The sequence below is a fragment of the Spinacia oleracea genome, chromosome 6 (genome assembly GCF_020520425.1).
Source record: "Spinacia oleracea cultivar Varoflay chromosome 6, BTI_SOV_V1, whole genome shotgun sequence".
NCBI classification, from domain to species: domain Eukaryota; kingdom Viridiplantae; phylum Streptophyta; class Magnoliopsida; order Caryophyllales; family Amaranthaceae; genus Spinacia; species Spinacia oleracea.
Genome location: NC_079492.1, coordinates 145,528,608 through 145,638,455, shown reverse-complemented (window position 1 = coordinate 145,638,455; position 109,848 = coordinate 145,528,608). Strand labels below are relative to the sequence as shown.

The 109,848-nt window shown below is 35.6% G+C and overlaps 10 protein-coding genes and 3 long non-coding RNA genes across 16 annotated transcripts in view; 9 read left to right on the top strand and 4 right to left on the bottom strand.

Annotated features, from left to right (window-relative positions):
• The first annotated feature begins 5,251 nt into the window (after positions 1–5,251).
• Positions 5,252–13,267, top strand: LOC110796013 (beta-1,6-galactosyltransferase GALT31A). 2 transcript variants are annotated; one of them, XM_056832975.1, is made up of 12 exons: positions 5,252–5,667; positions 9,282–9,484; positions 9,593–9,692; positions 9,786–9,847; positions 9,981–10,192; positions 10,294–10,357; positions 10,455–10,527; positions 10,918–11,038; positions 11,118–11,205; positions 11,282–11,407; positions 11,484–11,593; positions 12,922–13,267. In XM_056832975.1, the coding sequence occupies exons 2-12, from the start codon at positions 9,459–9,461 to the stop codon at positions 13,068–13,070; spliced, it is 1,131 nt and encodes a 376-aa protein (XP_056688953.1). In that variant the 5' UTR covers positions 5,252–5,667; positions 9,282–9,458; the 3' UTR covers positions 13,071–13,267. The 2 variants fall into 2 exon arrangements, with proteins under 2 accessions (XP_056688953.1, XP_021856740.1); XM_022001048.2 differs by lacking the exon at positions 9,282–9,484.
• A 996-nt stretch (positions 13,268–14,263) lies between these two features.
• LOC110796025 (uncharacterized) lies at positions 14,264–19,693 on the top strand. Its single transcript, XM_022001057.2, has 6 exons — positions 14,264–15,149; positions 16,685–16,844; positions 16,999–17,172; positions 17,284–17,367; positions 18,404–18,485; positions 18,925–19,693. Exons 1-6 carry the CDS (start codon positions 14,806–14,808, stop codon positions 19,383–19,385), a joined length of 1,305 nt encoding a protein of 434 aa, XP_021856749.1. The 5' UTR covers positions 14,264–14,805; the 3' UTR covers positions 19,386–19,693.
• Positions 19,694–21,619: 1,926 nt separating this feature from the next.
• LOC130464252 (uncharacterized) lies at positions 21,620–23,583 on the top strand. The gene has a single exon (XM_056833726.1). The coding sequence runs from the start codon at positions 22,034–22,036 to the stop codon at positions 23,561–23,563; it is 1,530 nt and encodes a 509-aa protein (XP_056689704.1). The 5' UTR covers positions 21,620–22,033; the 3' UTR covers positions 23,564–23,583.
• A 2,944-nt stretch (positions 23,584–26,527) lies between these two features.
• On the top strand, positions 26,528–27,760 carry LOC110796033 (uncharacterized). The gene is made up of 2 exons (XR_002535502.2): positions 26,528–26,860; positions 26,956–27,760. It is a non-coding gene; the product is annotated as an uncharacterized lncRNA (long non-coding RNA).
• A 3,501-nt stretch (positions 27,761–31,261) lies between these two features.
• Positions 31,262–37,287, top strand: LOC110796039 (granule-bound starch synthase 1, chloroplastic/amyloplastic). Its single transcript, XM_022001068.2, has 14 exons — positions 31,262–31,419; positions 32,384–32,727; positions 32,870–32,950; positions 33,036–33,134; positions 33,240–33,329; positions 33,821–33,884; positions 33,992–34,092; positions 34,384–34,493; positions 34,581–34,824; positions 35,381–35,557; positions 35,658–35,849; positions 35,944–36,030; positions 36,484–36,612; positions 36,740–37,287. Exons 2-14 carry the CDS (start codon positions 32,392–32,394, stop codon positions 36,860–36,862), a joined length of 1,833 nt encoding a protein of 610 aa, XP_021856760.1. The 5' UTR covers positions 31,262–31,419; positions 32,384–32,391; the 3' UTR covers positions 36,863–37,287.
• Positions 37,288–46,556: 9,269 nt separating this feature from the next.
• Positions 46,557–48,904, top strand: LOC110796045 (glucan endo-1,3-beta-glucosidase 11). Its single transcript, XM_022001076.2, has 3 exons — positions 46,557–46,996; positions 47,082–48,220; positions 48,659–48,904. Exons 1-3 carry the CDS (start codon positions 46,885–46,887, stop codon positions 48,725–48,727), a joined length of 1,320 nt encoding a protein of 439 aa, XP_021856768.1. The 5' UTR covers positions 46,557–46,884; the 3' UTR covers positions 48,728–48,904.
• Positions 48,905–49,426: 522 nt separating this feature from the next.
• Positions 49,427–62,692, bottom strand: LOC110796052 (ubiquitin carboxyl-terminal hydrolase 10-like). The gene is made up of 14 exons (XM_022001087.2): positions 62,456–62,692; positions 62,132–62,344; positions 59,986–60,216; positions 58,624–58,768; positions 57,887–57,946; positions 57,697–57,792; positions 55,612–56,004; positions 55,369–55,509; positions 54,282–54,452; positions 52,198–52,455; positions 51,951–52,096; positions 51,262–51,747; positions 50,881–51,157; positions 49,427–49,949 (listed from the first exon to the last, which is right to left on the bottom strand). Exons 2-14 carry the CDS (start codon positions 62,278–62,280, stop codon positions 49,803–49,805), a joined length of 2,700 nt encoding a protein of 899 aa, XP_021856779.2. The 5' UTR covers positions 62,281–62,344; positions 62,456–62,692; the 3' UTR covers positions 49,427–49,802.
• A 2,385-nt stretch (positions 62,693–65,077) lies between these two features.
• Positions 65,078–72,070, bottom strand: LOC110796067 (CRM-domain containing factor CFM9, mitochondrial-like). Of its 3 annotated transcripts, XM_056831026.1 has the most exons (6): positions 71,307–72,070; positions 69,491–69,892; positions 67,673–68,680; positions 67,310–67,441; positions 67,143–67,226; positions 65,078–65,414 (listed from the first exon to the last, which is right to left on the bottom strand). In XM_056831026.1, exons 1-3 carry the CDS (start codon positions 71,667–71,669, stop codon positions 67,814–67,816), a joined length of 1,632 nt encoding a protein of 543 aa, XP_056687004.1. In that variant the 5' UTR covers positions 71,670–72,070; the 3' UTR covers positions 65,078–65,414; positions 67,143–67,226; positions 67,310–67,441; positions 67,673–67,813. The 3 variants fall into 3 exon arrangements, with proteins under 3 accessions (XP_056687004.1, XP_056687003.1, XP_021856792.1); XM_056831025.1 differs by having other exon boundaries at positions 65,078–65,551; positions 67,310–68,680; XM_022001100.2 differs by having other exon boundaries at positions 67,310–68,680.
• A 773-nt stretch (positions 72,071–72,843) lies between these two features.
• LOC110796079 (uncharacterized) lies at positions 72,844–83,006 on the bottom strand. Its single transcript, XM_022001111.2, has 8 exons — positions 81,647–83,006; positions 81,226–81,536; positions 75,954–77,084; positions 75,702–75,863; positions 74,954–75,236; positions 74,778–74,848; positions 74,544–74,666; positions 72,844–73,623 (listed from the first exon to the last, which is right to left on the bottom strand). The coding sequence occupies exons 1-8, from the start codon at positions 82,590–82,592 to the stop codon at positions 73,270–73,272; spliced, it is 3,381 nt and encodes a 1,126-aa protein (XP_021856803.2). The 5' UTR covers positions 82,593–83,006; the 3' UTR covers positions 72,844–73,269.
• Positions 83,007–85,311: 2,305 nt separating this feature from the next.
• LOC110806108 (uncharacterized) lies at positions 85,312–87,135 on the bottom strand. Its single transcript, XR_002538209.2, has 3 exons — positions 86,927–87,135; positions 86,643–86,732; positions 85,312–85,561 (listed from the first exon to the last, which is right to left on the bottom strand). It is a non-coding gene; the product is annotated as an uncharacterized lncRNA (long non-coding RNA).
• A 10,500-nt stretch (positions 87,136–97,635) lies between these two features.
• Positions 97,636–102,069, top strand: LOC110796094 (polyadenylate-binding protein-interacting protein 11). The gene is made up of 11 exons (XM_022001133.2): positions 97,636–97,948; positions 98,036–98,369; positions 98,474–98,590; positions 98,680–98,724; positions 98,894–98,966; positions 99,054–99,166; positions 99,282–99,341; positions 99,427–99,474; positions 99,563–99,631; positions 101,456–101,517; positions 101,617–102,069. The coding sequence occupies exons 2-11, from the start codon at positions 98,088–98,090 to the stop codon at positions 101,672–101,674; spliced, it is 927 nt and encodes a 308-aa protein (XP_021856825.1). The 5' UTR covers positions 97,636–97,948; positions 98,036–98,087; the 3' UTR covers positions 101,675–102,069.
• A 389-nt stretch (positions 102,070–102,458) lies between these two features.
• Positions 102,459–104,518, top strand: LOC110794818 (uncharacterized). Its single transcript, XM_021999783.2, has one exon. The coding sequence runs from the start codon at positions 103,683–103,685 to the stop codon at positions 104,304–104,306; it is 624 nt and encodes a 207-aa protein (XP_021855475.1). The 5' UTR covers positions 102,459–103,682; the 3' UTR covers positions 104,307–104,518.
• A 2,132-nt stretch (positions 104,519–106,650) lies between these two features.
• Positions 106,651–109,848, top strand: part of LOC130464204 (uncharacterized) — a 3,503-nt gene continuing 305 nt past the window's right edge. The window contains exons 1-3 of the long non-coding RNA XR_008924552.1: positions 106,651–106,976; positions 107,389–107,515; positions 107,695–107,771. This is a non-coding gene — a long non-coding RNA (uncharacterized lncRNA). The remainder of the gene's footprint in view (positions 106,977–107,388; positions 107,516–107,694; positions 107,772–109,848) is intronic.

Here is a 109,848-nt window from a genome sequence, read left to right as displayed (position 1 = left end):
AGTATGGAAAATAACTCTCATTACCATGCACATTAATTTATAAATACATTTTAACATTAAGTCTAAAACAACTAAATATGTATTTTAGCTTTTATTTATTGTGGATTATATTGGAATAAAAAATAAAAATAAAAAAACCATTAAGAAAACCATGAATTAAAAATGATAGCATAAGTCTCATAAGCATCAACTTTAGAAATGTCATGCATACATCAAGTTTGGTGTTTATTAATTAGAGTATATAGTTTCATTAGAAAATAAATTAAACGAATTGTAAGATGATCTAATTGAAAAATTATTTGGCATGGTAAATGACGTAGTGTACATGTGTAGTTGGTGCACTTATTGAATCTTTTCACTTTTATGGCTTACATTATTTTGGTCAAATGTTGAGCTGGAAAAGAATCTCGAATTTTAATTATTTAAAATAGCAACGGGAACATCACCAACATGTGTAAAAACAATGTAGCCACACACTAGTTATTTTTTAAAAGTTGAATAGAACACACCCTTACACAGTTTATAAAGCTTGTAGAAAGTTGAAAGGGAATAAGTAGACAAATAGGTAGTGATCAAGAATTGACGAATATGAAGGTTATAGTTGTTAAAAGTTCTTTAAGAGTTGAGATTTGTTCATTTTTTTTAAGAAACGACAAATAGTATGTAAAATTTTATGTTGTAAAATATTAGCATAGATAGTGTAGATAACTTGGAGGTGGAAGGGTTCTGATAAAGGAAACATGTGATTGGTTCCTGGGATACTCAAGCAAGTTTAATGCAAAGACTCCTCTGGCAGTTGAGCTTCTAACTTTGAGGGAGGGCCTTTCTGTGGCAAAAACTTTCGATGTTGACAAGCTAGAGGTGGAGATAGATGCAGACTCTCTGAACTTCATGCTTGATACCTCAACTGTGAATCCTTGTCCTCATCATGAGTTGGTGGCTGTCATTGAGGAGGTGCGAAAGCTGATCAACGGAAATTGGGAACTGGATTTCAGGCATATTCCGCGTCATAAAAATCTGGTGGCCCATGGCCTTGCTGCAATTGTTATGGATATGGCTGTTGGGCATAAATCCCACTTTGATCCTCCAGCATCAGTAAAAACTGACCATGAGAATGACAAAAAATATGCAATGGTGATAAGGGCGGTTGTTTTTATGTGCTTCTACCATTCTATATCTGGTCTTCAAGAGATCGTGTCTATAGTAGGTGTTATCTTTTGGATGTATTATAACCCTAGTTGTCATGCTAAGGAACTTTGTTGGTTTTTGGTGGGCTAAGTTCCGGTCTACTTCTAATCTAAATGATATTGGAAGTAGTATCTCAGTTTCACTGTTAAAAAACAATGCAATAGGTTAACTTTTAATTAATATATTCTCCGTAGTTTGCGTTAAAAAAAAGTGTAGATAACTTGACAAAATTGATACGATTTGAAGACTCATCCCCTATTTAGAATCTCCCTCAAAGCCATATACTCAAAACTAATTTGAACTGTAATTAACTTGAATTATACCTGACCAATGAAATTAAATAAGTTAAAACATGATGTTACCTAAACTAAAAAAATCCCCTAAGTGTACCAATTGTTTGTTGGTTCAGTGGTGATCGGGGCTGAACTTGGTAGAGAGGACCGCGTGTTCGATCCCCCCGCAACAACAATTGAGAGGGGATTGAAACCTATCCACCAAGAACTCGCCCCGAATCCGAATTATCCCTAAGGGTGAACCGGGTGTTAACAAAAAAAATCCCCTAAGTATAATAAGATATATCCTCAAATGGACGAGACAATGGTATGTTTGGATATGGGCATTTCATTTCAAATGATGGAATTGGCCCAATTCCCTTGTTTGGAAAGACATAGAATTTGGAATTAAATTTGGTCAAAGCCAAACCATCTAAGAAATAAGCCCACATTAATGAATTTGAAATTCCAAGTCAAATGATGTAATTTCAATTCCTTTCTTCATCCTCAACTTCTTTTCTCTCTCCTCTCTCAAAGCCAGAAAGCTTTCTCCTCCACCAAGTTGGCCGCACCACCGCTTCCGCCACCAGATCTCCACCAATCTCTCCCCTCTCTTGCAATCAACTTTCTCCTCACAACCTCCGTAACCGCTGTCTTCACCCTCATAATCGACGACCATAACTATCGTTTCTCTTCTCTCCCTGCTAAGTTATAAGACTCCACTGCCGCCACCGACGCCATCACCACCACCACCACCATCGCACGTAGCCACAAATGGAGATTAACAATCAATCTTCGCCGACATTGGATCTATATGTCGTTGTTTCTTCACGCCGGAGCTAGTTAATTGTTTGGTTTGCTAATTCTATATCCTTATTTTCAATTAGATAAAAAAAAGTAGCAATTGTATTTGTTGTTGATCACTTTTAGCTAATTGTTATGGAAAAACGATGACAATAACTATCTACATTTTTATTGTTTTTTACGATTATTTTTCCAGTTTCTAGATCCATATGGAAATTTTATGAAATTGTATTTTATTTTTTGGACAGCTAAATTGTAATTATTATTATTGGAGTGTACTCTGTAGCTTTTGTGAAATTTTATTTTTGGCAGCATTTTTGTGGTTTATTTTTTTTACTTCCTTTATTAGTTGAAATAAACAATTCAAAAAATAAAAATTGAATTGAAATACAGGTACTTTCCAAACACTATGGTGGAATTGAAATTCCGCAAATCAAATTATTAGTGTTTGTCAAACCCTTAATTTGGAATTCAATTTCAGAATTTCAATTTTTACATTTGAAATACAATATTTCAAATGAATTCAAGTTACCAAACACTACCTAACGGAATTCAAACTCTACTCATTCTTCACACAAATATGACTAAACCTAAATAATCTAGAAAATTTCAAGAGAACAAAAACATAATAAACATACTACATACAAATAAGTTCCTGCCATCGGATATATATATATATATATATATATATATATATATATATATATATATATATATATATATATATATATATATATATATATATATATATATATATATATATATATATATATATATATATATATATATATATATATATATATATATAAAATACACTCTATTACACACAAATAAGGCCATATTTTTTTGATTTTTATTTGGTTGAACTGAACTAAACTTAATGAAACTAAACGAATAGTAAATAATAAATAATACGGGAGTGAATCATAAATTATGAATAATAAATAATGAATAATGAATAATGAATAATGAAATAATAAATAATATACGATCAATAAATAATAATACTTCGTAACAATTTAAAATGAACATTAAAATATAATATTAGTACTTTAATATTATAATAATAAACAAAATAATAAAATAAGATTATTAAAAATAAAGTGCCATTCTTGTGAACTGAATTGAATATAGTTGAATGAAGCTGAACTGAATTGAATGGAGTTGAATTGAACTGAATTGAATGGAGCTAAACTTGGCTGGATTGAATGAAACTGCAATAAAGTCCAAAAAAAGAAACCTAAATCCTTAACTATAACCATTGAAGTTGCTCTATATTAGGATATGTTCGGTTCAACCTATTTTGACTTATTTCAGAAAAAATAAGTTCATATAATACTGTTCCTTAAATATTGCATCATGGTTAACTTACGCTTCCCAACGCATACTTAGACTCTTAATATCTCGAATTATGTATAAGTAAAATCTACAAATATTTCTGTATTTCAAAAATACATATCCACACGAATCTAACAAGATATCACGTACTACAGTTTTTCTTAGGTAGGAATCACAAAAAATAAAAAGGTCTAGTGTGAATAGTGTAAAAAACAAGATGATACGATATTTATGGAACGAAGGAAGTATTAAAATTCCAGAAATGTGAAAGTGCTTGGTACATGTTATTCATGAGATTTTTAACACTAATGACAAGACTTTCAATGTAGAACGGGGTCGCCACCTAACCAATATGTTGACTGCAAAGAAGCTTCAAACCTCAATCTTAAAAGGTCGTCGTTCTCGCCTCTTACGTGTGTCCTACATGGCTACATACATACAAATGGCAAATCTTTCGGATAACGTCGTTATATGAACTCATAGAAATGGATGGAGCACTTTAATTTATTATTGTAGTTAACTATATCAAAACCATAATTTTAATTTGCATGCATGTAACACAAGTTCATTAGAGGGGATATTGAGTCCATCGTTTATAATATAAATATAAAAATAAATATAAATATGAATCATAGAGAATAATGATGTTGATAAAGTTAAGAGTTTTAGGTGCATATCTACAAAGTTGATGATGATCAAGTTATAAAGCTCTCGGTTTGGCTCAGGAGGCCGTCAACAACACTATCATCTTTGCTTCAATTAAGTTTAGATAAGTTCAAATAAGTCCAGATAATATAATTCAACAAAAATAAGTTTTTCTCAGACATTTTCACACACAAATAAGAGCAACTCCAATGGTGAGTTACAAGATGTTGTGGCTAAGTTTGCCACGTCAAATTTCTAGCTACAATTGATTAAAATTACAAGTTATCACATTGGTGGGCTACAATACTTTATAGCTCCCTATAATATTTTAATTTAAATAATTTATTTATTAGAGCTATATTTTTTTGAGCTACGTACGTAGCCTAAAATAGCTACAAGGTTTTAACAGCTGCTTATATCATTGTTGTACCAATGGCGGGCTACCTGCTCACATGATCATTTTTTTTTTGTGAGCATGTCCATTTTGTAACCATTGGAGTTGCTCTAAGTTTATTTTAGACAAAATAAGTTTATTTCAAATAAAATAATTAAGTTCAGATAAGTTTAGATAATAAAATAATTAAGTTCAGATAAGTTTAAATAAGTCAAATAGAACGGACGCTTAATTAGTGTCAAATACGATTTGAAATAAATGAAGCCGAAGAATATATGAATAGTTATACTTTTTAACCGCTTAATAATTGCATTTTTTTTGTTTTGATAATAATAATTGCATTATTTGAGCACATAGTTTTTGTAGTACTTAGTTAAATGACATCCTAAATAAATTTAGAAACGGCAAAAATACCAGAAAATAATACCATCGGCCCACCGCACCGAATTATCTTCCTTACGTATGCTACATAACCGAAAAACAAAAAATCAGACAACACACGACTACACGAACAAGGCAATCCCATAATACTCGCCATGAGGAATAAAATTTTAAAATTTTAAAATTTTGAAAAAATGTTTAAAAGCATAAAACCGGGAGTGTGGGGGCCAAACTTCCCAGACAAAAGAAACTGAAAAAGCCGAGCCAACCTCTGCCTTCCCCACTCCCAGTTCTCTCACTCTTCAATAATACTTGCACGAATCTGCTATTTGTCGCATCAAATTATCTCTTCTTTCTTACAATCTTCCAGCATTTTTTAAAGAAATCAGATCCAAATTTCAACAAATTAACTCTACAATTTTCATGAATTTCTCATTTTAAACAAAATACACAAAAAATCATTGTTACTGTAGATCAAAGTTTTCATCCATGGCGACGAATTATTTCATGTAATTCAACAATTTGAACAATTGAAAGATAAATGGGAGGCTGCAAACAACACAAATTAGGAAATGGAGTTTCTATTCGATGCGTCTCCTTTTTCTGCATTGCTAGCTTTTTCTGCGGCGTTTTTATCGTCAGCAGGTGAACTCTCCTTTTCCAACTTTTATTTTCGATTTTAAGTGTTTTTTTTTTTTTACATAAAAAAATTGTTGGAAGGAATTTTACAAGTTATTACGAAGTGGAATTTTGTTTTTTTTGTTTGTGATAATGACTATGTACATTTCTGTTTTGTCCTTGATTTCTTATTTTCAATTGAATCATTGGTGTGCGGAAGAACAGTACACTGTAGTTACATGTATAGTTGTGTAATGGAGTTTCACGAATGGCGTAATTCGATGTGAATTAGCTTCCAAGTATAGATGCATGAGGTTTTTGTGAACAAATCAGAAATCACCAATGGGAAATAATTCTAATTTTAGGAAAAGGAGATGAAAAAGTACATATTATCTAATTTTAGGTCGCAATAGACTATGCTGCTTGTGTGATCACAATTGAGATGTATTGGAACCAAGTTTCGGTATCCGAACGCTTAATGGATGTGTTGAGCGTAGTGATTGTGGTAGCCTGGTAGGATGTTGCTTTAATTGGCTGAGCTTTTGCATTGTAATTTTGTAAATGCAATATTAGCTCCACTAATGATTGAGAAGTTAGCTTGCCAATGAGCCTCTTACCAGCTGTAGCCAAATTCTGCAAGGCACTAAAGGGAGTGTTTGGTTCGCGAAATTTAGGTATGAGGTATGGGTTTTGAATGTTATTGAGAAACCCGGGGAGATGTGGGTTTGGCTGCTCCATGTATCAAATAAAAGGGAAAAAAATGCATTCCCTAACTGAATCAAATACATGGTGTTAACTATTAAGAATCAAGTTCCTAACCCATAACATCTTGATATCAATACTGATTCCAACCCCATATCACTGCGAACCAAACGCCCCCTAAGGGTTTTGTGATATGGAAATCCAAGGCTTTTAAGTGATCGTGTTTAGAAGTAAACCAAGGTTTTAGCCGTTTTAGTAATCGTTTTGTAGAGCAAGATATATCACCTAACAAATTCTATCAACTAAGATAATGTACCAGTTACTGTATCCTTAATAGATCACGATTGCTGCCAGATATTTAAAAGATTATCTATACTAACCGATGAGGATAGTGGAACAATGTGTGGTACTAACTCGTGTGTGATTGATTAAAAATAACGAAGATCGATTAGCAAACTATGTATGAAAATGTACAAGGAAATTTACCGTGAGAACTCGGGTGCCGGGAGAAAATCCACCAATCCACTATGAAGAACATGATGATGATGATGGACAATAACAAAGATTTGGAACATTTTATCAACCATGAAAGTTCCCCCAAACTCTCCCTCACTTAACCCTAAGTGTATGTGCTTACATGGGGCTATATCTTTGTTCTCTTTCTCTCACCGTACATCTAATTACAATGCTTACAATGACTATATATACAGTGTAGGGAAAACAAACTAATGACTAATCTAACGGACATAAAAATACTACGTCGTTTACAATGTGTTAGGAACAAAAACAGAGATGCAGGGTCACACACGAGTGCTACTAAGTTTGAAGAAGTTCTATACTTGGAACTTCTGATTGAGAGAAAGAGAGAAGAGAATTTTATTGATTATGAATCAAAATGATTCTAGTTACATTGAGCAGTAGCAAAGTACATCAGCCTTTTATACTAGTGTGCTAGTTTGTAAGAAGAAGAAACACAACAGAGAAAGTTAGTTATAACTAACTATTACATCATGTAACAACCTATGCCAAGTCACCAATCTGTGTGCTGCAGTGCCATGTGGTCTTCAATCTGTTTCAGTAACTGAGTCAGCAATACAGTGATCAGTTTAGCTCTTGTGTTGGACTGATCTTGCTTAAGTGTGCTGATCAGTTTGTCATTGGTGATGGATTGATTTTGCTCAAGTGTGCTGCTGTCTTGCTTCTGATCATGTACTCCAATAGCCCCCCTCAAGCTAGGTGGTGATTGAACATAAAGCATACCTAGCTTGGACAATAACTCAGAGTGTTGAGGATATGACAAGACTTTGGTTAACACATCAGCTAGCTGATCAGAAGTAGGAACATAAGTAAGATCAATCAAACCTTCTAACACTTTGTCCCTTGTAAAGTGGCAATCCAGTTCAATGTGTTTAGTTCTTTCATGATGAACTGGATTCTTTACAATGTGGATAGCAGATTGGTTGTCACATTTAAGCTGAACTGGACTTAGGTTAGAAACACCCATTTCTTGTAACAATCGAACCAACCAAGTTATTTCTGAAGCTGCAGCAGCCATAGCCCTAAACTCAGCTTCAGAAGATGATCTGGATATGGTACTTTTCCTTTTGGATTTCCAAGAAATTGGACTTGTACCAAGGAGCATAACATAACCAGTGACAGATCTTCTAGTATCAGGACATGCAGCCCAATCGGAGTCACAATAGGCTTGTAAGATCAATTGAGAAGAAGATTGTATGTATATCCCTTGACCAATTGTATGAGCCACATATCTAAGCAGACGATTCAAAGCATGAGAGTGAGACACCTTAGGAGATTGCATAAAATGACTTAGGGTTTGAACTGCAAAAGAGAGATCTGGTCTAGTGTGAGTGAGGAAGTTAGCTTTCCAACCAAGCACCTATACTGAGTGGGATCAGTATATGGCTCATCTACTGAAGTAGTGAGTTTAAGTTTGACAGGAAAAGGTGTTTTGGCTAACTTGGACACATCCTTGTTACAATCTGCCAAAAGTTCCCTAGTAAACTTGGATTGAGTTAAGAAAACACCACTCTAGACCCTAGAAATCTCAATGCCAAGAAAATAGCTTAGTTCACCCAGATCTTTGATGCTGAACTTCTTGTGTAAATGAGACTTGAGAGAAATCTGTGCACTGTGGTCTTCAAGTGTCAGTAACTGAGTCAGCAATACAGTGATCAGTTTAGCTCTTGTGTTGGACTGATCTTGCTTAAGTGTGCTGATCAGTTTGTCATTGGTGATGGATTGATTTTGCTCAAGTGTGCTGCTGTCTTGCTTCTGATCATGTACTCCAATAAAGTTGAAACTGCAAGGACGCAGGCAGGGTGCGGGATTTGGCGCGGCTTCTAGCAATGCTTCCCCCACGTTTCTCTCTCACTCGTGGCCTCCCTTATGCCTCTTCTTGATTGTTTCCCTTGAAGTCTTGAACCCATCTCACTCATACAAACCCCAACACTAACCACCAGTGCAATGGCGAAGTCTTCCTTTCATTTACTGGGAGACAGATTAATGTTCCTTGGATTGCATGAAATACATTGATTTTAAGGTTGTAGATAGCTTTGCAGACATATTGTCCGGAAGCCTTCTAAATTTGGGACTTTTGTGGTTGGAGGTAGAGGATAAGTTGAGAGTTTAAGACTCCATGCTGAGACAGCATTTTGATTCCTAGACCAAGGTACCTTTGAAGAAGTTTCATCTTCCAGTAAAATCTCATGCAGAAGGCTCTTTTTACATCCATTTTGTTAGTTTTTCAGTTTTGTGCAGCTGATCGACTATACTCATAGTCCATTCCGTACTTTCGCGTGCACCCTAGAACAACCAATATGGTCTTCTACTCTTCTGTCTTTTTATCGAGCCATCGGGGATATGTTTTATTTATTTATGGATTTCTACCCTAGGATGACCTTTTTTTTTTTGCGTAGTAGGAGATTACGGCTGGTGTAGATGACAGATGCAGGCCTTGTTAGTGGAGATGGGTAAAACTGGATAAGTTGTTGGTTGAGGATGGTGAGTCAATGACTAAATCTTTCTAGGCTAGTGAAAATGGTAATGTATGTGACATTGAAGTAGGCAAGGGTTCATAAAGAGTCAGAGGAACTCAAATGATACAGAACTATATTTTCAGAAGGTGAATTCTCCTGAAATGAATGTTTTTCATGTAGACTTATCTGCTGGCTAGTCTCCAACTAACTCTTTTCTTCTAATGCAAATAACTTTCCTGTGGACTTTCCTGTAGATTCCAGGCAGATCCTGAATCTGTTACGATGGAGGGAACGTCTTTGTTGCAAAAGCAGAATGGGATTCCAACTCAACCACTAGTAAACTGTGACAACAGGGCAAGTTGAATTTATGACATGAAACACTGCATTTTCTGCAAACAATTTTTTGTTTACTCGTACAAGTGTAAAAAACTACCTTTGCTCTTACAGGAGGTATCTTTCCAAGACAGCGACATCTTTTCTCAAGTTTCTCACACGCACAACGTAATCATGTAACTTTCTATAGCAATTGTAGTTCCTTCCTATACTTTTCTTAATGGAAAAAGTAATTATCCTTTGTATTTTTATAACATATCAAGTGACCCTTTTGATGATGCATCGTTGACAATATTGCTATATGTTCAGGGAGCTGGACAAAACCATGTCCTCTTTAGAGATGCAGCTAGCTGCAGCAAGAACTTCCAAAGTTCATGATGAAGTGGTATCTCCAACTACTACAACCAAAGGAACTGACCAACAAAATGACCGTCCCAAGATTTTCTTTTTTATGGGAATTATAACTGCATTTAGTAGCAGAAAACGCAGGGATTCTATAAGAGAAACCTGGATGCCACGAGGTTCATTTTGACTTTCAATTATGACAATTCCCAATTCCTTTTGTAACATGATGTATTAGGAAAAAGTTGTATGTCTGATGATTTTATTGCTTTTTCTACAGGTGAGCAGTTAAAAAGGTTGGAGACAGAGAAAGGAATTGTTGTGCGATTCGTTATAGGACACAGGTATAGCTATAATAGTAATTACTTGTCTAGGACTAATTGTTGTATATTGCTAAAGATCAACACTTGAATTAAGCTGCTGCTCTTATCCTTGTTTCAGTTCCAGCCCTGGTGGAATTCTAGATCGGGCCATTGACGCAGAAGAAGCTCAACATAAAGATTTTTTTCGATTAGTAAGTTGTGGATAAATTATGCAGAATTTTATCCGTGCTATGTACTCTGTCAGTCCCTTGTTTGAACATTCAGTCTTATATACACCTGTTCGAATAAAGATTTCTATGAGACAAGGAGTGACATATTCAGCGTTTAGTACTAAAATTGCCTGCAAAGATGTTAAAAGGATATCAATTTTTTTGAACTTATCCGAATTCCAAAACCGCCTTAAACTTAGCTTTTGCATTTGAGTGAGGATAAATGGCACTAACAAGTTGGTTAGTATAGTATTTGCTAATTACATTAGAAAACTAACATAAATTCCATTGTACTGTGGCATAGGCGGCAGCACTAATATCTTATTCACTGTTTGGAAGAGCTTACCTAAAGGGGAAATATCTATATTGCAGGACCATGTAGAAGGATATCATGAACTGTCTTCAAAAACTCAAATTTACTTTTCAACAGCTGTTGCAAAGTGGGATGCTGACTTCTACATTAAAGTTGATGATGATGTGCATGTAAATCTTGGTTAGTGTCTCTATATCCCCACTAACTTTTACCTTTTCGAATATACGTGTAAAGATACATATTATGCTACGTGTGTCAGGTATGGTGGCTTCTGCGCTGGCACGCCAGAGGTCAAAGCCCCATGTTTATATAGGCTGTATGAAGTCTGGACTTGTCCTGTCCCAAAGGTGAGGAAATTCAAGGTTCCTGTCTCTATATAGTTGTTTGGAGGATTTGGACTGAGGGTTTTGCTATCCTTTGCAGGGGAGTCAAGTACCACGAACCAGAGTTCTGGAAGTTTGGTGAAGAAGGGAACAAATACTTCAGACATGCCTCAGGTCAAATATACGCACTTTCAAAAGACTTAGCCACCTATATTTCAGTAAATAAGTGAGTCCTTTATTTTCTCTCTAATTTATGTAGAAAATGGATGAAAGATTTTCAAACTAACTTTGTTCTGCTTTAGGCATTTACTTCACAGATTTGCTAATGAAGATGTATCACTTGGTTCTTGGCTAATTGGTCTTGATGTCAATCATATTGACGATAGAAGCCTCTGCTGTGGGACCCCTCTTGGTAAGATGCTTGTCAATGCAACCATGAATAGGCAGTACACTTAAGCTTTTGTTGATTTTAGGCTCCGTTTGGTATTGGTAGGGTGTAAAACGATTTTCCCCTTTTCAATCATTTTACGTTGTTTGGTTTGGCAAGGAATGAAAAACAATTTTTCATAACGTACTCCCTCAAAGGTGGAAAAACCTTTTCGAAACCACTTTTTCACCTTTCCTCCTTACCTCCCTCTTCCTTCTTCCCCTCAATCTTCACCATCGTCTCTTTGATATAGTGTTTTCCCTTGGAAAAGGGAGGAAACCAAACAAAGGAAAACTAGTTTGATATTGTGTTTTCCCTTGGAACGTGTTTTCCGTGGAAAATCATTTTGCACTGAAAATGTTTTACACCAAACCAAACGGAGCGTTAAACTGGTCACTCTATTTTGATCCCTCTTTCGTGAAAGTGAGAGCTTCATGCCGGTTCAGGTACATAATGTTTTACCTTAGTTGGTGACCTCATCAGTTCATGTGAGTCTTGAGTGTACTACTATTTTGTTGGAGTGTAAAGAAATCATTTTCTCTGGTTACATTTTTGGTGATCTTTTTGTAGTAGAATGACTAGTAAAGACCTTAATACCTTATTAGAATATCTTAAGTGTGGTGTGCCTATTTCACTCAGGCACATGCATACTTCCACAGCCAGACAGTGATTTATAGTAGAGCTGGTGTACCTAAGCATACCTTTGTTTTGCCGTTAGTGGCTCTGATCAACTATATTCATGTAGTTAAGTGCTTGATCTGTTGGCAAGTTGTGAATTGTAACAAATAATCAGCAGACCTAACTTCTTACTGGGCTTCATTGGTTTATCTTCCTTACCTGGAAGGGTTTTATTACGTCTACATGGTTGGTCTGAAAGGGACAGTTGCATCAATTTTAGCAAAATATTCAGCTGTTAGATAATTCACTATTTCCTGCTTTACCTTCAGTCTGAAATAACCTGAGGTTTATCATAGACACTTCTCAATTTCTTAGAGAGGTACTTGTTTTTAATACATTGCATTACCATGGAAATGTTACACCATTGTAATGTTATTAAGATGATTTTATTGAACAAATTGATCAAGAAAGGTTTTTTAGATATAATCTGTTGCATCATTTATATGAAGTCTTCCAAGAACGAATTCAAGTAGTTATGATGGTTTCTGATACTTTCTAAAGACTTATGTATACTTCTTCTACAAACTGCCCTACTCATTCCAAACCAAATCAGTGTTTATCATTGTTTTGTTCTCTCGTTCTTTTCCTTCCCAAACATCATCACTTGTCTTACTTCCTTGTCATGTTTTGTTCAGATTGCGAATGGAAGGCACAAGCAGGAAACCCGTGTGCTGCTTCATTCGACTGGAGTTGCAGTGGCATTTGTAAATCAGTTGAAAGAATGGGAGAGGTGCACCAACGGTGTGGAGAAGGTGATGGTGCTATCTGGCATTCTAGTTTCTGAAGCTGGTCTATTTTTACACTTTGGGAGCGAGGCGGAGTGGGAAAGGGTGTGTATGAATGATAGTTTTTTTTCCCAGATTTTTGTCTGCTAAAAAAAAAGATCATCTGCACAATTTTTTGTATGGCTAATTGGTTGTCTCAGAGAAATGTGGTTCAACAGTGTAAATTATTCAATTCAATGAAATTTGTTATGGTCTATTTCATGATTTGCATCTATGGTCTTCAAGAAAATAGATAGATCAATGAAAGATGTGATAATTTTTTATGTTTGGGAAATGCCAACTAGTAGTAACCTGGCACTACAAAAAAATACATGGTCCCAAAGGAATATCTATGATACAGTTATATTTTACTCTAGTTTAATTAGAAATAAAATTAAAAAAAATTCGTACCCACACACATGACCGACATAACCAATTAAGTATTGACCGAGTGATTAAGACCGAGGGTATGTGTATTACTCTGTACGCATAAGTTTCAGGTTCTAAAACATGACACATCATTCTTCCAAATTAAAAATTATAAGAAGAAACATTCAATTAAATTGCATGTTGATGTGATTCTGCACATTTATTTTAAATCAACAACCACATGACATTCTCTAAGTCATTACAATTCATCATTATTATTGATTATTTGATGGAGTACCTTGTATCTTCTCTCATCCTATCCACTACTCTATTAGACATATTTATAACATTATCACCGGAGTTTTGTGTTAATTCAACTAGCTCTTGAGCCCGTTCACAGAACGGACAATTATACCGTTATTTTAATTTTATTGAGAACTTGTGAATTTAGTGGGAATATAGGATTTAAATAGAGCTTAAATGTGAAGGTTGAAAAAAAATATACTTCCTCTGTTTAGAAATAGTTGCAACACTTTGACTTTCACGTTTGACAAAGCACAACTTTGACCGTTAATATAGCTAGTTATCCATTATTAAATTATTATTTTTTGATAATTTGAAAGTAGACATTGAGACTAATCTAACCATTTTTTTTAAGATAATATTTTTTTTATAGGTGTAAAATGAAAGTGCATAAAATGAAAGTGGTGTAACTATTTTTAAACGAATGAAGTATAAATTGAATGGCAAATTAGTATTGAGTGCTATTAAAGAGATGAAGTGGCAGAGGCGTGTGAGTTGTAAAGTATAATATTTAGCAAACAACAAAACAAAAAACAAAACAAAATTCGAGTTAAATCTTACAGACCAAAACGCTATCTTCTACTTTAAACGCTACTGCCGGACACACATTCACAAGTATTCTACAAAATCACGGTCGATTAATATTTTCTTACCTCGTAAAACATTTTTTGAAAAGGTCCTACAGGAAATCCAAAAATCTGGCGGTCCAAGTAGCAACCACAGCTTGAAGTCTTGAACTAATCAGCTGGCGCTTATCTAAGAAATCCTTATCCACTTTTTCTCGGTTTCTTTTCTTGATTTTACCCTTTTGTCTTCTTCTCACTCCTTTAATTTCCTCCATTTTTATACTCGTATCTCAATCAATCGTACTATATTCCTCCCCCTTCCATTTCCATCCCCAATTGTTTACTTTTTTTTTCATTTTTAATTTCATCCTTTACTTCACATAGAAATTAAAATAAAAATGATTTGGGGTTTATCCTGATTTTTCTCAAATTTCCCAGAACCAAAAACCCTCGATTCGATCAACCCCAGATCAAATTGAATCGAGGGTTTATCAAAATTTGGGGGGGAAATTGAAAAATGGCGGTGATTTCATTATTATTGGAAGTTTTAAAGAAACCCAGTATATGGGATATGTTATTTGATCTGATTTTGTTGACTGTGCCTCTTTGGATTGCTGTTTTTGTGGGTGTTGTTGTGGGTTGGGCTTGGCGGCCCAATTGGGCCATCTTTGGTGGTAGTGTAACTCAGAAGCAATCTTCTTCATCATCTTCAGCAAGTGATAATAAGGGTTTCAATTCAATTCATTGTTTAACATCTTTCAAATCACTGTTTTCGAGTTTATTGTCTCGGACTGTGTCTAATTGCAGCTTGGAGGATGCTAATTTTAATGACCAGTCTTGCATTTTGAAGTCTAGTTCAAGGTTTGTTTAATTTTTAACTTTTACTTTTCATGTATTATGTACTTTTTGTTGATTACAATAGTGGCATGTTAGGTTGTTCGTGTTGTTTTGATCAAAAAGTTGTTGACTTTTTAGATTGGTTGTTTGCTGTCTAATTAGCCAAATGGGTATTTTAATATATCTACTTACATCATTTGAGTATTTTAAAAACAATTCAGGTAAAATTCGGTAATAAACACCCGAAAACCAGTAAGATTATGATTGACTAAAAGTGTGAGTGACATGAGCAATCAGGTTTGATTTTTGACTGAGAATTTTGATATTGATTCCTGCTGTTCATGGGTTTAAGGAAGTAATTGGGGAATTATCTAGAAGTAGTTGTTAATTGGAAGGAGATCTAGGGTTTCTAAACAGAAGCAAATTGAAGTAAAATGATGTTTGTGTTTGAAGAATCAAAGGTTGGAGATAATTGAGGAGAAGCATTGACATTGAGAAGAAGAAAATTGTTGATACAGTAAACATTGTTCTGGGTGAAATCGAGTAATATGTGCATACTTCAGTTCATTCTTTATCAAAACATAATGTTCTTGGTTCCATTTCAATTCTACCAAAATGATTACATTTACTAAGTTGGTTGGAGGCTATATCTAATATGGAGTATCAAATATTCAATCCCTAATATAGTAGACAAAGGCTCGAAATAATAGAACTTTTTTCTTCCCTCTTTATGTTCCCTCTATATCTTTTTTTTCATCTGTCTTCGCAATGCGAATATTATGTACAAAGTATTTGCCAATGTCAGACAGAACTTTTTGTCTTAGCAAAATTTGGAAAAAGAAGAAATGAATTAAATGAAAAAAAGTGAGCGAGAGAGTGGGGGAAGTAGTTACAGTAGTAGAATCCTAGCAGTATGCTCTTTTGTTTATTTATAGATATAGCAGCATAGAAGTAGGTACATTCACCTACAGATGTATGGGTCTTACATAAGGTTTACATCAATGTGGTTACTTCAGATTTAATAAGTGTTTCTCCTGTATTTGAATTTGATATAAGAGTATTTTGTCTTGTATGTTGAGTTCTGTTTTTCTTGGGAGGGGTGTGACATCTTTGCTCACGAGGTTGTAGGTAAGTTAATCTGGTTAACATAATAAGAGTCGCATTGAAAACCTATGATACAAACAAGTCAGCCACTAGCAAGTTATTTACTTAAGAACAAACTGCTGGACAATTTTTTTTTTAATGACGATGCTTAGAGATGAGAATATCTTGGTACCAATTATTGTTTGAATAAGGTTATAAGTAAACGTTAACCTGTCCAAGGAAGGTGCCTTTTACCCCAGTTTTGGAAATATCTTTCAGTTGGTTCTTGGTTTCTTGGGTTATACACTTATACCTCAAAAGGCTGAAATGAGAGAGTTTGGTAGAAGGATGTCATGCAAAATTTATGTGTTAACTTCTTTAATCAGTTACTCTCTTCAATCATCATTTCTTAAATGCTTTTTTTTTTTCCCTTCCCTGATTTGCCAATTCATTTTGGGTCATATTTCATGGTTCAGTTTGTCGCATGAGAGAAACATGTCGAATGCGGTTAATGAAGCTGATTTAAGGCATTTGTATCAATTGGTTGAAGTGCAAGATGGAGGGCCTGCTTGGATTCATATGATGGATCGTTCTACTACAACTATGACCTACCAAGCTTGGCGCAGAGATCCCCCGGTTGGTTTTCATATATTTTTTTTTACTTTCTTGGCATGTCAATCAATTTATAACTAGTTAAGATACTTCGGTGTTTGTTCGCTTTATAATTTGAGTTGACAGTTTGATTCTCTGTGTATCAAATAATAACAACCTTTGTTGGTCCATATTGCAGACTGGTCCTCCTCAATATCGTAGTAGAACTGTGTTTGAAGATGCTACTCCAGAAATGGTGAGAGATTTTTTCTGGGACGATGAATTTCGTTCCAAATGGGATGATATGCTCATACATCATGCTGTACTGGAGTCTCAGACTACGGGAACTATGATAGTGCAGTGGGTGCGCAAGGTATATATCGACATCATTCCCCCCCCCCCCCCCCCCCCTTCTCTTTGGATTAAGCATTTGATTTTTTTTTTATTTATTATTGTTCTTGCTCATAATTTATGGTCTGTACAGTTCCCATTCTTCTGCAGTGACAGAGAATATGTGATTGGTCGCCGGATCTGGAAATCTGGAGGTTCTTATTATTGCGTCACAAAGGTAACATTTACTTTTGCGATTTTTTGACAATGTCTTAATCCATGTTTGCATTTCGTTGTACTTAGCTTTCCAAAAATATGAGAATCAATAATATTTATATGCTATTAAGAAACCGTTCGTTGAATAGATATAACTGCATGATACATCCTAGAGCTGTAGCCAGTCCTGCACAACACCTAGAGCTGAAGTTCATATAGTACATGTTTAGACGGAGATCGAAACATCCCGATAAAATTGTAGATGAATAGATCCATTAGTCGAAGAAGCTTAAACGTACATAGAGCCAAAGTTGAAGATACCTATTGAGTCAAAGCTCAGAAACACTAGTGTGTAAGTTTATACCTCTGACAATTTGATTTAACTCCATACCCACTTTAGTATTGAGAAACATAACATGATGGATAACAAGCTCAATGAGCCGCCTCCATAAAACATTTTTGCAGCATCTTCCAATAGCTTTTACGGCATTATCGGCATTGAACTGTAGAAGTTCAGCTTTCAAGACCTTCCCAAGTTCCAGTTACATCAGTTGAAACTTTTGCCCTCCCTCATTGACATAAAAAGAGTTGTAAGCTGCATCTACCTCTGTGTTAGTACCCCTTAATAGAAGTTTCACTTTGTTTACATGAAAAATCCTTATCTATTGGGGTCTGATTGTGCTCCCTTGTGATTTGGTAACGGACCAATTACTACCATCAAATGGTTGTGTATTAGTTAGGGTGTTGTGCAAGTGCATGTTTAGGTTCTTTTGTTGCTTAGAAACTGAAGTTTCTATTAATCCTCTGGTCAACCTGGGTTGCTCGTACTTGGGGACAAACATCAGTTGCATGGTACCAGCCCAATTTCTGTTGAAAATTTCCATTGCTTAATATTAACCGACAGTGTGATGTCAAATTAGGTTTATACTGTGAAATGGCATTAGCGTGGATGACTGTATGTATTATTTACAGGATTAACGGGTACTAGTTATAAGCTGTTCTTGTTCATACGTAGCTGAACAAACCTGACGAATCTGCTCCTTTTCTGTTTGTCACAGGGTGTACCTTTTACCTCTCTTCCTAGACGAGACAAACCAAGGCGTGTCGATCTCTTTTATTCAAGTTGGTGCATCCGTGCAGGTACTTAGTTAAGATCTGGAATTTTTCGTAGAAGTTTAACCACTAATGTCTTTTGTTAGTAGTAATTAAGGCTCCGTTTGTTTTCACAAAAAACACTTTTCCGGAAAATAATTTACCATCTTTCCTTTTGTTTGTTTTGTTAAGGGTGGAAAACAACTTTCTCTAAGGGAAACCAACTTTCCCTTCGAAAAGAAGGAATGCCACATTTTCCACTCTAATCCCTTACATTTCCTTTTCATCTCCTCTCATTCCCACTCTATGTTCTTTTTCTTTGTAATTTTTCTTCTAACGAAACAAACAAAGGAAGCTATTTCCGATTGATGTTTTCCCTTGAAAATTGTTTTCCATGGAAAATCATTTTCAAACAAACGGAGCCTAAGTTTTTGAATATGGCCTCGGGAGTGAATACTGAAACACTTATCATTCAAATATGAACCAGCTGAATCTCAAAAAAAGGAAGGCCAAATGACTGCAACTGAGGTAATACTTTTCCATCACGAAGACATGGGTATTCCTTGGGAAATTGCAAAGCTTGGAATCAGACAGGGTATGTGGAATGCAGTTAAAAAGATAGACCCTGGTTTGCGCGCATACCAAAAACAGAGATCATCATCTGAAACTCCACTCTCTCGTAGTGCTTTGATGGCTCATAACAATACTCGAGTCAGTACAGATTACCTCACGGCCTTATTAGAGGCTGAAACCAGTGATCTGCCTCTTGAAGATGAAGATCTTGACACAGATGCAAACTCTTCGGAGAAATCAGGAGTGAACATACCTAGAGCTGTCATTGTAGGTGGTGCTATAGCACTTGCATGTACTATTGACAGAGGACTATTGACCAAAGCAGTCATCTTTGGAGTTGCCAGAAGATTTGCAAGAATTGGGCGGAAGACGTGACTTGGGTTGTTCATGTTAAAGTTGCAACACATTCAAGAACCAGATGGTTGCATTTAGAGCATGCCTTGCCCCGAGTGGGGAAACGAAAGAAGGTTGGTTGTTGGCCATGCGAGGTGAGAAGGTTGCTCGTTGTATTATAAACGGGAAGAATGTGCTATTTTTCTTTATCCGGTGGTGGTGGTGGTGGTGGTGGTGGAGGTGGAGGTGGGATTATTGTTCATCTGTTAATTTATTAATGGATAAAATTTGTATAACATGTTGATGTTCCCATACCCTTATTATTATATGATTTATTCAGTATTTATATCTTCCCTGCGTTTTTTTAAGGTAGTGATTTGATTTTGGCTCTGTTTGGTAGATAGCTGATATTAATTTTAAGGTGGTGATTTGATTTATTTAGTCATTTTAAATGATTAGAAGTGTTTGGTAGATAGTTGAAATTTTATTTAAGAACGATTAGATGACTGAAATTAAGACGTTAATATGATTGTTTACAAATCAGTCAGCTGAAATTTTTTCGCCTGACATGCATGAGCATTGGTATGTTCAACTTACCAAGAGGAGAAATTAAAAGAGAAAGAGATATATCATTAAAGTACACTGTAGCGTGACATTTTTTTCCACGCATAGCACACCTGGTTCACCAAACTCTGACTACATTTAGATTGATTCGGGTCGCACACTTTAGGCTCGAACCTATGACATATGGCTTGGTAATCTAGTGGATTGGAAAAATCAAAGAAAGTGAAAAGGTCAGAAACTAAAGAAGTAATATAATATTTTCTTTAAAAGAAATGTTTTAACTACGGAGTAAATATAATATTAATTAAAATATTAAAAAAATTAAGGTATTTAAGAAATTAGTTTTACTAAACAAGTAATGCAAACAATTACGTTATCAGTTTCACCTTATCAATTTAAGGTGCTAGTTTATCAATTTCAGTTACTTTATCAGTTTGGCTCGATTTCAACCAGTGTTGCCAAATATATAAGCACAAACTAAATAAAAGGAATTTGTAGGAAGTTCTTTTAGATACTCCATCCGTCCCTTTTCGATTGCCTTATTTTCCTTTTTAGGGTGTCCTTTTGAGATTACTCCATACCTTAAATGGTAAATTTTTTCACTTGTTCTCTCTTTTTTTCCTCATATTCTTATTTTATCAATCCATGTGTAAATTTTACAACCAAGTCTTGATAAAGTAATTTTTTGGCTAGGACAAAACGGAAGGAATACGAAGAAGCACAAGATCACCAAAGATTGAAACAAAGGTCATTCACTCATTTGGTATCAACGTTTCCAACTTCATAAAGCAAGGCTGTGAACAATACAATTTCTTCCAAACAATCGTAGCATGTGATTTCCAATTCACATGTTTGTTGTTTCCTTGTGATTTCCAAATCCCAAGTGCATCTAGAAAAATGAGAATATGTGGATGACAAAATGTCTCTCTACTGTGAATCGTGATTTTCACATCCCAATCTACATTAAGCATGAAAATCCTGTTAACTTCTTTCAATGCGGGATTGCGGATATATAATTATTTATTGATCACTTTGGCAAAAACTCATAAGATGACTCTATTTTTTTTTTTTGACGGGATAAGATGGCTTGTTGGGAAAGGCCAATTATCGAAAATGGTGTCGTTAGAAAAAATCAATACTAAGAAGGTATTAACGGAAATTTCCTGAACTTTTTCAGTCAAAGTGCAAAATTATCCTTGTCAATAGAAAAGTGAGTACAATCATTATCAACGACAACCTAATAACAACGTGTTAGAATGCACTTGCCCTCAGAATCTCAAACAGTGATAATACCGTCCGTTGAATCAATATTTTAATTGGAGATGTCAAAATTGAACTTAACTATCAACGTGTTAGAATGCACTTGCCCTCAGAATCTCAAACAGTGATAATACCGTCCGTTGAATCCATATTTTAATTGGAGATGTCAAAATTGAACTTAACTATTGATAAGGGCATTAGCAATAGTGAGGTTTGTGGAGAGGTTTGTGCAAAGTTTTTTGAGGTTTGTTAACAAACCTTGTTATTGTGGGTAAAGTTACAAAGCATGAGGTAGTTCCGGTAGCAACAGAAACCAAGGTAGTCCGATTTCTCTCGATATTCTCTCTCTAAAAAAAAAATTCTTGGGTCTCGCAATTTACCTTGTGTTGAAGCTCGCCGGAGACGGAGCAAGGCCTGAACATCCTATTCTGATCTCCGGCGAGTTCGTCTTTCTCAGCCTTATAGTAGTAATCTTCTTGAATAATTATCCTACCTGGATTTGCACCTACTGGGATTTGCAGTTTATTTTTTGTAGACGGAATTGCTCTCAATCAATATACAAAGGAGCTCTTCTTCTATTTTGTTTTAAGATTTACATAGTTACGGTTCAGTATTATTCTGGCATCTAGTTGCTTTGTGGTTTTGGAATTTTAGCTTTTGGTATTTCTTCTTGCGTGGAGTATTGGTGTCTGGTGTTTAGTTTCTTGGACCCTTAAAATGTGTTCCTTGGAATTTTATAATAAATTTAGGGGGAAGCTGAATCAAATTCTCACTGATGGGGAAGATCTCGTGGAAGAAGATGAACTTTTAATTAATTAATTTCAAAATCGGAAAGTCCTAGGGAGGTCTTAGACCTTGCAAAGGATATGAAGGAGGCAGGAAACCTTCTTTTCAAACAAGGAGATATAGAAGATGCTCTAGAAAAGTATGGTTATGCTGGAATTATACTTGGTTGTTTTCAGTTTGAGGAGAATGATGATAGAGCTGAATTTTTTGATCTGGCTAACTGTATTCTTCTAAATTCAGCAGCATGTTTTAGTAGAAAAAGGGAGTTTGAGCAAGTGGGTAAAATTTGTTCGGTTATATTGGAATTCAACCCCAACAATGTGAAAGCTTCGTATAGAAGAGCCATGGCTGCTATAGAATTAGGGAGAAGTGACTTGGCCTACCCAGACTTGTTAATGGCCTCTCATAATGATCCTAGAAATACAGAGGTTCGTAAGAAGCTTGAGGAAGTAAAACAGTCCCGAGAAAAGGAGGTGTCAGGAAAACATTCCTTAGGTGATGTTCCAATTGGGTTAGGACTTGGCCTATCTCCACCGAGGAAAAAGTCTAAAGGGGAATTGGTGAAAGAACATACCATTGATCAAGTTCAGCTTCATGAAAAGGAGCATATTATGTCTGAGAAAATTGGGTGTGACGTTCGCTTGGGATTGAATAGTACAGTAAGTGAGCCAGTTTTATCTATCATGAAAGACAAGCATTTGTCGGAAAGTTCAAGTGTTGTTGAGGAAAATCTCATGTCTGCAGTATTGGAAGGAGCAGAGGAGATGATGGAAGATGTTTTAAGTGTTTCAAACTCTGAGAATTCTAAGCCAGTGGAACCCAATTACCGGGTTGTTAACCGATTGAGGTCGGGTTCATCATTGTCTATTTCAAAGAAAGACTATCAGTTGTTGTTGAAAGGCAAGACTATTCAATATTTTAACTCTAAGGTGGCGTCTCCTATGACCATTAGAGTAATAGGTGGTGGCCTAGACAATACTATGAAGAGGAATTATGAATGCCATGAGAAAAGGTTGGAAGACTCCTTTAGGGTGGATATGCCACAACATAGTTCAATTGTTAGTGGCTTAAATGAGGAGTTAGAAAACCAAAGAGAAGAGAGGTTGAGATTGGATGGTCATTACAATTTATTTGATTCCAATAAAGAGTCGGAAAGTGAGTCCATGAGCGTCACTACGGAAAACTATCACCATATAGGAGATGCAAGTGAGTACAGGGACGATGCTTGCTTCAAGTCAACGGCTAGTATCCAGCAAGATGAGAAATTTGATCCAGGAGTTAAGGTGAGAAAGAAGGATGGTCGTTGCATTGGAAGGAAGGCTACGAGGAAGCAAGTGGACAAGAAGGAAAATGCTATCGTAACTCACTCCTACCCTGTCTTTAGCAGTATCAAAGTTGAAAAGAAGAGAAAGGTTGTTACCCCGCCATCTGATTGCATACAACGTCCAAGGAAGAAGGTTTTATATGCGTCCCTTACCAATAGTATCGAGTCTTATGCTAGTAGTTTCGAGTCTTGTGCTAGTAGTGTCGAGTCATGTATTAGTAGTGATAAGTCTTGTAACAATAAGGTCATATGTGTATCCCATGAAATGGCCAATAGCCAAGAGTAATGGGTGTTGTTGTTTTTGCCTGTTTGTAATAGCTGCCAAAAAAAAAAAAAAAACAAAGCATGAGGTTTGTGCAAGGTTTGTTTTTATAAACCGGTTTGTTTTTGCAAAAGTTGGATAAGAATGCATGGGGAAGTGAGATGATGTACTCCAAAGCATGCAATATACTCCACATAACTGTAATATTATACGGCAAAAGGTGGATTAATTAGATTTTTTTGAGCTGATTTGGTTGAGCATATTTGGGCAAAATTTGGAGGAAATTATGAACAATAATAACAATTATTATTATTTCTTTAGAATGTTTAATCTTATTTTTTTTTAGTTATTTAATGTCTAATGTTGTTTGTTTTAATTATGAATTTGTACGAGATAAATGTCTATAGGCTATTTAGTCATATAGTTTTTAATTATTCAATGGCTAATGTTGTACGTTTTAATTATGAGTTTGTACAAGATATATTTTTCAATATGATTTGTGTATTTATTTTAGAATAGTGTATTGTGTTATATAATTGTAGGGGTGAGCACAATAGGGTACCCTGTTGAAATTCCAGGAACCGGAATCGGAACCTGTTGCAACAGGTTCCGATTCAGGGTACCCTGTAATTTTGAAAATTTGAGTAAAATATTTATATTTTATTGAAAAACTATCTACTTTATGGTTTGGGCTTTGATTGTTTTATAGTTTGGGCTTTGATTGTTTTATAGATTGGGCTTAAGTCGCAATTCTATATTTATATTTTCCAAAAATTAGCTTGGATTGTATTATATTTTAGGCATATGAAGCATTTTCATATGGCCCAGTTCCTTATTTTGGGTACTCCACGTTAAAATTAGTGTGTACAGGGTACCCAACAGGGTACCCGTTCTAAAAATTTGTTACCCGGAACCAGAACCTGTTGCAACAGGTTCCCAAATTTGTTACCCGGAACCGGAACCTGCACAACAGGTTTCGGTTTCGAAACCTCAGATTCCTAACAGGTTCCGGTTCCGATTCAGGGTACCCTGACTTTTTGCTCACCCCTATATAATTGTAACCAACATGTAAAGTTAAGTGTCATTATGTCTTATAAATATGGTTTTATCTGTTAAAAAAGAAAATTGGAAATTAATTTTAAATTTAAAAAATAAATACATTTTAACGTTTATGATCATTTTATTTTTCATAATTAACTTCACTAATTTTATTTATTTTATCAACTTTAACTTAAGTATGTAAAAAGAGACCATATGATGTATATTGACGTTTCCCTCGAAAAAAAAATGTATATTGATGGTGAGTCCCCTAAACAAACCTTTGTCTATTGTTAGTGAAAGGTTTGTAGAATAAGAGGTTTGTGTGATGATGATGTGGCATATAAACAAACCTTGAAGAGGTTTGTACTATTGCTCATGCCCTAAGCAAGTTTGCCAATAAATTAAAACCATATTCTCATCTTGTTTAGAGTAATAAAAAGCTCACATACTTTCTCAAACTGGTAACTAAAAGCTGTAAGGGGGCGTTTGGTTCACATTTGGTATCAGGTATGGGGTTAGGTATCAAACCCATGAGATTGGGATAAGTGATACCTACAAACCTATACCTAATATTAGAATTTCGATTCAAAATATTGGAAGTCAAAACTTTCCTTTGACTAGCAAATTTTTTTTCTTTTTAATTTTAATCTCTTATTTCCCCCTTTTTCCCCCCTACAACAGACTTAACATGCCCCAATTTTCAGATCTCCTCCTCGGCACAGACCCGGCTAAAAGCAACATAGGTTATATAATAAAATGTGTAATAGAAGATAGTTAATGTTGCTTGCCATAATAGTTGAGACTTAACTTTTTAGTACACAAGATTCAGGTTCGACTTTAATGATATGCATTTTTTTTTGTTTCTTGATTTTTAATTTTTTGTGGCCTAAATTTTATATTTAGCACATGGCCTGTATAATGTTTAAGACAGTTATGAGTCAGCCCCATCATAGATGTCTTGACTTCGTGCTCGTGTCGGGCCGTGCTCTTTTCGTGCCCTTGTCGAATCGGGTTTTTTTTCGTGCCCGATCGAGCCTCGAGCTTGCCCGACCATCTTTAATTATCCACCTACCCCTCAAGGTTGAGAATCCCATACCATAGAGGTTTCAAGGATGGACTCCACAAGTATTAATTTTAAAAAATAATTAAACCAAACATAAAGTATGGGTTTGGTTGATTCCAAGTTTCCAACCCCATCCTTGATTCCAAAATTGCTTGAATGTGAACCAAACACTAGGGGTGTTCATGGGTGGTTAACCGTCCCGAAACTTGATTCGGTTCGATAACCGAAAATTTCGGTTAGGCATTTTCATGAACCGTAACCGTACCGTTTAAACCGGTTACCGTTTAAACGGTTAACCGCGGTTTCGGTACGGTTACCCGGTGAACCATAAACCGCTATTAAATTATTTATTTTTATTTTGTATCACATTTATCGTATTATTTTTTTACAAAAAATAACAATCTGAAATAGAAGATCAAGTCAAACAAAAATAAGTGTAAACAATGTCTAAAATTACACAAGTTCATCAACTTCAAACAAAATTACGAAGTAACGTACTTATTGTTTCAAGAAAGGACTAATGGGCTAAGAGCCTAAGAAGTAAGTACACTAATAGGGCTAGTTGTGCACAAACAAACATTTTTTTACTTAAATACTTTACCTATAATTTTGTGATTTTGTCACCTCCAACTAAATTAAATTGAATTATTTTTTTGAAAAAATAAATTTCGGTTTATTCGGTTAACCGTTTTGTCAAAAATTGTAACCGTAACCGACCCGTTTAACCGTTAATTTTGCCGGTTCGGTTACCGTAACCGTTTATATTATTTTTTCGGTTCGGTTTACCGCCCATTTAGGTCGGTTTTTTCGATTTTCGGTACGGTACGCGGTTACGATTTTTTATGAACACCCCTACCAAACACCCCTTAAGTCCGTAACGCCCCAAAAAACAGCCAGAATTGGAAATCTCTCTCCAATATAAAAAAAGAGAAAATATAGCGTGGAAGTTACGAAGTGCAGAACATTTCTTTCTGTCAAAAACGTGTAGCCGCAAATATACTCCATAAACTCAAAAAGATATTGAGCGACCAATTTCTTCTTGGTCGAGATCCGGCGCTGTCCGGATTTCGCCCATTTTCAACCTTTTTCTTTCCAATTTCATTAGAATTCTATTCAGTTCAACAAGGAAATCAACAATGAGAAGATCCAGCGGTCTTGTGGCATCGATTCTTGCCGCATCTGCCTTCTCACTTTTCACATTTCCTTCACAATTTCAGGTAATTTTCCCCAATTTAATTTTCTTTTTAGGGCTGTTCTTCAATTATTCTCGTTTTCATGAATTTATGAATTTTAGGGTTTTGATTTATCGCAGGAAGTTCCGCCTTATGGATCGCAATCATCGTCAATTGGGAAGGAGAAATTTTCTCCCAGATTCGACGGGTTAAGGTTCATCGAAACCCTAATTACTGCTCATAGATGATGAAACCCTAATTTTCGATGGGATTAACCTGGTTAATTAGGTGATAAATGATTCTTATCAATTTTTGTCCGATGATTTTCTGAGATGTATTCAAATTGGCTCTCTTTGGGCGGCTTTAAAGATGTTGTAATGTTTCTCTTCTGATTTTAGTTCTGTAAAGATTGCAACTTTAATTTGGGTATGGGTTCAAAAACCATTAATTTCAAGTTTGAACCATGGGTATGGGTTATTCAAGTTTTGCTCTTCTACTAACCATTTCCGTGTATTGGGTGTTGACACCCCTCGTCGACTGAGACGAAGTAGCATCACCCAAGTAATCGCCTCACATTGTTTACCTAAGTGTGGGAACATCACCATTTCTTACCCGTTTGGTGTAGAAATGGTTGTTACTTTGATGAACACAATAACGCAGTGCAGTTTTGTGTTTGTGTTCAGCAAAGTAACAACAATCTTCAACACCAAACGGGTAAGGAATGGTGATGTTCCCACACTTGGGTGAACAATGTGGGGCTATTACTTGGGGTGATGCTACTTCGTCTCCGTCTATGAGTGGTGTCAACACCCAACACACGGAAACTGTTAGTAGAAGAGCATAACTTGAATAACCCATACCCATGGTTGAAATTTGAATAACCCCATTTATATGTTATGAACCATACATTTTTATTTCATATTGATTTGAGTTTTCTTGGTGAAATCTTTCACTCTGTCCTTGGTTATTGCGATTATAATTCGAGCAGCCCTTCATTTCATTGATACAGTAATTGGTTATTGAGATTACGATTTGAGCAGCTCATCAATTTAGTTATACAGTATCTGGTTATTGAGACTACGATTTGAGCAGCTCATCAATTTAGTTATACAGTATCTGGTTATTGAGATTACGATTTGAGCAGATCGTCAGTTTTGTGATACAGAAATTGGTTATTGAGATTTGAGATTACTAGCAGCTTGTCAATTTAGTGATACAGCAGTGTACGTTGACGGTCCTGCATGCCGGAAATGTATCAGAAGTTCTAATTTTTGTGAAATTTGGCCATTTTTATGTTTTGGTGCTGCTGAGATAGCTTAAGGTTATCTTCTAGCTTGGTGATCAGCACCTCTGCTGTCGCCTGTCCCTGCCCGGTAGCACATGTCTTGTGTTATCAGGGACGCACATGTGATATCACCTTGTGCAATTAAAGTTGAATGTGGACCGGGCCGGCACGAAAAAAGCACGGCATGGCCCGGCATGAGCACAAAGTCGTGGGCCGGGGGCTCGGGCTGTAATTTTTGGGAAAAGCACGATAAGGCACAACACGCTAAGTTTTGTAAAATTAGGCCTAGACACGATGGCCTGGCCTGGCATAACAACCATGGACCTAGGCCCAATTTTAAAATTTTCGGCATGATATAGAGTGGAATTGGCGTGGGTTCGGCCCTTTTAGGCCGGCCCAAAGCGTGACCCAACCCGGCCCACAACCATCTTTATGCCTAGTGTATGCATCTCTTTTGATTTTAAAATAAATCATTTACTTGGATTTATTTTCGGTTGATGAGATAACATACTACCTCTGTTTTGTATCGTAATCGATGCATCATTTCTTTTTTCACGTATTCCAACATGCTTCTTTGAAGATTAATATCTCTAATTGAGTGTAAGTAAAACTTATAAAAAATTAATATTTGGAATCCTCACATTGATACGAATTTAACAAGATCTCACTTGACTATGTTTGTTTTTACATAATGTGAAAGAATAATTGTCAAAGTTAATTAATGAACAATGTCCAAAAGAGAAACGATGCATCTATTGCGAAACGGAGAAAGTACTAAGAAGGGACATGATTCAGATCCCGTGATCATTGTCTCACGAGGATTGGGGATTACTGGATTAAGGGTAAAAGTGTTGGTTGAGGTTTCTTGAGAACATAAAAATATGATGAAAGTTATCTTGAACCTAATGTTAGACATGTGAAGGGTTTAGATTGGAGATGTTCTAGAAAATAGAGATTCACATTTTTCTTGCAAAATATGTGCCCCTTCAACTTGGGTTGCTGATCTTCTAGGAGACAGTTTATATCATATGTCTGTAAATCGTAGTCATGTTTTTGTTATGTTGGTATTGTGAAATTTAGGTTGATTATTCTTTGTAATCAAGATCCTAAATGTTCAGGAATGTTTTGATTTCGAGCTGCGTGTTAGTGCAAGAACTGATTTGTAATGTTAATTTTCACATGCATGGTTTATATTAGCTGTTAATGATGTACGTAGTACTAATGTATCACTTCATAATGGTGGCATATTGAAATAAGGTTGGTCTTTCCTGCAACCTTATAACAAGGGGCAGGGGTTGGTTTTGTGAAAATACTTGTTATTGTCGTAGCATAGCACGTCGTTTTGTATAATTGTATGAATGGCCGTAGATGTTCTGTTGCGAGGTGAATTCATGCCCTTAGGCATTTGCGGTGGATTGAGCGTTGTGCGGTGAATTCATTTAATTGGGGGCCTTTTGAACACGAGGGCCATGTTCTGTGTCCCACTTTGAACATGTACATGGCCGACCTTGACTCTCCTACAACCTACTGCAAGAGTACAATTTATGTGTGCTATTCAAAAGGAGGAGTGGCAAAATAAATCTACTTTCCATGTTCGAGGTTGTGCAAGTATCATGTGGTAGTTCTTTTTCAAGGGATTCTACTATATGTACACCTAGTGTACAAGACATCTTACAACATGTTTTTCTATTGGTTGAAATGACATATTTATTGTCTTTCATTCTCATTTTTTAGTGGGTTTGATGATATGTCAATAAATTAATGGTAATATACATGAGAATCTTATACACTAGGTGTACATGTAACCTGTTCCTTCTTCAAGTTCTTTAATTGGAAAAGGATGGTGAATATTGCATTTGGATTAACAGCTTGTTTAATGTAAGATTATATTGACGGTGAACTGACATGAGTAATTGAGGACCGTTAATTTTCCTTATAGAATTGGCCCCATGCTTTAGTATGAGTTGGGGATGGGGATCGTCAGTTTGTGCAATTTGAGACGATGCCCGATGCTTGTCTACAAAAATCTTGTTCAAGAGGACACACCAAACAAACGGCACACATGTCAAAAATCAAAATACATACAAACAATTGGCAAACCATCAAATTGGACCATTTGCCATTTGCTACTTTGCACTGCGTTTTACCAAACCTCAATTATTATTATCCCCGTTTTTATTCCTTATCATACTCGTGCCAAATTTCTATAATGATTTCTTTAAACGACTCTCCATTATCCCTCTGTTATCATGTTTGGCTAACAACGGACATATGCCGTGTCGAACCAACTCCGTAATTTTGAATCAGGCCTAATCCTGCATAACCCATGTGACCATGTCCACATCTAATAGGCCATTATTACCTTCGTATGAAAATGATTGGTGTACTTTAACTGTCACTAGTTTAATGAATGAGTTGGTTTTATTAAAGAATAAACTAAGTGGGATAAATGTAGATTAAATAATTGAAATAAAAAATAATAGAAATGAATAAGTGGGTAGGTGTGGATTAAATGATTAAATATTACTCTGTATTTGTGCGATATTTGGTGTAAGAAGAAATAAAATAAGAAGAGATATTTACAAAAATAAAAAGTGCACCCATAATTTAATTACGTCCGATTAAGGAAAGTGTACCAAACAAAAAGTATAAATTATTGTAACTATAATAATTAACTCCATTGGTTCGAATTTATAGTACACCACAAGCCACTTATGAAATTAATTTTGTACAAAATTTTGATGTTAGTTTGTTAGTTGATCCATATGACAAACTAAGAAACTCAAGCTTGATAATTTGAATCATTTTAACTAGAGCTTATACAATTTACATGATACAAGAACAACATGCGCACCTCTCAGTTGCACAGTATACACGCGTTAGATCAAGAGTGTTGTCTTACGCACTTTCAGGAGCGTGAAATAATTTGCGCATTTTATCAAGCAAAAACTCCTCTCGTTTGGACATGTGATCAACTTCTAAGGTGCAAACGAAAGAAATGGAAGATTATCTTCTAATAACTCCCGAGTCTTAAGGCCAATACATCACTTAACAAAATTACTCCCCGATTAATGGAAAAAAATAATGAAAAAATGTGGCAAACAGAGCTTAACCGTTGAAATAATGACACGTATGGAAACACGTGAGAAGGAGCTACTCCTACAAATAAGTGAAGGTTCAACGACTGAGCCCTCACTCACTTCCTCACTCACTCACTCACTCTGTATCAGTGTCCAAAAAAGGGGTGTCTTTGTTCATTGATTCAACCCACTCCTCAGCGAAAGCAGTAATCAAGTTTTCCTCTTTCAGAAATTTTCCGGTAAAACTTTCATATTTCCATTTCCAATTTTATGATTCTGAGTTTGGGTATCTCTAATTTATGATTGTTCATGAATTGCTCTGTGTTTTTGGTTTTCCTGGTTATTTTAGTTGAAATGTATGATTTGGTAATGTGTAATTAGTTGGTAATTCGGTTTTAAAAGTGGCTTTTTTGAGCGTGTACAGGATAATTTAAAGAGTTGGGAATTTTTAGAAGAATGCTGACAATCTGACATGGGATTAGGGATTTATTTTTAAAATGATACAGTAATTATTTTAGCCTTTTAGGAATGTATGATATTCATAATTTCATATGCTTGTGGAGGTATTTTGAAATTAATCAATGTTTTATGACAAGGATTAAAGTAAAGTTTTCATTTTTACTGATATTTTTTACCAAAATGCTTCTTAGGGTATCTCATTATTAGAAATTGTGACAAGTTTTCATTAGGTAGAGGGAGAATTGGTATTGGCTTCATGTTGATTCACATTAATTACTTACTACCTCTGTCCTGATTTAGTTGTCACAATTTGTAATTAGACTATTGTAATAGTGATAGTTTGTTTGGGACGAAGGGAGTACAATTTAGGTTTGATGTTGGATCTATAAGATGGCTAAGGCCTCGTTCATTTCAACTTATTGTTGATTGAAACTGATTTTTGCTAAATATTAAGGATCAAAACTGAATTTTTTTACCCATGTGATTAATTTTTACTCATATTGATTAAATCTGGTTTTTATTTGTGAACACTGTTTTTATTGATTCACTAGTATTTTTCAATATACCAATGAGGTCTTGGCCCAATGGTTAAGATTGATGGCCTGTAATATTTGCCTAGGATCAATAATTAGACTTAGATATGGCTTTGTTCGTAGTGTATTTGTATTAATCTTTTCGCTGATGGTTTAGTCAATGCAATATGCATGTATTTAAATCTTTACTCATTCTCTATATTGGTTTCAGGCTAAGCAATGGCATCTGTTGCCTCCTCTCACTTTGTTTCAAGAGGCGCGCGCCTCAATTGCGCTGCTCCAGAAAGTAGAGCAAATTTGGCACAGATTGACTTAAAAACCCGTCTCACCACTCACAATGGTTTGAGATCATTGAACAAGGGAGACATGTTAAAGTTGAAGTCCAATGCAAAATCAATGACGGTAAGGAGCAAAGGACACATGGCACAGAATGATGTGCCTTCAAGAGCTATTATACGTGGAATGAACATCGCGTTTGTTTCAACTGAATGTGATAAATGGTGCAAAACTGGTGGCCTTGGTGATGTTGTTGGTGGTCTTCCACCAGCTTTGGCTGTGAGTCTTGTGATTCATTCTTCGTTTGAATGGTTGATTTAAATTAGTAATTAGTAATCATTCTTCGTTTGAATGGTTGATTTAAATTAGTAATTAGTAATGAACAAGTATGTAATATTCATTCTTTTTTCCAATCTTTTAGAAAAGAGGTCACAGAGTCATGACAATCGTCCCACGGTATGACCAATACAAAGATGCATGGGACACCAGTGTGCTCGTTGAGGTAATCAATACATAAATTGACCTCTTTGAGTGGCAGATAGTTAGTAATCATTGTTTGGGATTTGACAAACTGGTATGTGTTGCAGTTGAAAGTTGGGGATACGCTTTTCACTGTCCGTTTCTTCCATTGTCATAAAAGGGGAGTAGACCGTATTTTTGTGGACCATCCGATATTCCTTGAGAAGGTTTGTTTGCACCAAGTTTATCATGGAAACTAAGATTGCCTAGGGTCACTAACCTAATGCAGCATATGAACTCTTGATCGATTGTTTAACTCATGAGTTTTTCAGGTTATGGGCAAAACTGGTTCCAAGCTTTATGGTCCATCAGCTGGATCGGATTATGATGACAACCAGATTCGTTTCAGCTTGCTTTGCCAGGTAAATGCTTAGAGTGCAATTTCATGTTACAATCTTTCCTACAGTATCAAAGGGGAAATTAACAGGTTATTCTGGTAGCACATCCATCCAAGTGATCACTTGTCGGGTTGAGCTGTGAAAGGTTATTAGTATACAAACTTTTATACAAGGCGGTCTTTCACAAAAGACTAGTTAAGCAATGAAACCAATTAGTTAAGCACTGGAACTAATTAGTTAAGCATTGGTACCAATTAGTTAAAGAATAAAACTAATTAGTTAAGCATTGAAACTAATTAGTTAAGCAATGGAATTAATTAATTAAGAAACAAATCGGTCTTTTCGGTATAGCGGTCTTACACAAAAGCTGCCGAATGTTATAATCTTAAAGCTTTTCTGTATTCGTATGATTTTGCCTTCACAAAATTTTGTCGAGCTTTAATTTACCAGTTCCGAGCTAGTTACTGATTCATTAGCCAGCAGGCAATTTGATGTCGTGTATACCTTATCTGCAGGCTGCTTTGGAAGCCCCAAGAATTTTGAATCTGAACAGCAATCCAAAATTCTCTGGCCCATATGGTTAGGAACATTTTAGCTTTGAGTTTGATTATATAAGATGCACATCAAAATGCACCAAGGTGTATGAATATTTTATTAATGCATTTGTTGTTTCAATATTCTTGCAGGGGAGGATGTTGTCTTCGTTGCCAATGACTGGCACACAAGTCTTCTTCCATGCTACCTTAAGTCCGTGTATCAGTCTAAGGGCATCTATCAAAATGCCAAGGTAAACCTTCTTTAGTTTGTTTTAGGCCTTGTTCTGTTTACCTTATTTTCACTTTATTTCAGGAAAAATAAGTTCAGATAAGATAAGTTCAGGAAAAATAAGGGTTGAACACGTACAATTTATAACTAAAATAATTTTTGATAAATTCTAATAAGTTCAGATAGGTTCAGTTAAGTTCAAAAAAAATAAGTGAAAACCTGGTGAATAAAACACACCCTTATACTAAACGTTCACTTAAGCAAAATGTGAAAGTACTAACCCTGGGTTGTTTGAAATGTATAATGATGGCAGGTTGTGTTCTGTATCCACAACATAGCTTACCAAGGGAGATTCGCCTTTTCTGATTTCTCACTACTCAACCTCCCTGAAGAGTTCAAGGGATCCTTTGATTTCATTGACGGGTAAAGTTGTGAAGTTTTTTCTTCAAATCTTTTTGATGAAGAAAACTCTCCTTCTTTCCTGATCTTAAATTTCTATTGGATTTGCAGGCATGTTAAGCCTGTTAAAGGAAGGAAAATCAATTGGATGAAAGCTGGGATCTTGGAGTCTGACAGAGTAGTGACTGTCAGTCCTCATTATGCCCAGGAAATCCTCTCAGGTCCTGCAAAAGGTGTTGAGTTGCACAATGCCTGTCGTACGGCTACTCTTGCTGGAATCACCAATGGCACAGATATCCAGGACTGGAATCCGTTGACTGATGAGTACATTGGTGTCAACTACGATAATACAACGGTAAAGACATTCCTGATTCCCCTTCTTTTAAAATGATATTTTTGTTCTGAGCAAATTGAGACTCAAGCTTTGAAAATCAGCCACAGACCCCCAAGCCACAAGCTACTTTGCTTAATTTATACTAATATATTAAAAAGCGTCTCTAATAACGTATATGTGTCAAATAGAACTATCTAATCACTAGAACACGCCACGTCATCCCCTTAACAAAGAATATATACCACATATTACATGCATAAAAAATGTCTTTCAATAAGATTTGAACTTGAGACCTGTCACATGAAAAATTGATATCTTACCATCTTAGCCAATCATGAGATATAGTCTTCATTGCACATAAATACATATAATTTGGAACTTCCAAGTGTATAATATATTCTAACTTTTTACATAATATACACCACAATATATGATGTTCAAAGTAGTAACCTGGGGCATCGCCCGGGCAAAACACTAGTTGTTTTTCAAAATTTGGGGTTGTCAAACACAGTCTTACTAGTTTTCAACCGTGTACTTATAATGACGTGGGAAGTATTGTGCTACTGCTATTTTTCAGGTGATGGATGCAAAACCACTGTTGAAGGAAGCCCTTCAAGCAGAAGTTGGGTTACCAATTGATCCAAGCATTCCAGTGATAGGTTTCATCGGTAGACTTGAGGAACAGAAAGGTTCTGATATTCTTGCTGAAGCAATTCCAGAATTCATTGGAGAGAATGCTCAAATTGTTGTCCTGGTAAGTATTCTCCTTAACTTGTTCTCTACGCGTTTTGAATTGGTTATTGTTTTAGGAAAACAAGCTGATCGACAGGGTTGTGTCTTTAACTCCTTATTAGGGAACTGGCAAAAAATCCATGGAGAAGCAGCTTGAAGAACTTGAGACCATGTACCCTGACAAAGCTAGAGGAGTTGCAAAGTTTAACACCCCCTTGGCTCATATGATAATTGCTGGTGCTGATTACGTGTTAATTCCAAGCAGATTTGAGCCTTGTGGTCTTGTCCAATTGCATGCCATGAACTATGGAACTGTATTGTCTTAAAACCTTGCTAAACTTTGGTGTTTGATTTATTGACTGATTTCTTTGTTGCTAATCATCTCCTTTCAAAATGGTTTTCTGGCAGGTCCCAATTGTTGCCTCAACCGGAGGATTAGTTGACACAGTCAAGGAAGGTTACACTGGATTCCAGATGGGAGCTTTCAATGTGGATGTGAGTTGTTTTATTTCCCAACTTTCCCCTACATTGTTTTTGTAATATGTTTGATAAAACCTAACAGAGATTATTATGAGACGGAGTAAGAATGTCGATGTTGTTCAAACATACATGCTTTATAAGTTTTGTATGACCGAAAATCTATTACATGATACTAAAACATACACCAGCAATGACACGTGTCACTTCCTGGTGAAAAACTTTCCCGCCAAAACTTTTTTTTCTTTGTTTTATTCATTTATTAGTTTCAAAACATTTTACGGAAAAGATTCAGTATATTTGACTAAAATATGTCAAATTCTTTTGTACTCCATACCACTTTATCTTGGAACAATTCCGTGTTACTCAAATATTCTATAAAAAAATGGTCAAATTATAATTTTATTAATATCAGTGTGTGCACGGGACCTAATCTAGTAAGTACTAAAGCTTACCCTTTGTTATCTTTAGTGTGAAACCATAGACGAAAGTGATGTAGCTGCTCTATCCACAACTGTCAAGAGAGCCCTGAAAACCTACGACACCCCAGCCATGAAAGAGATGATACAGAACTGCATGGCTCAGGATGTTTCTTGGAAGGTTTGCTACTTCTTCCTTTTCCTAAGTCTTAGATTGATCAGTTTGAAACAGGATTATAAGATTATTTACCATTACAAACATAAAACTTGCAAGCTGGTATGTTAATGGCAAGAGTTGCATAATGCAGGAACCTGCTAAGCTGTGGGAAAAGCTGCTGTTGAGTTTAGAAATTCCCGGAAGTGAACCCGGTATTGATGCAGAGGAAGTTGCTACTCCTGTCAAAGAAAAGAAGGAGGCTGCAACCGTATGAGCATTTTAAAAGTTACTGAAGTTACTAACAGTACATGGTAATATTATGCCTACATAAAGTACGGGAACATTTTCGGCGTTCCATCCTTGTGCCTGGAATGATAATTTGTTGGGTGGCTGAACGAGAAAATGTATAGCAGCATGTTCGAGCATCTGCATTTGTAAGGATGCGTAGTTCAATGCTAAGATGCATGCAAATATGCAATGTATGTTTGAGCATCTGCATGTGTAACTGATGTAAGAAATGCGTAGTTGTTATGCATCATAATAATATCAAAAAAATGGGTGAAATGGCAATGTCTGCCTAAAGCAATAATAGGTTGTATAAGGTTTCTTAACCAGTAAGTGAAGCTTTTTAAGAGTTTCCTATAATAAATGCACATTTTTTTTTCTTTGAGAAAAAGTTTCTTATAATGCATTGTACTATCATATTTGTATCCCATTTCACAATGAGGCTTATCTAGGTGGCCAGGTGGGATGGTCTGAGTTGAGTTCGCAAACTTGGACCATCGCACAAGGGGTGAGCATGGGTCAGGTACGTGAACCGAGCATTATCGGATTGGATAACCGATAATTAATCATGCTAAAATTGATATCAATGAACAGAACCGATTAGCTCAGGTACCCAAAACAACCTAGCTAGCCCAACTTTAGGAGGATCTAGGCCTGGATCCTCCTAAGTTCTGTGATCGTCTTGGGTTAGGCCTGATCCTCTTATAGTTGAGTTACCATGGCCTGGATCCTCATAAGTTATGTGATCATCTTGGGTTGGGCCTAGATCCTCTTATAGTTGAGTTACCAGTTCAATAGTTTGGGCTTTTAGAATTTCCAATTTCTAAAATTCACTGGTTAAAATTACTTATCAATAAGTACATTGACCTAAGAAAGAAGCCAACGTGAGCTCGCTCCGCGGGTGCATGTACGCTCTCACGGAATATTAGGCAAACCAGAAAGCGGCTGCTTTGGCTTGAGTAGGACTATCAAATCGAGTTATTGGTTGGTTACGGGTCGGATATAATCGATTAGGGTATAATCAAAGGGCGATGATATAGGTCGCAAGTTGCGACAACATTGTGTTGTCGCAATCTTACATGTCGGCATTTCATTGGTACAAATAAGCACAATGTAGGCTACACGTCATCAATTTATTTTTACTATCAATCAATATTTTTACTATGAAATTATATAAATAAGGCAATCAATACAAAGAAGGAAATAAATATTTATTATATTGATAGTAAATATATATTTCCTTTCATCTCATAAATTACACATTAAAAAATAAAAATTATAATTTAATAATATATTTTTGTGCAATTAAAAAAATACATCAATTTAGTGGCACCATTATCATCATCCCATATTTTTTTTTGAGGGAAAGGCTAAGCTGCCTTGTTAATTTATTAAATCGAGCTCCGCCAAGGTTGAAATACCTTGCGGGATGCAATCTTTGAATACATGTTCATCATATCCCCATTAGGAGGTACTAGTCTAGCTGCTAAGTGGGCTACAGCATTCCCACCTCTACGTACATATATGTGAGCAAGAAAAGAAACTAAAGGAGGAGCATCTTCTATTATGAGATCCAGTGGCGTCCTCCCGAAGCTCCTGTTTCTTATGGATTTCACCACATTGATAGCATCACACTCAAATTCTATCTCACTGTATCCCATGTCACGGGCCACCAGCAGACCAAATCGAGCTGCCATAGCTTCAGCTAAGTCAGCCTTCCAGCGTGCCTTGACTCTCCTTACACCTACTGCTAGTATCTGCCCCGTATCACTTCTTATCACTGCACCCAAACCAGTTACTCCTTCCACCATCACTGCGGCATCCACATTAACTTTCACCTTCCCCGGTTCTGGAACTTGCCAGCCCAACCTTGTTGGAACAGACACCCCTGCAGCGCGGCCAAAAACCGCTTTTGCATAATCTCCTACCAGCTTCAGAAAACCCACGACCCCCTGTTGCACTCCAAATATTACAGAGTTTCGGAAAGACCACATTATTGTTGCACAGCAAAGTAGCTCGATTTTATCAAGCTTGGAAAGCAACCCGGCAAATAGCTCCATGAAGGAGTCCTTGGGTGCCTCATTTACTACTTGATTGAACTGTAGCGATTTCGGGACACATAAAGATTGCATGAATGATAGATTCTTGAGTCTCTCCCCACATAAGCTACACATACCCGAATCAGCTATATGACGTTCGAACAACCTCCCTTAAGTAGCTAGAGAGCCCGTGCAAGCTCTCCACAGGAAATGGCCTAGCTTCGGCGGTCCACCAATACTCCATATCACCTTCCACACTGACTGGTTATCACCCCCATAGTGTTGTGCCCAGCCCTGTAAGTGGCCAAGTCTACCCAACCAGTACCCCGACCGAGTTGTGTAGTTACCATCCTTCGTTGGCCACCAGAACTTAGCATCAGGAGGTCGTCTATTGCTTAAGGGGATCTCTTTGATTAACTCTATATCCTCGTCAGTAAAATGGGTCTTCAGACTTCAGGGCATCCGTATTCCATGTGCACTCATTACTATCAATTAAATCTCCAACACACAAATCAGCAGGACTGTTGACATTCGGAGTTGGTACAACAGATCGAGGAGGACTCACCAGGTAACCAAGCCTCGTCCCATACTTTAATTTGTGACCCATCTCCGACCCTCCATTTGGTCCCATCCAGCAGTAATGCCTTAGCTCCCCACAAAGACCTCCAAACATAACTCGGGTCATGACCCAGCGCTGCATCAGAGAACTCAGTGTTTTTAAAATATCTCGCCTTTAATACTTTGTAAGCCAGTGAAGAGGTATTACACATTAGACGCCAGCCTTGTTTTGCAAGCAAGGCTTGATTAAACGTTTTTAAGTCCCGGAAACCCATACCCCCAATAGACTTTGGAAGGCATAGCTTCTCCCAACTCAACCAATGCATCTTACGTCTTGTGTCATTCGACCCCCACCAGAATTTTGCAAACAGTGAGTTCATCTCCTCAAGTAAGCCATCCGGGATGCGGAAAATACTCATCATATATGTGGGAATCGCCTGAGCCACCGCCTTAATAAGCACCTCCTTTCCCGGGCGAGACAACAACTTCTCCTTCCATCCCTGTAGCTTTTTCCAAATTCTATCCTTAAGGCATGCAAACACCGCTTTCTTTGACCTTCCGATGATTGTAGGGAGCCCCAAATACTTCTCGTGCCTATCCACCCCTCTCATGTTCAAGACCCGCAGAATGTCCCCTTTTCTTGTTCCCTCAACGTTCTTACTAAAGCACACTTCGGATTTATCAAAATTAATTTTCTGACCAGATGCACGTTCATATATGTCAATAATGCTGGCAATCTTTGAGCACTCCTGTAAAGTGGCTCTAGCAAATAAAATGCTATCATCGGCAAAAAATAGGTGCGACACTCTAGGAGCTTCCCGGCAAATAATCACCCCATGCACTTCTTTATTCACTGCAGCTCGGCTTATTAGAGATGAGAAAGCCTCCGCACACAAAAGAAATAAATACGGGGATATCGGATCACCTTGTCTTAGCCCTCGGGACGGAACCACAGAACCACAAATGTTACCATTTACCTTGAACGCAAAGGACACGCTGCTCAAGCAAGCCATTACCCTTCGAACCCATTCATCACCAAACCCCATTTTGTACATTACTCTTTCTAAGAACGTCCACTCCACACGATCATACGCTTTACTCATGTCTAACTTCAAGGCCATTGTACCTCTCTTTCCCTCTCCCTTCCTCTTCATTGCGTGAAAAATTTCAAAGGCAACTAGAGCATTGTCCGTAATCTGCCTTCCGGGGACGAATGCACTCTGATGATAAGAAATAAGTTCCGGCAAGATTACCTTCAACCTGTTCGCCATGACCTTAGATATGATTTTATAAACAACATTGCACAGGCTAATGGGGCGAAAGTCACCCATCTGTAACGGTTCTCTGCACTTAGGAATGAGCACTATACATGTTTTATTAATTTCAACAATATCTACAGTACCTTCCCACCAATTTTGGACAAAAGCTACAATCGTCGTGCCCACAATATTCCAGCATTTTTGGAAGAAGAGAGCGTGCATACCGTCAATTCCCGGTGCCTTATTGGGGTGCATTCGGTTGAGAGCATTGTGTATTTCCCTTGCAGTTGGGAGCACATTAAGGGCCACGTTCATCTCCTCATTCACCATTACGGACAGGCCAGCAGTAGCATCATCAAAGTTAGTTGGTTCGCTTGATGTAAATAATTCCGCAAAGTAGGCCTCAATTATTTTCTGTAACTCCTCTTCCCCACACTTCAGTTCGCCCTCTTTATTTTTGAGTTTTACAATCTGATTGCGCTTTCTCCTCGAACTTGCTTTATGGTGGAAATATGCGGTGTTCTTGTCCCCATCACGAAGCTCGTTGGCACGTGCCCTCGCATGCCAGTAAGTTTCTTCTTTCCTGTGTAACTCATCAAGCTCTTCTGATAACTCACTGCATTTTTGTATCATCACTGCATCTGGTTCACCTCTTTGCCACATTGTTAGTTCCTTTTCCGCCTCCCGAATCCTCTTCTTTGTTCCACCAAAACTAGCCTCTGCCCAGCTACTCAACTCCTCTGCACACTGAGCTATTCGAGTGGGAAGAGACGCACTCCCACCCCCTTCCCACGCGTTCTTGATCACCCCTTGACATTCATCGCTTGCTAACCACAAAGCCTCAAAGTGAAACCTCTTCATTTTATTTGACTGTCTTGGTCTAGCATCAGTACTCATAAGTATCGGTGCATGGTCCGACGAGTATATGGGAAGGTGCCTTACCATAGTCTATGGGAACATGTCTTCCCACTCCGTGCCTGCAAGAAACCGATTGAGCCGTTCTCGGATAATATGCCCAGGTTCCGATCCCCGTTGCCACGTAAAAATGGAGCCTCTGTACCCTAAATCATGCAATCCACAATCATCTATCATTTCTCTAAAGGCGTCCATTGCTCTCTCGCTTCTCACAACACCATCATCATCCCATCTAGAGAAGAAGAAGAACCCAGTAAACCAATAAAGACAAATCATTTTCCTAATTTTTTAATTTTCTAATGTACGGTTAACCTTGGTAACCTGTATGGAACGATCATTACATTTACTAATTGGTTAACCTTATGAAATGTACAATCATTACAGGCTTCCTTGCGTTATGAAATGTACAACCATTTTATAACATGTAATTTTCTAATGTACGGTTAACCTTGGTAGCCTGTAATGATTGCATGTAATCGCATAGGTTGCCTCTCATTGAAATGAACTTCTGCCAACAGTCTCATAGGTTAAGATTATATGACCTATTGCCTGTAATGATTTACTAATCTAAGTATAAATTAGTAAATGTATTTTTTATTTTAATTTCCTATATCATATTAATCATATAAATAATTAAAAGTATTTTTTCTAATTTTCTATACAAATTAGAATTATTTTTCTGAAATAAAAAATTATATTATTCAATTTGTAAATTAGAATATTAAGATATTCCTACCATTATTATGACATGTATAATAGGTCATATAATCTAAATATTTTAGTTTCCAAATACATTTATGACACATAGGCGTGCCATGTCACCACTGTGACACGGCTTAAAGGTCGCATATTGCGACCTTTATCATTTCCGATAATCAAATAATGTAGTTATGCGGGATCATTGTGCTTATGAGAGTTTTTCAAGTCACTTCGATTTTTGTCAGAAATCGGTTAGATCATGTTATTTTTTGACATCTGTAGGCTTTACATAGGTGCAAAAACAAACAAATCAAATTCAACAATTTTTAAATTTATTTATTATTGTGTTGTCATACTCCTTGTGTTTCTCAATACATGCATCATTTTGACTTTTATATTTAGGCTTTGTTCTCTTCACTTTATTTTCACTTATTTTATGTCTGATAAGATAAAATAAGGGCCAATAAGATAAGGTAAGGTAAATATTACATAAGGTAATACTATAAGATAAGGATAAGAGTCAATAAGTTCATATAAGATAAGATAAGATAGGATAATGGTCAATAAGATAAAATAAGATAAGTTCATAAACAATAAGATAAGATAAGTTAAGATAAGTCAAATTCAGCTGAAGAGAACACTATCTAAAAGCAACATCAACGTAGTCTTATCTTAAGACTTTTAATACATATCCATGTCAGCTTTTCACAAACATTTATTTAATTAAATTTTGTTAAGACTTTTTCAAACTCATCCAAATTTAGCTATTCATCAATCAAACTCATGTAAAGCATCTCATATGATATATCTATATTTATTTTATTTTTATTTAAGTCACATATTGAGTCTTAAGTTGAGTTTTAGTTTTTCAAGACTCGGTTTAAGACTTTGTTAAGACTAACCCATTTTAACGCTACAAACTGATATGTCTGATCTTAAGATTAGGTGAGTCATATATCATGTGCAAAATCTATAATATATATTAAAAGGCGTCTATAAGAAAGTATACGTGACATGTGGCGCTCTGCTTACGGGTCGTTCGCTCTATGTAATCTTCATATATATTAAAAATATGTAAACCTGGTTTGCATAAGGTTTGAACCCTTGACATTGAATTTAAACATTAAACTTTTTACCACTAGGCTATTACATGTTTGGATCTTTTACCAAACTAGCTACTTTTAAAATTTTATTTACCAAAACGGCTAGTTTTAAATTGTATTTTCCAAAGTAGCTATTCTTTAATTAGTTTCAAAAAAAAAGTAGCTAATTTTTTACTTTCAATTAAAAACCAATAAACCGGTTTGAGTTTTTTTAAAACCAATTAACCTGTTTAATTTTTTTACACAGTGAACCGATGTGAATTTTTTTATTAATGAACCGATTGACAATTTACTTATATTTTTAGCCTCTTAGCAACTTCAAAGTTTTTAAAAGACTTGCTCGCAAATATTACAAATATAAAGAAATTAGTTGAACCTTGTTGCAGATATTGTTAATCCGATCTCTTAGCTACGCGAATTCGTTGTGTTAAACGAATTTGCTTGGCAAACTCGATCAACCAAGAATTTAACATACTCTAAAACCGTGTGCGTGAAAGTGACATGAAGGAGAAAAATAACGCGTGCAATAAATGCGTCTAACAATGCAAATTTTTGCGTCTATTATCCCTACAAGTCGGACCACTATCTTACTATACTCAATTGTAATTTTTTATTTTTTAAATTACTGTAATTTCTCATTATTAAGTTGAAACTATGAATTGAATAAAAATTAATTAAAATAATTAATTAATAATTAACTTATCATTGGAGCAAGAAATATGTAGCAAGTGTGTAACTTGAGAAGATAATGCGTCATAACAAGCATGCATAATAAAAAAATTCCGACCATTGGAGTTTATATTGTCAAAAAGTAAACATAATTAAAATATTAAAATGGGTAAAAAAAAATGAACTTAAAGTATTACTATGCTGTATCGTGTATGTATCAAAATTAAACCATCAAGAGCAATATTTTATATTATTTATGGGCAAATTCAAAAGAAAAATTAATTGGGATTATAAAGTAAACAAAAATAAAAGATAACTAAACCCCCAAAAAGCCGGTTAACTATACTAAAAAAATGCACCAAACAAAACCAGTTTAATTGTTTTTGCCACAAAATGAAAATAGTCATTTTGGTAAATAAATTATACGTAGTAGCTAATTTGGTAAATAGATTTTAAAAGTAGCTATTTTGGTAAATAAAATTGTAAAATTAGCTAGTTTGGTAAAAGATCCTACATGTTTCATGTTATCATTGCAAAAAAAAAAGTACATGTAAGTGTTATTAATGTAGTAACCCGGGGCATTGCCCGGACCCAAAAACTAGTTTAAGTCTAAAACTTGACACTGATATTGCTATTAAACACTATTAACATATCACTGAGTTTGACGGGTCGATCCGACCGGCCGACCTTTAATTATATTCAGAAGTCCACGATTATCAATTAAAATCGTACAAGTATTTATTTATCATTTATCATTTATCATTTATCATTTATCATTTATCATTTATCATTTATCCTCCCATCCTACTCCAATTAGAGTGAATGAACAAGGTCGGCTTGAAAATATGAAAAGAAAGATGGGCTGGTGTGAGAAAAAAGGTTACTTTGCAGGTACGTCACGTCTCTGCTTATAAAAAAGCTTAATTAAGTTAACGTTGGTGCCGCAATCAAACACAGTGAACCAAAGCAAAAGAAACAGATAATGAATTTAATCATATTACTCCAACATACAAATGATAATAACTCGAAACGTGTGTAACCCCATGTGAAACCTGTCAGCTGTCACTTCAAACATTCACGCACACTTGGTTGATGCTCATAACTTCTTCCCCTTCTTATTTTTAACTTTCTCAACATGGGTATATATGTGTGGGCCCACGAACCCATTACTTGAAACATCATAATCGTGATATCAAGACTCGGTTCAACCAGGTGTATTATGCATGAACAAACATGCAAATGTTTTAAAGACAATGGTATCGTCCAAGTTAAGAATAGCAAGAGTATGTTCTCTTCACTTTGTTCTCATTGCTTATTAAAAAAGACAGAAAAATCAGAACATATTAGACTAGAAAAGGCAAAAAAATATTCACATAAAACATTAAGACTGAACCAGACAAGATCAAGAAAAATCAGATCAAATCCAATAAAAAACTAGAAAAATCAAACCAGAACAGATAAGAGTACAAAGTCTAATAAGTGTATTCTTTGAACAAGTTAGACAACAAACACATAAGAAGTATATGAACTTATGAAATACACACCGGATGATATTGTTGTGTATTGTGTATTGTGTAGTGAAAAAAAAAATAAAGTATTGACAAAGTTGCCAGCAAATATCAATTGGGGTGATAGCATTGGGTGCTTTGAGATGGGAGTGGAATCCAGAAAAGATGGTAAAGTTGAAAAAGTAAAAAAGAAACAGGGTATCCCTAAATGTTTTATGAGTACTACTTGCTTATTTGCTAGGCATGGCTTTTAGCTCTATGGAACAAAAATTAAACATATTTTACTACAAAAGTGTAATACTCCTTAAGTTGGAATTTGTGAAAAAGGGGTTGTTTGGGGAACAAAATAAATCGAGAAAGGTTTAAGGCGAAATGAGATGTTTGAGTATGTCAAACCTCTAATTGAAGTGGTTGGTCGAGAGAAGTAGAGAGGTTTGAGTCCAATAAGCTAATTTTGACGGAGATAATAAGATGACTTTTTGGTAAGAGAGGAAATGACCACTTGATCATCACAAATTAGAAGATACATCCGGATGTATGTATGTATGTAGTTCTACATGCGACCGGGTTAAAAGAACATTCCGTATTTTACTGTTTAAATGCACATTTTTGCGGTTTGAAAACACATTCTACAGCTTAAGCACATACAATTTTTTTAGAAAATATTGTTTATATTTTAGTGATTGTGTTGTACGAATACTGAACAATATGTTCTTTTAAAGCATTTGTGTTATTTTGTTTATAAAAATGTGCTTTTAATCGGTAAATATATACTTTTAAACAATAAAAACGTGATTTTTAAAAGACAAAAATTCTAAACGACCCGGACACAAGTAAAGCCGTAGAGATACATACAAATAAGTATACCTTCTACCGATTGCTTTGTCATAAAGTTAAAACCGGAGTAGACTAATAGCTAATTACCGAACACTTACTTGTGCATACATAACTAATACAAATCATTAACAACTACTCCACTCCACATTGCTTATTGTTAAACAGGATACGCTTACTATTATAATCTCCTACACCAACTATAATTATTTATTTACAAGAAGAGAAAGAATCAAATCAACACTAGCTGCTAAACCTTGCACTCTGCTGTCAACAGACACTACTAAAGCAGACCAAAGCAGCTCCTCTGTCTTTCTTCTTCCTCACCTCCTTTTCTCTCTCTCTCTCTGCAACTCTCTCAGCCGCCTAATATTGTCAACAATTCCTGCAAACTCATTTTTTCTGTTGTAAGCAAAGAGATCTAGTAATGGAATCCCCCAGCAGAGATAGAAGAAGCACAAGTTCCCCACATTCATCACTATCATCACCACCATGCTTCTCATTATCATTATTTTTGTCAGTAATCCTTCTTCTTTCAGGTAATTAATCTTAATTCTTACTCGTTTTTTTCATAATTTAAATCGCAATTAATCTAACCCTTTACTCTGTTATTTGCTGAATCAGGTAATATGCCAGTTAGAGTGGTGTCATTAGGAATAAACTACGGCCAAATCGCCAACAATCTTCCCTCCCCAGAAAAAGTAGTACCACTAGTGAAAGCAATCGGAGCAACCAAAGTAAAGCTCTACGACGCCGACCCGAAAGTACTCAAAGCATTTGCCAACACCGGAATCGAATTCACCGTCACCGTCGGCAACGGCGACTTACCACAAATGGCAAAAGATCCAAAACAAGCCATTGATTGGGTTAAGAAGAATGTTCAGAGCTATCTTCCTGATACAAACATCACCTGCATCCTCATCGGAAACGAAGTGCTTGCTCTAAACGACACCGCTTTAACCACCAGCTTGTTACCGGCAATGCAGAACATGCATTCCGCGCTGCAAACCCTAGGTTTGGATCGCAATGTGTGGGTAACTACTGCACACAATCTCGCAATCCTCGACACATCGTATCCGCCGTCGGCGGGCAGTTTCCGGCAAGACGTCGCCGGTTGTATAACTCAGATACTGACATTTCACGCCAAAACTGGATCCCCGTTTTTGATAAACGCATACCCGTATTTCGCCTATAAAGGAAACCCAGAAGAAGTGAATCTGGATTATGTTCTCTTTCAGGCGAAAACACCGCAAGTTTTAGTCGACCCGGATTCTAGCCTGCATTATGATAACATGTTGTACGCTCAGGTGGACGCCGTATACGCCGCCATGGGCCCCACTTTCAACAAGAAGATCTTAGTACAGGTGTCGGAAACTGGTTGGCCGTCTAAAGGAGATGAAGACGAGGTCGGCGCCACCCCGGAAAACGCTAAGAAGTATAACGGAAACCTAATTAAGCTTTTGGCGACGCAGAAAAAGGGTACGCCAATGAAGCCAAACTGTGATCTGAATGTGTTCGTTTTCGCCTTGTTTAACGAGAATTTGAAGCCTGGGCCAACTTCTGAGAGGAATTATGGGTTGTTTAAACCAGATGGTACACCGGCTTATTCGTTAGGGTTTCCTACTATTCAAGCTGTTGGTAATGCGTCTGGTGGTGGTACTGATGCTTATGTACCTCCTTCTACTGCTGAAACCGCCGCTGGTGGTGGTGGAAGTGGTGGTGGTCCCTCCTCTTCTGGGTATCTCTCCATTTCTTCCTCAACGGTACGCTTTTTCTTCAATTTTTTTTTTAAGATAAATTAAAATAATTGCTCTGTTTGATTCTTCATTGTTAAAGTGTACCTCATCTTGCCCACCCCACTAAAAAGAACTGTAAAAGTATAGATTCGTGTCTGTGACAGATTGGTATAGATTCGCTTCAACTTTTTTTATTCTTACGAATTTTTGTGTTTGCCATTTTGAGTAGAATTTAAATTATTGATTAATTAAATACCAAGTCACGAAAATGCATATACAAAAGAACATGACATAACAATGAAAAGTGCATTTGTCCTGTATTCATGATCTAATTTGCGAAACTCCCACGGGAGATTACCTCGCCGAAGGCGGTGGGAACTCCTCGTAGTAGAACCAAAAAAAAAAAATGATCTAATTTGCGTAAACTTGAATCATATTAACGTTTATTTCTGTGTGAATTTGCAGGAAAGATATCCCTCAATTGGTTTCTCAATCACTTCATTGATTCTGATTGTTATGATGATGGTGCTTTAAATTAGATTAGATTACAGAAACATTGTACGCCATTTTTATTGTAGATTCGGAAGAGAGACTTAAGAGTTAGGCAAGGGAAAAGGAGGAATGTATTTTCTTTGATTCTACTCCTGTTAATATCATTATTTTTCATGAGTCATTCTTGTTCTTTTTGACAATGCAAAGTAACATTGATTATCTTTTACTTTTCTTCACCTTTTTTCTTTTTTTTTGCTTCTTATCTCCTTATTACAAATTTTGGAAAATACAGAGTACTAATATTCTCCAAGTCATAAGGAATACAAAGGAGAGCTAGTACTCTCCCTCCGTATTTATTTAGGAAATACACTTGGTCGGACACGTGTATTAAGAAAAAGAATTGAATGAAATAAGTAATAAAACAAGTGGGGTTGGGTAGATATTTTAATAAGTAAAACAAGTAGGGACCATGCCATTTTAGGGGATGGGGGTGGGGATGGGGTAAAGATAGATTATTTAATTAGATGGTAGGGTTGATAAGTTACTAAAAATGACAAGTGTATCTCTTAAATAAATACGGCCGGAAAAAAAGCAAATGTATCCCTTAAATAAATACAGAGGGAATATATGATGAAGCACATCATTTGGTACTATAGTTGGCAAAAATTTGCTAAAACATAACTCTATATAACCTAAAACTTGCTAGCTTAGCGCAAACCAGATTCATACTCGGAATAGACATCATCAAAAGAAAATTTTCATAATGAAGGGTGTAGGAAAGAGTAGTTACACATCAACGTGTTCTCCAAAATGAAACTAAGTAATCCACCACAAGGTGTGAAAAGACTTAAAAATGTTTCCTAATATTGTTAATGACTAATGATATTGGCCACAGACCTATACATAAGAATCTATGATCTAGCTGCTCACTTCAAAATTTTGTTGAACAAATGAGCAAATGGAATAACGAAGGCCTACCTCCAAATCTTGTTAACAAAAAACCCTTGTTCATCAGCTCCGTCTATAGCTAAATTCAGCCTGCCTCAACAAATACATTTATAATGCCGTTTGTTGATGATATGCACAATCAACACTGCCTTTAAGAATGATTATGTTCCTAAGATGAACCTCTGTCTTCAGATTTTGCTTCAACTTTCACCCTACGGTAAAACAAGACATATGCAGCTGATGTCTTGATTTCTGATTCATTTACAGGAGAAACGTGACTGTCATCAAAGTTATACCATCTGTCCTCATCAATCAACTGCAGAGTTCGAAACAACAAAGCCCATAAGTTTTCAGATGAAACCAACCATGCACTCAACGTCTTTTAAGCTTGTGTTGAGTGATGGACTTAATAGTAGTAATTGAAAATGGATACATCACTTTTTACGAAATTGCATGCCCTTTTTCAAGGAATATACCAAAGAATCTACAGCAATCACAGAGACAGATGCTCGTCTTATGTGGGTATGAAAATGTATGGAAAATGAAGAAGTCAAGAATAACAGATATTTAAACGACACGTTACTCAACTTATTCCTCACTTAAGAAAAAATGTTTCTTCTCACCTTCCGACCAAAGGGGGACCCCGCCAGGTTGGGGGCGGAAATGAACGGAGTAGCAAACTCAAAAAGGAAGGTATTCCCTCCCCAAAAATAATAATCACATGTATTTCTCGGTGGAGGGAGTAAATAAATAATCACTAGTAGATTGAATTGTAACCACTCCAAAAATTACTGGCCAGAGTGACAACCACATGTCCACATGATCTTCCAGTATCGTTCTAACTTTCAAAAGCTTATAGGCAAGACACCACCCCTCCCCTCTGCAGCCCTTCCCTCTGCATATCCCTCTAAAGTCTCACCAACTAACTCATTTTACGAACTAGTCAAACAGCTGGCCAGGATGCATTGAGGTCATCTATAATCTACTTAATAATGTAATGATTGTGCATTGGGAGAATGTCTTTGAATTACAAAAAATATTATGATCCAAGAGTAAACAAGAAAAATGGTAGCAACTCTCTTCATATCTAACCCAGAAAGTAACTCTTATTGTCTTGCATAAGGTCCGCTTAAGTCTATGACTTGCAATGAAAAGATATATGCATCTTAGGAACACTAGAGTGGATCATGCACCAACAAAAAACACAACTAAGCCAAAGAAGCAAAATTTTGAGACAGAACTCTGACCTTTGCAAATGCAGAATAGTGTCCACCACCAAGGCCACCATAATGATTGCTAATAGCATACAACTCGTATACGTACCGAACATTGGAAGCATCCTTGTCCTTTGCATATTTGCCCAAATCTAAATTCTGGGTGGGGAAGCTCACAAAGGTATCTAGTTTGTTCTTGAAATATCTGCTATAAGAGAAACGTTTCAGGTGAATGACAAGTATCTCTGGCAGTCTCCAAAGATCTAGCTTCTTGGAGGCCTGTCTATGTTCCTTGCAATTTGGGCAAAACCTGCGTTCAGATGTAGAATACAATAAATTATGCACACGGATTTAAAACATGATGGGTATAGCCAAAAAGACTTAACAAAATTGATCTCATAAACGATGTCCTACCACATATCGTCAGGCCCAAGAGGCTCCTCCTTCAAAAATGCGTCCAGACATGAAAATAGAGAAACAGCTTCCTGCCGAGTCTTCTTTGCAGAAAATCCGGACTTGCACACCTCAGGAAGATCCTCCAGATAGCTAATATCATAAAGGTTGTGTTCATTATCAGTCCAATGGAGAGTAACCCTCAAGAAAGAACTACTTTTGACATAATCGTCATCAATAAGTTTGCCACTAAGCCTGTCGTCAGTTACTGTGAGCTGGAAAGGTACATCGCTGGCACAATTGCTTCCTGCAGTGTTGTCTATGTGCCCATTATCAGCTTCATCATTGTCTCCTGATATAGAGCCATTTTCCTCATTGTGATTCCTACTCAACGAAACATGGGCTTTCCTCAAAGGAGAAAGGATACTCGTGATGGCAATACAAACATCAGCAACAGTTTGTGGCTCTTCTTGCAAATAGGTGACAAGTGGCGATCCTAAAAGCTTCCTGTCATCAGGTGTTAACTATGAGGAATGTAGCTCATTAATGTACTTGCACATAAAAGAAGTTGTAAAACTAATTCGAAAAATGCAGTTAAGATTTCCTAAAGACCAGCAAATACTATATGCATTTATGTTATCTTCCAGAGAGAGAAGGGGAAGAAAGGGATTTCTGTAACCCAGTTCTAGACTTCTAACAGTGTCACTTACTTTTCTGGGGATTGATGGACTATCTCCAGTTTCTTTAACCCCGATTTCTTAGGAACGCGGAATGCTAAAATATACTCATCATCCTTGATGGAAGACAACGACTCCAAAGTAGATTCCAAATACCGGTAAATTTTGTGATCATAAACCTGAAAGTTGAAGGTTACAATTTAGTCAGAGCCCTGGACACAGTCACATAGATATACTACACAGCCAGAAGTAGGAAGGATACAATATAAAGCACATCTACCTCAGCAAGAAGAAGGCTCTCATCACTCTTTAGACAGCAAGCAGTTCCCAATGCCTGGATCAGATCTCTACAGCATCCGTGTTTAGAAACAGTCACAGTATACGGCATTGGGAGCCCATTTCCGTTACCGTATTGCACAGTAACCGTCATCGTCCTATTGGTCACTGAAGGCAGGGGCAAACTCAAGTACATGAAAGGATCAAATGTAATCGATATCTTGTTGCAAACTGGACACACCAATGTCGACTTGTATTGGCCCTGTGCATTTAATCACAACCAAACATGGTTAGCAAACATTAACATATATATTTATTATCTTACATGAAAATTACAAAACTTGATAGCATTGCCAACAAGTTCTGATTCAGAATAATCAGGGGGTGTTTTGTTCGTCCTCGGTATGATTTATGGAATTATGGGGTTAGGTATCCAACTCATGGGTTGGGGATGAGTAATACCCAGAAATCCATACCTTTGGGTCCATTCGGTGTTATCGTGAGTTTTCAGTTTTCTAAAAACTAGAAACTGCTTGTAGTTTATGGTTTTAGGTTTCTTCAAAAATGATATGATTTTCTTGATAAAAATATACGTAGCCAATTTATAAGCGTGTAGTACTCCCTCTGTTTTCCCGAGTTCAGGAGAACTCAGGTGGGAAACCACACTAGTTGGTACTTGAGCATTAAGGTGTGGAGAGATGTAGAGAGTTGGAGAATTATTTAACTTTATTGGGTCCCACAAAGTGAGGTGGGAAGTGACATAATATGAATGAAAGGTTGACATAAATGGAATAAAATAATAGGTTGACACCTTAAAACGGAAAGTGAGTATAACTTAGGAAAACAGAGGGAGTAATAAATAGAATATAAATTGGCTACGTAGATTATACTGTTCATCATAGATATGTTTAACTAATTTACACTTCTCTACGAAGTATATGAAAGCCATCTCCCCTCTTTTAATTGTTTCTTTCTCCTCTTCTTTCTCTTTCCTTGTCTGCATGTCAAGCTAAAGCAAAAAAAAAAAAAAAAAAAGCTTAATCTTTTCATGGCCTTCATCACAAAATCGATGGGCATAAGAAAATTTACTTCATCGATAATTCAATTGGAGTTGGCAATTTTAATTTTGGGATAGAGTTAACTTAGGGATTCTTAAGATGCAGCAAAATAATGACGGAGCTGTATCATCGACTGGCAACAGATGACGGAGACACTGACAGTAATTGTAGCATCGGCAGACGATGAATGTCAGAGACCCTGACATCTGTGCCGCTTAAAAGAAAGGCGGTGATGGGGTAGAATTTGGTATCAGCAGACTTGACGACTATGAAGAGGATAGTCGGCATAGATATGTCAGACATCTGATCAACAAAATAATAAACAACTTCTAGTGGTTTTAACTTTCAGCTTTTATTTTAAAAAAATGCAAGGAAATGGTTTTCTTTCAACAGTTTCGACAAACGAGTTCTGTTTTCTTTTTTCAGAAAACAAAACAGAAGAAAGGAAACAAAACCTACCGAATGATCCCTTCATTATGTGTTTGGTTGCATACAGCTGAAAGTAAACTTTATTATTTGATTGGAATATTCATTAATAAAAATCCCTCCTCTCTCTCTAAATTATTTAATCAATTGAAGTTCTAGATTGGAATGCGAAGAAAAAGGTAACTAAAATATTACTTTAGAGACAGGGATATGTGGCAGGGGGGTAGTGAAGTTCATGGTAGCAGACACGGAGGTGGTCGGTTGTTATGGGAATAGTTAGGTTGGGTGTTGAAGATGAAGGCAATGATGAACTGGGCGACACAGTGAAAGAGTGCAGATACAGACATCGGTGTTGATTATTTTATTTTATTTTCTTTATTACGCTTGGTTGATTCCAGACTTGGAGATTTCCTCCAAACCCGATACCTTAGGAGGTTTGGAAGGTGCGGACCTTGGGTGTGAAATTTGCAATACATATGAACTACACAAGTGGTATTTTGGGTGATTCCAAACCCAAATCTTGAAGTGAACAAAAGTATCAAACCCCTCTTAAATAGAGATGTTAGTCTAAAGTAGATTAACAGGAACAAGTAGGATTACCAACCTGACAAGTATCAACAATAATCGAATCATTACGCGCCTTGTGATTTTTCCAACACTCTTCTGCATATTCCTCGTCTGGTCGGCCATCTGAATCTTTCATCTCAATATAAGGTTTTTGCTTAACACGGTTCAAATCTTCATGCAATCCATCCAACAAGAAGGCAAGCAGTTCCTACATACATGATACACAAACTCATCATTTAGCAACTTAAACAAAAAAAGAAAATAATTAATTGGATGTAGGAATAGGAAAATATAGCAGACCAAACAAAGAAGAAAAATTGACTAAATGTACAGTCTCAATTCATATATAGCTCAAGTTAGAACTAAAAACTGCCTCTGAAGTCAAAACATTAGGTACCATTTGACTAAATGGTCAAAGCTCACTAAACTTGTCAGATTTTGTACCAAGTTAAATGAGAAAAACAACTAATCATTTATCTAATTAATACGGAGTAGTATTTTACAGAGTTACTTTTTGACAAGGGATTTTTGTGGGGAACTACCAAATATATGTCGAGTTTGGAATTACTACCTAATAATATTTTATTAATACATATATGTGGTGTCTATAGTATTAAATCTCGGCAGCATCACCACATTACAACTGCATTGTGGAGGTTTATTGAGCTTAACGCGACCAAGATATTAGGCTGCAAACCATCCACCGAATCGCGCCCAAGATTTAAAACCATTTAGAACTACCATCTTACAGATTTTGTAAAATTTCCCATTAAATTGCTCACCCTTACACCTTCAACAATCACCAACACCACCATGGTTACCATATCAACCTACTCCGGTCCGGTATCACCTCACTCTTTCTTCCCTCGCTGGCAATTACTGCCAAGACAGCCACCTGTCACATTCTCTTCCATGTACCCTGTCATCAACCAACCCCCAAAACAATCCTCCTCGACACAACATTTATGGTGTTGAAGATTGCGGATATGATGTGGTGACGGACCTGACGGTAGTGAGTCAAAGTGGCAGCGACATTTAGGGGTGAAGATGGTGTAGGGTTAGCGTTTGGGGAAACTTCACGTAATCAGAACACAAATATATAATCAGCAAAAAAAGGAATTAACCTGAGAATCATGTTGATTGTACCCACTGAACTGGGGAGCAAAGCGAGCAAGTCTCCCCTTAAATATACGTGGCGCAATCGATGTCCGGCCAGAAGACCACATTTCCCTCAATAAATCACCAAAGGCAGTGGCAAGCTCACCCTACACAGAAAGGATACAGACAACACATGCTCAATATCTCAAGCTCCATCTTAACTCTAGATCAAGAGAAACTCAAAATGAAGAAAATACAACAGTTCATACATGCATTCCCAATGGGTTTTGCTTGTTTATCTCGTCAGAATAGTCTTGTAGAAAGTATTCAACAAGAGATGCAGTATGGACTAAACACTGAAGAGCACTATTCATAAAGCAGGTATTCCCAAGATTCTGTAACCCTGACAGCCCTCCTTTTTCCTTCTTTCTGACACTACCATTGTTATCATGACCACCATTCTCAGACGTCGAGCTAGAACTCAATCCTGAATACAAATTGGAACTGTATCTCGTCGAGTAACCATTTGAAAAGGCTGGACCCCCAGCAATTGTCACAGCAGACCTAGAGGGTTCTATTGGAACCAAAGCCAGCTCATTTCCAGCTGGAACAACCCCAAGGCCAGGTGATACCTCCCCAACAGTTCGCACCTCAAAAAGAATCTACAAGACGAGGGGGAAAAAACATCATTACAACAGTAAAAACAACAGAAAAACAGAGATAATCTGCACAGATGTCAAACATGGCCATATGTCGACTTTCTATTTTAAGTTATGATTTCTGAGAGGGACAAATAACAAAGAATTACATAAAGAAAACACCAATGTAGTAGGATTATCACTCACATAAAAAAGGGCTAGATGAAAGTTATCACGCCCTCAGGCAAATTTTTAAAGCTAAGTGTCGATCCACTGCAACACTTAGCTCAGCCACAGAAAATAATAAGTTACGAGTTATATGTACGTGGTAAAGAGAGACCGGCCAAGAATTTGGGTAAGCTCTCAACCTCTGAGCACATCCATGAACTAAAAATTAGCATAATAGTTTTTGGTGAGGAAACAAAAAACACAAGAACATATTTTACATGACAAGTTCTCTCCTCATACTACAAGATTTTATTCAATATTAAAGTCGGCAAATGGTCCTTGCCCAAAAATCTAACCATCCTAATTTATTTACCTGCATCTGAAATGGCAAAAGTGTGAGTTCGGAGTTCATACCAGACAATAATTAAGTCCAAGCAGTAACTCAAGTTAAGGGCTAGGGTTGATGACCAGAAGCCTTAGAATTGCTAGTGATAAACCTTATTTGTAAAAGTTAGGCTAACTTCCGTACATTTTTGGTTCACCATTTAAGATTCTTTTTACAATACAGTAACGAAACGACATGAATATTCATCTCATTCGTGGAATTGATAGTAGTTGGTTTGATTGAGTGGTAGACGATGGTTGTGTAAGTGAGGCGGTAGCATGGTAGTCTAAGAGATTATGCCGGTATAGACATTGGTAAGGACAAATACTTGGAATATTTCTTCTTCATCTTATCAAGAATTCTATCATATTTTTCCCTTTTTACAAGGAATGTTCCGATCATAGTCCTACAATGTTGACAATAAGTTCCTACTAATATACAGAGGAAACATAGTCACGTCGGGTTTCATTTGATTTGTCACAATGTGTGTTTTCATTTTACGTAATATCAACTTTTCATTAATATTTAAAAACACATGATTGAGATATAAATAATAAATGTTAAAAGATGTGCATTGAAAATTGTAAAGAAGCAAATGGGGAGAATAAGAGGTGGAGTCGTGGAGAGAAAATCAGAAAATACGTTTAAAGAATGCAAAATTGAAAAAAAAAATGTGACTCAATTTCAAGATTATTATCAAAGGAACCTATTGAAATACGTAATACTCAGTACATGATATGATTTGCATAAAACTAAGGGAAAATATTAAAAGATAGGTGACCGAACAATTAAAAGCAAGTTTTATTTTATTCATGTTTTTTTTAACAATTTAAATATTGATTAATGAGGGGCAAAATAAAAATTTAGGTGGACACCAAACTCCACAAGAGTAGGCTTATAGAATAGAGATAAGACTGTTTCTTATATCCTCTGAAACATATCATAGACTTTTAGAAAATAGCTTCCAATCAAAATCCTTTACTAACTATACTCCACGTGGAACCCCCCCCGTCCCCCCCCCCCCCCCCCCCCCCCAAACAAATTATTTAAACATAAGTTATGCATCTGAACATTCAATATCTCCAGCTATCATAAATGACATGCAAGTTAAGTGACAACTTTTATTAACATTGTACAAAGCAGATTAAGAAAGCACTACTAACATGTTGGTCCATTTGCAGGTTAGCATCCTCCAAAGTCTTGTCTGATGGAATTAATATACATTGCTTCCTCTCATTGAAGTAGTCCCATACTTGGAACTGTTCACATTAATGAAAATCCAAAATATGAGAAATCAGGCAATAGAAGAAAAACTTCTATGTTTAGAAAAGGAGAACAATAAGCAACCCACACCTTCTCTTGTGGTAGCCCTTTAAGTGCACATACTTTCTCATAAAGCTCAAATATAGAAGCCTGAACACAACGATAAACTCTTAAAGTCAGAACCAGAAAATAGTTGCAACATAGAAACAAAAAAAAAGATAATAGTATGTTTTAACATACTGGACCTCCACTTACACAGAAATCTAAACTTAACTAAGTTATATATATATGGTAATACCTCTACTCCCCCGAAGACTTCATTGTGTTCAGAAATATGAGTGTCCAATGGAGTTATGGACCCTTTTGATAAGTTTCGTCAATCCATAGGTAAACAGAGAGAAATCAAGAAGGATAATACATGTTTACCGGAATTTGAAGGAAAAGGGAAGTCATTTATTTCAAACGGTTATTCGGCTAATCCTCTAAATTAATAACATGTCTATATCATACTTCTAGGAATCAATAAAAACATGAAAAGGTGACAGATCCTATTATAATTGGTTAATAGATTCACAGAAAAGTAGAACTTATCAGAATACAAGCAAGCAAACAGGACAAAGACAGAAAGTTGCACAAAGCAGTCAACACAGCAACTGAAAATAAAAAACAGCCCATAGCTCTCCTCTATTCAAAGAGGTCCAAGATAACATCAAAACGAAGCATGGAAGTTTAAATTTGTGAAACTGACACTTAAGCAACATAGTCAAGTAATAACTTCCAATATGTTTAATAAAATAAAAAATTAAATGAATTTATTGATTTAGTACCTTCTTACTGAAACTTATGTCAGATTGACAATTGTCCCTGGAATCTGTTAGCTTAAAAGATAGAGGATAGACTTCAACGTTGAACTTTTTGTTAATAGCACCCTGAGAAATCAGCTTCCTAGGCAGTGGAGGTCCTCCATTGTACCTAAGAAAATTTATCGTTAATCAAAGGTATCATAGAACATATTTCCTATTTATTTTTAGTATGAGGAGGGGAGGATGTTAGAAGTTAACAAACTCAAGCATCTAAATTTAAGAGTAAAATAAAAGGAACACCCAAAATGTTTTCCAAAATATAGACATGCATTCGATGAAACATAAAGCCTCATCCCCAAGATGGCCCAAACCATATCAGCTTCCATTATTTTGTTTGTCTCAAAAAATGCTTTGAAAAGTTGAAGGCTAAAAGTCTAGTTTAATTACGCATGTCTAAAACAGGACGCAATTAGATTTGAGATAGCAGAGTTCCTCTGAACCAACTAAGGTATAGTATTAACTGACAAAAGAGTATCATGACCTCCACCAAAATTCCAGTAGCTCGTAACCCTCCAATTGATTCACTAACAGATATTTGGAAAAAAATTGATGGATTATCTTCTACTTCTGCAAGTGGCTCCTAGTGAAGCGTACATATCTTTCACCAAGCTCTCCAAGAGCCCAGCACTACAGAAGCATACTTATCTATCACATTAAAGCCTAAGGAAATCCACCACTGAGCTGGCAGAAACAAAAAATACTTGGACAACTTAAGAAACTCGCGTATGAAACTTTATGAACCAAAAATAATTGTGTAAAAGCTGCTAGCCACAAGCCAACAGCTATTGTACATACTTCGTGAAATCCATTCCCACCTCTACTTAATTTTTACGTTCTGGATCAATGTGGATTTACCCTTGAAAATCTCTGTTTTTTTAGAGCGAAAGCATGCAAAATAAACAGTAAGAGAATATTTTAGATTTTTGATAAAAAAAATCAGAATCTTGTTGGTCTATAAAATTCAAGTCAAATTAAAAAATGGCTAAGAATTACTCTACGTAGTCCTCCACTAAGAAAGAATACTACAATATCAACGTTGATGATTGTTTGCAACACAACTATGAGAAACAAAATTAAATGTGCGTATAGTCCTATATCACAAGTCATTTCAGTGTATTACGGAGTATGTGCTAACATATAACCTAATATTGCGGTTTACTCTGAAAATATCCACTATTAAATCTTAATATCTAGATTAATTCACAAAAGAAAGTATCTGGTATGACCCATATAGAATTGATTGGAAAACAAAAAAGGTAGTGAAAGAATAAGATATTTGACAAGAAGGAAAAAAACCAGTGGGAAAAAAAGAAAAAAAAACCTCACCATTCCAATAGCTTCTTCCAAACTTCTTCAGGAATTAATACATAATCTCGCCCTTCCTCCAATGTTCTTGAAAGCTCTAAGTTATCAACATCACCACCATTTACATTTACAATCAAATCAGAGTTGTCAATAGGCCCTGGTCTGGCAACTCCATGTAAATCTGGTGAACTCCCATTCATTTCACAATCTTCAACTTCTTGGTCAGAATATTTCTGCCAGCTTATAAACCATCTGAAAGCAGGGGAAGAACATGGTATCATATTAAAACATATGAACATCTTAGTCTGAAAAAATTTAGGACCACCCTAAGTAAACTTTCGTTAAACAGAAAAAGAAAATGAACAAAAATAAGCCTTCGCAAAATAGCTGACACCTTGATACGTCAATTTTGATACACCTCCTAGGCAAGACAATAATAGATGGTAGTGAAATTTAATTTAATAAACAGCGTCGATAAGTAACAATTCTACAGCATGATGAAAATCACTTAACGAAAGAAGCATTTATAATTGCTCATTCATCTGTGCTCTCATACAATCCTCACATGAGTGGAAAGAAATCATGTATGAAAAAACAGTATGAGAGAAACTAAGAGAGAATCTGTCAATGGGCATTTTAGGAACGCAGTACAACACTTAAGATTCATATAAACTTAGCTATCCAAGTATCCAACTGCATTAAAGACAATAAAATGTGCCATTACAAATAAAATCAATACATGAATACAGCTGCATGCACCTTAGAATCTTAGGTAATTAGAAATAGCCATTGCACAGTGGTGTAGGACGCATTTTGATTGTATTCTTAGATTACATGAGTGTTTTCATTTTTCCGTCAACATCTATATTTAAAAAACATGAACCTAATTACCTAAATGGAATCAAAATCAACAGAATTCAATTTTATCCCTTTGGCAAATTTATACAAGCCATCAGCAATGTCAGAGACATTGTTCTACTAACTCAAGAGTGGTGTTTGGGAGTTCTGGAATAGTACGTAAGCCATAGGAGCAGACTGACTTTACTCTAATATGAGCATTTTTCCCATTTCTCTCACATTAAAGGAGAAATTTTTTGTTGCTATTCAGTTTTGGTAATAACAAGTAGGTACAACCGTACAGCCAAAATAATGATAAAATCAGGCACAAAAAAAGGAACTAAGGGCGAGTGGGCATGAAGTACCTAATGATACTGAAGAGTACAATCAGGGAAAATGACCTGGCTCCCATTAAATGCGAAATCTTCCATTTAGAGTGAAAATCCCACTCCTCTACACTCTACAGCAAGCATAACTTCTAAAAACAAGCCATTTTCCTCAAAACTCAACACCTCATCTTTGGGCAGGGGGTGGGGGGTCACCATTGTGCTTTAATCTTGGTTTCTCATTCTCTAACTAACCTTGGGTTGGTTCCAAGACAAGCTATCATGAGCACATCCTTATCTAAATATAGCAATGTTCCCCTATTTCCATGCTCGGAGCTCTAATTGCTTTCAGAAGAAAATCAAAAGAAACAAGCTGAAATGCTACTCTCTAACAATTAAACTTGATAAATCCGAAATCGCAAGGCAGATTGCTCATTCATCTGTGCTCTCATACAATCCTCACATGAGTGCTCTCATACAATGCTACTCTCTGACAATTAAACTTGATAAATCCTAAATGGCAAGCCATATGTTGGTGTTAACTCAGATCAACGGCTGGTTTTTTTAGGGGGTCCCAAATGAATTTTGAAACCATTTTATTGGAAGATTTTAGTGGGGTTGCTAGGCCTCTGGTTCCATCTTCAATGAGATGATTTGGATCTATGTAGTTTTCTTTCTTTTGTTTTCGTGCTCCAGTTTTTGTGTTTTGATTTGCCCAAAAAAAACACTGCAAAATCTCTCTTCCAAAAGAAATCTCACACTAACTAGCCATATTTCGACAAACTAACCAATTAACCAAAGCTATATTTTATAACTGTTAATCAACCAATAAATTACAGCATTCTATATACAAACTGGGCATAAAATTCACACAAACAATGGCCAAGAAAGCGCCATACATACATCAATAAAAGGAAACTCTGTTCATAGAAAGACATACAAAAATAGAAAGCAATCCTTGAACCCTTCTTACAAAAGAAAATAAAAAGAAATAAATTCTTTACCTGGTGGAGACAACATAGTATAAGTTGCCTTCTTTGAGATTAGATTCAGCTTGATCATTCAACTCCTTTACGATGCGCTTCTCATCTTGCGGCGAGTAATTCACTCCATTGTTCGATGAATTTGCATGCTCGGGGTCTGGGATCGTCATTGTAGATCCCAAATCAGCTTTGATTGATTAATTGATTTAGCTAATCAACTAATAAAATTTATTCCTGCGAAATTGACAGATTTAGAAATGGGAAGAACACATATAATTAAATCAATTACATAACAGATCACATTATCAAAAGAATGCTAGGGTTAGGGATTAATTAAATGCTTACCAGTGAATTGAAAGTGGAGATCAACAACTGGAAAAAATTGAGGGAAGATAAAAGAAATTGAATAGGTGCAAATGAAAAGATTAAACAATGTGATTTGACGAAATGGGAAATTTGAATTGAATTTTGAATTGAATTCGAAAGTTGGAATCGAAATCCCTGATTAGAGAGAAAGGAATATGCGAAAAGCGAGGCTTGCCTTGATTGCAGGGTTGGGAAATGAGAAGACGAGTAATAAAAGTTGGGTTTGGGGAAATTTGTTTGTTTCTGGTCTTGTACGACGACCACCACTAGGGATGGCAATGGGTAGGGTCTGGGTAGGGTCTAGTAATACCCGGACTCGGATCCTAACTTTTTGACATATACCCATACCCTACCCTTATCCTATAGGGTCTAAAATTTTAAGACCCTTACTCGGACCCTATGGGTCCGACAGGGTATGGGTAGGGTCTAGGGTCTTATGCGGATCCGCGTTAAACTATAACTTTTATTTCCTTTTTTGTATGCAATTATACGTAATATAAAAAAATAATACAAGAACAACGATTAATAAGACATTTTAAAACAAATAAATAGCCAGTCTTCAAAAATTATCCTTGTCTTTCCTTAAACACAATACATTTTAAAGTACGAAGCTCATAAGTTACAAAATCCCACATTCTTAACTACACAACATTAAGTTAATAAATAGTCAGTACTTTAGTAGTAGTTATCGTCCATATCATCATCAAGATCCTACAAAAAAAAGTGAAGTACATAAAAATAACAAAATTTAAGCGGGTCTACATATAGGGTATGGGTCTTAAGGGTCCGCGAGTAGGGTATGGGTAGGGTACGGGTCTGAAAAATTAAGACCCTTACCCTACCCTAAAAAAAACAGCATATGCCCATACCCTACCCTTACCCTATAGGGTCTAAAAAATAAAGACCCATACCCTAATTTTAGGGTAGGGTCCGACAGGGTCCGGGTAGGGTCCTGGACCCGCTGCCATCCCTAACCACCACTTACCCCTTCGCTACTCTACCGTTTTCGTTTGGGTGCACCCAATTTGTTCGGTCTAGGTCTAAATCCAATAAAAACCCGATTTTATGTAAGAAAAAAAATTAACTAATACCGAGTTTTTTTTTGTTTTTTTTGTTAGGGGGCGGATTTTGTCAAGGCAAATTTTATAAATTCACGGCAATATTGTTGTATGTAACCCGTAATCTTTTTACTGGCATGTACGCCAACTAACAAAATGGAATCAAATCTTCCATTATCCTTTATTGTCAAAAATATGAAACCATAATATATTTGATCACCCACTTATTTTATTTTCTATTTTTGTTGCATGCTCTATTATGGTAATGAATCGGTCTCTTACTCGTTGATGGCTTCAACTTCATTCTATCAATTTATTTCATTAATCTATTTCCTTATGTATTTTTGTTGGTTTTACAAACCTTTGTTTGATTTTTCTGACAGAAAACCTTTTTTTTTTTGTGATCTCTCGTTCATTTCCATTTTTCTTTCTAATTAACTTTTTATTGTACTTTGTTACCCTAAGTGTTCCAAGTAGACGTTATAATGCAAGTTTGAGCTTAAGGTAAACAAAAACCATATTCAAAACTTAAATTGACTTGCATCAGAGTCTATAACTGTGTCATCCATGAATTGACACCTAGAAATCTATCTTAAGTCTGATATGATTTTCAACATAATTTATAGAAAAATAACAAATTTGTCAAGAGACATAAAAGCTTTTATTAATATTTGCTTTGTATGACAATAATAATATTCATCATGTATATTTTCACAATGCCAACTTTTTATAATTTTTATTTATCTTTAATTCGAGGTAATGGTGCAAAGATGTGCGTTAACAAACGTGAAAGTCAAAACATCAAAACTATTAGGAAATGGATGAAGTACTACATACGTATAACACGTACTCACTCTATTATCACTAAAAAAGTTAATGAAAAGGAGTAATGAAATAAATCTTTGAAACTCAAATATAATATTGATAGTGTGGTCAGTGTCATCCGTTTTTTTTTTGTTTTTTTATAATAGGGTTACTAGTTATGAAAACTGACGACGAAAGCCATGAATTAATAATCTAAACTACCAATAACTAAGAAAGATAGCAGTTAATTACCGATATGGGGCATGCAAAAATATAGAAAGTAAAATCAATAGGGGATTGAGTATATTGTGACTTCATAATTTTGGCAACAAGGAATTGTGGGAGATTTGATTCAGTTTTGTCAATTGGTATGTATGGTAATTGAAAGATCTCGAGCAGCGGGCAACAGTATTGCTTTGAATATATCAATTTTTACCTTGGCAAAATCTACACCCTTTTTGTTATTACATTGATGACATAAAATATCAATTTTCTACCATCAAAGTATCAAAAGAACATAGTGAAAAACACCAATGATGTCCTGCCCTAGTGGTTAAGATTGAGGGTCTGTATACGATAAATCTCAGGTTCGAATCCCCCCGCCCCCATTTGTAATTTGTATTGCATGTTCATTCGGGTGCATCACACATTCTTGCATGATTTGCACTCAATTGGCTCAGGTATAGAACTAAATTCATTTTGGCCTATAAAAGCCCATGACCATAGAAGAGGCTAAAAGTAACAAGTAAAAATGTAGTATTCGAAAATTGAATTTACAGGACTTGACAATTTACAAGAACAATGATCAATTTAACAAAATCACACTACAAGACATCACCTACCTCTTCACAGTCTCCCAAAAACCACTAAGAAACACCACAACTGCAACAACTAGACGCTTCCGACAACTCTGAACCTAGTCCCGAGATTGATTCTAAGCCACCAACACTAACAAACTGCAGCCACGCTCCGGATCAGTTTATCAAGGGGTTGTTGCTGTTCAACACAGTGGTGCTGGAACTGCTGCAGTGACTGCTTGGGGAGGTGCAACAGCTCTTCAGCTCCGAAGGGTTACTCTAGGATCATTTAGAGGGACGCAGATGAGAGTTTGCAGATATCTTAAGTACAACTGATGATATCTTTTTACCATATTACTTAACAAGTTTTGGATGACATAGATCGCAATCTAAAGATTCTAAACACTCAAGATCAACTGCACCAGAACATGCAACAATCAAACAAATCTTAACAAGTTCAGAATGAGAGAATCCATCCAAAATGTATACTTTAAGAATATCAAAGTTTATAATTATAAGTAATACGAAATTAAAGATACTAATAGTCAAAGATGTGGATTGGCAATGTGCACAATTTTTTTTTTTTTATTATTATTATTATTATTTGGTAAGAAAATGTGCACAGTTAAAGCAGGAAAATAAAAACAACGGAAGGAGTATTAGACACTCCGTATTGTGAAGGATAAGAGGTTTGATGATTTTACTTGGAGGCTCATGACTCGTGAGAATGCAAAATGACCACTTTCATACTTAGATAATTGCTAATCTAGATTTCCTCCCAAAAAGAAACCTCTTCCGTCGGCCTAAGCTCTCAGCCTCCCACTGCTCACTTTGCTAAGGAAAATACGAGGCTATGAAAACCTCCAACACGTGTCTCTAAAATTTCCATTTGACATCGTTTCATATATGTATCGGAAAGTTTACGCTACCCAAAGCTAAAAGGTTTAATAGGAGAAATCTTGTGGCATGTTACAAAAGGCACGCATGGTGTTACCAGCAACATCTAGCAACTGCAAATACTAATCCGCTCCATCAACAAGACAGTACAAAACATACCACAAATGAAAGGTTATCAACGTATATAAATCAACATAATGCGTAAGGTAAATACTCAAGGGAGAGGTAAAGAAGGGACATTATATCATCCTTGCAAAAGTCTATCAATAATATTATTAGTAAACGTTTCAGAAAATGTTACTACAAAGAGACTTAAGATTTAAGAGATCCCCCGCTTAACATTTTTTATAGAGGTTTACATATTGTTACTTATTTTGTCCAAAAAATATGTAGCTTGAGATTAACAGACTTTATACAAATGCAGAGAGTAAACACTAAACAGAGTAAACACCCTCCCCCCTCCCCATTTTCTGGTTCCACATTTAATTAAGTTACCTTTTTTCCCCCTACTCTAAAATATAGCAAGCTAGCTTAAATTATACAAAGTACTTCGTATGAAATATTATTGTATGATTAGCTACCTAGTGACAGTGATTTTGCTACTAATATCTAAATAATATTGATAGCAAAAATAAAGTTGTAGCTTGGTGGTAATTAATGATGCATTTAAAGCTTTGTTTAAATACAAATGGTCATGGGTTCTACCCTCATGCCTAACATTAATTTGTTATTTTAGCTTTGGTTCTTCAAATTTTCCCCATAAAATCCTTGCTTTCCTTATTTGGAAAGTCATTTTGTTTTCTCTACGTATGAAATACTCAGATTGTTTTAATAAGTGTGCCTACCCTAATCTAAATTCCTGGACCCACCTCTATATTGCCTTCATTTCTATCGAGCTCCAAGTTAAAATTTCCCTAAGCTAGCATAGGAGAAGTTAAAACCTAAGTGTAATTGCAAGAAAGGGGCAGAAAAAAGGATCCTACTGAAATTCTGATACAAGGAAGATGTTTATGGAACACATCAGTAATTGAACAAGTCCCAGAAAAAGGTCCCTTAACAAACAAGAACTGGAAGCCATTCCAGAAACACAAAACTAATACGTAAATTTACCTTATCTGTTTCACCCAACTTTTTCAAAACCCTCGCCTTTTTGCTCATCTGACAAATCGCCGCTTCCACAATAATATCAAATAACTGCATAATCACACAAATTGAAGCTCCATGTCACAGTAAGCAATTAATACAGAGAAGCATGGTAAAATTAAACAGTATGAGACCTGAGAAATCATCTGCGAAACTGGATAGCCTTCTGAAATGACATATTCACTTGTTTGTCAGCCAAATCGAATTGTCAGCCAAATCGAAGTTACCACTCTTGCAAGCAGCCAACAAATCCTGTACAACCTGACCTTTCGAACACAAAAGAGAACATTTTAGCCATGAAAAACAATAGAGAACCAAAAGTCATGTGAAGTGTTGAATAGAATATAGTTCCAATTAAATATGTTCCAGTCATGACCCATACGGACGGAAAGAGCAGATGAGAAAGAAGTCGGTCTTTCTTACTAAAAGAAATGGAATTTAACAACCTACTACTCTGTAAAAGATTTCATGCATAAATGTACAAAAGCATCCCTTACTTATATATATGTATATGTCTTAGGCAGTTAGGCATCATGGAAAGTTAGAAAACAGTTCACTAATGAAGAGTTGCCATAATGTTACTTCAAAAAAGTTCACTTTTTATCTCAGATTTCACCATCCTTCTGTTTTCAAGGCACTTAATTTTCCCTAGGAATTTTGCTATCCTCCTCCTTTGCACGATGATGTGGCAGCCCACTGTAGTCCTCATCAGCTCCTCTCAGAGCACTGGATTCCAGCTCATCATCATCATCTGACCCATACATGGTGATTTCAGAATCAGTAAAATCTTCAGCAATATCAGAACTTTCTTTCCCCCATTTTCTGCCCTTAGTATCAAACCTGCCTCTTTTTTCCTGATTTCTGGTTCTATCTCTAAACCTAGAATTTCTGTCTCCATCATCTGAATCATCACTCTCAATTTCAACTCTGGATGGTGGGCGCTTAACTTTATCATCATCAAAATCACAAGTGTGCCTTTCATCATCGCTTGTGTTATCTTCTTCATTAATAGGTGCAGAAACATAATCTTCATCTTCACTGTCTTCCACTCTTTGCCTTCGATTTGTATCCATATTTCGACCTCTATTTCCATCATCAGATAAATTATTTACAAATCTTCCACCATAGTCTTCCTTGTTCCGGTACCTAATTTTACCAAACTCTTCCCGTTCTGCAGCCTCCTCCTCGGCCCATTCCTTATCAACAGCATCCTCAATCTCCGCTATAAATTTATCAAGCTCTTCTTGATCACTATCCTCAGCAAGATCATATTGTTCTGAGGTTTTCTGAGGCTCCTTCACAGATTCTCCAGCCTCACGGAAGACATAAGGGCTCCCTTCCTTCTTATCAATCGCGTTAAAGAATGTTGATGCAACCCTCTGGATGCTCGCCATGGCAACAGGATCATCTGGGCTTATTCCCTTTTTCCGAAGCTGCTGTTCAGTTTTCTTAATATTGAGTTTCTGAGATTCAAGTGCTTGCTCAAATCTTGCCTTGAAAAGAGCCTGCATTTTGAAACCAAATCGTACAACATTAGTGTAAAATTCCAATATACAGAAGCAGAAACAGGCAACTAAAACAATGGAAAGAATATCATTCCACTCAAATTCACGAGAGAAGCATCATTAATGGAATTGCACTAATGCTCCGTTTGGTAGGGTGTAAAACGTATTCATGGAAAACGATTTTCCCCTTTTCAATCATTCTACGCTGTTTGGTTTGGCAAGAGATGGAAAACAATTTTCCATAATTCCCTCGAAGGAGGAAAAATCATTTCCATTTGAAAGTGAGGGAAACCAGTTTTCCTCCTTTCCTCCTTACCCCCTCTCTCCCTTCTTCCCCTCAATCCTCACCATATTTTCTCCCCTTTTCTTTTTAAGGAACCAAACAAAAGAAAACTAGTTTGTAATTGTGTTTTCCCTTGAAAAATGTTTTCCATGGAAAATCATTTTGCACTGAAAACGTTTTACACCAAACCAAACGGAGCCAAAGGCGCCAACTGACCAGATATGCATGAACCGAAAGCCCTCATTGGGTAAACACAAAAGGTAAACACAAAGAAAAGTAGAATTGAATACCCACATTAATAGATATTGATAGGCTGATAGCTATTTTGATAAATCATTCAATGAATTTGAAAAAACCGAAGAAAGGGTGAATCAGAGCGGTTCAAGGTCTCTTAAAGATCCAGGGAGGGAGGTAGGTGGGTGCCAACATACGTATCAATCAAGATACACAGAATTTCTAAAATAACCTGCAATAGGCAATTAACCATGCATGCCTTAGCAAAGGGCAACAAGAATAGATTCACATACCTTCCTCTTCGTAAGGGTGTTAACAGGTATCAAATTTTTTGGTTGCCTGTAGTTTCTACCACGGAACATAATGATTGTTTTCACATTGTGTACATTAACCACAATACCACCACTTAGCCTTGCAAGCATTGTTGCCATCCCCTTGATCCTTTCCTTAGGAAAGTTATCACAACAAACTTGCACAGTCTCATGGAACTTCCAGTGAAGATGCATATTCTGGACAACTCCTCCAAAGACTCCACGAACACCAACCTCACAATAGTTTTTATTTCTAAAGCCAATCTTCTTAAAAGCCTGGAGCTGCTCGGATGCCAGCAGCTCAGGATCATGCCTTGGTGGAGGCAACTCAGGCAACTCGTATTTCTTGAGCTTTTGCAGAAGCAATGCAACTTTCTTCTTAGCCTGCAGTATTTAAAGAAGATCAAATGATCGAACTATAAAATATTTAAACTGGGAAAAGTTGATGAAATCATGTCCACACATGCTGTGCTGAAGCGTTTTCAACAAGCCACCTGAGATTGGAAATTTATTTTCATAAATAGACTGAACCACGTAGAGTAGTATGGTAGTACCCCATTTCGTGGGAGACTGAATAGAGGAGAGCAAACAGAGGAGAATTTTTACAGCCAATTATGCAGGTTTTTTTACTCTATGCAGAATTCCAGGTGGAAATTTCAGGAAATACCGGTGATTTTTTGCATTCAAGTACTACTCATAGCTAACAGCCTAACAGTGTAATTAGCATTTTGACAATGATAACAACTGCAACTGCACAAGTGCAAATGGCTTCGATCTCTTCACCTGCAATCTGCTTATCTAGTTATCTGAACGTAATGGAACTTATCTGAACTTATAAACCTTACATTAACTGCAAATTGAACTTGATTGACACTTATCTGGAAAAAAAGTTGAACTTAATCTGAATTAAAACTTTTTTAAGGTGAAAAAAGCAAATCAAGTGTTAGCCACAATGACAAGAGCTGTAAATTCGCCACGAATCAGTTTCATTTCCCCCCTTTAAGGTTATTGCTTTTCAGTTATACAATTAGATTATTTACCTGATTTCAAGAGGGCGATAACATGGTTTATCCTCCAAAAAACAACACTGTCCAAACATCTCATGGAGTTTAATATTTAGTTCACACAAATAATAGACCACATAATTAATTCTTCATTACTTTAGAATAGTAAAAGAAACTGAAGCACTTCCATGTGTTAAGGAAAAAAAAAAGAAACCCAGCTTTCAGCAGAACTCATAAGTTTCCAAGTTTTCTGATTTCTACAGTCTCTTAAGTCTTAACTCCAATACCCTCACCATTGTTGCAACTTAAGTAGTACAATTTTCCATCACTTCCCCATAGACAATTAGATGCAACCAATGTGACCAAATCACCTCATACCCCCCTACAATAACTTTACTATCCGCTAAAATGCATACGAAAAATCTTTGGCAAAAACCCATTCCCTACAAATACAATCCTAAAACAATCCCGAATCCAAAATTCATCCACGTAATTCAACGCAATAGAAAATTCCCATCCTTTCATAAACAAAAATCAACCTACACAACCATAACTAGCACCCACCATCATATCACAGTATTAACAAAATAAACAATGTAAAAATGTCCATAATTTGCTATAACAAATGACCCACTAACATAAGTACGAGACTCCCATAAAATAATAATAATAATAGTATTTCAGGATGTCATCGACTACTATAACGAGTCCGGTTCAATGTGACAATTAATTGTATCATACTGTAATGATAATGATAATCTCTCACAAAATTGAAAGGGGGAAATGAAATATACCCTTCGAAGACTGTAAATAAGGCGTTCTTCCTCAGTCATAAGCTTAATCTTAATCTTCTTAGCTTGACGAATCTGTCTTTGAGTTTTACCAGCTTCTCTCTGCATCCTTCGCTCCACTTTGCTCCTCATACTCCGTCCCTTCGCCGTCGACATCCAGCGGCGGAAACCATAAAACCCCAAATCAAGATTGCGCGAAGAAGATGGAGAATTAGGGGAAGAAATGTTGAGAATTGATGAAGCATTTTGATAAATTTCAGCGTTAGAAATAGGAATCGGATTTCTTGGAAGAGAATGGTGGTTGTGATTGAGAAGAGAAGTTAGGGTTTTGATAAATTGTTTATGGAGATTTCTTGTGGCGAACATCGTGATTAAACCCTCCTTTTCTCTCGCCTCTGTTAATCAGTATTCGGTAGTTAGCTTATTCCTCCATTGATATGCTATTGGGGAGACGGCCTCGGGGGTTAACAAGGGTTTTGGTTGCCTTTGGTTTGCCATTTACACGAACGTCTGATTTTTACTGTAATTTTTAATCTTTTATGTTTTTATTTTTGTCTTTTTGTAGACATTGTTTTTTAATTAATATGATGCTACTCCAACCCAATTATCTACATTGTTAAAAGGATTTAAAAATCTTATATGATTCAAAATAAAAAAGTACATATCAATGTGTGATGGATTTTTCTTGTTAAAGTATTGTAGCATGCTATATCATCAAGTTTCTCACCCAATTTCAATCCATAATTATCCGAAATATATTTATAATTCGTATATAATGGCATTATATCTAAATTGCCAATAGAATACACTTAACCTTATTTCACGATGTCCATATGTATCAATGACATTGTCATACAAAGTCACTTGCATCTCACCATCCTGCAAAAGTTAAAAGTTAAATATTTAGTTCTAAAACTAAAAAAGACCTTATAAAATATTAATATAGATTACGATTCCAGTCATATATACATATTTATCCATGAACACCAAATTCCATCTACGTTGCATTTTCCCACCGTTATCTTTGGAATGCTCAACGACCAACCACAACAAATTAACGAACTCTCAAGTTGACTTTTTGTATAGCGACTGTAACATAGTGACATGGTGTATACTTTATATCCATCTCTTATACATGAGCATAACAAAACAATAATAATACAAAAAAAAAATATTGTCTTCTGATGATTATCATATCATACACGTACTCTGATAAAAATTTGACCATAGATAATACATTAATCATAAAAGGCCGACTAGTATGTTATGTGTAGGATATGTGTAGGTTGTTTTGGAGCAGCCATAAAAGAGTACTACATACATGATACAAGAGCTTACTTGATCAAATTAATAACAATAATGTTTTCATTTTGTACCTAATATTTTTGACGAAATTTTAAAATGTATTTTTAAATTGTTTTCTTATTATTTATTACCTACTATCTTAATTATTCTTATTTCTAATTTAGTCTCTCAATTAATTATGTGTGAAGACTTTGGCTGATTTTTTATTTTTTTTGCTTTTTTATAATTGTCTGCATTTCCTTAAATAACTTTGCAGGAGAGGTGAGGATTGAGGTTTTAAAGCCCACACATCCCTCACCACTCCGCTTTAATAATATAGACGCGAAAATTGAATTTTACAGGACTTTACAATTTACAACAATGGTCAATTAACTAGTGTAATTTCTCAGCCTCATCTCTCAAATCCCCAACCCTCCAACAAAAGAGAAAAGAGGAATACTAGTTTTATTTACACAAACCCTTCTTTTTCTCTATAGTCAAAATGGAACCATTGCCTCATGTTGGAGAAGAAAGCAGACCCCCATTCCTCAGAACTTGAAGGCAACACTTTTAACACATAACAGGATAACAGCATCCATTCAGAGAAGATTTAGGTTCAACTTCTGAGAAATGACGAAAATAACCCTCTCATTGTTGACTATAGTCTTGACATGGTTCAGAGTTAGGAGCCAGCAACAATATCAGCTGAACTAGCAGAGGCTTCACTTTTACCACTTCCTTGACTGTCATCGTCACTAGAAACATTATTGTCTTCACTGGAATTAGACAATGTGGCGGCTGAGTCATCAGAAAGTAGTGCCCCCTTTTTCGTTCTTTTCTTATTAACCCCTCTTTCTCGCAAGGCTAATCTCCTACGCTTCCGAGCTTTTCTCCTTCCCTTTGGAAACTCCTCTTTATTTGAATCAAAGCTCTTGCTTTTATCATCCCTTTCCCTTACACTTCTGTCATCACCATCCTCTGATTCAGTATTAGGAGGCTCAACATCAACCTTCCGTTTCTTTCTACTAGCATTCGTCTGGAAAAAAGAACAAAACCTTTGACCATTAGATAAAGAAGCATCTTAAACCCACCTTCCACAGGCCAAAATATAAAACATATACTCCCTCCGTCCCTTAATACTCGCACCGCTTTCCTTTCCGGGCCGTCCCTTAATACTTGCACCGCTTCTATAAATGGAAATTTTTATCAATATTATATTATTTCTCACACTTACCTACCACCCCACCTACACCCCTACTTCTTACAAAAAAATCATTTAAAAATCCACACCCCTCACTCACTACTCCCCACCCCTTACACATTTTCCACTAACTATATTAAAAAATACCCCACTATCAACCAACACCCATTAAATTAATAAGTCAATTCAAATGTCTTAAACTCCGCACCGGTCAAACTGGTGCGAGTATTAAGGGACGGAGAGAGTACTCACTCTGTCCCTATTTGTTTGCCCCGTTTGTCATTTTAGTCCGTCCCTAAAAGATTGCCCCTTTACCATAAATGTTCATGGGACCACAACTTTACTCCCACATAAAATATATTTGGCCCACCACGTTTGTCTCTTCTAAATTTCACTCACCCAATTCTTAATAAAGCACATTTGCTTCAGGGGGCAAACAATAAGGGACAGAGGGAGTATCTATATTCAACACTTACACCATCACCACCTCCAGCATGTAGCCATTGGCTGGGAGTAGAGCAATCATAAAAATATACTTCGTACACGGGCATAAATCGGGTTTTCAACTGAAAAGTTTCCAAATTTTGGACATTGTATGAAAAATCCACGTCCGCTTAGTGCAATTGGTCACCAAATATAACAGTGGGCGTGGTGAACATGGAATTGATGCTTGGTTTAATTGGACATACTAATGATTGTGGAAGTCAGCACTGACCAAAAAAGAGTAGGGTAGATTTATTGGCATGGAAGCATACCTTTGGACCACGATCAACTAGCCGTGCCCATTCAGACCGGTTCCTCAAACAATCGAGTACAGCTTGAGAATGACTGGAGTAGGCATACCTCTCGCCATTGTGCTTTCTCAAGTTCTGCCAATGCTGTGAAGGTTAAACGGCAAAAAGACATCAAAACCATCTCCTTAGACACATTGAAAATGCAATAAAAATATTTAAGACAGTAAAGCATATGCAGACTGTGAAGGAGCTCACCGGCAGGACAGCGTTGCATAATTCTTCGTATGTCATACGCCTGCCCGCGCCCATAATTTCAGCAATCAATCCTACAAGTGTAAAAACAAAAGAATATCAATCAACTTGAGGCCCAATACATTATTATTTGGTATCAAAAGAAAGCAATAACCAATTAAACACACTAGGGAAGCAACCTGGTAGAGTTCGATGGATTAGAGGAAGTCCCTTATTAGTCCCTGCATCATCTTCAGGCTTATTAACTGGCGAATCACGGGTAGATGATGATTTTCGCTCGTTAGCATCAGTGGAGGATGGACCACTATTCGCTGCTGAGGTGGAGACGTCATCGACGCTTTTCCTAGCGGAATCAGATGTTTTTACTGAATCAGGAGAGGAAGGTTCCCTCTCTACCTTCCTAGCTTCAATATCTTGTTCACGGGAATTGCGAGATCCGTCTTTCTTCTTTCTTCTTGAAAACTAACACAACATTTTCCACATAATCAGATAATAAAATTGATGTCAGGAAAAAATAATCGAGATGGAAGCATTGTAAGCAAAGATGCTTAGAGCATGTTTGGTATGAATTCAGGAAACGAAATGGATTGGAAACATTTAAGAAAGAGAAACGGTAATGTTAAGTGTTACCATCATTTGTTGTTTGGTTTACTCAAGGAAAGCCATCTCTTGTATCAAATTAGTGATTGAGGAGGGTAACACTTTGTTACCTCAAGGTTAGCAATCAGAAATGGAATGTGTTATCCATCTCAATAGGTAATGGAATTAGTTAATTGATTCCATTTCCAACACTTGAAAAATGCTATACCAAACATGCTCTTAACATCAATATCAAGCTCTTGGAAGAAAATAAAGACAAAATAATGCTGATAATGGAAATTATTGTTATATTTAATTTCATTCCTAAAATAAAAGGAAGCATCTTACTGTTTGCTGATCTTTCCCTCCAGAACTAGTAGTATTACGCTTGATAAACATGCTCGTCGCAGAGGCAGAAGCTAATTGAGGTAAACTCCCGGCATGACGTACACGGGGTACTCGAGGAACTCTTGGGGAACTGTTAAGTTCCTGGTGTAATAGCAAAGCAAGCTGCAACACAAAACACAGCTAGTGAATAAAAAAAGAAACAATAAAATGAAGAAAGCTTTAATAAAAAGTTAACAATTATACTATTCTAACCTCTTCATCGCTCAATCCGGGAGGAGCACTTGGCGAAGGTGGCGGGTGCCCCAAGGACGATTGTGTTGACTTCGATGACGACTGTAAGTTCGGCTGAAGGACTTTTTCCCCTCTATGTTGTCCAGCAGAAGCAGCATTTTTACTTTGGCCAGTTAAAGCATGTTGAGTCTGCAGTGACCCAGCGGGCTCATCAATACCTGGAGAAAGCAAGGCACCCTCCACGGAAGACTTCTTTGAAAATGGATGCCTTGACGAATCCTTTCCAAGAGAAGTATGATTTTTTGGACTAGGACTTGTCACAGGCTTGCTTGGCTGTGATGCCTTCAACACAGCATTGGTAGAGGATTTTGAATGATCTTTTAGCATGTTTTTTGTTTTTTCATGTTTATCTTCATCTTTTACCTGACCAAGAGGTGAATTTTCCTTCTTAGTACCCATACTAAAATTTGAAAACACTCGTTTGCCAATGGAACTAGGATTCTGAGAATTTCCAGCCCTATTTTTATCAGAAAGACACGATCTGGAGATGACAATGGTTGAAGAGCTCGACGACTTTTTAACAGACACTGTTTTATGATGACTGGCTGGTGGAGGCAGGATTTCCCCACTCAATTTTGAAATCTCGCCTGCAACTCTTGTAACTTGTTTAGAGTCTGAAAAGGTTTTCTGCACCTCAACGGAATTTTCTGAACCCTCACACTTGAGTTTGTTATTACATTGATTTTCCATTAACTCTTCATTTTTCACGAGCTGACTACCGTTGACTGTTTCGAGACTCTTGTCATTATCTTGAACCTCATGTTCATGGAGATGGGGACTAGTTGCAGCACCCTCATTCAGTTTGGAGTCTTCACATTCACGGTCAGGAGAGAATACTTGCTCGGTACAGAGCAAGTCCACATCCATATCAGAAGGATGACTTCTCAAAACCCCATTATGATTATCAATATCTGATTCTGTTCTATCATCAGAATAACCAGAGATCAATGGCACGGCAGTCCCTGCATCCTTCGTGGTCCCAGAACTATTAAGCTCTAGACCAGCATTATCCACATCATCAGCGAGAGCCTTTGACTTTGATAATTCTGGAAATGCTCCTTGATTTTTATCAAAGACATCTAAAACGAGTCCCTAGCAGTTACAAAAGAAATAAGCAATTACTCATCAGATATAGAGTCGGGTTAGGCGATTAATCAACAAACATAACCCAGCAACAAGGTTTCTACAGAAAAACTTAATCGACTGAGGAACAAGTGAGAACCAAAGTTAGAAATGTAACTGGGACAACTTTTGATCTTCAAAATCCTGTTATTAAATGTATTGGAAGAAACCACCCTTCCAATTTCACATACAGAGCTAACATTGCATAACTAATAACAGTTTTATCAATATCAAGAGAGAGAGAGAGAATAGTAGGGTGCAACTACAAGCTTTTAAATTTTTGTTACCCCTCATCAACTGCTACCCTACTGAATCTACTGATCCTCTATTCTGCCAAGATTGCTGCCACTATTACCAAGGGATTGCAGAGCAACGATCTCATGCTGTGTTTTTTTCACCATTTCATCCTAAATTGTCTTAAACATAATAGATCTGCGAATTTTAGAATTGATGAGTTGAAATGTTTATTTTTCTAGCCTGTGAAGACACCAAAAAACTAACTTTCAGAATTGAGAGTTATCTTTAGGAGGAGAAATAGAGGAAAATAGGAGAGAGAAAAAAATGGTGTAGTGGCAAGGAGCACTAGCTAGAAAACATGTCAAGGGTTACATGGAGAGGAAACGGCTACCTATAGTGAGCTGGGAAGCTGAATAGGCATTACAGACAAGGGAGGCAGGCAATAGGAAATGCTTCATTTATTTGATTACTTAAAGCTTGAACTAACTCCGATATTCAACTTCCTTGCCCATTCAATCTTTACTTTGAGGTGTTTAGCTATGCTGCCCTTACAGTCATCGTAGAGTAGAACCTATGTTACTCGGACTCGGGTACCCATGTCGGACACGGGTATGTGTCCAAGTGTCTGACTCGGCTATTTTGTGGAAAAAATCATGATTTTGGTCCAAAATGAAGTGTCCAGTGTCCGTGCTCATGTTTGAGTGTCAAGGATCCGACGCGGGCACTTGAGGTGAAATGAAGAGTCCAAGTAACATAGGGTAGAACACTCATACTTTGGTAATAATTGCCAATAATCAACGTAATCTCTTTACATCATGTATAGATGAGGAAATTGGAAGAGAACATGTGGAGAGTGTGATTGCTAACCAAAAATAGGTACAAGGTGGGTGTGTATAAATGGTATAAAAAACTGTTGTTAGACATAACATTTATCTTAAAAGGTGCTTCTTTCTTCCAAATATCTTTACGTTCGAGTCTTTTTTGGTCTCTCTGATATTATTGTCCTTTTTTATTAGCATATATGTATTACACTTTAATCTAATCAAATTTCTCTACTTACTGATACAAACTTGGTTAAATACTTAAATCCCCCTCATTTATACACCTACTCCCTCCGTCGCAGAATACTCGCACCGCTTTCCTTATAAAGCCGTCCCGAAATACTTGCACCGTTTCTATAAATGGAATATTTTTTCTAATTTTATATTGTTTCTCTCACTTACCTAAGGTCTCCCTTGTATTCCTAACATTTAAAAAAACATTAAAAAAATCACCCCACCCCCACCACCCTCAAAAAGTTCACATTTCCCACTAACTATATTAAAAAATACTCAATTTCAACTACCACCTAATTAAATTGCCTTAAACTATATGCCGGTCAGTATTCCGGGACGGAGGGAGTATTAATTTAGTGTAAAATCCAGAGAGACACTTTAAGATGTACGCAATACTTGTACGTATTTGTTTAATTAACATAAAGGAAAAGGAATAACTATTTGGTATGTTACCCGAAAAATGCTGGCAGTATCCATGCTACTCCCTCCGTCCCATAATTATAGTCCCGTTTGACCAAAAACACAGGTTTTAAGAAAAATGGAATAATAATACATGGAAAACTGGAATAAAGTACAAATGATGATTGAGTTGTATGGAAAAGTGGAATAAAGTACATGTGAAGGAGAATATAGTACATAGGAAAGTGGAATATAGTACATAGGAAAGTGGAATATAGTACATGGGTGGGGTTTTCAATACATTTTTAATTAATATAGTACCTGAGAAAGTGGGGACCTTAGTAGCCAAAATTAGAAACAGGACTATAATTTTGGGGACGCCCGATTTAGAAAACAGGACTATAATTTTGGGACGGAGGGAGTAACACGAGAAAACGACACAGCCAAATATGGGTGTGCAATCCACATGAAACTAGGGATTTATACCTCACCCACAAGTCCCACAACAATCACACTGTAGTTTAATGAGTTTACCACATACCTGATGTAACGCTGCGACAGGTTCAAACTTCAAACCATCCAAACTAAATGGAAGTTGAGCAAACGTAATAGTTAAGTAGGAAGATACTGAGAAAGGAATGAAACATCAGTCCTAGCTTTGAGCTCTCAGTTTCATCATTCCAAACCATCCTCCATGGCTACTTGATACCTCTCACTGCTAGCTCAGCTCAATAAAATGTATCTCCTCTCCTTCCTCAATTCTTGGCTATAATGCTATGTATAAACAACTAAGATTGACAAAAACAATTTTTTGGATAAAGTAGTGGGCTAGTTGCACACTTGTGCTTAAACCTGTCAAAAATGGACCCGACCCGAAAACCGACCCGAACCCGACCCGAAAATACTGGGTCCTGAACAAGATTTTGTGACCCGTAACCCGATTTTATCCGAACCCGAGCAACCCGGAAAGTAATGGGTCAAAACCCGACCGAACCCGTTTTAGACCCGACCGATTGAAAATCATTGTATTTATAGTAATAAATGAGATTATGAGAAAATTTAAGCATAATAAACACGTTGTTTTTACTATTTTTGTGTGTAATATGATTTTAATTTGAATGATACGTCATTTTATGGTTGAGTTTGACTAAATATAAACTTGTGTAGGAAAATTTGTTAATTTAGGCCCATATTGTGTATTTTTAGCACCCAAATTAATGAAAATATAATGCGCGTTTTAAAATCTCTCAACCCGTTGGGTCGACCCGAACCCGAATGTTCTGGGTCTTGAACAAGCATTTGTAAACCCGAACCCGAAAGTGACCGACCCGATTCAACCCGAACCCGAAAATAATTTTTTACAACCCGACCCGACCGACCCGTTTGACAGGTCAGCTGTAGTAATTTCTTTAACTAGACTCGTTGCCCGGATGATGAATTGTCAGCATTTATTTATACATACAAAATGGTATAGGTCATAGATTAGACCTAGGGCCCAAGAATTTTGGAATATCAAACACGCTTATATTTTGGACTATCAAATCGTATCCATCTTTCAAGATCAAAGGAAATTCTAGCCTCTAGGAGTACCCATGGGTCATGACCAAACTTTGGGCATAGTCTCGAATCTCCATGTTATAAAATTTTGAGCAACTATGACTCTCGATGAATCTTATACACATCCGGAACCCGTATCAAACACCACAACATAACCCAAGTTACATATCTTGAGGGAGAAGAATTCAAATAGCTATTATTTGATACATAGCTTTAGGGATAAGAATTAATAGCAAAAGAGGGGAAGGTTTTTTTCAGATATCCATAAAGAACAACAAAGAGAACGGTAGCGATCATTCTATATAGTACTAAACAATCTCATACGAAAATCACTCTAGAGCCAAGGGAATCTTGATACAATGTGACATTTCATATGGTTAAACAAGTGAGGCATGACAAGAAAATTTAACAAACCAGAAGCTGGGCCAGCACATTTATTCATTTCAGTTACTGGTACAAAGGCTATCCTTTTCACGTTAGAAAAACTTGATTTCAGAAGAAATAAGTTAAGATAAATTAAGGGGTAAAAATTCCAATAAGTTCACAACCAGATAATTTTGAGGATCAGTTCCAGTAAGTTACTAGGGACAATAAGTTCAGATAGTTAAATTCGTAGCTACCATAAGTTATGAACCATATAAATCCAGGACAAGTGAACATCAGGAGAAAAGCACATGCCCAGACTCTTAAGGACAGACTAAAGATTGATATAATAGACATTAACAACGACATATATATACAGATAGCCTTCATATTTCGATGTCGAGAATATTAATCAACCTCAACAAAACAAAAAAAATCATGTTTAACAGGAAAATTCAGCATAAGTGCACAATGGGAAAAACTATAATCAGCAGACATACCTCTTTTTTTACAGGGCTCCTCGAGACACCGTCCTCCACAATTAGCAACGAAACTGCTTCAGTTTTAGAAGACTTCTGGGAGCTATCAGTAGCATCATGGCTAGGCTTTTCTGCTTTGACCCTCTTTTCACTTGAACAACCAAGTCCAGACACTTCTGTGCACCTAAGTACCAAATTTCCCTCATCAGTAGCTGTATTTCTCTTGGGTTTTTCTATGTTACTACCCTCAGCTAGGTGAGCATTTGGTTCTACCTTGTGGCCTTTGCTTTCACACACTTCAGCTTGCCTAGCACTACTTGAATGTATGACAACTAACATAAAATAAAAAAATAAAAAAACAATAGCAATATCAATGAACATGAAATTGAGAGCAAAAAATATAGGCATATTAATAAAACAGTATTAAGAGTTCCAGAAATACCTGATTTAAAACCATGACCTTTCTCCTTCTTCCCATCCTGTTCTTTAAGACTACCTTTAATTTTCTTCTTCCCACTGCGATCCTTAGATAACCCTAATTCTTCCCTACTCCTCTTACTACAATGAAGCACAATTGACCGACCCATACCCTTTTCTTTCTTCGACAAACCAGGTGAACTTAACTTCTTCGAACCCCCATTATCCCATTTCCTATCCTTGAAAGCTTTCCCATCAAAAGCACCACCTTTAGATTGACCACCCCTCATGTTAAGCATCACATTCTCTTTAGACAAAGAGAACAAAACCCCAGCCCCTTTATCAATTACATTTTCAGGGCTTTGGTCCGCCTTTGCCTCATCATCAACATCCTCCTCTGTCTCCCAACAGGGGAACTCCCTATACTTAAAATTGAACTTCTTAGGTACATAGCCAGAACACTTCCACAACTTCGACCCGAAAACGGTCGGTGACCCTTGAAAAAGAGTAGGAACATCACCCTCACCTGGAACACCTTGTACATGTACCCTTTCTTCCATGGGTCTGTTCACCCACAGCCGGTGTGGCGGCCGCCGAGGCGGAAGAGGAGGAGGTGGAGGATAATTGCTAAAAGTAAACGCATCGTTGCTATTATTCCTGATACTATGGTTATTGCCACTACTCATCTTGATTGTTTTGGTGGGCAGCTCAACAAGCAATTGAGCAACCTCCGTCTCTTCGCTATCATCGTTCCTGTTATCTTTACTCTTGCACTTGTCGCAAGCGAATGATTTCTCTCCTTTAACGAAACGAACGCAACGAGTGTGGACCCAGACGGCACACTCGTCGCAATTCACCATCTCCTCGCCGTCGTCGAAATTGACGCCGCAAATACAATCCACTGTCCATGAACCGTCTACCCAGTCATCCGGCGGGTCGGATGTCGGGTGGCGATTCGACCTGCTCTTCATAGCTTTCGACAAATTGTGGATTAATTTCTACGAATTCAAGATTTCCGGGAGTTTGAACTGAATTTAGTCGAGGAATAAAGGTGTAACCTCAATTCTGTGCAAAGAAAATCCAGTGTATTTCAGATCTAGGGTTTAAATGGAAAAACCCTAAATTCTTAAAATCGAGTGATGGTATTGAAGAATTGAACATTAGAGCTCGATTTCTGACGGGAAGAGGGAGTGTCGGATTGGGCGATTGTGGTTTAATTGTCGCTACTTGCAGTCGGAATTCGGCGGTTGCCGCCCCTTGCCGGTGATAGGTAGCTGAGAAAGAAGGTGGTTTTTTTATATTTTCTGGAGCAAAGGGATGAAGAATTTTGCAGGTGACTATCTGAGGTAAGAGAAAAGTGTGGGAGGGCGGGCGGAGTCGAATTGTACCGCTATCACTAGAGTAAATTGAGTTGGGGTTAGACCCGATCAAATGAGGGACGGGTCGGGTTCGGGCCGGGTAGATGTATAAAAATCAGCCCGTATGTCGGGCCGGGTTCATGCCAAGATTCGGCCCAAAAAATTGTCCAAATCCGCTATTTTGGACCTAAAATATCGAACTTTTCGAGCCTAAAAAGTGTAGTTTTATGTTGCCCATACTCGCTAAAAAAAATTAATTTACGGCCCAGGCTCGGGAAACGGGCCGGAAACTTCTGTCCAAACCCGCGTTAAATCGGGTTGGGTCGGGCTCATGTTGATCGGTTTAGTTGGTGTCAGGGGACAATGACCTGCTTAATTAAATGGGTAAATAAGATGCCATATGAGTAAATTAAGTTGGTGTTAACTAAATATAGTAGGTAGTTTCTTTTGCAGTTTTATGTTGAAATCAAATACGAAGTTGGACACGATTCAATCTTCCTAAGAAAAAACAACCAGTAACCTGATGTAGTTTGCAATAAACCTTTAGAATTAGACTAACTTTGTAATGTAAATATGATACTACGACATCACCGGACACAGAAAGAGTGTAGAGGGTTGGTGTAAAGGTATCAAAATGACAAGAAACATTTAATTAAATAGGGTTTGTAATTGTTGAAGTTTTCCAACTCGTTCTTATTTGACTTGAATACGAGCCAACACGATACATTTTTCATCTATGCAAACTAAATACAATTTCCGACTAATTCTTACGATTTAATATACTTCCATGTTTTTTTAATGCATCACTTGGACCGGTACACTTGTCAATGCATGACCGGCAAACATCTCTAATTTTCTATTTGTAAAAATTATAGGTTGAAATTTTGAAAATATGTATTATGACTATTGCAACAATATTTGACATAATAACATTTTAATTTCGCATACTGGTAAAAAAATATGTTCAAGTCAAATATAGTACGGAGTATATGAATATCGTAAACGTCAAAGTGATGCATTAAAAGGGAACAGAAGGAGTATAAATTTGACTTCAATTATTGTTGATAAGATGTCAATAAAAATCATAATTATGTTATCTTTTCGGCTAAAAAGATTATACATTCTATTGAGTATATGGAAACTCGTAATGCTCACATTTTTAGACAAACTCTTGTCTCTTACATGATATTTATCATTTAGGAAGTTTATGTAACTAATATGTGCGCGTAAATGTCTAGATTCCTTGGGTGCGAATATTCATAATAACTCTCCTACATAGCTAGTCTCCATGTACCAGTGTACCACCCCATCGAGTTGCATAGACCTATTCTGCCCCTAGTACTATAAAGCTTAACTTTGATTGGTTGGTTCATTTCAATAAGCCAAGTCTAGTTATTAGAGATCGCCTAGACAATAACGTTGTTAGTCGAACCTTCAATATTGAAATGCCTCTACTTGTTGGATCAATTACTTAACTTATAGTTTCTGTTAGCCGTTGAAAATAATATATTTCATGTTTACATTGAGGTGGTAATTAATTCATAGAGGTTGTGATATTTTGCAGGGACAAACTCTTGTGGGAGATTCAAGAGTTTGTGGATTATGTGACTTGTGTCAAGCAGATCTTTTTAATAGTTTTCTTCTCCTCACATTTAGCAGGAACTCAATCGCGATACGAATTATGTTGTTAATTTAGGTTATCACACCCATATCTACCAAGTTGTAAATCCGTACATAGATAGCAATTTTTTAAAAATATTTGAAATAAGTTAGGGTTTCAGTTGTGAGAGAAGATCAACAATCTTAAAGTATTTAGTTACATTTCCTTTTAATAAAAATGATAAAAAAATCATAAAAGTAATAAAAATTGGAAAAGTTGATGGGAATAAGTTAACCTTTGGACCGTCTATTAAAAACAAATCATGCTTTTTATTATATCTGAATAAGTCACTACTACAAAAAGGGGCATATAGTACTGTTGAAATACACTTTATAGGACGCCTTAGAGGCGTTCTCCAACTCAGCGCGCTATAAAATTTATAAAACGGGTAAAAGAAGCGTTTTATATACCTAATCATAAAGTACAGTGATAAGAGATAAGCGTCCTCTATTCCCTTCCTAAAATCAGAAAATGAAAAAAGAATATAGAACAGTTAACGTACATAACTGTCTCCTATACTCTATAATAAAGCGCACCTTCCATACATAACCGTCATCTATTTTTCTTGTTAAATATTGAGATACAGAACATCTTCCATACATAGGCGTACTATATACTTATTTATTTCAAAAAAAAAAAATTAAACAATTCTTAATATACGATTTCCAAAAACTTCTTGTATATATGTGTTAATATTACAATAAAGTTCAAATACACAAACATACATATTACGAAGTAACTCTAATTTACAACTGAAATTAAAAACAAAAAATGAATAAATTGATGTTCCCACTTCCCAAACTATAATTCTTTATAAGTTCTTCGCCTCTTCAAATATTTCCTAGCTCTTTCACTTGACTGCAACTGGAAAAAAAACGATGAACTATGAACTTTATCTCGCTGCTCTGCATTAGACTTAAACCTGAAATCACCAAAAGAGAATTAGAGGACTTTAAGATTAAGAACCAATAATTGAAGCATTTAAGTTTTTGGAAGAGAAAAATAAATTGGCTACCTAGTTGTTGACATACTCCAATTGTTGAGTTGGAATCATTAACTGTCTAAAAAGTGTTTATAATTTTACAATCACACCAGAATAACCGGGCAGGATTTTCATTAATGATAGATGCAATTATGCCGGCGTGTGGATCATAACCATCTGTGTCAAGTACAATAAACTCAGGCCCAAAGTCTACAAAAGACACTACCAAATAGGCCACATACTTGTGACTTGATGAAAGCAATAGCCAATAGCCAATAGGAGGCTTATGATTATGGCAATATTCATCATATTCAATTGCTTTGTCATTGAATATAAGCTCCTTCATTCATCTTCATACTTGTTATTTTTTTGTTCTACTACGAGAAGTTCCCACCGCCTTAGGCGAGTGGACTAATCTCCCGCGGGAGTTTGCATGGGTACCTCGATGGGCAACATCCCTCCCAGTTGAGATTTTTTCCATTCCCAAGGCTCGAACCCGAGACCTTGGTTAAGGAGCAAGAGGCCCTTAACCACTCATGCCAACCTCAATTGGTATCTTCATACTTGTTATTAGTTCCATAACAAACAAGAGATACCAAAATATTCCCATCTAATGTCCTGTTCTAATTTCTAATATCAGAGACTCAGAGTTATGTGCTAGTAATAATCAAGTTGATTTTGAGCTATTAGAAAATGTTCAAGGCAATTTGTGACAATTAAGCAGCATAGTCCCACACAAACGTTTGACATTTTCTTAATCTAGTTTTAAATGGACCAACCAATATGCAACATGACTTGATAAAATTAGTCAATGCCAATAAATATATACTCAGTAATAGATTCGAATCCTAGTATCCCCCCTTGTAAATATAATTGTCTTGTTTAAACCAGATATCTTCGTCATGCACTAAAGGTCAAAATAACATAATTAAAGTTGGGATTGGATAAGGATTGCGTTAAAATGCCAGCACCCATAACCAGCTATCTTCGTCATGCACTTTACTTGTAAAAATTATGTTACCTTAAACCTTAAAAACGGTGTTAGTTGGGGCAGCAACAAGACAGGAGTCGGAGATATGATGGTGGAGCGGCAATCATGACGGCGGCGAGTCTGACGATTAAAGAGAACATAAAAATAACCAAAATTCAATCAGATCTCCTGTAATTCAATTCGAAAATTAAAATTAAAGGCAAGACAAGAAAACCTATATTAATGATGAGAAATAGGAAAAGGGGTTGATCAAATAAACATTAAATCATATATTAAGCTTGTGAGGAATATACAGAAATCGAAAGAGTGCAAACCATTTCTCAATGATTTAATCTGCTGAGAAATGAGAATCATGTGTGAGGAGTATTGGCGTGGAAATCGAAATGGAACAATGACAATTTCTTAAACTAGTAATTTATGAAATGGGGAAAGAGAAACACATAGGTAAAACAGAGAGATAGACGGAGGAGTGGAGGAGTTGGCGGCTAATGCCTAATGGGGAAGGTGGGCTAGGGTATGAGTATATTAGTTTTAGTAATTAGTAATAACACTTTTATTTGAGTTTATTAATTATGGGCTTTAGGTTTGTCTTTTGCGGGAGATATTTCATTTTCTTAGAGTTAATTTGAGTTTTGTCTGCCGCCAATACTGATATAGTTATTTTGTATTTTTTTTATAGAAAATAGTATGCATTTATGTATAGATTTAATAATACTCCGTATTATTTTATTCTTTTACCAGGGTAAAAGAATATGAAACTGTTAAATAAGGTACCCGTTCTATATTCTTTCCCCCATAGAACTGTTATCAAAGAAAAATGTACTATATGATCATTGGAAACGCTTATCACACTTAACCGTACCTTATTCGGCGTTACTTATTCCTGTTTTTGTAGTAGTGAGTTAGCACCCATCAATTCCAAACAAAGTCAAGTTACTGATGACCGGGTCTACGGGTAAATGACCAACCTTCTTTCCTGTATTTTTGTAGATTTAAAAATAAATAAAAATAAGATGATTTGTTTTAGAAAATTAAGCTGATTTTCTCGAAAAAAAATATATCAAAATTTTCCTCGGCTAGCGTGTCTTGGTGTACGAGTCAAAATATAATCTCGAATAACGTGCTAAAGAGTTGCATAAAATCATGTCAAAATATGCTTTAAAAAACCCGCCATTTCTTTTCAAAAAAAAACAAGTGACAAGTATTATAACCTGCAACGAGGTCACAAGTTGGTTTGACTTGTATAAAATTGATGGGTGGTAAAGTTAGATTTATTCAAATTAAAATATAATCAAAATCATGACTTATTTTTAATAGACGGCCCAAATGTTGACTTATTTCCATCAAATTTTCCATAAATTTTTTAATATTTTTTAACTATAACTGAAACCATTATAAGAAGATCGTCGTTGTTCCAGGAAAAAAATGGATTTCCTACATGCATCTGAAATTGTGCTTATAATAATTTGCAAATTAACCAAAGGTGTTTGAATCTAAGAGAACAAAAATGAAGGTAATTAAATGACGCAAGTACTAAATGCATTACGTAATATCCTAAACATAGAATAAGTTAATGACGAAAAAATCCTTATTTATTCGTACCCATTATCTTCGGCCTTTGACCTCCTTCCCGTTCTTCTCGTCTGACTTTCTCCCCTCTCAACAAACACTCTCAATTTATTGATCAATTCATTTCTCCCTCCTTTCTAAGGTGAGATTTTTATGGTTTAATTGTTGAATAACCTTTCAAATTGCACATGTATAGGAATTCTGAATTTTGATAAAGAAAATGTTTTTTTGTTCTAATATGAGGAGTTCCCACCGCTATAGGCGAGCTGACTAATTTCATGCGTGAGTTTGCATGGGTACCTCGATGGGCAGCATTCCTCCCACTGAGGTTTTTTCTATACCCAAGCCTCGAACACGAGACTTTGGTTAAAGAGCAAGAAACCCTTAACCACTCACGTCAACCCCAATTGGTGAATTAGATGAGTTCGGTATGTTCCGAAAAGGGTTCCGGATAGTAAACCAGACGGTAGAATTAGGGTGTCGGATAGGTTATCCGGAGATTGAGCCAGGGTGCCGGAAAGGTTTTCCGGAGGTACATTCATAGTGCCAGAATGGTTTTTCGGAGGTACAGTCAGGGTGACGGATACAATTTCCGGAGGTAATGTACGAGTTTCAGATTTCTATTCTGGAAGTTATGTATGATTTGTTTCGTTTTAAATATGAGTCGGACAAAAATATTGCGCAAAACAAATCCAACTTGCAAATACTACGTACCAGAAAATAATTGTCGTTGCATAGTTCACCATTCTTGTCCATCGATTTGTAGCGTAAGGTGGAAGTTAAAGACATTTGAAATTGTAATTACAAGTCATGACTGATTACATAGTTTTGGATGGAAAAAGGAAAAAAAGCTATAGATTAAAATAAATATTTAAATACTCTTTCCGTTTTTTTTGTTCTTTACGTTTGGTATTATGCAAGTTTTTTAATGACTAATTAACTTGCATTGAGATCCCTATATTTTTCTTTATTTAAACAAGGAAATTTACGTTGATTTATATTGTTTTCACTGTTATCAATAATATGACATTGGAAAAATGAGAAAGATTTTAATGCCCCAATGGAAAAGTATGAGAGATTGAGTGCCCCAATAATCTTAATTGGTTAAAATAATCTTTCGACACACATTTTGATAGAACCAGATTCCGTGCACGCACGAATATTATAAAATTATAATTTGATCATTTTTTATAAAATATTTGACTAACAAAGAATTGTTCGAAAATACATTAATTAGTATGAACTACAAAAGATTTTGATATATTTTCAAAATATTAAGTTTTAGTCAAATATACTGAATCTTTTTCATAAAAAGTTATTGAAACAAATAAATGAATTAAAAAAAACTTTTGGCGGGTAATTTTTTCACCAAGAAGTGATCTATGTCATTCCTGATGTCTGTTTTGATATAATGTAATAGATTTGTGAATTGTGACAGACATTGATTTGAATAATGTGGTTGAAATTTATATATACGGGTAGCAGCATTTTCGAGTGAATTGTCAACGTTTTTATTTTTTTATTTTTTTATTTTTTATGTATATAATTTTTGTAAATTATTTTATTTAATAAGTAATTTCCATAACGTGCATCTTTGATTACTATTCTCCATTGTTGTTTCCTTTCTTTTGGCAATTCACAATTACACCTTTTATTTTTGACAACTCACAATTCTATCAAATCAATTGTAATTATGACCAATTCAAATGCAATTAGAATTGTCAACTTGTTATTTATGCAAGGTTGTTGAAATCTTAATTATGGTTATTACGGAGTAATACTTTTTATTTTGTATGTATATAATATTTATAAAATATTTTATTTAATAGGTAATTTTTATAACGTGCATCGTAGATTACGATTCTCCATATTCGTTTCCTTTTTTCTTGGAAGTTCATGATTCTATAATTTTTTTCCTTTTTTTATTGGCAGTTCACGATTCTATCTAATCACATTGTAATTATGACTAATGTAAGTGCCAGGGCCGGTCCTGGCTTTTTGGTGGCCTATGGGCGAAAAAAAATTGAGGCCCTTTTAACGGCACGTGGACAATTTTTTTTTATCATAAATGTGATGTACTTTATGATTGAAAAAATGTATGTAAATAATTGGCATTTACCTTCTTAAAACTTAATACTACTCTATTCTAATTAAACTAGCCAAGAAATATTACCTCTATTACAAAATATGAAGGCTTGAATATTTTCGAAATTGTGCCATTAAACATGAATTATATTCAAATATTTCAAACATTCAAGGAAACATAAGACAAATCTTACAACAACTTGACCTCTTCAAATCTCAAAATGGATGAAAGAAATGTTTTGAATAATTAAAGAAATAACGAAACTTAAAATTGAAAACGACGATGATGTAGTAACGAACCATTTAGCAAGTCGGTAATAATTTTTGAAGTACAATAAGCTAAATATCAATTATTTTTTCTAAACTCTAAAATAAAACAAGGAGTGTGATTAGATTAACAAAAGAAAAAAAAAATATTATGATTATAAACATTGTATATGGCTCTACTTTATGGTGTTCATTTGGACTCAAATTGGATAATAGAATATGATTTCATTGTTAGCAAATGAGAAATAACAAAAATGAAAAAAAAAAAAGAGAAAAAAGAAGAGAAAAAAACCAAGCAAAATTAAGGCTAGTAGGAGTCGAACTCAGGTGAGTTTATCAAAATCATACACATACAAACGACTAGGCTACAATGCCTAATATAAACAAATTTGCATGAAATTTTATAGAACCATACTTTGATTAGTTTAAGTGATATTGGGCCTTTTCCCTGGGGCCTAGGGCGACGGCCCCTTATGCCCTGCCCCAGGGCCGGCCCTGGTAAGTGCAATAAGATTTTTCAACCGTAGATTTATATAAGATCGCTTAAATCTTTGTTCAAGACAAATATTAATAACTATACCCATTTTAAGGATTTCGAGAGGAAAAAAAGGGAAAAAATTATGACCAATTCGAATGCATTAAGAATCGTCAACTTTTTAATTATGAAAACACTACAATCTTTCTTTAATATTTTGTAGTACCCAGTTTTAGTAATTTTAGTAACTTAAGAGAAAAAAAAAGGAAAAAAAATAAAACTTTTTGGCGGGAAAATTGCACCAGAATTTGACACGTGTCATTCCTTATGTCTCTTTTAATATATAGCGGAGTAATAAATACTCCCTCCGTCTCTTTTTGTTTTTTACGTTTGATATTTTTCACGCGTTTTAACGATTAATTAATGCGTGTTGAGAATCCTCTATTTTTTTTATTCAAACAAGAAAAATTACGTTTATTTATAATGTTTTCACTTTTATCAAAAATCTGATATTGGGAATATGAGAAAGATTTAATGTCCCAGTGAAAAGAGTGTGAGAGATTAAATGACTCAATTAATTTAATTGGTTTAAATAATTATTGGACACGGACTTTGATAGAATATTATAGCATTTATGTGATATTATAAAAGGAAATGTAAAGAACATTTTGAAACACCCAATAAGGAAAACGCGCGTAAAGAACAAAAAGAGGTGGAGGGAGTAATAGATATGAAGACATTTATGTGATAATATAAAAGGAAACGTAAATAACAAAATGGGACACCCAAAATGGAATACGTAAAGAACGCAAAGAGACGGAGGGAGTAATATTTAAGTAATCTACATTTGGGTTAAATACTACGTGCATTTAGTACCTCCCTTAAACAATTGTGTATACCAGCTTACGGAGTAACAGTTTTCGTGTCGAAAGCTTAAATAACGAAAATCTAAAAATGTGGTTGAGAATAAAAAATTCTATAATATAAGATAAACATATAAAAATACGAGAGCGGGAATGAGAATTTTAATCCCAACTTGTCACAATCCCATATTTCCTTGTGGTGATTAAGATTAGGTCGGATTATTCCAAAGATTTAAGACAAGGTGTTGTTTTTGGACTTGCCTGCAATTACTCAAGAATTGGAGGCTCTACCTTTGACTTGATACAACCAAGTGACCAACGCTCTTCACAATCATTTTTAAAGCGCAATAAAATGCCTTTGATGAGTACATGACTTTTAAAGAATTAAGCGCAATTGCGCAAATATGAATATTATGTGTCCAAATTAAAAGATGAATAAAAGAGTTTTCGGTTTATAACCTAAGTAGAGTACTACATAGTACCTTTATTGTGAAATGTCAATTAATTATAGGATGAAAGTATGAAACCTAACTTTGGGCTTTGATTGTTACAACCCAAGTAAACTCTTCCTCTCATGTGGTATGACCGTATGAGGTGAAGGCTTAAAGACTACCAAGATGTTTTGTTTTTTAGGTCTAAAGTGGTGACATCGATGTAATTGATGAACACATATCCTAATCACTGTCAACAAAATTACCTACAATTTTTCTTCACTCTCCACATAATCATGTGTAATCTAGAAAAAGGTATACGGAGTATTTGTAACAAGAAATTGGTTTAACCAAAGCAAGTGCCAACCACCTTAAATTAAGATGCTATTTCAAATGTTTCATTTAATATTTCATACTTTTGTATTCTGTACGTTTTTCGTTTTTAGTGTCCCATTTTAATATTTGCATTTAGAATCTTTTCTTTTATATTATATCATAAATGTCTTTCCCGTCAAAAAAAATAACAAAAATATCATAAATGTCTTTAACATTTTATCAAAAATCATATACGTAATTATTTCAATTAATTAAAAATAATTGGGACACCAAATCTTTTCCATTAAGACATTAAATCTTTCACATTTTTTCAAAGTCATATTTTCGGTAAAAGCGAAATTATTACCAACAGACGTAATTTGCATTGTTTAAATAAAAAAAATGATGAATCTTTATCAACATTAATTAATTATTAAATCACGTGCATAATACCAAACATAAAGAATAAAAAGAGATAGGAGGAAGTACCTTTTGTGTCTAGTATTCAAAAAAAGGTAAATTAACACATTTTATCTCCTTAAACAATTCATTCAACCAAGTATCTTTTCACTTTAAATCACCTTATCAATTTACCCCCTCCGTTCCTTAATACTCGCCTCACTTTGACCGACACATAGTTTTAAGCATTTTAATTGATTTATTAATTTATTAGGTGATAGTAGTTGTAGTGGTTTTTTTTTTGTTTTTTTATTTTTTATATATCTCTATTACATAAGCCAAGAGCTGAGGGTATTTGGGTAAAATAACTTTTCGTGTCCCCTCTAAATTACTAAAATACCCCTACTTATTATATTAACACTAATTTATAATATTATAAAAAGTGAAATAAGTACTCCGTAGATAGACAACCAAAAGTTAAACCGCAGGCCAAAAAATAAAAAAGGAAAAATACAATCAAATCAGTAATCACAATATAATTACTGTTTAGACCAAAAATTACGCCATAATTGTATCACAACAACTGAATCACAGCAAACTGACCCTCCAATCACGCTAGAAGTTATGTCCAAAAAAAATATACTCCGTATATATTAACATGAGTTCTAACATCGTATCAGCAACAAAATGTGTACAAACACTTTTTGGATCTATAAAATCATGAAATTACCCACAATGAAAAATCCCTTTGTAATTTCCAGCCCGACCAAGCTGTAACCGGGTTTTGATGACGTCAATCGATTGTAAACAAGAGGCTTCTACTATCCTCCGGCTGAACCTGAAATTGCTTTCATGTATGGTGGGATTGCTACTTTGGTTGTGGTTTGGTTTGAATTGTTGTTGTTGTTGTTATTCTGGGGTTCTGCCATCTTTGTTAATTTTTTTTTTTAATAGAAAGCTGGAGGAAGAAGAAGGGGGTTTCCATCTTCTCCTTTCTGAGTTTTGAGTTGGGGAAAGAGAGAATGGTTTGATTTAGTTTGTGGCCGCTTTCTGACGTGGGTTTGAAGTGGGTCGTTGTTGTCAAAAATATTAAGTAAATGCAAATCCTTATTTTGAATAGCTTTTGCCAGAAATTTGGAAATTTCCGTGTAATTAATTAACGATGTTTTATTTGCGTGTCAAAAATATTAAGGAAACGCAAATCCTTATTATTACAGGTACGCCGGATAAAGGTTAACTCTTACATATGTATTACTAGATTAGATCCCGTGCACGCACGGATTATGATCATTTATTTTACAAAATATTTAACTAAATATCTCGAAACTACTGCATAATTATAAATTTTTTGAATATACTCATTTAAATTTATTCATCTATATGCATATTTTATATGTGTAATATGCTAATTTGACCGACATATCGAGCGAATATATTTTACATTACTAATGAATCGATTTGGCTAAAATATTATCAAAACATATTTAGCAAAATTATTATTACGTGATATCTATTATTGCCAAAATTTATAAACTAATATTTTTTTTCCATACAAAGATAATTTATAAAAAGGTAGAGAATAAAAATAAAATAAAAAAGATACTTCGAACATATATTTTAGGAAAATGTTTTAGGCGGAAAAATTTTACACCAGGAAGTGACATGTGTCATTCCTGGTGTCTGTTTTAGTATAAAGTAATAGATAATAGATAGATGTATATATACGAAATATTACTTATCTCTTTTTTTAATGACTTTTCATTTTAATAAAAATTATTTCTTCAAATCCACTAATAAAATTAACCTTTTAAAATGTTTATCTGTCATTTTTTATTTCTAATATAGAAGCTATTCAAAACAGATTAAAAGTACAAAAAACTACATAAAAGTTACAAAAAAAAGTAGGTAAAAGTTATTGTAGACTAAATTTATTGTACATCTTATGCGTGTAACACCTTTTGATAGAGTAATTCACAATTTTTTTTCGTGGGTGTTACTCCAACAATTAAATTTTTTAAACGGGGATTTTCTTATAATGTTAGTTGTTACAAAGCGATATGATGGAGGAATGCACATGGTTACGCAATATTGCAATCAAAATAAACAAGTGATTGAAACACTACTATATATGTTCAATATCTTTACTTTTGCTTTACAATTAATTAATTTTTTTTTATCATGTAAGGGCATGAGTCGGCTACATAGTTGCGCTTTAGATATTTTTAATATAGATGAATAGATGATGCATAATACGAAGTATTATTTGTTTAGATAGACTTTGTAAACATTTTTTTTTTGCCTAATAATAAAACTTTTGGTTTTATACTCACGCACGCATCGCGTGCATATAAGACTAGTATATATAGTTAGAGGGGAAAATGTCCAATAAAGGGGTTGGGATGAGGTAAGGTGGGTGGGGATTGGATTTTTTAATGTTCTTTTTAGGAAGTAAGAAATATATGTAGGTCAATGATAAAGTGAGAAATGATGTAATATTAGTAAATGTATGCCATTTATAGAAATAAAACGAGTATTAAGGGACGACTTTATAAGAAAAACGGGACGAGTATTAAGAGAAGGATAAAGTAGTTTCTATATTTTTAACTACAGTATACATTTCCTGAGGAAGTCTTAATCTATACTAGGTATACCATTGAAATAGTATACTAACATTCTGCATTTTTATTTAGTACCAAACCACTTAATTTAGTACAAGAAAAGTAGTTATATTTTCTCATGTGATACCAAACAACATAGTTTGGTAATGTAGTTTCATTTTTATTTGGTTCCAAACAACATAGTTTGGTACTCACAAGTCAAATATAAATTTTATTTTTCGTGGGCCAAACTCAACTTATTACATGAACTTACCATTTAGCCCTTAATATACCAACTGAAGTTACTATTTTACCCTTAGTATACCATTTTAATGATATACCCAGTATAGATTTAGAAAACCTCACATTTCCTCGTCAAAATCAAAAAATTATAAATTTAAACAGGATAATAGTCGACTCGACTCGACTATAAAATTTAACGACAAAAGGTTGGACGAGATAAGTAAAAATGGAGTAGGAGGGAGTTTTTAACAAGGGTCAGAAAAAGCTGCCTTATCTTTGTACGAAAATAGGAAGCACCAAAAGAGGTGCACTGTGTCATGTCATAAATCATAATGTGTGTAAAGGGTGAGGTTGAGCCGTGAAGGTGCACTGTTGCAGTAGGCCACTAGCCCAGCGGACCGCCAAGCCACCTAGTAATAAAAGTACACAACAGTACTAATTTATCACGAGTGTGTTGTGTTGTTGTGGGTAAACCAACCTCATCCACTTCCATTTCATCCCAATACCTCCACGCCACGCCCCTTTTTTGTTTGCATTACACATCCATTTACACATGTCACATGTTACTTATGGATTAACTTAGGTTAACGTGAGTGGTTAATAGGTTTATTTTCCTTAACTAAAGTTTTGGGTTCGAGTTTTAGGTATGAAGAAAATCTCAGTTGGGAGTGATGTTGTTAATTGAAGTACTCATGCAAACTCCAGCGTAAGATTAGCACACTCGTCGAAAACGGTCATTTCATGGCATATTGTCCATGGCATGAATCAATGCACGATTCATGGATCCATCACGACATAGTTTCCTAATGGAGATATTTTTTTTCCACATGGTTTGGTCTGAATTTTTCTAGTTATTGGTTTGCTTTGGTCTCATTTTGTACATAGTATGGTCTTTTTTGATATGGTGATGTATGAATGTTTCTTATTTTTTTGGTTGGTTCTGATATGATTTTCTTAAACGGTCTAATAACCAATAAGAATTATGTGAAGAGATCACCACCTTGTATACAACTCAAATCAACCACGGATCGCCGCCTTGTATACAACTCAAATCAACCACAAGGTAATTTGTGGAGCTTTTTTTTTTTTTTTTAAAAAAACGTTTTTTTTTAAAAGTTGATTTGGTCTTAAATGAAGTGTGAATAAAATGTTAGCATTTTTGTCGGTTGTTGGGAATCCAATTTGATTATTGAGTGAAATGAAGAATATAAGAAAAATTAAAAATGTTCCACGTCGTGAGGCTTTTGGGAATGATCGAAGATTGGAGAATAACTAGCGGATCCCCATCCATCCCTCATAATCCACGGGTTAGTAGAGACCAAATCCATGAGTTTAAAATCACAAGGTAAAACGACATCTGTAAACTAAATCAATAACACTTGATAAAGTAATAAAATTAATCAAACTTAACAATACAATATCTATTGTATACAACCCCCGTTCGCGATCGCTAGACCAAAACCTGATCAACGAAGTTAAATTATCTATTGTATACAACCCCCGTTCGCAATCGCTAGACCAAAATCTGATCAACGAAGTTAAATTGTTGCAATTATACAGAACGGGTTAACTTTCCTTATAGTCATGTCAAATTGGCAATGGCAAACATGATCCCATTCCATCCCATACCCATCCATGATCAAGTTTATTATTCCCTCTTAATCTCCAAAAACCCACTCCATCATATCCACTAATCAACACCCACCACCTGTCACCTTTTAGACTTGTCACTCTTTTTTTTTTTTTTTAATTTTCATTTTCATTTTTCTCCAATACGTCAAAAGAACACAAATCATAATAACAAATTAACAAGAAAGTGTAGTAGGTTCTGAAAAAGGAAGCGATTTTCGCCATTTTTGGAAGGATTTGTTGCAGACTCAAACTTGATCTTCTGCTCCTCCTTTCACCCTTATATGATCCAACACGACAAACCCAACCCCAACCCAATACACAAACCCACACTCTCTCTTTCTCTCTCCTAATTTTCCCCATTTATTAACCTTTCATAAAAACGGATTTAAAGAATCTTCAGCTTTCTGCTTCCATTCTTCACTCGATCATTCTTTTATTCATACTCCTCCCTTAAACCCAGGTAATAATTTTACTTTATTATTTTAATTAATATTTCTATACCCTTTAGTTTTTACTCCATCTTCATCCTTGTATTTGATTTTATTAGGTAGAGGCGGATTTTTCAAAGGAGAGAGAAAAAAAAAGAAGAGTTGTTGAAAATGGCAGTGGTTGAAAATGGTGTCAAGAGTGATTTGGGTGTGGATAACGGGTCATCAGTCAATCGGACCACCGAAATGAGAGAACTGGAAGAGATGTTATCGAAGCTCAATCCATGTGCCCAGGAATTTGTTCCTCCATCTCTTCTCACTAATCACAATCATCATCCTCATCACCAACCTCAATTTCATCCCTCTTTTGTGCCTAATTTTGTCCCTAATCCTATGGATGACCCCTTCAGAGTTTTCCCTAATCATCAGATTAATAATAACATTCTCAGAAAGGTTTGATTCGATTTGATTAGAGCATCTTTTTTCTTTGATTTTTTTTTTTTTTTTTTGATTTATTGAATACTGATTTTTCACTGATTATGTTTGTTTGAATGTAGAAGAAGAGTAATTTTGGTAATGGTCAAGGGAAGCGTAGGCCGAATAATCGAACTGGTATGGCTCAAAGGGAAGAGGTTATTAGGAGAACTGTTTATGTTTCTGATATTGATCAACAGGTAAAACATTGAATTCCATGTTAGAAATATGTAATATAGACTGAAACTTTCTTTCATGAAAACAAAAATGTATGATATATTGGTTGCAGGTGACTGAGGAGCAGCTGGCAGGGCTTTTCATCAACTATGGACAGGTATATTGATGTTTTTCTTGTAATTTATGAACTTGAATTGTATTATTAGTAGTTTTTCTTTGGGGGTTTTTTATTGATTTTTATGAGTTGTGGACTTGTGGTAGACTGTTCTTGGTTTTGCTTTGTCAGTTCCTTTTCTGAGTAGTGTTGTATCATATTCCTCTTCTAGGTGGTTGATTGCCGTGTTTGTGGTGACCCAAATTCTGTGCTTCGTTTCGCTTTTGTCGAGTTTACAGACGAGGGTAAAGTGTTATACAACTTTGTTCATAGACTAATAATCAAAGTTCTGAATTGAAGTTAACAAATCAACTTGTTTTGTGGTGGTGCAGAAGGTGCACAGGCTGCATTGAGTCTGTCAGGAACTATGCTTGGATATTATCCTATCAAAGTTTTGCCTTCTAAGACTGCAATTGCTCCTGTAAACCCCACATTTTTGCCTCAGGTGAGTGCCACTGCTACCCAGATCAATAGTTTTTCCTTTTGCTTCTATGTTTATTGTTTTTTTTCCTTTTCAAGTTTAACATTTTATACTGACTTGGGGGTAATTCTCACTTCAGAACGACGATGAGCGTGAAATGTGTGCAAGGACTGTTTACTGCACTAACATCGACAAGAAGGTGCATTTTCTTTCTTACATTTGGTTCATATTGCTCATTGGCAAATATATAGTTGGTTAAATGTATATTACTCTGCCTTGTGTAGGTTTCTCATACTGAAATCAAAGTTTTTTTCGAGACAATTTGCGGAGAGGTTTGTGGCTTAGTCTTGTTTGGAAATGTACTGTATTACTTTCTTTTGTTTAGGGTCTTCATTGAATTGCATATATTGTTTGTTTCAGGTTTATCGCTTGAGGATGCTTGGAGACAATCACCATTCTACTCGTATTTGTTTTGTTGAGTTTGTGATGGTAATTACTTTCATTTTTTAGTTCCTCATTTGACAAATATTGTTCCTTGATATTGCACATTGTTACAACTTGAGTACAAATGGATATTGTTTCATGAAGTTCGTGATGGTCATTAATTATAGTGTTCACCTAGTTGATAGCTTAGCTCTCCCATAATTCCGGTTATAGAAGCAAACATTATAAAAATTGAAGATTTCATGGCTGACTTGGAGGAAAATAACTGTAGCATTTACTGAGAATGATCGTAGTTCCAGATTATATCTACTTTTACTCTTTTAGGTCTAACTTCCGCTCAGTTAATATGTCGTGTTCCTGTTTGCAATCCAAGCTTATTCCGCATTAAAATAGCATGGAAGTGAAATGAATGTAATGTAGGTTAACACATATTTTTCACCTTTCCGCGGGAGCTTTGTCCTGTGGTATCCTTTTAAGTACTCCTGCTCTCAAATAGTCAAATCTATTTCAGGATTTTGACATGTTATGAATGGGTTGGTTGTACTCAGTTTTTTAGTGGAAAGTTTAACACTATCACCACTGACCAGTGTTACCTAATACGGTCATTTACCCCTCGCACTACATACCAAGTACACCCATATTTACTTATTGGTATTGTGGAGCACTTTGGACTAATCTAACATACGGAGTAGTTAGGTAGCGAATTGGGTATTCGTACTGCATACTGCTTACTGAAGCACACAGCCACTGACAATTGAAAGTAGTAATTTGAAACATAGTAGACATCAAGAAGCCATAAATTGCTGAAGATCCGTGTTGGGATCTCATTTGGGGAGCCCTTGGTCCTGCTTTCCTGCAGTAGTATGGCTACAATTTCCTGAAATGGTACCAAGGTTATTCTCTTTCTTCCCCTCTGTACTTCTAATGAAACACGGAAAAAGTTACACGGCCTCTGAACTCAGTCCTTTCTGGTAACCCTTTATGTCAACATACTTCCTAAAATGTTGGACTATTTTTTTTCATTTATGTCTACTCCTCGTTGGTTAATTTAGTGTTCCTGGAGTGTGACTTTTGGATGCTCAACGCTTTTCTTCTAGGGAGTACAGAGTAGGTTTCTTTCGTGTCTGTTTAGTTATCTGTCAGCAACAGTTATTCGTTCTTATTAATGTCAAAACAAACGTTTCTAGTCAGATGATTTTGGTGACTATATCACGCGGTGCTTTTATTTCCAATGACTGAGAAATTCTGACACTCTCCATCTTTGTCCATCTTGTGTACTGTCATCGTAATTGAAATTTCTGAAAGCTAAGCTTATTTAGGTGGAGGGGGTAGGTTGTAATTTGTCATGCAGCAGAAGCCACAAGGTAATTGTCTATGGAAGCATGCTCAATTTGTCAACAATCTGTTTTATTTACCATATTTCATGAACCCTGTCACCTTAGTATTGACCCCACTGATGAATATGGGAAAATGGGTGATGTGGTATATAGCTGTTTTTTTAGTTCCATATGAGTAGAAAATTAATTAGCTTTTTCGTATCATTGCTAGTTTTCAGTTTTTGGTTTCTTGGTCTTGTAAGTCATGATTTAGATTGAATGACGAACAAAAAATAATCATGTTAATTTTGAAAGCTGACAACACAAAAATGGAAACTACTTTTTGTGGTTTTCATATTTTGGTTTTGTAAAAAACAGAAAACTGGAAACAAAAAATGATACCGAATGGTCCTTAGTCTTTGATTGCTGCTTTACTTTTAATATTAGGGGAGGGATAGAAAATTGAACTATAGACAGGGAAATCAAAGATCATGTTGAAGTTTTTTTTCACAGCCTGTCTCTAAATGTTCACTACACTTTTTGACCTCTCCAGGCTGAAAGTGCAATAGCTGCTCTTAATTGCAGTGGTGTGGTATTGGGATCTTCGGCAATAAGGTCAGATTCCCTATAACAGAGTTCGGTGCATATATATACTTATGTTTGTTTCGCCACAGTTCTGTTAAAGTGTTTTTTGGTGGATTTTGTTTGTAACAGGGTGAGCCCATCGAAGACACCAGTCCGCCCTCGTGCTCCCAGAAAATCTATGCAGTGATTCATCATCTTTGGCTCTTTTGAGGAACACAGGAGTACTTTTTGTATATTCTGGACATAGAGATGACTATGTAAAGTCAGTAAACATGGCATACTCCCTACTTCTTTTGTTCCTGCCTGAATTAATTCTTATCAGGAAGTATCGTATTTCATTCTGGGTCTATCTACTTACTACTACTTAATATGGGCATATAGAGTTGGATTGGATGGAACTTTGAGGATCTTGCAAGGTTGTATATGACGCACAGCAGAATGAAGGTGCAGCTGTTTTTGACTGACAATTACTACTTTATTATTATAACTTAACGATGATTACCCCGTTGTCGTGGTAGCAGTTATTATTGAGGATGATTTTATTTCCCCTAGTAACTATGATGGGTTTCGAGTTCATGTTTACGTTATCTATCTTCATCCTTGTTTGCAAAGAACTCGTCTGTTCTTATAGAGTTCACCTGTCATTGTTTCTTTGCTGTGACTGACTCGACTTGTAATCTGCCATTTATTCTACTCTTGTATACAAGAGGATGCAACATGCATTGTTTTCATGCATGTTTGTTTCATTTGACTATTTGGGGCTTTTAGGAGGTTCCATTACACCCCTGATTCATAGGTGCATTGACAATCAAACATGTTAAATGGTGAAACTTTTTTTTTTTTTTTTTTTTAAATTTCCCGTTTTCTGTAACAAAAAATTGAAGGGCACTGTTGGGTAGAGTGGATTCCAAGTCTGGGGCAACTCTGTTGAGTCAATGGACGAGCGTACGTATACCTTTCGAAGTCTATGTAGGGGGAGAAGAAGTGTGTGTGGACAATCCTTGCAATGTGTTGGGCTAAACCACTCTGCTCTTGTACACGTTTGTTCTCTTCATTTGGTCTGGTTTGTCTGATTTTTCTAGTTTATGATCTAGTCTGGTCTGATTCTTCGTGGTCTGGTCTTGTGTGAATGTTTTTACTTTTTCTAGTCTGGTCTAAAAGCAATAAGAATAAGATGAAATAAGCTGAGTCTCAATAAGATCATTCCATTCTTTTGTACATAAAATGAAGAAAACAGAGTCTTAATTAGATCATTCCATTCTTTTGCACCGATAAGAGTTTTTTTTAATGGTTGTTCCTGATTAGGAAATTTAGTTTCATACAAAAATGGCCATTTGCGTAAGGAATGTGGATGTTGGGTGAATTACGGCTTAAAGTTAGAGAGTTTTAAGGGCATCTTTCTTCTAATTTTAGATTAGTGGTTTCTCTAATAAGAAGGGCATATAGTAGTTGAGTTAACAACCATTAGTATTACACATTTTAGCTGCAAACTGCAGTTAGTTGTTGTATTAACAATAAGCTTACTTTTAAAGGATAATAATGCGTTGGGATTAGGAATATTTGTTTGTTTTGGGTGGAGAAGCAGCAGTAAATTAAAGTTTCTTCTTATTTCTTTGGTATAGAATATAGACATAATAGCCTTTGCTAAAGGAAAAAGTGAAGGATATGATGAGCATTAGTGGTCCACTACAGTATCTTGGGTGTATTTTTTGACCATCTTTCTTTGCCCTTAGCCTCTGTTTAGAGACACCATCACATTCATTCAGACCTCTGCTTCTCTTCCTTATATATATATATATGATATATCTCTGTTTGTATCATAAGGATTCCTCTAAGATCTTGATTTTTCGTGTTTTTTTTTCTTTTTTTTTAAGGCGAATTGCTTTACATTTGTTATCGTCTTGTCATTTTTAGTCAAAAGTGAAAGAAAGATCGAGTTGAGGGGACCAGATACAGTCTGTGCATTGCACGGGTTTAAAACTAGTTTATATCAGATACTCTGTATAAAAAGGAACAGTTAGCCGACCAAAACAAGCCCACCTTGCATTTATACCAGAATCCAATTACATCAGCATATTGCACTGCTGAAATTAAGGGGGGATGACAGGAAATATGCTTTCTCTGTCAAAAAAGCTTCAAATAGTTAGAACATACCAGTAGTTAGTCACTACTCAGTAACAGTACTACTAGCTAGTATGGGGAATTGTCTTTTTGGCGGCTTGGGAGGTGGTGGTGGTGGAGAAGAAGCTGAAACCATCCAAGTCGTAACAGCAAACGGCGGAATCATGGAATTCCATGGCTCAATAACAGTAGGCTTCATCCTCGAAGAATACCCTTGTCATGCTATATTCAAAAGTGATGATCTTTTCTGGAAACCACTGTCAAACAATGAAGAACTTCATCCTGGAGTTTCATACTTGCTTCTTCCTCTTCATACAAGTAAAGAATACAAAGATGCATTTGATGTTAAAGTAGGGCATGTTAGATCCAAGAGTATACCTGGAAATACTGGTTATAGGATGTCGTTCGATAGTAGGAGTACAACTCAAAGCAATGTTTTGAAGAGATCGAATACTGACGTGTTTTCGAGGTATAATAATAATAAAGGAGGAGGAGGAAGAAGAGAAGGAGTTTGGAAGGTGAAGTTGGTTATAAGTCCAGAACAGTTGGTGGAGATACTGTCACAAGAAGCTCGAACTGAAGAGTTGATTGAGAGTGTTAGAACTGTGGCGAAATGTGGCTGTAGTGGGCCCGGTTCTACGGGGTTTTCAGATCAATGGAGTGTAGCTAGTAGCAAGGCTTCTTCGAAGAAAGATTGAAGTTATAGTAGAAACTTAGTTCATCTTGTTCAACTTTTTTTTTTTGGTTGTGTTGCTAACAAGGTTACTGTCAATATATTTTCTAGACAAGTCCTTTTGAGATGCAGAGTTCTGCCTTAAGTAGATATTCTGAATGACCAAGTGTTCTTATATATGCAAACGAATTGAATTTCCTTAACTATATTTTTATATGACTATATCTCATATTCTTACGAGTTTATGTTCCTGTAATTTGTGTTTTTGCTTGGTACTGAATGTTCTGCACTTCTGCCTGTAATTTTGTAGTGCATCAGTTTACATACTTCATACTGGTTTTTTTTTTTTTTCTGGTCATTTTCTTTGTTTTGATCTGTAATATTTGGTGCAAATTGTGGTTTAGGAAAATGTTGTCAGTTACTTACCTGATGGCATCAAAGTTACATAGATTTCCTACAGAACAACTAGAATTGAGTCTCGGGTAGGTTTCGAGACTGGTCTGAATTTCCTCATTTTTTAGAAAAAGTACGACAAGACATAACATGAATCGACCCGGCACGACAAAGCATGATTAATTTAGTAAAATTAGATACGACAGCCCGGCCTGGCACGTGGGCCTGGGTCCCATTTTGAAATTTTCATCCGACCCAGCCCGGTCCACAGCTATCTTTAGCCCACCACAGTAGAAAGTAATACAGTGTATGCACATTTCCTGTGTTAGTAGGGCTGGGGGGAGGGGTGTTTGGCAAGCTAAGGGTTCTTTGGTTGGAATTTAGCTTTCTTCCTGAAATTTGGGCCCTTACTTTATTGATCTTTATTTATGTTGGATAGGCATGGCAATTGCATGAGAATATCATTGGTTACTCTGTTCTTTGTTCCTCTTTTGGCTTGCTTTGCCTTGATGATGTCTTCTTCATTCTCATTGCCTTCTCTTTTTTCTTTTATTTTCTACTTTACAGTTTGTGTTAGGTCTTATTCATAGACTAGCTATTTAAATGATTCACAATTCCATCAGAAAAAAGTTTTAAACCATTCAAACAATTGTATCTGAATCAGACACGACAATCTGACATGAAACCAACTCTAACGTTGAGGGGTTCAATTTGAGATTAAATCATTTGTATCAAGGTTGGTGTTTTCAACCCGAAAACAACAATTTTTTAACTTTATTTTTTATTTTTGTTTATGGGAAAAATATAATCGGACTTCACCCACCTACCAAACGATTTATTGATCGTTAAATATTTCTACTGATTGTGACTTTTGATTATTTGTCCACATAAAAGGTTAAAGGTCCAAAAAAATTATGACTAAAAATTGTGTTTCAAACTATGTTGTTATTAATTTCAACCAAATCGCCCTCTAACGAAGACAAGAGTGACTTTGGTTAAAAGGTTATAAGTCTAAATATTTAAGACAAAATATCGTTTTACAAACTATGTCCTAATCAATTTCATTCAAACCTCCCTTTTACCTAAGACAAGAGTGACTTTTCAATTCCATCACTCTCTTGATTGTCTGTGTTTGAAGGTCATTATTTGAAATGTAGTTTTCTAATATCTATTGTACACTAGAGACCTTTACATGGTGAGAATGAGATGAAATCATATGAATGCATGGATTTCTTGGTGAAGGACTAGTAGATTAATGATAAATCAATATTTGAGATTGAGTAAAACAAATTTGGGCTATCTTAGATATCTAAAGGACTATCTCCTTTGTAGTTTTTCCGCCCATGTGTTTTTGGAATAAAAACGTTTAAGATTAGACAATGTATTTCTTGGAGGGTCTGGGCTAATATATTTCTTCAGGGAACATATGAAGTCTTTAATTTGTTGGTATCCTCCTCTAACGTTTTAAATATTGTTTAAAAGGAAACAAAACAATTTATTTATTTCGACTAATATCTCTATTTTACAAGGAAACGCCGACAATCTTTGACTTTTTATTGTCCTTTAACGTTTTAAATGGAAAAAAAAACAATTTATCTATTTCTAGAAAAAAAATTATTTCAAATAAAAATATAATTCATTCTGTTTCTCTAAATTACTTCGTACATGATATATGTGTATGAACACATAATGTGTGCATAAACACTAGAACTCTTCACAACAATATTTTTTTCAAAAAAAAATTAATCTCTATTCTATAAAGGAACAGCTGAGGTCATTTTAGTAATTATGCTTTTCGTGTCCCCCAGTTAAAAGACTAAAATACCCCTACACAGTTCTACAGTTTAATTGCACGACAAACCTTAAAGTAACGCCCAAAATCAATCCTGTTAACTCAATTACCAAAGTTGGTGTTGATTGATTGATTAAATCAGGAAATAAATGAAAATAAGGAAAAGGAAAAGAAAATATTACAATTATTTTGAAATGGAAAGAATCCTGTTATTTTGAAATCTTTCACAAAACAGAAAAATCTGTCAAAAAAAAGTCAAAATACAAAGCAAATAAGGAAATATCATCCGTAAATCCAGCCAAGAAATATGCATATAAACCCCCAGCAAGGAAAATCACGCATAACCTAAGGAAAATCACGCATAAACTAGAAAAAGAATATGTGCATAAACCAACCAAGAAATCAAGCATAAATCTTATTACAAATTGTTACAAATCAAATCAGAAAAACTCCAATAAAAAACTCCAGAAGAACTCCATCACCGTTCTTCTTCAAGTCGTCCCGATACACGTAAGTAACATCTTCTCCCGAATCCTTGCAAGAAAATAAAAACAGAAACTAAACAAGTTTTTATGCATAATTTCTTTGCATAAACAAATGTTCTTTTTTATGATTCTTATGCACATTTGTAAATATCTATGTATAAACAAATGTTCTTTTTTATGATTGTTGCTATGTAGATTGAATCTGTCTAACTAAAATACTTGCGTTTTTGCAGATTTCAAAATATAAGGTATGTAATATAATATGCATGCTTTTATTGATTTTAATTAATTATTTCATATTTTAATTCATGCTTATTTCATATTCTAATTCATGTTTATTTTTTATGCTGATTTCAAAATATTAGGTATGCTTTTATTGATTTTAATTAATTATTTCATATTTTAAAATTTTACTTGATTTTAATATCTAATTGCAGATTTCGAAATATATGACATAAGATAAATTTGTGTTATTGGAATTATGAATTGCATCGGTTTTTATGAAGCTTTTAATTTGCGTTTTAAGTTCATAACAAGATACAATAACCAAAGAGCTGAGTTAAGGTATGTTCCCCATCAATCTCTTAAACAGAAACAATTTTAAGTAATATGTATACTTTTATTGATTTTAGTTAATTATTTCAGATTTTAATTCATATTTTTAATTAAAATAAATCTGAAATAATCTACGAAACAAATAATCTAAAATCATGAAAATTTGAAATAAATAATTATTTTTGCAGGTTTTTATTTCTGTTCTAAGTTCGATTTTAAGTTGGTTGTTAAGTTCGTCAAGTCATACAATAACCCATGACATAAGGTATGTGCCCCATCAATATCTTAAAAAAATAAATAGTAATATGTATGCTTCTATTTATTTTAATTAATTAATACAGATTTTTAGTTCATGTTTTAATTAAATAATCACTTATTTGATTTTAATCTCTAATTTCATATTTTATTAGGTTCTAGGAATGCAATACACTAAAAAACACAATCCAGAAAAAATAACACGCAAAATACGGACCTTTTTGCAGTCAATAGAGAGGAAGAGAAACCAATAGTTTCGTTTTGTTGTACCTGCATATATAATACACTGTTGTCACCATTATTGTAAAGAAACCTAAAAGGCAAATGTTATATACAACCTATCATACTAAAACAAACACACTATTACGAATTGAACCAAACTACCTAGAGAACAATGCTTAAACTGAACTATCAGAACAAATGAACTAATGAAAACAAAAGAATAAACTAAACTAATCAGATTAACTGAAATAATCATAACAATTAAACTAATCAAAACAACAGAAAACAATTAAACTTTTCAGATTAACTTAACTAATCAGAACAATTGAACTAATCTAAAGCCAAGTTATATAGCTAGCAATCTAGCATATACCAGCAATTTTGTCAGATATGGTTAAAATAAAGGTCTGGAAAAAAATCGAACATGCTTAAACTCACCAATTTTTTTTTAAAAAACACCAGAAATAATTAGAAAATAAAAAATGCTTAAACTCCCAAATTTTAAATAACAAGTAAATCTGGATGGAACAAAAAGTTCTGGAAAAAAACACCGAACATGCTTAAACTCACCAAATTTAAAACCCTAATTTTATCAGATTTAATTAACGTATCAAGTCAATCCTTCATATCAAATGCAGAATAAGCTCCAATAAACAACCACATTTTGGAAAAAGCGAGAACATTACACTGGGACAAAAACCCTAATTTCCGACAATTCTTTAAACACCCAAATTCACAACAACTACATCCAAATTCCCAAATAAATCGACAAATTATCACTAGAAAATCACAAACTCCATTGCAAAGTACAGAATAGCATTAACAAAACCAAACAAATCTAATCTCATGGAAATAGCCCAAACCCTTGATTATAAAAAACAAAATCAAATGCTGAATAAGCTCATCGGACATGCTTAACCCACAAAATTAAAATAAAGGTAAATTTAATTCATACCTGGGTCCGGTGCCTCGCCCATCGCCTTGCCCATCTCCTCGCTCAGCGCTTCGCCCATCGCCTCTAATCCATAGAATTTCACGACATGCAAACCAAAAAACACCATAAATAATTAGTGCTTAAACAAAAACAACATAAAGACGATAAATCAAAGCCAAAACAACAAGATCTTGAAATTTAGAAAGAAAAAAAAGCAAAAAAAATCAATAGAATTCACAAGAAATAAAAAGCAAAAAATGATAATAAAATCACTTAAACAAAACGCGACCAGGACTCAAGAGAAACGAGAGAGATGACAAAGAAATAAGGAAAAAATAGAAGATAAAATAGGAGGAGAGAGTTGAACGAACCAGAGAAGAGATCTAAAGATGGTGAACGGTGAACCAGGAGTAGATCCAGAGAGGAGACGGTGAACCATACCTTATCGGCGGTGAATCCGCCAGGCATCTCATCATTAAGGAGAGAGACTTAAAGAGGTGAGTTAAGAAAATAGGTGAGAGAGAGGAGGAGATATAGTAATCGTCATTTTTGCTCAAATTTGAGGAGAGAGAAACAAATAGGTTAGAGAAGGAGCAATTGTTCCTCGGATACTCCGTATGATGTGTTTCTAGAAGCCCCAAAAAAACTCTGAATTCCTACCTAAATACTTCGATAATAATCATTTACTCCGTACTCCGTATTAATTAGCTCATATATTTTCTAGAGTATGAGTGACTGCTTCGTATGTTTTATACTCCGATAATAATCATTTATTTTTTCAACTTATGAGTTCTTTACTTATTTAGAAAATAAAATTTTAAAAAAGAAAAATTTGGTAAAGGTGATTAGCTACTAAAATAAAATAAAATTATTACTTCAACAAGTTCAAGCTACCCTGACTAAGTAATTTTCTGAATTAATTAGCTTCTAT

Bases quoted from the DNA above. Each gene is read 5' to 3' on its own strand.
- LOC110796025 (XM_022001057.2), top strand. From the start codon at position 14,806: ATGGCGGTGATTTCATTATTATTGGAAGTTTTAAAGAAACCCAGTATA. The intron at 15,150-16,684 runs GTTTGTTTAATT...TTCATGGTTCAG, and splicing joins ATTTTGAAGTCTAGTTCAAG to TTTGTCGCATGAGAGAAACA. The intron at 17,368-18,403 runs GTAACATTTACT...TGTTTGTCACAG, and splicing joins CTTATTATTGCGTCACAAAG to GGTGTACCTTTTACCTCTCT.
- LOC110796013 (XM_022001048.2), top strand. From the start codon at position 5,564: ATGGGAGGCTGCAAACAACACAAATTAGGAAATGGAGTTTCTATTCGA. The intron at 9,693-9,785 runs GCAAGTTGAATT...TTGCTCTTACAG, and splicing joins TAGTAAACTGTGACAACAGG to GAGGTATCTTTCCAAGACAG. The intron at 11,206-11,281 runs GTGAGGAAATTC...TATCCTTTGCAG, and splicing joins GGACTTGTCCTGTCCCAAAG to GGGAGTCAAGTACCACGAAC.
- LOC110796039 (XM_022001068.2), top strand. From the start codon at position 32,392: ATGGCATCTGTTGCCTCCTCTCACTTTGTTTCAAGAGGCGCGCGCCTC. The intron at 33,330-33,820 runs GTAAATGCTTAG...CCTTATCTGCAG, and splicing joins GTTTCAGCTTGCTTTGCCAG to GCTGCTTTGGAAGCCCCAAG. The intron at 34,093-34,383 runs GTAAACCTTCTT...TAATGATGGCAG, and splicing joins GCATCTATCAAAATGCCAAG to GTTGTGTTCTGTATCCACAA.
- LOC110796094 (XM_022001133.2), top strand. From the start codon at position 98,088: ATGGCAGTGGTTGAAAATGGTGTCAAGAGTGATTTGGGTGTGGATAAC. The intron at 98,725-98,893 runs GTATATTGATGT...TTCCTCTTCTAG, and splicing joins TTTTCATCAACTATGGACAG to GTGGTTGATTGCCGTGTTTG. The intron at 98,967-99,053 runs GTAAAGTGTTAT...GTGGTGGTGCAG, and splicing joins TGTCGAGTTTACAGACGAGG to AAGGTGCACAGGCTGCATTG.
- LOC110794818 (XM_021999783.2), top strand. From the start codon at position 103,683: ATGGGGAATTGTCTTTTTGGCGGCTTGGGAGGTGGTGGTGGTGGAGAA.
- LOC110796045 (XM_022001076.2), top strand. From the start codon at position 46,885: ATGGAATCCCCCAGCAGAGATAGAAGAAGCACAAGTTCCCCACATTCA. The intron at 46,997-47,081 runs GTAATTAATCTT...TTGCTGAATCAG, and splicing joins AGTAATCCTTCTTCTTTCAG to GTAATATGCCAGTTAGAGTG. The intron at 48,221-48,658 runs GTACGCTTTTTC...GTGAATTTGCAG, and splicing joins TCTCCATTTCTTCCTCAACG to GAAAGATATCCCTCAATTGG.
- LOC130464252 (XM_056833726.1), top strand. From the start codon at position 22,034: ATGAAGGAGGCAGGAAACCTTCTTTTCAAACAAGGAGATATAGAAGAT.
- LOC110796079 (XM_022001111.2), bottom strand. From the start codon at position 82,592: ATGAAGAGCAGGTCGAATCGCCACCCGACATCCGACCCGCCGGATGAC. The intron at 74,667-74,777 runs GTGAGCTCCTTC...TAACCTTCACAG, and splicing joins TATGCAACGCTGTCCTGCCG to CATTGGCAGAACTTGAGAAA. The intron at 73,624-74,543 runs GTATGCTTCCAT...TCTTTTTTCCAG, and splicing joins TAGTTGATCGTGGTCCAAAG to ACGAATGCTAGTAGAAAGAA.
- LOC110796067 (XM_056831025.1), bottom strand. From the start codon at position 71,669: ATGTTCGCCACAAGAAATCTCCATAAACAATTTATCAAAACCCTAACT. The intron at 69,893-71,306 runs GTATATTTCATT...TAAATACTGCAG, and splicing joins TTATTTACAGTCTTCGAAGG to GCTAAGAAGAAAGTTGCATT. The intron at 68,681-69,490 runs GTATGTGAATCT...TTCAAAATGCAG, and splicing joins ACACCCTTACGAAGAGGAAG to GCTCTTTTCAAGGCAAGATT.
- LOC110796052 (XM_022001087.2), bottom strand. From the start codon at position 62,280: ATGACGATCCCAGACCCCGAGCATGCAAATTCATCGAACAATGGAGTG. The intron at 58,769-59,985 runs GTGAGGTTTTTT...AAATTTTCTTAG, and splicing joins TGGAAGAAGCTATTGGAATG to GTACAATGGAGGACCTCCAC. The intron at 57,793-57,886 runs GTGTGGGTTGCT...TAATGTGAACAG, and splicing joins AAGGGCTACCACAAGAGAAG to TTCCAAGTATGGGACTACTT.